The 114,336-nt window shown below is 44.6% G+C and overlaps 1 protein-coding gene across 6 annotated transcripts; it reads left to right on the plus strand.

Moving 5' to 3' along the window:
- The first annotated feature begins 10,673 nt into the window (after positions 1–10,673).
- On the plus strand, positions 10,674–109,116 carry ARHGAP17 (Rho GTPase activating protein 17). 6 transcript variants are annotated; one of them, XM_030799501.1, is made up of 21 exons: positions 10,674–10,855; positions 47,456–47,495; positions 49,144–49,248; positions 55,917–55,990; positions 57,724–57,835; positions 58,069–58,145; positions 62,205–62,316; positions 66,587–66,655; positions 66,814–66,895; positions 71,839–71,966; positions 73,516–73,627; positions 74,189–74,270; positions 77,099–77,179; positions 78,989–79,102; positions 82,414–82,505; positions 84,136–84,292; positions 86,683–86,916; positions 90,621–90,790; positions 94,867–95,487; positions 98,527–98,575; positions 106,658–107,513. In XM_030799501.1, exons 1-20 carry the CDS (start codon positions 10,803–10,805, stop codon positions 98,532–98,534), a joined length of 2,523 nt encoding a protein of 840 aa, XP_030655361.1. In that variant the 5' UTR covers positions 10,674–10,802; the 3' UTR covers positions 98,535–98,575; positions 106,658–107,513. The 6 variants fall into 6 exon arrangements, with proteins under 6 accessions (XP_030655361.1, XP_030655354.1, XP_003261699.1 ...); XM_030799494.1 differs by lacking the exons at positions 98,527–98,575; positions 106,658–107,513 and adding an exon at positions 109,022–109,116; XM_003261651.4 differs by lacking the exon at positions 98,527–98,575 and having other exon boundaries at positions 106,658–107,518.
- Positions 109,117–114,336: the final 5,220 nt, after the last annotated feature.

Genomic DNA, 114,336 nt, shown 5'->3' on the forward strand with positions numbered 1-114,336 from the left:
CTATGCCCGGCTAATTTTTTGTATTTTTAGTAGAGATGGGGTTTCACCACGTTGGCCAGGCTTATCTTGAACTCCTGAACTCAAGTGATCCACCCACCTCGGCTTCCTGAAGTGCTGGGATTAAGGGCATGAGCCACCGTGCCTGGCTAATTTTTTTGTAGAGACAGGGTTTCCCTATGCTGCCTAGGCTGGCCTCCAACTCCTGGGCTCAAGCAATCCTCCTCCCCAAAATGCTGGGATTACAGGCACGATGCTTCTTTTTTTTTTTAGACAGAGTCTTGATCTGTTGGCCAGGCCGGAGTGCAGTGGGGTGATCTCGGCTCACTGCAACCTCTGCCTCCCGGGTTCATGCCATCCTCCTGCCTCAGCCTCCCGAGTAGCTGAGACTACAGGCGCCTGCCGCCACGCCCAGCTAATTTTTTGTATTTTTAGTAGAGACGGGGTTTCACCGTGTTAGCCAGGATGGTCTCGATCTCCTGACTTCGTGATCCACCCGCCTCGGCCTCCCAAAGTGCTGGGATTACAGGCATGAGCCACCATGCCTGGTGATGCTTCTTCTTAGATATGTTGACTTGGAGATGCTTATGGACACCCTGATAAATGTGTTCAGCAGACAATTAGATAAACCAGTGTGGCATCAGGAGAATGAGGTGGTTAGACATAGACATTCAGATGTCATTGGCATACCAGTGAAAGCAGAATCATGGGAGTGGATGAGCTGGCCCTGAGACTGCAGGGAGAATGAGAAGATCCTGTTAGTTAAAGATGGTACCTTGGAGTATATTTACAGTTAAGAGGTGTCAGAAGAAGCAGCCACAAAAGAGACTGAGAAAGAAGGGTCTGGTGTGAGGAAGGGAACCTGGGGAGAGTGGTATCACTAAAAATGAAGAAGGCAGAAAGAATTTAAAGAATGAGGCCGGGTGCGGTGGCTTATGCCTATAATCCCAGCACTTTGGGAGGCCGAGGCAGGCGGATCACAAAGTCAGGAGATCAAGACCATCCTAGCCAACATGGTGAAACCCCCGTCTCTACTAAAAATACAAAAAAATTAGCTGGGCTAGTGGCACGTGCCTGTAATCTCAGCTACTCGGGAGGCTGAGGCAGCAGAATCGCTTGAACCCAGGAGGCAGAAGTTGCAGTGAGCCGAGATCATGCCACTGCACTCCAGCCTGGGCAACAGAGTGAGACTCCATCTCAACAACAACAACAACAAATTTAAAGAATGAGTATATGGAACATGTGGTTAACATTTATCAGACTTAAGTGAACCAAAGACAAAAATATATATACATTGGATTTTGCCATGAGAAGATTCCTGGGGCATAAATGAGACAAGATTTTGTAGAACTTTCAAAAAGAAGTCAATACAAAATGAGACAGTTATAAAGAGTAAAGAATTCTTTCAGAAGATAGAAAGATAGAGAGATACGGTGGTTGGTTGCTGGAGGAGCTGAAAGGAGAATGTGATGTATCAGGAGAAACAGCCATGCTCGTGTGTGTAGGGATAGAGACAGATGAAAGACAAAGCAGAATGGGAGATCAGTTGAATGAGGTCTTTGAAGAAGTCTGAATAGATAATGTCCAGGGGACTGTTAGCCTTCAACTGCAAAGCTGGATCCCTTTCCTCTGAAACAAAAGGGAAGGAGGAGAGATGAATGAAGAGAGGATGGTGGGATACAGGAAGGGGGTATGGGGGTCTTGACTGCTGGTCTCTAATGTCTTCGAGAGGGTAGAAGGCATGATCATGCCTGAGGAAAGTGATAAAGATTTGGAGAGGCCCTTGAGGAAATAAACAAGGGAGTTGCCTATGAACATTTCCTAGGATTTGGGGCACAAACAACTTAAATGCTGACAAATAGGAGCTGGTTAAATAAATTACAGTATATGCATAGGATGGACATCTGCTTTTAGGCTTTTAGAAAGAATAAGATGGCCTGGGTCAGGTGTGGTGGCTCACGCCTGTAATCCCAGCACTTTGGGAGGCCAAGGAAGGCAGATCACGAGGTCAGGAGATCGAGACCATCCTAGCTAACACGGTGAAATCCCGTCTCTACTAAAAATACGAAAAAAAAAAAAAATTAGCTGGCCTTGGTGGTGGGTGCCTGTAATCCCAGCTACTCAAGAGGCTGAGGCAGGAGAATGGTGTGAACCCGGGAGGCAGAGCTTGCAGTGAGCCAAGATCGTGCCACTGCACTCCAGTCTGGGTGACAGAGCAAGACTCCATCTAAAAAAAGAAAAAAAAGAAAAAATAAGATGGCCTGGTGTGGTGGCTATGCTTGTAATCCCAGCACTTTGGGAGGCTGAGACAGGAGGAATACTTGAACCTGGTAGTTTGAGGTTGCCATAGGCTATGATGTGCCACTACACTCCAGTCTGGATGACAGAGACTGACCCTGTCTCTAAAAAAAAAAAAATGATGATGAAATCATTTACATTTGAAAATCTGGAAAGATGTCCAAGACGTAGTGAGATATACATATGTGTGTGTGTATACATAATACATACATAATAAAATAAGAATAAATAGAAGGCAAATCAGAGAATAATACACTGACATATATACAAATATGCACTTTTTTTAAAGATAAAAAAACAAAACAAGTAAACAATAAGGTGGTTTTCTAGGCAATGGAAAGGAGAGTGAGACGTAGCCAAAAAAGGGAACTTTAATTTTTAAAATGTTATACAACTTGTACTTTTGTGCTGTTCATCTTTTTTCTTACATAAGGAGTATATACCTATGGTGTTTCTAATATTTGATCCTTAACACAAATATATATATATATATATTTTCTTTTTTTTTGAGACAGGGTCTTGCTCTGTCGCCCAGGCTGGCGTGCAGTGGCATGATCACAGCCCACTGCAGCCTCGACCACCTGGACTCAAGGGATCCTCTGCCTCAGCCTCTGGAGTAGCTGGGACTACAGGCATAAGTCACCACGCACAGCTAATTTTTTAAATTATTATTTGTAGAGATGAGATCTCACTATGTTGCCCAGGCTGGTCTTGAACTCCTAGGGTCAAGGAATCCTTCTGCCTCAGCCTCCCGAAGTAATGCTGGGATTACAGGCATGAGCCACCGTGCCTGGCCACAAATTAATATTTTAATTAACCAACATATACACAAATAACCTGTTTCTTGCAAAAAAATAAAAGCATTATAAACCCTACCTGAAGTATCCTTTGACCACAACCTCCAATGTCACCAATACCCACTTTCACAAGAAGTAATCAGTTTTAAGTTGTGTGAATACATTTACAGCCCTTCAAAGACACTTAAAATCATTAAGAAAATTTTTATTAAATTTAAAGAAGCTGAGTGCAATGGCTCACACCTGTAATCCCAGCATTTTGGGAGGCCAAGGCGGGTGGATCACTTGAGGCCAGGCGTTCGAGACCAGCCTGGCCAAAATGGCGAAACCTCATTTCTACTAAAAATACAAAAATTAGCTGGGCATGGTGGTGGGCGCCTGTAATCCCAGCTACGCAGGAGGCTGAGGTGAGAGAATTGCTTGACCCTGGGAGGTGGAGGTTGCAGTGAGCTGAGATCTCGCCACTGCACGCCAGCCTGGGTGATAGAGTAAGACCCTGTCTCAAAAAAAAAAAAAAAAAAATTAAAGAAAGCAAAACTGAGAACAAATAAATGACTATTTCCTAAAGGCTACTTAATGATAAAGTAGATACACAGCATGGCTTGATCTTTCATAGTCTCTGAGAATCATCCATTGCTTTGACAGCCTTTCAGCCCAGCTCCTGCACTCTGGCCAGGTGAAGTCAGCAGAGGTGCACATGTGGGCAAAACCTCTGCAGCAGCATTTTACAGAACTTGCCCTGAGCCACCCGGTCCTAGTCCAGTCAGCCTCATAAGAGACACAGCAGAGGAGCAGGGATTGGCATCTGCTCCTCTGGGTATGAAAGCTGGTGTGTTTCCTAAACTTTGTTGTATATTTTTATTTATTTATTTGCGATGAAGTCTCACTTTGTTGCCCCGGCTGGAGTGCAGTGGTACGATCTCCGCTCACTGCAACCTCTGCCTCCCAGGCTCAAGTGATTCTCCCGCCTCAGCCTCCTGAGTAGCTGGGATTACAGACGCCCACCACTATGCCCGCATAACTTTTTTTTTTTTTTTTTTTTTTTAAGTAGAGATGGGGTTTCAGCATGTTGGCCAGGCTGGTCTGGAACTCCTGACCTCGAGTGATCCGCCCACCTCAGCCTCCCAAAGTGCTGGGATTACAGGTGTGAGTCAACGCACCTGGCCCATATTCAGTTTTTCATTTAATGATTTCACCTGCAAGCTCGCTTCCTGGCTTGCATTTTTCATTTGATTTGCAGAAGAAACTAGATTTACCTCCAATACTGTAACTTTTTTTTTTTTTTTTGAAACAGTCTCACGCTGTCATCCAGGCTGGAGTATATTATGGTCATCATAGCTCACTGCAGCCTTGAACTCCTGGGCTTAAGCAATTCTCCCTCCTCAGCTTCCAAAGTAGCTGGGGCTACAGATGCATGCTACCATGCCTGGCTAATTTTTTAAATTTTCTATAGAGAGACAAGGTCTTCCTATGTTGCCTAGGCTGGTCGTGAACATCTGGGCTCAAGTGTGACCCGCCTGCCTCGGCCTCCCAAAGTGCTGGTATCATAGGCATGAGCCACCTTACCTGGCATATTAATCTCTTGTAATGCCTGATATATATATATATATATATATATATATAATTTTTTTTTTTTGAGACGGAGTCTTCTCACTCTGTCGTCCAGGCTGGAGTGCAGTGGTGCGATCTCAGCTCACTGGAACCTCCGCCCCGCCGGAGTTCAAGTGGTTCTCTTGCCTCAGCCTCCCGAGTAGCTGGGATTACAGGTGCCTGCCACCACGCCTGGCTAATTTTTGTATTTTTCGTAGAGACGGGGGGGTTTCACCATCTTGGCCAGGCTGGTCTTGAACTCCTGACCTCGTGATCCACCTGCCTCAGCCTCCCAAAATGCTGGGATTACAGGCATGAGCCACTGTGCCTGGCCTGTTTTTTTTTGTTGTTGTTGTTGTTGCTGTTGTTTTTTTTTTTTTCCCCCTGGATGTTTCTACTATTTTTTTCATTGTCCTGTTTTAGTTTACCCATATGCATTTTTAAAATTGATATTCTCTCCTTCAGGTTTCTGACTGCCTGCCTCAAAAGCTCAGTTTTATTCATTTATTAGTGAGATTTTCTCTCTAAGAATGTAATTTACTACTTTTGGCTTTGATGAAAAGGTTTTTTCCCCTAAGTAACCTGTCTAAGATATTTTGTTTCTCCTTCAGCTGCTGAATTTCTGAATGCATTTATTTATGTTCTTTTCTTTCTAGCTCTGAGGTGGCAGCAATGGAATCAGACCGTCTCTGATTGTCTCCTTGGAGGGATCTAATGGTTGCATCTTTTTCCTGCAGTGATTTTCTTAGCTCTTCAATATCTTGGAGCAATTTAGAAGACTCACTTGATAGAGCAGACTCACTTGCATGAGGAGATTCTGCGACATGTGAAGAAAGTGCTTCTCTGGGGAGCTGGGGTAAAATATCCAGCTGTGGGAAGAGACTGTCCTTGCCATCGCAGAGCTGCATGATGCTGTGCTGCATGTGTGCTAACTCCTGCCCCAGGTTTTTGAGTTGAGTTTCATTCCCTTCGTTTTTTTGGATCAGGTCACTACAGTTCATCTGAAGTTTAAAATCACTATCACTGTCAGTTAAAAGCTTTGCCTGAAGGTGACAAAGTTCTTCTTGGAGTTCGGCTGCCCCATGCTGCACCCACTGTGGTCACCAGCTGCTCTTTCCATTTTCTCTTTCTTTTCTTTTCTTTTCTTTTTCTTTCTTTCTTTCTTTCTCTTTCTTTCTTTCCTTCTTTCTCTTTCTTTCTTTCCTTTCTTTCTTTCCTCTTTCTTTCTTTCTTTTTTTTTTTTTTCTGAGATGGAGTTTCACTTTTGTCGCTCAGGCTGGAGTGCAATGGTGCGATCTCAGCTCACTGCAACCTCCGCCTCCCAGGTTCAAGCGATTCTCCTGCCTCAGCCTCCCCAGTAGCTGGGACTACAGGCACCCGCCACCACGCCCAGCTAATTTCTTTTTGTATTTTTAGTAGAGATGGGGTTTTGCCATGTTGGCGAGGCTGGTCTCAAACCCCTGACCTCAGGTGATCTGCCCGCCTTGGCCTCCCAAAGCGCTGGGATTACAGGCATGAGCTACCGTGCCCGGCCCACACTTCCATTTTCTTAACTGGCTGTTTTAATTCATTAGGTTCTTGTGGAAGCTCCTCAAACGGATTACCATTAACACCTCCAATCTCATGACCAGTGCTGGATGCTTACAAAATTGTCACTAAAGTCTGACATTTCTGACTTAATGCATCTGTTTCAATGTCTTTTTCTAGAATGAGACATGATGACTTCTGAAAAATGTCTTTAAATTTCTCCTAACCACTACTAGTGGACAGTTTTTTATTTTCCTCTTGCAGCTTATGGGGACCTGTTTCATTATCAGCAATAATATCCATTGTTTGGTGATCTTCCTTTTTAAGACAGCTATTTTCTTGAGCCACCTTATTCCAAACAGCCTATATTTGTTCTCTGTCCAAAGCAGGTGCTTGCAGTTGCTGCTGAAGGTGAGCAACGCCCTGGGTGTCAGAGGCTGAAGCTGTTCTAGCCTGAAGGCCCTGCACCTCCATATCCTCCTGACCCACTGCATCGATGGACAGCTGATCCATCTGTTTAAAGTCATATTATTTTTACTTATAAATTTATTGTCCAATTCTTTCTTTCCCCCTCTGGTCCTTGATTCAGGATTAATCTCCAATTCTTGCTCTTTCATTCCTTTCACTAATCTTTCAGTTTCAGATTTAAATAAACTATGCGTTTCACTTCTGTTTTCTATATTGGGACACTCAAGTTCTGTTGCTTGAAAAATGGCTCAGAGTCTTTGAATGTCTTGTCCTGTTTCATGCAGCTGGGTTTTGATTCTTTTCCTATTGTGTTTTTCAAATTCCTAATTTCTTCACCTTTTACTGAAAAGAGCTGGGTGTATGTGATACTCATTTGCTTGTGCTGGTTTTAAAAATCATCCATTTCCTATTTTTTTCTCCTCTTTTAAAGACTGAAGCAGTTGCATCTTACTCTGTGTTTGCTCTTCAATTATGGTTATTTATTTATTTATTTTTGAGACAGAATCTTGCTCTGTTGGCCAGGCTCGAGTGTAGTAGCACAATCCTGGCTCACTGCAACCTCTGCCTCCTCGGTTCAAACAATTCTCCTGCCTCAGCCTCTTGAGTAGCTGGGATTACAGGCACCCACCACCACACCCGGCTAATTTTTTATTTTTAGTGGAGACAGGTTTTGCCGTGTTGGCCAGGCTGGTCTCGAACTCTTGACCCCAGGTGATCTACTCGCCTCGGCCTCCCAAAGTGCTGGGATTACAGGCGGGAGCCGCTGTGCCCGGCCTCTTCAGTTGTTGTTGGGTTTTTTTTTTTTTTTTTTGACGGATTCTTGTTCTGTCGCCCAGGCTGGAGTACAGTGGTGCGATCTCGGCTCACTGCAACCTCCATCTCCTGGGTTCAAGCGATTCTCCTGCCTCAGCCTCCAGAGTAGCTGGGACTACAGGCACTTTCCACCGCACCTGGCTAATTTTATTTTTAATAGAGACAGGGTTTCACAACGTTGGCCAGGCCGGTCTTGAACTCCTGGCCTCAAGTGATTTCGGCCTCCCAAAGTTCAAGTGATTTCTTGAACTCCTGGCCTCAAGTGATTTCGGCCTCCTAAAGTGCTGGGATGACAGGCATGAGCCACCATGCCCGACCTTCAATTATATTTTGATGATACTTTATTCCTTCCTCAAGATTACCTTTGATTATTTTCAGTTGAAATACCTCCAATTCTAGTACCATAATAATATCTACCATTCTAGGCCCAGCCACAGGGGCAGTTCGACTTTATTGTCCTCTGAGTCATTTCAATTCTTCTATCAGATTTTTTTTTCTTTCATGGATGCAAGACATCTGTCTTTTTCCTCTATGGTTTGCTATGAAATTTCTTTCTTTCTTTCTTAAGGTTTTAGTATAATAATTCATCTGGAAGCTCTGAACTTCAAGTTTTTTTTTTAAATTGCTTTCTCTCTTATAAGTTGTGTCAATTGCTTCTGCTCTTCTCAACTAGATGACAAAATCAAATCAGTCTCTGATTGTCTTCTTGGAGGGATCTAATGGTTGCATCTTTTTCCTGCAGCGATTTTCTTAGCTCTTCAATCCCTTGGAGCAAATTTAGGAGCACTTTTTCTTTAGTTTCTTTATGGTCAGTGTCCATCTGTTTAATATTCTTTTTTTTTTTTTGAGACAGTAACCTTGTCACCTTGTCTCTGTCACCTTGACTGGACCACCCTGTCACCTTGGCTATACCACCCTGCAGAGGCCAGACCTCAGTTCACTGCAACCTCTGCCTCCCAGGTTCAAGCGATTGTCTTGCCTCAGCTTCCCCAGTAGCTGGGATTACAGGCGCCCGCCACCACACCTGGCTAATTTTTGTATTTTTAGTAAAGACGGGGTTTCACCATGTTGACCAGGCTGGTCTTGAACTCCTGACCTCAGGTGATCCACCCACCTCGACCTCCCAAAGTGCTGGGATTACAGGTGTGACCCATTGCACCCAGCCTCAATATTCTTTTTGAGTGCTGATATTTCAGAGTCTTTCTCTTGGCTGAGTTTAATTACACACTTTTGCTCTAGCTGTAAGGCAGAGTGCTCCAGGTTAGCTTCAGTGGACAATCTTTTCATGGTTTTCTCAGAGTTGTTTCTTCCAACAGCCTCTTTTCAGCTAGGGGTCTCACTCTGTCACCCAGGCAAGAGTGCAATGGTGTGATAATAGCTCACTGCAGACTCAAATTCCTGGGCTCAAATGATCCTCTCGCCTCAGCCTTTCAACTAGTCGGGAGTACAGGTGCATGCCACTGCTTCTGGCCTTTTTTTTTTTTTTTTTTTAAATTTTTCGTAGAGATGAGGTTTTAGTATGTTGTCCAGGCTAGTCTCATACTCCTGAGCTCAAGTGATCTTCCCATCTTGACCTCCCAAAGTGCTGGGATTACAGGTGTGAGCCACTGCACCTGGCCCCAGAAGATAATTTTTCATTTGTCTTTTACTCTATATTCAAATTCTTCAATTTCTTGGTAGACTCTATTTTTTCAATTTGTAGAGCTTGCATGAATAGTGTTTTCCTTCTCTTGAAGTTTAGAGAGATCAGGTACTCTAATTCCTGAGCCACCTTGCTGTAACAAATTTTCCAGTTCTTCAATCTTTTCTTCCTAATTGCTTAGATTTTTCTTGATGCTTACAACTTGTTTCCCTCAATTTCTGTTGATGAACATTCTGTAATACTGATAATTCAAGGTGATGGTCATCAGTATCCTGACTTCTTTTTTGTTTGAGCTCCTTGATGATATTAATATTTGGTGTTTGTAGTTTGTAGATTTCATTTTCATCAAAACTAGTTGTTCCTCCTATTTTATAAGTCTGAGCAATACACTTCCAATGACCAACTGGAGGCTCAAGTTTTAGAACTTGATTGGACTGTTTATTTCTTGTTATGATGAAATTATGTCATAAAAACCCATGTAAGCATCCTGGAACACTGAAGCATGATGGGTACCACATGGAATGGAGGGGATGCAGTGTGGATGGGAACCTCCAGCCTTCCCTGAATGTGCTGACTCCAGGGCTGGCTGCCGGTCCTGCAACCGATCCTGTAGTGCTTGCTTTCTTGTTTTAGGAAGGCTTATTTCTACCTCTTTCTGTCGTAATTAATGTTGGTAACTTTTAGTTTGCTGCCGTATCTGAAGCTCTGATGCTTCCTAGGTCTCTCCTAGGTCACTACAAAGATCTTGAAGTCCCTCATTCTCTGATATTAAGAATTCCAAACTGGCATCAGTCTCCTTTATCCCATAGTTAGGGAGCTCTTCCCTTTTTCTATGACATTTAGGAGCACATTTGAGATGTGGCTGATAAAAGAAGCCACATTGCTGCCCATCCACTGCAAGGAAGGGGCTTACCTGGAGCCAAGGCCACCAAACCAAGAAGACATGAGTGTGTGAGCACGTGTGTTAAGGAAAACACACATTGACTTTATTTTTATTTTTTCGAGACAGGGTCTCACTCGGTTGCCCAGGCTGGAGTGCAGTGGTGCCATCTCGGCTCACTGCAACCTCTGCCTTTCGGGTAAAAGCGCTTCTCCTGTTTCAGCCTCCTGAGTAGCTGGGATTACAGGCGCCCACCACCACGCCCAACTAAATTTGTATTTTTAGTAGAGACAGGGTTTCACCGTGTTGGCCAGGCTGCTCTCGAACTCCCGACCTCAAGTGATCTGCTCCCTCGGCCTCCCGAAGTACTGAGATTACAACGTTGAACCACTGCGCCCTGCTAGAAACAGCTTTTCGTACGTTGAAATAAACGAGAAGGTGACCGGGCAGCGTTGGGGTCGGGGAGGCCAGGCGGAGGAGGCCTAGTGGTCTTCTCGCCCCGGGGCCTTCTAGCTCTTTGCCCGTGTCAGGTAGGGCACTGTTAACCTCGGCTCGGCTCGACTCGGCTCTACTCCGGCTCAGCTCAGCTCGGCTCGGCCAGACCTAGAGGGCGGGCGGGCGGCGCCACTGGAAGTGACGCGACGAGGGCGGGGCCGCCGCCCCGGGGAGCCACCGCCGCCGCCGCCGCCGCCGCCGCCGCCGCTTGGGCCGGGAAGCGATGTAGTAGCTGCCAGGCTGTCCCCCGCCCTGCCCGGCCCGAGCCCCGCGGGCCGCCGCCGCCACCGCCACCATGAAGAAGCAGTTCAACCGCATGAAGCAGCTGGCTAACCAGACCGTGGGCAGGCGAGTGCGCCGGGCCGCACGGGGGTCGCTCCGGGGCTGGGGGCGGAGGGCGGGGGGCGGGACGGCTCCTCCTCGGTCCGGCGGCTCTGAGCTGGGCCGCAGCCCCGCCGGAGACCAGCGGGGCACGGGCCCGGGGGCTGCGCCGCGCTGAGGCCAGAGCGCCGCGCTCCAGGCGGTCCGCCTGTCTCTCAGCGCCGCCGGGCCCCCGAGACCTGCAGGGGAGGGCCGCCGCCTCATCAGCCACACCGCGGGGTCCCCTGCCCATTGTCCCTGCCCCGGGAGCATCGCCCTCGGGGAGTAGACCCGGTCATTCTCCTCCCTTCCCGGGGGCCGAGCCAGCCCGGATCGCTGCCCTGGGCTCAACAACGGTGACTTCTGTACCTAACGCTGTGCCGAGCGCTGTGCTGTGGGGAGCGGCAGTCCCGGGCTTTCCCGGTGCTCCCGCTGTTTGCGAGTCCTTCTCCTGTAAGTGCATGGCGGCAAGAAATGGCTAGAGGGACATGAAAGCCAGCCGGATTTGCTCAGTGAGTTCAGAACGCCCTTTGAGGGAATTCGGAGGTGGTGCTGTCTCAAAACCAGGGCTCCTAGGAACTGGACTGCTGCTGCCAGTTCTTGACATTTAGAAATTTGGAATTGGCAGAAAAGGATTATGGAGACGCCTTGCGCCAATTTAAAAAGTTTCACCTTAGGTTTGGAAACAAATACTTCTTTATTTTCCTTTGCCACGGCTGAAGTGCTTAACAAGAAACGTTATTGATTATTAAATGGCAGGCTAGACCAGAGTTGGTAGATCAGGTTGTCAGAACAAGAAATGATTTGTGGTTTTTGAGAGTTTCTGGAGGTGACTGTCGTGTGCTGTATTATCTGGGGCTAATATTTCAAGGTCTTTCAGGGCAGCTGGCTGTACTGTACCGATTTAGTGTTTATTCAGCAAAGAGATATGAAAGTATGAATTTTTCACAGCTCTTCTTTTGATTTTCTGTTTTTAACAGTTAAGGGGAGTTTGGTTTGGCTGAAGCACGTGGGACACTTCTTTTTTTTGAGTGTATGAAAATACTTTTACTTCCTCTCGAGTTTTCTAAATTTGCTTTTTACTGTTTCATTTCCTCCATCTTTTTGCTTAGTTTCCTTGTTTAATTTTTTCGATTCCCTACCGTATTATTGTGGTGAGAATTAACTCTTATTTTCAGGGTTAATCGCTGCCCCTGAAGCCCAGACAAACCTACTTTTCTGTTATTTGCAGGAAAATTAAAGAAATAATGCTGAGAGGAAGGTAGACGTGTGGTAATGGCGGCTGATGTTTCAAGGAACAATTTACAAGCACATGATAATTTCTTGTGAGTTTCGTACCCTTGTTAGTGTTCTGAGCAACGTGCATTGTGGAACTAGTATTTAGTAAGTGCCAAGATACATTTGTCAGATAGTCAGTTTGGCTTGTTTTTACATTGTTCGTGACAGGTAAGGGACTTTCACTCTTTTTATACAAAGTTCTGAGACTTAAATCTACCAAGCTCTTTAGGGTCTCTTTGGCTCCTGGGTCATCTTAGAGGCTTCTCCCTTCACATTTTTTTTTTTTGAGACAGGGTCTCCCTTTGTCACCGAAGCTGGGGTGCAGTGGTGCGATCTTGGCTCATTGCAGCCTTGACTTCCCTGGGCTCAAGCGACCCTCCCGCCTCAAGCCACCCATGTGGTTGGAATTACAGGTGGGCACCACTCACATCCGCTAATTTTTGTATTTTTGTAGAGTGGGGTTTTGCCATGTTGTCTAGGGTGGTCTCGAACTCCTGGCCTCAAGTGATTTGCCTGCCTTGGCCTCCCAAAGTTCTGGGACTACAAGCGTGAGCCACCTTGCCTGGCGTCTTCACATTTTAAAATTCTGACCATGCTTGCCTACCTTCAGTTTCCACAGGAGGTGTTGCTTTCTTACCTGCTAGCATCTACTTGGAACTCCTGGAAGCCTCTCCCACCACACCTTTTCTCCAGGCACCTCTTGCTCATTCTTCAGCCTTCTGGGAAAGGTCTCTCTGCCTCTGAAAGGCCTTCTATGATGCTTCAGCATAGATTGGATGCCTCTCCTGGGTGTTCTCGTAATCCTGTGTGGCACTTGCTTTTCTGTGCTGTGACTGCCTCTTGTGTGTGTTCTCCATCAGATTAAATACCTCGAGAGTCCTTGCTGTGTCTCCTTTGATTCCCAGGGTCTGCTGTGGTTCCTACCCCATGGCCAGGGTGCAATAGACATTGTTAATTCCGGTATTTGAGTTCTTACTAGATCGCCCTGGTGGTGTGGGCCCAAGTATGGGAAAACGTGAAGTGGATAGAGTAGATGGTGATTCATGCTGGAGCTGTAATTCTGGGCCTGACCTTTGACTGTCTTTAAAAATCTTTATTGCTAGATGCCAGTGGAAGCTGAAGCTATTACAGAACTATTAAGGGTGTGGCAATTATGCACCCAAAGTCAGAACATCTGTTTTTAACTGGGAAACCTGTTGCTTCCTTGCTGTTGATTTCCTAGATATTTGTGTGTGTGTGTGTGTGTGTGTTTGTGTGTGTGTTTTCTGCTTAAGTAATCAGAAAGGACTAAGGAAGATAAACGGAGGCCTGAGAGTGCCTAGAATTGTTACTGCGTGGAAGTAGGTGGTTGGTTGGCCCCAGAATCAGGATTCTGGGTGTTTTTAGGTCAAGATGAAGGCTACAAAGCAAAGGGGTTTTTTGTTTTTGCCCCTGTGATCTAGGTGGAGAAGGAAGTTATATATGTGAATGTCATGCCTACTGTGTTTTGGTTTATCAATTTGTGGAATTCTAGGTGGTGTCTTGAAATGAGATATTCTCCTCAGAAGGGAGACCTTTGAGTACTTTCACTGTAAGGTTCCAGGGGAGGGACTTGTAGAGAATTAGTAATGCCTGGAAGGAATGAGTTCTCATGATGCAGTTTGTTTATGATGGGTGGGTAAGTCTATTTGAGAAGATGGCCTGAAACTCACAGGGGCAAGGCTTATGAGGTGGTCTCATGGTGTGAATGTCCCAAAGAAGAGAAGTAGGATGGTTCTTTTAGTCCACCTGCCTTTTGTTGATTCATGCATTCAACAGACACTTGTTGAGCCTACACTGTGTCCTGTTATCCAAGGTATTAAAGAATCAAAGGTGAATACGGGCATGGTTTCTGCCCTGAGGGAGCTCAGGAGATACGTGGAAGAGGTAGGCAAGCAAAAAATAATTATATACATGCGATAAGTGCTTAAGAGGGATGGCTAATGCACAGAACAAAACCCAGCTGTCATTGGATTGAGGGAGGTAACAAAAGCTTCCCGGAGGAGAAGATTTGAGCACCTTTCTCTGCCTTCCTTTTCAAGCCCTTATTTCAAATATCTCTTGTATTGATTAGGTCTCTTTTGGTTGTAAGAAAACCCAATTCATAGCAAAGACGGGAATTGATTGGTTCATAAGTGACCAAAAGAGCCTCTAATAAGTAGTGTGGCTGCAGATTTGGCTTCTTCTGGGGGTTCCACTCTTTTTTTTTTTTTTGAGACGGAGTCTGGCTCTGTCACCCAGGTTGGAGTGTAGTGGCACAGCTCACTGCAGCCTCCACACTCTTTTTTTTTTTTTTTTGAGACGGAGTCTGGCTCTGTCACCCAGGTTGGAGTGTAGTGGCACAGCTCACTGCAGCCTCCACCTCCCGGGTTCAAGCAATTCTCCCGTCTCAGCCTCCCAAGTAGCTGGGACTACAGGCCTGTACCACCATGCCCGACTGATTTTTATATTTTCAGTAGAGATGGGGTTTTGCCATGTTGGCCAGGCTGATCTTGAACTCCTGCCCTCAGGTGATCCACCCACCTTGGCCTCCCAAAGTGCTGGGATTACAGGCATGAGCCACTGCGCCCGGCCTCAGTTCCACTCTTTAGGTAGGCACTGTGTCCACTGGGAGACTCCCACGTCTTCCAAGTCTCAGAGGGAGAGAATACTCATCTCGCAGTCACTGTGGCCCAAGTCCCAGGATTGGCTCTGAATGCTTCTGGGTCACATGCCTTTCCCCAGAAATGGACTGGAGTCAGCGCACCCAAACCATATGGACTGAGAGTGGATGGTAATGGGTGGTAATCAGGCAAGAAATAAAGGTCATGGTTTGTCTTTTGTAGTCCTGCTAAAAAGAGAGATGTTTTGTTTCTTGAAAACCCTTAGATGCAGATAATCACCGATGGTGTTTTCGGGGAGATGATGTCTTGAGTAGAGGAAGGAGTACACTGGGATGAAGACTTTGAAGTTACAGAAGTGTCAAGGAGAAAAGAAATTTGAGAGACAACTAGGAGAGCATAGTACCGAGGCTCTGATAGGGAGTGTCTCCTTGGGTATTGATTTCCTCCCTGACTGAAGTTTCCCTTGGAGGTCTGAATGCTTTCACAGATAGTTGTTTTTTGATAATCCAAGGTAATAAACCCAAATGCCTAGAGGGCGAGGCCAGTAAAATGAACCAGTGACTTGGGCCATGTGAAGGCCTCAGGGGACCTGGAGGACTGTGTCCCACCAGAGGGGCTGCCATGGTAATGTAGGCCCAGTGTGGACCACTTTTGGAGTTTTCCTGAAATCTGCATTTTAACTAGCTGGCATTTAATCCAAATTAAACTACGGGGACACTATATGCAGCTGAACAAAATATTTCTGTGGATCACCCAACTGCTTGTCTAGAAGGACTCAGAAATTGACAGTCCCTCTTTTTCATTTATTTCCCTGTACCTTACCCTGATGTTTTCAGTTCTTTGGATTTGTTGAAAAACAGCTCATTCTTTCTTAACTAAAATCTTGAAAAGGTCTGATAGTAACAGTCTATAACATTTCTATGGTGGTTTAGTTTACAGAGTGCTGTACTAAACCACCTGGCTTGGATCTCGTCTCCTGACAATGATAACTTCTCTCTTACAAAGATGGAAACCTGGCCGGGTGGGGTGGGGTGGCTTATGCCTGTAATCCTGACACTTTGAGAACCCAAGGTGGGAGGATCACTTGAGCCCAGGAATTTCAAACCAGCCTGAGCAACATGGTGAAACCCGATCTCTACAAAAAATACAGTAAACTAGCCAGGAGTGGTGGTGTGTGCCTGTCTCCGCTGCTTGGGAGGCTGAGGTGGGAGGATCAACTGAGCCTGGAAAGTCGAGGCTGCAGTGAGCTGAGATCACGCCATTGCACTCCAGTCTGGGTGACAGAGCAAGACCCTGTCTCAAAAAAAAAAAAAAAAAAAGAAAAAAAAAAGAGGAGGAAACCTAAGTTTGCACAGCTACTGAGTAGTGGCTGAGGCATGGCTTGGGTCCAGGGCGTCTGCCTCTGGTTCCCATATGCTTTTGAGTACAGGAACTGGGCTGCCTCTTCACCAGGGAAGGACTAGTGTTTATTAATGTTCAACATTTTCTGTGCTTATGAAGCTGCTGGGCTTGGTGCTTTGCATACATTTATTTCATTGCATTCTCATAGCAACCCTCTGAGGTGATGTTACTTATTTCTGATTTAATGATGAGGAAGCCGGAGATCAAAGAGGTCATCAAGCTCGCAAGAGACAGAGCTGTGGACCCAAACCCAGGTTTCTGATTCTGCAGCAGCTGTAAATTCTGATGACAGAAATCTAATGACCTCTAGGAGTCTTCCACTCCTAGGAGGTATGTAGAATGGACCACTCACTAGGTAGTTGGATCCACTACCAGCAACGTGAATTCTCACACTGAGTCAAAATGTGTTTCTACCTACTGATCCCAGAACAATCCCCTGCTGCTGAATTGAATGAATCTCATCTCTCTTCCCTGAGTCAGCCCTTCCTGTATTTGATGATCACAAACCTTATCCTTACATTGCCAGCAGTAACATTCTGCATCCCTCACCCACTCCACTGTGTCCTTTTCCTCCCACTGATCTTCACTCTGCCTTCCCTTTTCCATTTTTTTTTTTTTTTTGACAGAGTCTCGCTCTGCCACCCAGACTGGAGTGCAGTGGTACAATCTCGACTCACTGCAACCTCCACCTCCTGGGTTCAAGCGATTCTCCTGCCTCAGCCTCCCGAGTAGCTGGGATTACAGGCATGAGCCACCACGCCCAGCTAATTTTTGTATTTTTTAGTAGAGGTGGAGTTTTGCCATGTTGGCCAGGCTGGTCTTGAACCCTTGACCTCAGGTGATCCACCCACCTTGGCCTCCCAAAGTGCTGGGATTACAGGTGTGAGTCACCGCGCCTGCCCACTCTGCCTTTTCTAGGGGAACTCTGAACAGTATTTCTGAGAAGGGATAGGTAATGTGTGCTTTGCTTCAATCTGAGTGGATTCCATCAACCTCTCCATAGAGCAGGGTGGAAAGAGGTCCTCTGTCGTTGCAGCAGCTTCTCAATCTCATCTTTATGGCCCTTATTATGTAGTTTACATGTTAAGAAATCCAGAAGTATTTATAGTTGAGTGAAAATCCATTCTTCACTGGAGGAAAAAAAATGAACTCTAAAACCATAAAAATGATGAACCAGTAGGAAATTTTCATCTGTAAATTTGAACCATAAAAGGATATGTTCATTTAGCATCATTTTTATATGTGTAAGCGGCATGTTACGCTATTATGGAATTGCCTTTGTGGCAGAGTGGACGAGGCAAAACCTTCCAAGTTTGATTATGGCCTAGGGTGCTGCAGTCAGTACGTGCACCATGCATTTTTGTCAGACCACACGATGTTTCACCTTTATCATTCTATTTCAGTTTCTCAAGTGTAGGTAGATGTTGTAGTAACTAGTGAAGTACAAATCCATGTAAAAATGTTAAACTCGGCTGGACGCGGTGGCTCACGCTTGTAATCCCAGCACTTTGGGAGGCCGAGGCGGGCGGATCACGAGGTCAGGAGATCAAGACCACGGTGAAACCCCGTCTCTACTAAAAAATACAAAAAATTAGCCGGGCGCGGTGGCGGGCGCCTGTAGTCCCAGCTACTCGGAGAGGCTGAGGCAGGAGAATGGCGTGAACCCGGGAGGCGGAGCTTGCAGTGAGCCGAGATTGCGCCACTGCACTCCAGCCTGGGCGACAGAGCGAGACTCCGTCTCAAAAAAAAAAAAAAAAAAAAAAAAAAGTTAAACTCTCATCTGTTCGCTGTGTTTGTATTTTCTTAAAGGTAGGGATTAAAAGTGTAATAGGCCTACAGTCCCTTATCTGGAATCATTGGGCCAGATAAGTTTTAGAATTCAGAGTTTTTCAGATTTTTCTAAAAGTAATAATACACATGTATTGTTGTTATATAATACTTCCAGTGGGGTCTGGGACAAAATCCCATAACCAAACATTATTATCAGTATAGCAAAATATATATACATATATTCCCACTGAATGGATATGCATAAAGATTATACATAGTTTAACATCATTTCAGGTCAACTTTTGTTGCCAAATAAGTTACAAAAAAAGGCTTGTTTTTTTAGAACTTTTTGGATTACAAAATGGTGATAGGGATTGTGGACTTGTCTTACTTTTAGTTATGTACCTATTGAGAGTCTGTTAAATTTTTTTACTGTAAATAATTTTTCCCATATTCCCAAAGGTTGGAAACCACAATCATATAAGCAGGGGTCACAAACCCAAGTGCCAGGATGGGTAAAATAAATAAGTGAAATAGGAGGTGGGTCTAGGACAGTAGGGAATGGGGGGACTGCAGTGAACTGGTGAGTACATGTTCATTCAAAGGGGAGAGCTGCTCTTCAGTTCTAGCCACTTGTTGCCATGGTGAATGTGGGAGTAGTGAAGCCACATCTTCCATTTTTGATGATACTCCAGAATGTTGATTTTCATGTGAAGTTTCTTGATATTTAAATGTTGGCAACTAAAAAGAAAAAAACCCACTGTTGGCCAAAGAAAACATCTGCAAGCATTATCTGGCTGTGGGCTGCCTGCTTTCATTTATAGTTTAGAGACTAATGCTTGTGGTATGAAAAGTTGTCAGTGAGCCGGGTGCAGTGGCCCATGCTTGTAATCTCAGCATTTTGGGAGGCTGAGGTGGGAGGATCACTTGAGACCAGGAGTTTGAGACCAGCCTGAGCAACATAGCAAGATCCCGTCTCTACACACACAAAAAAGTTTAGCCAGGCATGGTAGCATGTGCATGTAGTCCCCAGCTACTTGGGAGGCTCAGGTGGGAGGATCGCTTGAGCCTGGGAGGTCGAGGCTGCAGTGAACTGTGATCCTGCCACCGTGCTCCAGCCTGGGTGATGGAGTGAGACCCTGTCTCTAAATAAATAAGTAATTTGTCAATGGCATTCATAATGAACTACTTTCTTGAGATATGGATGGGTACATTTGCTTTATTATTATTCATTATACTTTACATACATGCTGTATGTTTTTTGCACATAAAATATTTCATAATAAAAATCTAAAGAAGTTGATAAGCACTTTATTTTAGAACTGCCTTATTTTCTAGCCATTAGGAAATTTTCATCTGTAAATTTGAAACTTTAAACTTACTTATCTTGGAAAAGGGACTGAAAGCCCCACTTCAAAAATAGGAGCCCTCTTTTTAAAAAGTAGGAGTTAAAGGAGGTTAGATTGTAATGTTCATTCCTTTCTAGGGCCATAGTGATCTGAAGTAACATTGGGTATCCACTGTTATATTGCGACAGGGAAATGTCCTTGGTCTCCTTTCTTCTCAGACCATTCCCCTGGGTGATCTCAGCCCCATAACTGTCACCTCATGGTGACAGTTTTATGCCTCCAGCCCTGGGGTCTCTTTATCCCTAGAATGATGCTATCATCTCTCTCTCGAACATCTCTGCTGACATGGCCTGATAAAATTGAACCCATGAACTTCTTCCTCAAATTGGCTTCATTTCCCTCTATCTTCTAGTCCATGAGTCACCAGACTTTGGCCTGCAGGGTAAATCCAGCCCACCGCTTGCTTTGTGAAAAAGTTTACTGGAACACAGCCACTCACTACAGTAGCAGGGTTGAATAGTTGCAACAGTGACCCATATGGCCTGCAACGCCTATGGTATTTATCCTCTGGCACTTCATAAGAAGCGTGTGATTCCTGCCCTAGGGCATTAAATGCCCTCACATCCTCCCTAGTCACCTGTCAGTCCCATTCTTTCTCCTCCATCATCTCAGTCAGGTGAGGAGACTGGAAATTCTGCCTCTTTGATTATCTGTTTTTTTTTTTTTTTTTTCGAGACGGAGTCCCTCTCTGTCACCTAGTCTGGAGTGCAGTGGCATGATCTCGGCTCACTGCAACCTCTGTCTCCCGGGTTCAAGCGATTCTCCTGTCTCAGCCTCCTGAGTAGCTGGGACTACAGGCGCCCACCACCACGTCTGGCTCATTTTTTTTTATTATTTTTTTTTATTTTTTAATTTTTAGTAGAGACGGGGTTTCACCATGTTGGTCAGGCTGGTCTGGAACTAACCTTGATTATCTTTTGACTTCATCTTTGCTTCCCAGAGGCCATCCTTCCTGTTACCTTAATTAGGTGCTCATTATTTTTCACTTGGGGTCAAATTTGTCTTCCAGTTGGCTTTGCTGCCTTGAGCTGGCTTGAGCTGGATTGCATCTACAGTTCCCCAGCCTTCTGTTTGACATGGTCGGTCACCATTTTAATGATTATAGCTGCTCACCTCTAAATTACTTTTTCCATAATGAATTCTCTAGAGGTTAGAATCACTAGATTTATAGGCAATTAATATTTATATCATGACAGTATTGCCAAGTTGTCTCCTAAGATGATAATGCCATCATTTAGTTTGTAGTGCAGAAAGCAATGTTGTGCAATAATGTGTGTCATTATGCATGACATGATGAATATCACATTTCACCATCACCTTAGTTGCATTAGATATTGTCCTTAAAAAATGTGTTATCTATTTAAATTTTTTCCACTAAGGTCAAAATGAATGTGTTCTTACATTTGTATTTCTTTATAATGAGTTTTCTCTGTATGTGTCGTTTGTTTGTCATGGAATTAACGTTTAGTTATCAATTTCGTTGCTCAGTTACCAGTTTAGTTCAACAAATGTCTCTTGAGAACCTGTCAAATGATAGGGGCTGGGGTTAAAAATATAATTGATCCCTGGGGACTTGAATGCGGAGACAGAGCTACAAACAGATAATCTGAATGTAACTAGTTTTATCTATTCTAGCAGATCTTAGGTGCTGTTAATGAAATCTTAATGCCATTCTTTGATGTATTTATGTACTTTAAACAAGTTAGCGTTCTTGTTCGTAGATACGTTCCTCAACAAATACAGTGATGAAACCTTGCACATTCATGACTAGGTACAGATTTAATACAAGTTTCAGAAGATAAAGCTGATTCTATAGAAAATCTAAGATTTCTATAAGAAACTGTCTTTTAAATAGGTAGAGCCTATTATTTATAGCAAATAAAATAATAGGCATGTTTGATATAAAAACAATATTCAGGCTGGGTATGGTGGCTCACGCCTGTAATCCCAGCACTTTGGGAGGCCAAGGCGGGTGGATCTTCTGAGATCACGAGTTTGAGACCAGCCTGACCAATATGGTAAAACCCCATCTCTACTAAAAATACAAAAATTAGCCGGGCATGGTGGCGGGTGCCTGTAATCCCAGGTACTCAGGAGGCTGAGGCAGGAGAATCGCTTGAAGCCAGGAGGCTGAGGTTGCAGTGAGCCAAGATCGCACGACTGCACTCCAGCCTGGGCAACAGAGTGAGACTCCATCTCAAAAACAAACAATATTCAGTTCATTTCAGCCATGCATCTTGTGAGACTGTTTCCTCTCTGTTAATTACAGCTTATTGATTATTTGCATTGGCTACTTCCTTTTGATGATCCTAAGATGTTTCTCTCTTCCTCTCCTTTCCCACAGCTCTTCTTTTTGGACGTCTTATCAGAGATACCTTTTGGTTTAGTAGTCAATTTGATCTCTCCTTTAATGTTTCATTAGCATTTCTTCTGTAGTTACTCAATGTTCTTCCACATGGTTTGGCCAAATTTATACTTCTTAAAGAGTTTAAATCATAAATCACGGACCAAGTAAACAGGTGCTCAAATGAATATAAATCTTAAAATAAATAAATGTACAGAAATTATTAAAAGCACCCATCAGCTGTTACCTGTCAGTGTATGTATAAATCAAGCAGCTTGGATATCACGTGGTCATTGGATACTTTCACATGCCCGGGCTGGAGTGACCATTTGAAACCATGGCCAGCTGTACTTTGGGGAAATACACCGAAGTGTTTCTACTTCACCAGATACAGTGAGTGCTTGGATGGAGGGAGTGTGGGCACAGGCACAAAGCAGGAGTGTCTCTGAGATGTGCCTGGGGGTTCAGTGAGGACTCCGCTGGGCATGTAACATGTGAGCAATCGTTTTTTAAAAAATTTTTTCATGGAGGCAGAGTCTTGCTATGTTGCCCAGGCTGGTCTCCAACTCCTGGCCTCAAATAACTCTCCCGTCTTGGCCTCCCAAAGTGGTGGGATTACAGACGTGAGCCACTGTACCTGGCTTTGAGTGATCTTAATAACTGGCAGGTGATAGAGAATTCCAAGGGTAGAGATAGTCCTAGGGGAAGCCTAACACTTGAAGAGTTTATCCTTTAACTTAATATTTTTTTTGTTTGTAAATTGGGAAAAAGGCAACCATTATGTGATTCTTGGCAGGGGAACAACTCTCTTCAGCTCTTTTATTTTCAGATCACTTGGGTAGTGAATGCTATTTTCAGATCCATTTGTTAAGTATTTGTAGTATTTAAATTCACAGCCCCTGGTTGCATTTCCATCCAATAGAAGGTGTAAGTTGGTTCTTCAAAGCTTTTTTTTTTTTTTTTTTTTTTGAGACGGATTCTTGCTCTATCACCCAGGCTGGAGTGCAATGGCATAATCTCAGCTCACTGCAACCTCTGCCTCCAAGGTTCAATTTTTGTATTTTTAGTAGAGACAGGGTTTCGCCATGTTGGCCAGGCTGATTTGGAACTCCTGGCCTCAAGCAATCAGCCCTCCTCGGCCTCCCAAAATGCTGGGATTACAGGTGTGAGCCACCACACCCAGCTGGTTCTTCCAAGTTTTAAAAAGCTTTAAGGCCAGGCATGGTGGCTCATGGCTATAATTCCAGCACTTTGGGAGGCCAAGGCAGGCAGATTTGATGCTAGGCCAACATGGCGAAATCCTATTTCTACTAAAAACGCCAAAATTAGCCAGGCATTGTGGTGCACACCTGTAATCCCAGCTACTCGGGAGGCTGAGGCACGAGAATCGCTTGAACCTGGGAAGCAGAGGTTGCAATGAGCTGAGATCCTGCCACTGCAGTCTGCCTGGGCAACAGAGTGAGACCCTGTATCAGAAAAAAAACAAAAAAAAAAACTTTAAAACCAGCATACTCTTGTTTTATTTGCCCTGTATAAGCTGATGGACACTTTTGCCCCAAATAGACAATTTTGTTATACATTGAATATCAAGTATCATTTCTCACAATGTAACTTATTATTTTTTCTAATTTCCATTTTACTTGTATATCTCCTCTTAGAGCCAAATTTTTTTTTTTTTTTGAGATGGAGTCTCGCTCTGTTCCCCAGGCTGGAGTGCAGTGGCATAATCTCGGCTCACTGCAACCTCCGTCTCCTGGGTTCAAGCGATTCTCCTGCTTCAGCCTCCCGAGTATCTGGGATTACAGTTGCCCACCATCACACCTGGCTAATTTTTGTATTTTTAGTAGAGAGGGAGTTTTACCATATTGGTCAGGCTGGTCTCAAACTCCTGACCTCAGGTGATCCACCTGCCTTGGCCTCCCAGAGTGCTGGGATTACAGGTGTGAGCCGTCACGCCTAGCCAGAACCAGTTTTAATACTCCCGTTGCTTTTGCATTTTTGTACTTGCCAGGGTTCATAATAATCCTCAACCCCAACATAGCAGGCCTGAAATACATGCCATCCATGACCTGGAGCACCAACTTTTGAGAGCCAGGTGGTGTTGATTGGCTTCTGTTGTCATCTGTGGAAGTCCATCGTTAGAAAAGCTTCTGTTCCAGTTTTAGGGGGGATGATGGTTTGAGGGCTACCATGGTAGAACTTGGGGAACTCTTTTCGGCAGAAGGTTGAGAAAGTTGGTGCTGTGGGAAGTCAGCTGGCAGCCGATGGAGTCAGGACCAGGGAGGAAGGGAAAGGGAACCTAGATAGGAAGCTACTGCAGTAGGCTCAGAGAGGTGATGACGGCGGGGCTAAGACAGCGGCCTTGGGCAGTGACTGGGAAGAACATTGAACACCATGTTTGGGCTGAAGAAAAGAGCAAGGGAAGAGGTGAGGAGCTTCAGGTGAGGGTTGATGTAGATGTTATTTACATAGGGAACAGTAATTCTTCACTTTTTCATTGTTTTACAATGATTCCTTTTTAGAAACATATAATTGTGATATTTTCTTTGACCTTTTATTGGGCTTTCTATTCTATTCCATTGATTTATGGCTTTGGGTGTGTGTATATGTTTGCATCAACATTTTTTTTTTTTTTTAGATGGAGTCTTGCTCTGTCGCCCAGGCTGGAGTGTAGTGGTGCAATCTTGGTTCACTGCAACCTCTGCCTCCCAGGTTTAAGCAATTCTCCTGCCTCAGCCTCCCCAGTAGCTGGGATTATAGCACCCGCCAGCATGCCCAGCTAATTTTTGTATTTTTAGTAGAGACGGGGTTTCGCTTTGGCCAGATTGGTCTTGAACTCCTGACCTCAGGTGATCCTCCTACCTTGGTCTCCCAAAGTGCTGGGATTACAGGCCTGAGCCACTGCACCCAGCCTGCATCAGTATGGTTTTAATACCTGTTGATCTGTAATATGTTTTAAATCGGGTAGAGCTGGTCTCTTACAAATACTCTTTTTCAGGCTGGGTTTGTGGCTCATGCCTGTAATCCCAGCACTTTGGAAAGCTGAGGCCAGAGGATCGCTTGAGGCCAGGAGTTCAAGGCTGCAGTGAGCTATGGTCCTGCCACTGCACTCCAGCCTGGGTGACAGAGACCCTGTCTCATTAAAAAATAATAATAAATATTCTTTTTCAGTATCTCTCTTACTTTTGTATAAAGGCGAGTTTTGGCATCTCATCTTCTCTAGTTTCTAGAAAAAATTATTTAGGATTTTGACTGAGTTGGGACTCATTTATTCAAATGATGTTTATTGGGTCCCTGCTATGGGCTAGGCTCTAAGGGTACAAAAATAAATGAAACCCAGGTTTTTATGGCCTAATAAATCTGTGAACTAAACCTTGAGAATTGATATCTACAAGATGAGCATTGCACATGACTTTGTGTGTACAATCTTTTATATGCTTCCCAGGTATTTTTTTGTTTTTTAAATTGAGAATAGTGCCTATTTACTAAACCATGCAACTGATCATTTTTGTTATTTTAGGTACATAATATTATCAGTGTTATGCTTCTATTTCTGCTTTTGCTATTTAGTTCAATGATTTCTTTTTCATCCCTTATTTAATTGGTTAGACTCCAAAATAGTGTGTAGCTGTATAAATGTTTATAGGAATATTGTGTAAAGGGCATATGATTCTACCTTTATTGGACATTTCAGGAACATGATAAGGACTATTTAAATCCTGCTAAAATACAAGTGTTTTAATATGAATTGTTCCCAATGGAAGTTTGCAAGCAACTTTCTCCTCATTTTCGAACCACACAACTTTTAGTGTGTCTGCTATTTGAGTTTTATTCTGTGTCTGTTTTGTGTCATGAGGTTGGCAGGTGATCTTAAATGCAGAATGCTGAATTTGTAGTAGTCCAACTGTATGGAGAAAACAATTGCAGTGCACTTTAGATTTAGGAACGAATCGGAGGAGAAAAGAGGAGTTTTAATGGAGCGTATGTGGCAGTATGCTAATGTCACTTCTAAAGAAGAGGTGATTAGCAGGTCACAAGGCAGTGGACTGAATTGTAGCCTCTGAATCTCAGGGCAGTCTTTAGGAATGGAAACCTTGCTGCCTGTAGATTTAGGTGGAGGTTTTAATAACCCCTCTGTTGCCAGAAAAAATCATCCACACACAGATTTGCGTATAATCTTATGGACTGCACAGACATCCTCAAGCGCGTGGCCAAAAACCCCAGGATTCAAGAAAAGCCATCTACATGGTCGGCAGCTCAAGAAAGCCTGCCAGTTGTCCGAGTGATGCTTAGTTACAGTTCCCATGCTGGGAGCTGCTCTCTAGAGAAATGTTATTTGCAGATGTGCACCTCGCGCGTCTGTGTATGTTGTTCTGCCTGTGTCCAAAATACACGCTTTTTCTAGATGAGAGCTTTTCCCCCACAAAGCAGAAATGTGTTCTGTCATGGGATTTGATGATCATCAAATTACTTTCCCTCAAGAATTGGCTTTCTTGGCGATTAGTTAATTCAGTTTTCAAAACTTTTAGATAAGGGCTTAATCAACCTAAAACTGCTTTAGGGCAGTTGCATTGTAGTAAAAAGTGTATTGGACTTGAGTCTGAGGGCTTGAGATCCTGTGTGTACTGTTTACTCGCTGTGTCTCTGACCTTGGTCCAATCAGCCACTCTGCTGTGTTCCTATACGTGAGAAACGGCTCCTGATACCACCAGGAGCAAGCCCTGCTGTGTATAAGAAGGTGGCGTGTGCTAGGGAGGCATCATGAGACAGTGAGGACATACAGTGTGACACAGCAGGTCAGCACTGGGGAAAATAGCCAGGTTAGCCTTCACTTCACTGCTCTGTGCCAAAATACATTCCAAATGGGTTAAAGCTTTCATGTAAAAAATAAAACCACAAAATAAATACAAGAAAATATAGCTTATTGTGGAAAGTACTGCATGCCTTGGCATAAAAATGTGGAGAAAGAACAATAAAAGATAGCCTGTAGGTGGGACATGCGACTCGCACCTGTATCCCAGTTGTTCGGGAGGCGAGGCAGGAGGGTCATTTGAGGCCAGGAGTTTGAGCCCAGCCTGAGCAACACAGGCCCGTGTCTGTAAAAGGAATTTTGGAAAAATTAGCTGGGTGAGGTGGCACACCCCTGTAGTCCCAGCTATTTCAGGAGGCTGAGGTAGAAGAATCCTTAGAGCCCAGGAGCTGGAGCTGCAGTGAGTCATGATTGTGCCCCTGCAGTCCAGCCGGGGTGACAGAGTGAAACCCCATCTCTAAAAAATAAATTAATTAATTAATTAAACACCTGTAGATTTAACCACATAATAACTACACTTCCGTCTGTTTTATTATATCAAAGTTAAATTTAAAACGATGACTAATTGGAAAAAAACTGAGAGCAACCACCACAGAGGTTAATATACTGAATGTATAACGCTGTCTAATAATTTTAAGAACTCCACTCTAATGAGCAGATGTCACAGACAGAAACTTCTCAGATGAAATACCAATGACCAGGAAATCTGTGAGACGATTTTTAAAAAGTTTGAAGTCATTGAAGAAATGCAAAGCTTCCAGGCTCCACTTTTCACTCATGAAATTGGCAGAGTTCGGGACAATGAGATGTTGCTGTCCTGGGAGTGCGGATGGGACTGTGTCCTGTGCTGCTGTTGGGAATGTGCACTGGCACTCTTGTCCAGAAAGACATTCGCCACTGTGGTTTAAGAAGCACCTCAGAGGTCTTCACCTTGGTCCCTTGTCCACCCTCTGCCCGTAGTCTCTCCTTTGAGCTTCCGCTTTCCCACGCAGTACTTCCCGCTCTGGCTTGCTCCCCTTTCTTCTCTGACTGGGTCAGGCATGTGGGTGACTCTTGGACTTCCAAGGCCTGTCTACCTGACTTTTTTCTTTCACCTGTTCTGCGGAATAACAGCCTGATTCGTTCCTCTTTTTGGGTCCTTTACTTCCATACCTGGGATTCGGGGCATGGCCCAGAAAGATCCCGCAGTCATGCAGTGTGGGGCTGCCAGCATTTCATGGCCTCCAAGCACAGCTGGGCTGAATGAACACTGCCGTCCAGTGCTTGGCTCAGTTTTCTGTCCCAGTTTCCTGAGTGCTTTTGCCAGACTTTCACTTTTCTGAAACCTACTCCACCCTACCCCAGACACCCACCCTCTCTCCTTGGATGACCTGCCTCCTAATTTCTAGAGAAAACTGGACATGGCCACCTTTCCCCAGTGTCTGAGGCCCAGGTTGACCCGTGGTCATGGTCGCCTTCACCACCCACCTGCCTGGACCCCGCCCTCTGTCCAAGGCCCCGCCACCTGTGCTGCTGTCCTGGGTGCTGCCTTGCCAGCCTCCCCTCTGTGCCATGCACCTTTCACCTCCCTCCGTCTGCTGCCTGTTTCTTCTTGGCTGCTCCTCATGGTCAGGCTTTTCTCAGCCCTCCCCTTCCTTCTGGGGCTTTGCCTCTTCCTCTGTCATCCATGTTCGGTGTCTTGGCTTCCCAGGGCCCTCCCCTCCCACTCTCCTGTCCCTGACGTCCCTGTGCCCATGGCCCAGTTTGCATCATCAGCCAGTCCCTCATCCATGCTTCGCCTGCACCTCGCTCCTGGCTCCTTCCCTGCCCTCCCTGGGGACTCCTTTCCTGTCCCCTGCCCTGGCCCTACTTCCGCTGTGTCCCAGGGCCTCCATCCTCAGCCTCCGTCTTCTCTGCAGGGTCTGCTTCTGCATGAACTCCCCCAGATCCGTGTTTGCTGCTGGTCCTCACAGCAGGCTCTTCGTTTCTGGACTAGATGCCTTTTCTGTGCTTCAGAACCATCTAGAAAAAAGCGAACTGGATATCTCCACCTGAATGTTCAACAGGTCCCTTCACCCAGCATTTCCAGAGCTGACCTCATTGTACCTTCATATCCTCCCAGTGTTTCTCTCTCGGTGAGGAAAAACACATGTTGTCCAGCCAGTCCCTCAAGGCAGAAACCTGGTGGTCATCCTCAGCTCCTCCCCCTCACTTCCTGTCCACCCCCAAGTCACCGAGTCCTGTTCCTTTCTCCTTTGCAGTGGCTCTCTGCGCCCTGCTCTACCTACCCACTGTTTAGTGTGGGCCCTCCTCCGTCTCACTTGGATCTCATGTTTTTGGGACTCTTCAGATTCTCCCCCTCGGCTTCCCTACCCGGCAGCATATCTTTCCCTCACATATTCCACACTGCAGCCAGAGGGATCTGCCAAAGAAGTAATTGTGATAATGATAGAGAATGTTCATCTTGGTGTGTACTGGGTGCCTTGCACTAGTCCAAGTGATAATGACAGAGAATATATATCTGGGTGCGTATGGGCGCCTTGCACCAGTCCAAGTGCTAATGACAGACAATATGTGTCTTTCTGTGTACTGGGCGCCTTGCACCAGTCCAGGTGATAATGACAGAGAATATGCATCTGGATGTGTACTGGGCACCTTGCACCAGTCCAAGTGCTAATGACAGAGAATATGAGTCTGGGTGTGTACTGGGCGCCTTGCACTAGTCCAGGTGATAATGACAGAGAATGTGCATCTGGGTGTGTACTGGGCGCCTTGCACTAGTCCAAGTGCTATGATAGAGAATATGAGTCTGGGTGTGTACTGGGCACCTTGCACCAGTCCAACTCTAATGACAGAGAATATGCGTCTGGGTGTGTACTGGGTGCCTTGCACTAGTCCAGGTGATAATGACAGAGAATGTGCATCTGGGTGTGTACTGGGCGCCTTGCACTAGTCCAAGTGCTAATGATAGAGAATATGAGTCTGGGTGTGTACTGGGCACCTTGCGCTAGTCCAAGTTGTGTATTGACTTGTTTAATACCCACCAGACCCTTTGAAGTCAGTATAGTGTTATCCCTTTTATAGGTGGGAACCAGAAGCACAGGGAGATTGAATAACTTGTGTGACATGATTTCTCCATATTCTAGGCAAAGAACAAAAACCATTTTTTTTTTTTTTTTTGGTTGTCCATATGTTGCCCAGGCTTGTCTCCAACTCCTGGCCTCAAGCAATCCTCCTGCCTTGGCCTTCCAAAGCACTGGGATTACAGGTGTGAGCCACCACGCCAGGAATTTTTTGAGCTTTCTAGGAATCAGCACTTTGCTTATATTATCTCTTTCAATCTTTCCAATTCTATAAATTAGATATTCTTAATATCTCCATTTTTATGGGAAAGGAAATGGAGACACAGAGATGTTAAGTAATCTGCCCATAGTTACCCAATTCTTAGGTGGTGAACGGGGCTTTGACTCCCTGCATATATGCTCTTAGCCACTTCACCCACCTACAAGGAGCTAGCACCTTGCTTGGGGTAGAGGGAGGGCACCTTCTGAACATGCTTTAGTGGGTGTTTTTCTGTTCTGCTTTCAGAGTTGTGGGTGGCAAAGGAGACGTGCATGCATAAGATGTTCTCATTACTAAGAGTGCTTCTGATGATAAGAAAAGACCAATATCCTGTTGGAGCAATGTCCAGATATGATGAAATGCTAGGTTTGCCTGGTAATGCTGAAGAAATTTTTTTTATGAATGCTTTATCCCCAGAAGACTCTCTCTCCTGCCATTTGATCAATTGATTTTATAATATGAGCATTGCTAAATTCTTAGGAATACAACTATCATAATAACATGTTATGGCACAAAAAATTTAACAGTTATTCCACTGGTAGGTTCCTGAAATTATTGATGGTAGGAAGATTCTCCAGTGCAGAGAGGGACTTAAGACGTTATGGGAGACATTTTAGTTAAGATGGTTGACTGAAGACATATTTATTTCCCTCCCCCCCAAAAAAAATAAAATTCACTGAAATGTTGGGAATTTTTTTATGTCTTAGAAGTTAAAAACCATTGTGCTGAAATCCCTGGTGTACTTATTAAGAAGTAGGTGGCTTGCACCTGTAGTCCCAGATACTGGAGCGGTTGAGGCGGGAGGATTGCTTGAGCCCAGGAGTTTGAAGCAAACCTGGACCACATAGCAAAGACCTTGGTCTCTTAAAAAAAAAAAAGAGGAAAAAATTGGTCTATAGAGAAGTAAAGTGAGTGCAGTTTTATTTGTTCGTTCATTGTCCAAGCCTGGTTTTCCTTTGTTTAAATGCATGTAACAGCCTTTCTGAAGTTTTTTTTTTTTTTTTTTTTACATTTGCTGCCTGTTACTCATTTGAAGGCCTGGAGTCTGGCAGAGTTCCTTTCCGTGTTTTCCGCAGTCCTTCAGTGGGGTTTGCACACTTGATGGCGTAGAATTGGGCTGGCCCTTGGCTCTCCTGCCCACCCTGGTGGTGGATTGCCACTGCCTCCTACTCAGTACAAGGCCCAGATACTGAAAACTTTCACTTAGTCACTTATGTATTCAGCAAATAAGTTTGCTCACAATCTTCAGCAGATCCCGTGTACCTGAGCTTCAATGGGGTGGGGTTCTCCCCCAGCCATGTCACCTGCATCTGCTCCTCCCTGCTCTCTCTTCCCTCTCTTCTCCCTGACCCGGGTGCTCTTGTACTATCCAGCCTCTGGGTTTCCAACTCATCCAGTAGGTCTCAGAAGCCATCACCAGTTCCAGGATATCTTTCTGATATCCCGGGTCTGCATTCAGGCCCCTCCTGTCATGTCTGTAACCCGTAACAATTTAATGTGCTTCTCTGTGCCTAGGTTTCTAAATCTCTAAAATGGGTATGACATGGTTTGGCTGTGTCCCCACTCAGATCTCATCTTGAATTGTAGTTCCCATAATCCCCACGTGTCGTGGAAGGGATCTGATGGGAGGTAATTTAATTATGGGGCGGTTACCCTTATGCTGTTCTAATAATACTGAGTGAATTCTCATGAGATCTCATGGTTTTATAAGGGACTTTGTCTCCTTTTGCTCGGCGTTTCTCCTTGCTGATGCCATTTGGAGAAGGATGTGTTTGCTTCCCCTTCTGCCATAATTGTTAAGTTTCCTGAGGCCTCCCCAGCCCTGTGGAACTGAGTCAATTAAATCTCTTTCCTTTGTAAATTATGGAGACTGTGGGTATGTCTTTATTAGCAATGTGAGAACAGACTAATACAGGTTATAATAGTGGTATCAGTCTCATGGTTGTCTTGAGGATTAGGTGGGTTAATACAAGTAAAGCGTGTATTAGGTGGTTAAGAACAGGGTCCCTGAAGTAATATTGCCGAGATTCAGAGCCTAGCTGGGAAACCTTGGGCAATCACTTAAGTTCCCTGGGTGCATCAGTTTCTTCATCTGCAACATGGGGGTAATAATACTTATCCCGTAGAGTTCAACTCTTGCAAAGCACCTGGAACAGTGCTGAGCATGTGATAGGAGCTCAATAAATGTGGGCTGTGGTGATAGTGGCAACTCCCAGGGGACCCTGCACTTCCCTGTTGGAACCCTCCTTGCGCTGGAGTATAATGGCTTATTTTCCTTGATAGTCCTTGAGCTCTGTCAGAGCAGGGGCCCTATCTTACTCATGATGGCTCATGGAAGGGAACCCGAAAATATTTGTACAATGACTAACCAAATGAAAAGTTAGTGCAAAGTATGCATGACACCAGCCTGTGGTTGAATTTGTTGATGGGCTGAGTAGCTCCACTCAGTTAAGGCTTACTTATTCTGAAGAGCTTTTTGACAAAACACCTCATTAAAAAGCAATCAGATTTCTGTTTTAAGGTACTTACAGAGTCCTTTCGTCCATCAGGCACTCTTTTCTTTGACCTTAGTAAAGGGCAAGTGGAGATTTAGGGTTTTCCCCACCCAGAATCTACCATCATCCCTCAAAAACTGCCTCGCCCTGACTTTCCAGGTGACTGTTTTTTCTTCATTTTGTGCACCACGCTAAGCATGGAACTTTCTGGGCCACATCTGTGACGTGTGTTTATTGTAGAATTCCAGAGGAGCCACCATTGTTCAGATATTCAGCACTAGATGCCTGTTTAAACCATGCAACATTTGTCATTTTTGGAGTTACAGTCCTACATTTGCAAAGCCCAGTTTGGAAATTTTCAAAATGTTCACTTCTTTGCTATTTTGTTGTAGTCTCTTAAAAGTCCTGTGAGAATGTTGATGCAAATATAAATAAAGTAAAGGGCAGAAAGGTTAAGGGATGTATTTTTAGATGCTATGGTTAGTTTGTGGTGGAGCTAGGACCAGAACGTAGCTTGCAAATTTAAGAGAAATTTAACTTTGGTCCATGGCCTTGAAGGTACTCTTTCTGAAGGTTCAAAGACTGGTTCACATTGTGTAATTCACTTAATGGGTGTCTGCCTGCACACCCACGAAACAGGGATAATAAAAATTGCCCTATATGGGTACATGTTTTTGCCTATTACTTTTTTTTTTTTTTTTTTGAGACAGAGTCTCACTCTGTCGCCCATGCTGGAGTGCAGTGGTGCAATCTCGGCTCACTGCAACCTCCGCCTTCTGGGTTCAAGTGATTCTCCTCCCTCAGCCTCCCGAGTAGCTGAGATTACAGGTGCCCGCCACCACGCCCAGCTAATTTTTTTTTGTATTTTAGTAGATATGGGGTTTCACCATGGTGATCAGACTGGTTTTGAACTCCTGACCTTAGGTAATCCGCCCACCTCGGCCTCCCAAAGTGCTGGGATTACAGGCGTGAGCCACCATGCCTGGCCGCCCATTACTTTTAATGGGAAAAGCCACAATTACTTTTGCACCAACCTATTATAATGAAATAACACAGGTGAAAGTGCTTTCATAACAGAAAATAATGTATAAATGCAAAATATTATTATTAATTTTTTTTTAAATTTTAGTATTGGAAATTTGGTGTTAAGAAACTCTTTTGGCTGGGCACAGTGGCTCATGCCTACAATGCCAGCACGTTAAAATTTTAGACCTTGTCTCCAAAAAAAGGATTTTAGCTGAGGCAGGAGGATCACTTGAGGCCAGGAGTTTGAGACCAGTGTGGACAGCAAAGTGAGAACCTGTCTGTACAAGAAAATACAAAAATTAGATGAGTGTGGTGGTGTGTGCCTGTAGTTTCAGCTACTTGGGAGGCTGACACAGGAGGATTGCTGAGCCCAGGAGTTGGAGGCTAAAATAAGTTATGATCGCACCATTGCTTTCCACAGTCTGGGTGACAGACCCCGTCTCAAAAATAAATAAACAATAACAAAAACTTTTTTGATGACATATGTTATGATCCAATTCCAGTTTCTATGTTTGATTACTTTCTTGAGCAGAGAGTACCGTATTTATGAATTTTTCTTGTACTTTTTTCAAGTTGGTAGTTTATAGTCAGATTCTGCTGTACTGTTTCTGTTAAAATAGCTATGTGTCAGGCCAGGCACGGTGGCTCACGCCTGTAATCCCAGCACTTTGGGAGGCCGAGGCAGGCAGATCATGAGGTCAGGAGATTGAGACCATCCTGACCAACATGGTGAAACCCCGTCTCTACCAAAAATACAAAAATTAGCCAGTCATGGTGGCATGTGCATGTAGTCCCAGCTACTCGGGAGGCTGAGGCACAAGAATCTCTTGAACCTGGGAGGCGGAGGTTGCAGTGAGTCAAGATCACGCCACTGCACTGCAGCCTGGTGACAGAGCGAGACCCTGTCTCCAAAAAAAAAAAAAAAAGAGAAAAAATAACTATGTGTCATTGGCCAGGATGACTATTTGGGCTCTGGGTCTGTGTTCTTGTCTCTCCTCTAGATAGCCACAGATGCCTCCAGGAGTTTTCCCTACTTCCGTCCTGCTATTCGACTTTTCATTCTGAAACTCAAACCTGTTGCCATTCCATTACTGAAAAACCATCAGTGGCTCCCTGTTGCCCCCGAGTTCCATGGCAGGCAAAGCCTTTCTCTGTAGCCACATCTCCACCTCCTGTTCTGTACCCTGCTAAGTACACACTCCTCCCCAAACCCCTTCTCCCCATGCCTGATTTATCAGAGGTACACTTGGACTGTTTCCCTGCTTTCCTGGCCACACAGTTCATCACTCTTCTATCCGTGCCCCCAAAGTGCTCATGAGACCTTTTTTTTCTCACGAGCTCCTCAAGGGTGGGGACTGTATCATTTCTGTCTCCTCTTTTCTTTCTCAGTTCCTGACATTTAGTGGGAGCTCCATAAATACCATCTGAATGAACAAAGATCTAAAATCTGAGGCTCTTGGAGTAAGTCCATCCTCGGATGGATGGTTTATACTTGGAGACTTGCTTTCGCGTGAATGCATGCTCAGCTGAGATCTGCTGGTGCGGGTGTTTCTATAGCTTCCTTAGTGGTGGGAAGCCCAGCAGCTTAAGACATTAGCTTCTGATGCAGGGTTTACTAACTCTCCCCGTACTCTGTCCCTGAGTTTCTGTTTATTGTTTGCCTGTGATTCTCTTTGGTGCCGTCCCACACGGTGTTGTCACAACCAACCCTTTGTTTTAATTGAACGTCCTGCACTACTCCTGCTCTAAGTCTGACTAGCTTTTTGTTTTTGTGTGGTCCAGGCTCGACTGTGACTTCTTCCAGAGAGAAGCTAGAACAGCTTGATAAGTTTGGAAAGGTCATTCTTAGATAAGACTTGGGATTTATCTGAAGGTTGTTACTGTTTGTTGTAATTCTCAGAACGGCTAACACTCCATGAACCCTCACTAGGTGCCATGAAACACGTTAAATAAAGTACATAAGATGGTGTTCCTAAACAACCACTATGGTGGTGGTATCATTATTATTATTATTTTATGGTTATGATTATTCCCATTTCACAGTGGAGGAAATGTTGCTTAGTAAGGTGCACCTGTGAATGTCTAGCCTTGGGTTTCAAAGTCTGGTCTGTTTGACTCGAGAGCCCTAACTCTTAGTTCTGACTATATCCTGCATTCTTATTCTTTGTTGGGAGTGAAACTTAGAATTGGGTATCACTTTGTTTTTTACAACTGAGTTTACTCTGCCTGTGAAGGCCACAGAGTAAAGCCAGTTGTGAATCATGCACATCAGCTCCTTCTGAAATGTGTTTATGGCCTAGGGCACAGGGACCCTGGAGACTATGGTGCTGCAGTGCATTATGGCTGCTACCCTTCTAGTCTGTCCCACTGCTCACTCTGCCACCTGCCAGCTGTTGCCACCTGAACCTTCTCCTTGCAGCAGTTCTCAGTGTTCTCTTTGCTTGGGAATTGCCTGGGGAGCTAAAAAACAACAACAAAAAAACAAAAAACGAGGCCCCACCTCCAGAGGTTCTAATTCATTTGTTTTAGGTTGGGGTCCACGCATCAGTATTATTATTTTTGACAACCTTATGAGGGGTGTGTGTGTATGTGTGTGTATTTGTGTTTTGTGGGGGACATGGTCTCACTCTGTTGCCCAGGCCGGAGTGCAGTGGTATGATGGTGGCTCACTGAAGTCTTGACCTCCTGAGCTCAAATAATCCTCCCATTTCGGCCTCCCGAGTAGCTGGGACTACAGGTGTGCACCACCATGCCTGGCTATGTTTTTTTTTTTTTGTATAGATGGGGGTGTCCCTATGTTGCCCAGGCTGGTCTTGAACTCTTGGACTCAGGTGATTCTCCCACCTTGGCCTCCCAGAGTGCTGGGATTACAGGCTGGCCTTTGAGGTATATTTTGTAGATCATAAAATTTACCCATTTTCCCCTTTTATCTTTAGTTGGCTGCAATGTTTGTACATATTTATGGGATATAGAGTGATATTCTGCTATGTTTACAATGTGTAATGATCAAATCAGCATAATTATCATATCCATCACCTTGAACGTTTGTGCCTGTATTGTGAACATTCAAAATCCTCTTCTAGATTTTTGAAAATATACACTAAATTACTGTTAGTCATATTCACCCTATAGTGCTATAGAATACTAGAACTTATTCCTCCCATCTAGCTATAATTATTTATTCCTATCCATTAACCTCTCCCTATCTCTCCCCCACCCTATGCTTCCCAGCCTCTAATAACCACAATTCTACTCTCTACTTTTATGAGGTTATTTTTTTTTGGCTCCCACATATGAATGAGAACATGTGGTATATATCTTTCTGTGTCTGACATATTTCAAAAAAGTCTCATTTTAAGTATACAACTCAATGATTTGTAGTAAATTTACAGAGCTGTGTAACCATCACCACAACCCAATTGTAGAACATTTTTTCACCCCAAATAAGAGCCTTCGTACTCCTTTACAGTTAATCCCCATTCCCCCCACCTCCAAAGCCAACCACTCATCTACTTTCTGCCTCTATAGATTCCCATTTTCTGGTCATTTCATGTAAGTGGCATCACCTGTATTATTTTCAGAGCCTCCAGGACTGTCATGTGTAGCTCTGGTTAAGAACCACTGTTACCTCCTAGATCTTTTTCCACTATTTTTTTTTTCTTTATTATTTTTCGGAGTGTCTCAGAAAACTCAGTAGGCCCCTGCCAGGGCTGTCTCTTAGATAATCTGTGAGCTAAATGAGTCCTTGTAAGTTGGACTGAGAACTTAATGATCATTTACAACCTGTTTTTATGGGGATGAGCTTGTCAAAGTCCAAATGTGCTGACCTAGTTTGGAAGGGAGCCTGCACAACCTGTCTTCAGACGCTGTGCGCCTCCCCAGCAGCCATCAGTCACAGCACTGAGTCAGAGCCGAGGTGTGGAGGGAGCCTCTGACATTGTGTGGCCTGGCCTTGGGCACTTTTGCTTTAGACTTTTTGTGTGGCTTTTCAGCTCCTCCTAGCCTCTGGCTGCCTCACCCAGAGCAGTAAACTGGACTCCTCCTGAGCTCCTTTCCCTTAGGCAGTAGCTCTATGTCGATGTACTGTCTGCATTGCAATATTTTGCAAAATATTTCTCACATATTTTTGCCTGCTTAAATGAATTTTAAAATCTCAAACTCAGCTGCCTCCAGGTCCAAGCAGGTACCATGAGTGACTGGAGCAGGCTGGGGAATGAGGCACTTGGAATGCCTGAGAGGCCGTTGAGGTGGTTGGTGGCAGAAAGGAGATTTCTTTCAGATTTTGCTATAAGCAAGAATTGGTGGTGGAGCTTTGAGACAGGCCACGTGGTTAGAGCAGGGATAGCAAATAGATTCCATTTCATGTGCCAGAGGGGAAAAAGCCAACTGACTGAACAAAACGCTGCGTGGGGAAGCTTACATGTGCAGGAAAACGATAAACCTCAATTCAATTTAGGGTAAAATGTAACTGTTCATCTTAGTCACTGGAATTCAAATAATATTATCAAGATTAAGTTAAGATTGAGAAGGCTTTTATTGTCATTTAAAGTAAAAATTAAATGTTATAACCCTGTCCTAGAGAAGTTGTAAATACGTGGGCAAAATACCATCATTTGGGGAAATAATTCAGAGTATAGAACTATTAGATCTATTTTTCCCACGTCATTGCCAAAATATTTTCTGTTGAATCATTTCCCCCCGATAAGTATCCTTTTTCTTTTCAGTGTTAGGCATGGGAACAATTTTTTCCCAATAACATCCCTTTAGAGTTCTGTAAACTCTCTTACGGCTTTTAAACTGCTTTGTGGCAGGTATAACAAATTGCTTCATTTTTAAAGTTTCAGAGAGTTGTTTATTTTAAAAATCCAATTAAGTAGATTTTAGATTCCTTCCCAGGAATCTAAGACGACAGCTAATCTAATGAGATAAAACAGTAAAAACTCATTCATTAGTCCTCCAGCTCACTATGAAATCAAATTATTGCATCCAAACTGGGCTCAGAGGCTCAGGTGGATTTTGTAAACACTTGTAACGGGAGATGACAGTGTTGCACAAAATCAGATTCCCAGCAGAATGAAATCCACTGCCTGGCCCTGGGTGGGCTCTGTAATTTCACTGTGAATACAAATCACATTGCATGCAGTAATGTTTATGTTGTTATCCTACATAAAATATTCAGATCCTTGGTAGATTAGTCACAGTCTGTCTTATTTCTCAAAAATGCGTCAGATATTTCCTGGTAACTAGCATTGAAAATGAGTTCATTAAAAATTCTCTCCATGCCCCATTTCGTTTTTTCATTTTAATTGACATATCAGTCAGTGTGCAAGTGTAAAAGCCAGCAGAACAGTGATCTCTCATGTAAATTTGTAAACCGAAAACCAATAGCCCTGTGAGCCCAGGGGCAGTGGGAGCCATTGATGTTTGATGTTAGTGTTGGCACCTCGGCCACATATTTGCCATCCTTGGGTGGGGGGTGCCCTTGGTGGTAGAAAGATGAGCCCCTGCTCTCAAGGCCCCAGAATGGCTGAAAGGATTGAAAAGGAGCAATTTGGCAAAGTCTTGAAAAGCCAGCGTCTCTCAACCTCTGAAATGCAAGTTGGGAAAGTGCAGAAATCCCCCTTCTGAGTAAGAAGAATTTGGATTTGGGAAGTGATTAAAAAGGATTGAAGTTTCATGGGAAAATGGACTTCACTTGTACATAGATCAGGGGTCAGCAAACTGGTCTGTGGGCTAAATGCGGCTGCTGCAGGCTCAGAATGGTTTTGGCATTTTTAAATAGTTGAAAAACATTAAAAGAGGAACAGTAGTTCATGACGTATGATAATTAGGCAAAATTCACATTTCACTGTCCATAAATAAAGGTTTATTGGGGCACAGCCAAGTCCGTTCATTTATACAATGTCTGTGGCAGCTTTTGTGCTTCAGTGGCAAGCTGAGTCATTACATAGAGACAGTATGGTCTGCAAACCTGAAATGTTTATTGTTGCTGAACTCTTGGGTAGAGAACTGTGTTTATTTAGATCTTGTCCTGAAATATGTTTATCAGTAGAGACCAGAAAGCAAACAGTGATTAAAATACTTCAGTATTTTTGAGGAGGTGAGTGGATGGAGGTGCATAGGTGCAGGAGGGACATAACTTCTGATTTCTTCCTGTCACCAGTGTCACCAGCACTGGACTGTGCCTCTGCATTTGGACTGAATTATCAGAGGCAGCCACCCCTGTTCGTTTTGGCAGCTGCTGCTTGCCTATGAGGCAGAATGTCGAGGAAGAGAAAATACACCTCCAGCCCAGCCTCACCCATCCTCAAAGTGATTCTAAAAAGTTAGCTACCAAGGTTTGCACCACATCCTGCAAGAGTTACTGATAGAGACCTGGGGTTGGCCAGCGTTTTCTGTAAATGGCTGGATAGCAAATATTTTGAGCTCTGCAGGTCATACGGTGATGTCTTTCGCAACAACTCAGTTCTGCTGTTGAAGCTCAAAAGCAGCCATAGATAGCACACAAACACATGAGCCTGGATGTGTTCCAGTGAAACTTCTGTAATACACTGAAATGTGAATTTCATAAAATTTTCATGTGTTACCAAATACTATTATTTTGATTTTTTCCAATCATTTTAAAATAACCACTCTTCTGAGCTTTCTGGACATAAAAAATGGGCGGTGAGCTAGATTGAGCCTGCGGGTATAGTTTGCTGACCCCTGGTTTAGATAAACTAAGTGTAGGCCTTGCTAGTCAGGCCCTCTGGGTTTGAATCCCACAATCCCAGTTATTAGTGCTGGGGTCCTAGGCAAATTACCTTTCAAGACCTCACTTTCCTTATATGTAAAATGGAGGAAATAGTGGTTCCTACCCAATAGGATTGATGTGAGAATTAGAATAGATGTAAGTGCCAGCCCAGTGTCTGGGGCATAGAAAGCACCCAGCAAATATGGCTGCTACTGTTGTTGGCTATTACGAAGGCTCAAGTAGATCCCTACAGCCTTGGAGGAGTCGTTTGTGATGTGGAGGTTTGACGGTTTTGAGCTGTCTTCAGTCCATAGTTCAATTAGATTGAATATGAGGCTGGAGGGTGTGGTGGTGCTGCCTTGCTTTTGTGCAGTTAAGTAGAACATGGTATATCCACAGAATAGGTTAATGTACAGGCATAAAAAAGGAGGTGGTAGAGTTGTACAACTGTGCTCTGACGTGTAAAAATGCCCCTCGTGTCTCCGTCTGCCTGTGTGCATCTGTGTGTGTGTGTATGGGTGTGCATGTATGTGTGTGTACGTATGTGCATGTATGTGTGTCCTTTGAAATCAGCACTTCTCAGCCTTGGCACTGTTGACATTTGGACCTGAAGTAGGCAGAATAATGCTCTGCCGTCCCCAAACATGTCCAGGTCCCTATCTCCAGAATCTCTGAATGTTTTAGATTACATGGCAAAGGGGGACTAAGTTTGGAGATGGAATTAAAATTTCTAATCAGCAGAAAGGGAGATTATCCTGGACTAGCCAGGTGGGCCCAGTGTAATCACAGAGGTCCTTAGCAGTGGAAGAGGGAGGTCGCAGAGTCAGAGGAAGATGTGACTGTGGCAGAGAGGCCCAGAGTGAACCGTACCGGCTTTGACAGTGCAGGAGGAGGACAAGGAATGTGGCAGACTCAAGAGGCTGGAAAGGGCGAGGAAGCAGATGCTCTCCTCGCGTGTCCAGGAAGGCATTCAGCCCTGCTGCCACCTTGATTGTAGCCCAGGGAGACCTGGTCGGAAGTGCTGAACTCAAGAAGTGTGATATAATATACTTGTGTTGTTCAAGCCACTGAGTTTGTGGTGATTTGTTACAGCAGCAATAGGAAACAAATCCAGGGCTGGATCATTCCTTGTTCATAATTCTTTATATTATTTAGTGTGTGTGTGGGGAGGTTGCATTTAGGATAGTCAGTAGCATCCTGGCCTCTAGCCTACAGAGATACCAGTAGCATCTCCCATCATGACAACCACAAATGTCCCCAGAGATTGCCAGATGTCCTCTGGGGACACAGTCACCTCCAGTTGAGAAGCACTAGTTTAAATTTAGAAAACAAATTGGGAAGGATATATAAGAAATTCGTAACCGTACCCTTTGGGATATGGGATTGGAGGAATGGCTTTCACTCCTCTTTTAACATAAAATTTTTAAAACTGGATTTCGCCTCCCCCCACCCCTGTAGACATTTTTTTTTTTTTTTTTTTTTTTTTTGGTTTTCAACTGTGTTTTTTTTTTCCCATTTTATAAAAAGATTAACCTTGAAAGGTAATATCACATTTCAATTTTAGTCATTATGGATTTTACTGTGGAAGGCAGTTCTATACACCTATGGCTGCTTTTCAACCTAGTTTTATTGGATTTTGTTTGACATTGTAAATGTCCTTTTTCCCAAAGATGTGATAGACATCCATTCATTCATTCAGTGTGTATTCCTTTTTTTTTTTTCTTTTTTCTGAGACGGAGTCTCGCTCTGTCGCCCAGGCTGGAGTGCAGTGGCGCAATCTCGGCTCACTGCAAGCTCCGCCTCCCAGGTTCACGCCATTCTCCTGCCTCAGCCTCCCGAGTAGCTGGGACTACAGGCACCTGCCACTGTGTGCCTGGCTAATTTTTTTTGTATTTTTAGTAGAGACGGGGTTTCACCGTGGTCTCAATCTCCTGACCTCGTGATCCTCCCGCCTTGGCCTCCCAAAGTGCTGGGATTACAGGCGTGAGCCACCGCGCCCGGCGTCAGTGTGTGTTTCTTAAGTGGCAGGTGCTGAGCTTGCCGCTGGGGAGAATTGATGACTTTAGAGCTCTCTCTCTGCCCTCGCGGAACCTGCTGTCTAGCAGGGAGGAGGACAGTAGTGCTCATTGCTTGGAAGACCACAGCCTGCATTGATTGTGGGGACTTGAGCATTTGTGTCCATGGTGTGGGAGTCCCTGGCTCCCATGGTACATGTTTTATGAAGGAAACTACCAGAAATCCATGATTAGAGATGGAAAATGTCAGACCAATTGGAAATTTTCCTTTGACTCTCACCTGGTCTGAGCATTTTCTGTCTTTTTGGTACAGTGAACTACTCCAGATTGAAAACATTTCTGTTTTCTCCTTGCCTGGCAAGTGAGCTCAGTGAAACATCCTATTAGCCACACTGCAGGGTTGGACATTGCCACACCAGGTCAAGGGAAAGTGACCCTATCAAGGCCTGGGCAGCACTGCTGCTTTGAGAATTACGAGGAGAAAATCTGTGCTTTACCAAAAAGTAAATTAAAGATCCTGCCTGGTATAAGCCTTGCTTGAGTGACTAGTGAAATTGCAGAATAGCTTCATAGGAAAAAACAAACCCCAGAGTAAAATGGCGAGTGGGAAGTTCCTTCCTGATTCGTATTGTTTTTCCAGTTGCAGACAGGAAACATTCAAGTGTGTTTTCAAGCCCAGAACGTTGGACACAAAGAAGGCTCTGACAAAGCAGAAAAAACCCATATACAAAAAGTTTAGGAACATGGAGCAAAATGTCTGATTCCAAACCATCTAGGCTGGGCGCAGTGGCTCACGCCTAGCACTTTGGGAGGTGGAGGCGGGAGGATGGCTTGAGCTCAGGAGTTTGAGACCACCCTGGGCAATGTAGTGAGAATCCATCTCTATAAAAAATATTTTAAAAATTATCTGAGCATGATGGTGCACATCCCTCGTTCCAGCTACTTGGAAGGCTGAGGTGGGAGGATAGCTTGAGCCTAGGAGTTCGAGGCTGCTGTGAGCTGTGATCAGGCCACTGCACTCAGCATGGGAGGTAGAGCAAAACTTTGTCTAAAAAAAAAAAAATCTGGCCGCATGTGGTGGCTCATGCCTGTAATCCCAGCACTCTTGGAGACCAAGGCAGCCAGATCGCTTGAGCTCAGAAATTTGAGACCAGCCTGGCCAACATGGTGAAACCCTGTCTCTACTAAAAATACAAAAATTAGCTGAGCGTGGTGTATGCCTGTAGTCTCAGCTACCTGGTAGGCTGAGGTGGGAGTATCACTAGAGCCCAGGAAGCAGAGATTGCAGTGATCTGAGACTGTGGCACTGCACTCCAGCCTGGGTGACAGAACAAGACCTTGTCTCAAAAAAAAAAAAATTATATGTGTATATATATATATATATATATGATTTATCAAGTATTATTTTTTATGATTGGATCACTTTGTCTACTGGTTGTTTTTTTTTTTTTGTCTATAGATGTCTTGACGAATTCAGTCTCTTGCCCCCTGCCTTGCTTTAATGAATTACAAAAACTCAACCAAAGATAACACTTCTCAGTAAAAACCAGCACATTTCTGTGGCTTATGTACATGGCCTATTGAATGGCCTATTGAATGGGCACCTTGGCTGACAGTGGAATAATTGCTGGACTTTCCATATCTCTGGTAAAGGTGAACACTGCAAAACAGTTCATGATAGGAAGCGCCAAGGCTTGGACCAGTCACAGTGATGAGGGAGATCAGGTCATTTGGACCACATTATTGGAATAGATGGAGACAGTACCAAGTCCTGAAAATTAAGATGGAGAGCCCACAGGACAGCAAAGGAATCTTTGTGTGAGGGAGCCATTCCAGTTTGTGTATTATACTCCATAGTCATGATTTGTCACTTAAAAGTAATTCTTCCCAACTATAGGTCACTTTTAATAATCTCGGGGAACTCTAGTTGGGTTTTGGATTTTTTTCTACAAATTTTTTTTCTTTTTTGAGACAGAGTCTTGCTGTGTTGCCCAGTCTGGAGTGCAGTGGCACGATCTTGGCTCACTGCAACCTCCGCCTCCCAGGTTCAAGCAATTCTTGTGCCTCAGCCTCCCAGGTAGCTGGGACTACAGGTGTGTGGCACCACATCTAGCTAATTTTTGTATTTTTAGTAGAGATGAGGTTTTGCCATGTTGACCAGGCTGGTCTTGAACTTCTGACCTCAAGTGATCCACCCACCTCAGCCTCCCAAAGTACTGGGATTATAGGCATGAGCCACCACCCCCAGCCTCTAAAATTGATTTTTTTAAAATTAAATCAAAGCCTGCAAATCTAAAATTGATTTTTTTAGTGTAATTTATATAGCCTCCACAAATACAGGAAACAAAGGGGAAATTTCTTTTTAAACAGTACATTAACATTTTCATATAATATATTCAATATAGTTTTCAGCCTCCAGACCTTTTCATGTAAAGTACCTGTAAAGCAGAGGGTCCAGTTAATTTTTAAAAAATGGCTGGAAATACACTGATTTTCTTTACATTTTGGATACTCTGAGGTATGTTTTCTGTTGTGCATTTGTAGAGCTTGACATTGGACCGATTCTTTAAGTTAGGCACACTTCACCCCTGGCCATATCAATCAAGCATGCTACTTAAAAATGTAAGTAACATGCTATTTTTAAAAAACCTCAAAATTGTGTATTCATGTAGTTTAAAAAGTCAAATAATATAGTAAAAGACTTATCACAAAATATGGTGGGTTCACTCCCTACTCTCTGAGATTTCCCAACTCCAGAAGCAACTACTTTGAAATATTAACAGTTTATTGTGACATTTATTCATATTCATAATTTTAAGTAATATGTGTAAACTATCGTTTGGGTTATCAAATTAGTTATTGTCTGTTATCTTTCTGTTCTGATAAATGAGGGTTTAGGGCCCTTTCCATCTGCTTCTGCTCCCCCCATCCTTTCAATACAGTTATAATTTTTCATTATATTACTATTTGATATTTATATTATGTCCAATCAATTATTTGCAGCTGAGCATACTAGTACTATGACTATCTTCCTGTTTCCAGTGGACTTTTTGTTTTCCTGAAGTTAATACTTGCCTCGTTTTTATGTTTGCTTTATTTTTTTTGTGGCTGTTGCAGCACTGTGCTCATAACTGTTTAACAACTGTCAAGCTCCTGTTTGAATTGTTTGCGGTTGTTTATGTTTTTGATTTCAAGTACCAGTGTGAGGTTACTGAGCAAGGAGTTGGAAAAAGATGCACATGGTTGGTTGGTCTGAGCTGGCTGTAGCATACCCCTGAGCTATTACTAACTTTCCCACATCTGCTTATCGCCCACATTGGGATTGTAGAGCAAGTTCTTCTCTTCTTCTGTTATTTTTTAAAAAATAATTTGCTCTGAAAAAGGACATATTTGTTCTGATTCTCAGGTTGAATCTCTTTTTTTGAACTTGTGAAAATTTTAATAGGCCTTGAGACTTTTCTGTGTATACTCATACTTACAGAAGGAAGTCATTTTAGAGTTGAGGTGGATTCTGTCAGAGGTATACAGGGCCCTGTCCAGATTTGGGGGTTTTGGCTAGGGAAAAAAGGCAAAAGTTACCCATTCCCTGGTGGCATTTTGCTAAAGGAGGGATGAGGCATTGGCGAGAGGAATGGGGGCGTCTAATGGTGAAGCTATGACGATCTCATGCCAGGTGTGTTCTTGCTAGGCTGACTGTCAGGTTTCTTTTTGAGTCTGGTTCTTTGACCTCATGGTCAGCTGGGGCCCTGCTTCCCTTCCCTAACTGGTATGACTACCCGTGTTTGGCTCTTCAGCAATGCCTGGCACCGTGCATGCCAAGCAAGGTCTAGGGTGGCATATATTGGCCTGCTGCTGGTGGAACCTTTTCATAGAGTTGAAAATTGGCTGCCTCTGGAAGCTGGGGCCTTGGCTTTGTCTCTAGGCCCTGATCCTCTGGCCCTGGGAGGTATTTGAGTCAGGTCAGCATTCCAGTTTCCTGCAGAAACTGGTGAGTGAGCCACCCTGTAGGCATCTCCAGGTTGACTGGGACAGTGCCATGATGACAAGTGTTAGAATCCCCCATGGCAATGCCCCGTTCTGGCTAACGTGCCATTGCCCTAAGTGTAGACTGGAGGAGCAGTGCGCTTCTTTCTCTTGCCCACAATTGGCACTGCTCTGAGCTTAGCAGCATTTCGAGGTCATTCTAGGGGTCTCATTTACTTTCTGGCCCAAGAGCTTTTCCTGCTCTTGCCTTGGTTCCTGGCCAAGATCATACAATCCCCGTTCTGAATTTCCGGTTCATTGACAGCCTTCCCCTGACTCCCTTCACTGTTCAGAGCTGAAACATACTTTTTCTTTCTCTTTTAAAAATTTCCTTCACGCCAGGTGCAGTGGCTCACACATGTAATCCCAGCACTTTGGGAGGCCAAGGTGAGCGGATTACTTGAGGTCAGGAGTTCGGGACCAGCCTGGCCAACATGGCAAAACCTGTCTCTTCTAAAAATACAAAAATGAGCTGGGCGAAGTGGCACGCACCTATAATTCCAGCTACTCGGGAGGCTGAGGCACGAGAATCACTGGAATCCGGGATGTGGAGGTTGCAGTGAGCCGAGATCACACCACTGCAGTCCAGTCTGGGCAACAGAGTGAGACTGTGTCTCAAATAATAATAATAATAAAAATAAAATAAAAATAAAAATTATTGTGGTCTGACAATTGAGACTCCGCCAGCTCGGAATGTCCCCTTCTGATTGCTGGCCACGATGTTGGTTTAATGGAAGGGTCGATGAAATTAGTAGTAGTTCAAAGCATAACAGAGAAAGTTGTGGAAACAGTTTCTTTTAAAAGTAAGGATGGAGAGGAAATTTGAAGGAGGAACTAATTGTTATTGTGTGTGATGGTCTAGGCTTGTATCTTTGCATAACGTTTCTGGTTGTGAACTGAAGTTTAAGCTTCTGTAGCACAGTGTTTTCTCAAAGCCTTGTCTCGAGACCTCCTGCAATGGAATTCTGAGCAAGGAGTGGCTGTTAAAAATGCAGGGTCTATTGAATTAGAATAGAATCTCCAGAGGGACCTGGGAAATGGCATTTTATATCAGCGCCTACTGCCCTTGGTGATTCTGTGCCTGCTCAAGTTTGAGAACCACTACTCAGGATCATTTGTTCTTGTTTTGGGCTGCTATTCCCCACAAAGTTTTCCTTAGTTATTTTTCTTTGGTTTTGCTTAAATTGCTCTCTGATGTAAAAATTGGTAAACTGCCCCTGCCAACCCTTCTAAATTCATTTCTGCCTGTTTTGCTTTCAACTCCAGGCTAATGATTATTAAATTTTAGGAGTTGCCTTTCATTTTTGGATTTCTAACTATGAACTTTTAATTTTTCCCACAGAGCTGAGAAAACAGAAGTCCTCAGTGAAGATCTATTACAGGTAACAAAATATAGTCTCCTTTAAATGATCTGTTTAAAGGATGGAAAAAAATTCCTATGTGAGAATTGAGGCCTGTGGGCTTTTTATTTTTTAACCAGAAACAGAATAAAATTAATTAGTGTGATTTTGAGCAGGAAAGAAAATCAGTTTTGTTGCATGATGATGAAAAGGGGATCTGAAACCCAGCTACCTGGGTTCGAATCTCAGGTCTGCACCTGGTTAGCTTTGTGGCCTCAGGGATTTACTGAACTTCCCTGTGCCTCAGTTTCCATTTATCTAAACTGAGGGAAAGGCCTTATCCACCTCACAGGTTGTTAGGAGGGTTTAATGAGTTAAGCAGGAACAGCACTGGGAACGGAGCCTGGCACGTGGTAAGTGCTAGATATTTGTGATCTATTGTTATTATTACCGCCACTGCAAGCCACAGAGACTGTCTGTTTCTGACGTGAAACATCCCTTGATTTGCCCTGTGTTCTTCTGCCTCTTTTTTTCAGTCTCTGTTTGAGCAGTTGTGCGGCATTTCCCCAGGGGGCTGTGCCTCCCACGGGGGCAGAGCCAGCATTTCTTTGCTGTTGATTCTTGAATACCTTGCACAGGGACTCAATAGACATGGGTCCTCTCAACGAATAGTAAATGAGCACCTTCTGTTTCTGTGAAAGATAACGTCCCAGACACTGGGAGAAATCAGTGAACAAAACAGATCAAGGCTTCTGCCCTTGTGGAGTTTACATTCTAGTGGAAATTGGAATCAAAATTAAATTATGGAATTTGTTTGTTCGTTTTTTGCTTTTCTCTGGTGGCAAATGAATGTGCATTAGTTTTCTAATGTTTGAAAATCTGGTCATTGCAAGATTTGGGGAAGGTAATGTGGAATCTGCTCCTAAATCTCCCCTTGCCTGCCAGCCCTGAGTCCTGGGGCTATGGGCTTGGATCTGAAGAAACGCTGCTCTTTTGAGAAAGAGGCACAAACCATCTCGATGCGTAAAATGGTTTGGGGTCAAATGTATTCTGTTTTGAATTTGTTGATTTATCTTTAAAATAGAAAGCATCCCAAGGGGCCTGCTCTCATTCTTCATGAGTCATCAGAATACACATTTTTGGCATTCCTTTCTGTAAAAAGCAGCTCTCTTTGCCATAAACAGCCATATTCTAGCAATAGTATTTTGGGAAGTTGCTTATGATGTGTGGGTCCCCTAAGTCAGTGTTTCTTATTGCTGACTGTCCATTCTGCTTTAGAGGTTTATTTAAAACACACACACACACCCCAAACCCAATAAGGAATAATTTTGAAAACACAGATCTTGCAGTTAAATTGTGGAACATTTATTTTGCAGCTTCTGTCTGATGTACATTGTGTGGAAGGCTCTGTTGACATGAACTGGAGAGAGCTCTTTGGCATCTCTGGTTTTTTCCACTTGGCAGTGGGTCTGGGCCTGGATCATTCATTCTCATTTCTGCCTGGTCCGACCTGGTGCTTTTCTGGTGCTGTAGTGTGTAAACTGACTGGCGCCACTCAATGTGATAGCAAGGTGTAGCCAAGATCATCCCTTTTCCCTGCACGTAGATTCAGCCGTGCTTTTCCTACCAGCATGCAGACACCACAAAAGAAAGAGGATGAATTTGTTCTCTTTTGTCTCTGCCTTGTCAGATTGAGAGACGCCTGGACACGGTGCGGTCAATATGCCACCATTCCCATAAGCGCTTGGTGGCATGTTTCCAGGGCCAGCATGGCACCGATGCTGAGAGGAGACATGTGAGTATCAGATGTGACTCAGACCCACAGTTCCTGCATCTCTCTGAGGCTTTTCAACACCTGGATTGGTTGGTTGTCCTAAGTGGCATCAGTGGATCAGCCTTTGGTGACTTCTGTCAGCAAGCACGCTCATGACAACTGCATGACCATAGCATTCTTTTGTGTTTAAGACATCGCTGGGCTGGAAGCCCTCCTTACACGGAATCTTCTCCAGGTGCTTTTAAAAGCTCCACGATCATGTGTCATTGATAAGAGAATGGCTGTGTCGGTTATGCATCTTTTGCTGGCAGAAAGTGGAAAGCCTGTCTTAAATTGACATTGAAGTAGAAGTAATGTATTGGTTTGCTAACTGAAAAGTCCGGAGGTTGGGATGGACTTGAGGTCAGGCTTCATCTAACATTTCAGTAATGTAATGAAAAACCCAGTTTCTTTCCTTCTCTCTCCTGTGCCCTCAGTGTCTGCTTTGTCCCTAGACAGGCATCCTCATGATGGCAAGTTGGCTATTGGCAGCTTCTATGGGCTGCTTGTTCCTTGAGTGTGGCCAGTGGGAGTAAATAGCCTCTCTCCCAGTAGTTCCCCTCCCCTCCTCTCCCGCCTCTTTTTCTTTTTTCTTTTCTTTTTGCTTCCCTTCCCTTCCCCTTTCCCCTTTCCTTTCCCTTCTCTTCTCTTTCTTTTCTTTTCTTTCCTGTCAGGGTCTCACTCCATGACCCAGGCTGTAGTGCAGTAGTACAGTCACAGCTCACTGCAGCCTCAAACTCCTGGGCTCAAGAGATCCTCCCGCTTCAGTCTCCCAAGCAGCTGAGACCACAGTACACACCACCATGCCTGGCTAATTTTTAAAATTTTTTCGTAGAGATGGGGATCTTGCTTTGTTACCCAGGCTGATGTAGAACTCCTGGCCTCAAGCAGTCCTCCCACCTGGGCCTTCCAAAGCACTGGAATTACAGGCATGAGCCACCATACCTGGCCCCAGTAGTTTTTCTTGATGGAGTGAGAAAGCTGCTTTTTCCAAGCTCTTGGCAGATTTGAAAGCACGTTCCATTGCATTGATTTGTTGTTAACATTCCCCATTTTTGACTATTTCTGTTCCACCGTAGTTACCATGGATTGGGGGTGAGGTGGGGTGAGGAGATGGGATGTGCCGATTGGTTTAAGGTAGTTGGGCCCAGGCCTAGAGCATGGGCTATGGTCCTACCTCCAGCGCATAGACTTTATCAAGGCCAGGATAGATCCCTGAGAAAAATCAGGATACTAGTATAGAGAGGAAGAGGGATGGACTCTAGGAGAGCCATCCGGTGTCTGTTCCAAGGTCCACTTGTTCAGAGCGTTCAGTTCCTAGGTAGAGCCAGTGGAGCACAGCAGCCTTTGTTCATGAGGGAATTCCATCCTTGCTTTTACAAGTTCCCAGCTTATGAGCATGCAGTAAACCTTAGAGCCCATGCAACATTGAAGTGACAGTTTCGGTGACACACAGGGAAGCTATGATTTGCTGTATTGTCACCAGGTGTCTCAAAAGTGAGAACTATTAATAGTATGCAGATGATCTGTGTTACTCTTTTATGTTTCCTACAGACTTTTATGGGGCACCCTGGCAGCAGGGTTTTTCCACTCTTGCACAACGGTGACGATTCTGCAATCATGTCTGTCATAGGGATGGAAGTTTGCATACACCTATGCTTCCACACTTGCTGCAAAGCTCTGTCCCTCGGAACCAGACCCAGCCTACTGGTTCTGCTTCCTGGAGCTCCTTGTCCTTCTGTTGCCTTCTTCTGCTCTGCTTACCCTTTTCACATTGTTTCCTTAAGTTCTCTGCTTCTCTTATTCTCCAAGTCATATTCTCTGGGCCACCTCCTCTGTTCTTATGGCTTCTAACTGATGTGTTTATGCCAGTGACTTCTAAGCCATTTTCAACCAAGCAAAAAACTTCCTCTCTTAGATGTCTATTCTAGCATGCATGATCAGTTCTTCCTTCTGTGTTGACTCTCTGAATTCCATCCACCCTTTTATGCAGGCTGGAAACTGGGGGGATTTCTTATATTCCCTGTTATTTTTTATTTTTTTATTTTTATTTTTTTCAAGACAGGGTCTCACTCTGTCGTCCATGCTGGAGTGTAGTGGCATGATCCCGGCCCATTGCAACATTAACCTCCTGGGCTCAAGCCATCCTCCCACCTCAACCTTTGAGTAGCTGGGACTACAGGCTTGCGCCACCAAGCCTGGCTAGTTGTTTTTTTTTGTTTGTTTTGTTTTTTTTTTTTTCACTGTAGAGATGAGGTATCATCTGTTGCCCAGGCTGATCTTGAACTCCTGGGCTCAAGCAATTATCCCGCCTTGGGATTACAGGCATGAGCTACTGTGCTGGGCCTCCCTTTTATTTTATCCTCCAAACCCCATGACTGCCTGATTTAGCAAGTCCTTTGATTTCTCTCTGTGAATTTTTTAAATTGCTCATCTCCATTGCATCTCTACCACCTTGGCCTTAATGCAAGACCTGACTCCCTCTCACCTGGACTATTGTAGTCACCTCTTGAGCTACATTTCCTGTCTGTAATTTCCTTTCCAGTCTGTCTTCAAGATCACCAGAGTCAATTTCCTGAAATACAAATCAACCCTATCATCCTCCTGCCTAAAAGAAAAATCTTGGCTTAGTGGTTCTTAACAGGGACCAGAATTATACCCCTGGGGGCATATGGAAATATGTAGAGACAGTTCGGTCATCATAGGGACTGGCAGACACCACTGGCATTTGGAGGGTGAACCGTGATGCTAAGCGTTTTTTGTTTGTTTTTTGAGATGGAATCTTGCTCTATCGCCCAGGCTGGAGTGCAGTGGTCAATCCTGGCTCACTGCAACCTCCACCACCCGGTTCAAACGATTTTCCTGCCTCAGCCTCCCGAGTAGCTGGGACTACGGGTGCATGCCACCAAGCCCGGCTAATTTTTGTATTTTTAGTAGAGACAGGATTTCACCATGTTGACCAGGCTGGTTTCCAACTCCTGACCTTAAGTGGTCCTCCCTCCTCGGCCTTCTGAAGTGCTGGGGTTATAGGCGTGAGCCACCGTGCCTGGCCAAGATGCTAAATGTTTTGTAGTGCCTGGTGAAATAGTTCCACACAGGAAGTATCTTAATGTTAGAAGTGCCTCTTCTGAGGGACACTGGCTGCTTCCCATTGCCTGGGAGAAAGTCCACACTCTTTAGATGACTTAAGCCCTTTCTCAGCTGATTCCATTTCTCCTTATCAGCTTCATTGTCTCCTGCTGCTTCCCATTCACACTCTGTGCCAGCCACATAACACTCACCAGTCCCCAAATATGTCACTGTCCCTCACAGTTCTATCTGGTTCCTGTTGTCTTCCTTGAGACACAGTCTAAGACATATATTCAATAGAAACAAATATTTATCAAACACCTACTGTGTACAAGTGCTGGAGATATAAAATGAATGAAATGTAAGTTTTCATGGTCTTGTGGGGGAGATACATACAAATGGATCATTATAAAACAAGATGCTCAATAAAACATGCACAGGGTTTTATGGGGGGCCCAGAATGGGTACCAGAGGAAGAGGGAGGTAGTTAGGTGAGGCTTCCTGGAGGAGGTGGTGTCTGCCCTATAAAGGAGGGAAATTAGTGGCAGTTGGTGGGAATATTCCAGGCAGCTGGGGCAAAAGTGCTTGGCCCTCATTTCTGAAACCTAGTGCTTTAGCTTTCCTTTTCCAACGCTAAACAAAAGTGCCAAAGACAGGGCTTTGAGGATACCTACACTTTGCACTTGAGAAGAGGAGTTACGACAACAATGGTGAGAGAAGACTAATATGGAGAAAATTGCAGCAGTCTCCAGGGCTCTAGAAAACACAGGAGGAACCTCCCAAAGGCCTCATAACGTGCTCCCTGCATGGGAAGAGGCAAGAATGGAAGAGGAGAGAGACATGGGGCAGGTGACCTTCGCAGCCCAGCCACCATTGACATGACAGAACTGTCCTGGGTCAGATAAGATAGATTATTAGATTAGATAATTTCTTTTTGTGCGATTGGCATGCATTTTACAAATTAAGTCTTTAGAGCATGTAAAATTAATCCCCGGCCAGGCATGGTGCTGCACTCCTGTAATCCCAGCACTTTGGGAGGCCAAGGTGGGTGGATTGCTTGAGCTCAGGAGTCAATACCAGCCTATGCAACATGGCAAAACCCCGGAAGTGGGTTGCAGTGAGCTGAGATCGCATCACTGCCCTCCAGCCTGGGCAACAGAGCCAGACCCTGTCTTAAAAAAAAAAAAAAAAATTATCCCTGATGATAGAAAGCTGTTCACCTCTAGGAAGCACAAAGCCCTCCCTGTGGAGTTCAGTGTTGATAGTTGATTAATGAGCCCATATGTTAAGCAGAGTTTCCTTATTTATGTACATAGGAAACAAGATTGTTGTGGCTTTGGGGTCAGGTTAGGGAAACCACAAAACTATTTACAGCTGCCATCTTGAGTGATGCTTGTCAAAATAGACTTCGCTATTATTTTTTTTCCATAGACTCCTAGAGTTCCAGAGTTGCGCAGTATATTTGTCTTGATTATTGCATTGATCTTTAATAGGTATTTAACCTCCTCTAGAAAGGCAGCGTAACCAAAAGGTAGGAATTATCCCCTATTATTCTCATGTCTTCCTTGTCCAGAAATGGGGCAGCTGGGAATAGTCTCCTTGTAGCACAGATGGAGCCCATTACTTATTTTTTTGAAAATAATTTTGTGGGAAGCCGAGGTGGGAGGATTGCTTGAGGCCAGGAGTTTGAGACCAGCCTGGGCAACATAGTGAGACCTTGTCTCTACAAAAAATTTAAAAATCAGTAATTTGGGGAAAGGGGAAATGGGTAAATGCCTCTGTTTATTTTTAGATTTCAGTTTACTGTTTTGAATAGGTTCTACATTTACATGGTCAAAATTCAGAATATACAAAAGAACTTACAGTGAAGTGCCTCCTAGCCCATTTCCCCAGGCACCCGGTTCCCTCCTCCAGAGCCACTGCTCTTAGTAGTTTGTCGTATAGCCTTGGAGAGATATTCTGTCCAGTACAAGCCAGTACATATGTGATTGTATCAGATGGAGCCCTTTGGAGGCAGAAGAGGCAAGTGACATGTCAGGGGTGGACCCTGTGTTTTTAACATGAATGCCCTTTCTACTGGGCAGGTGAAATTACATGGGATGCTGCAGAATTGAAAGCGTTTTTTGTTAGCAGATTATGACATTATAACCAGCCCACTTGTAATTGTCAGGCCTCTCCTGAGATAAGCCATTGGCCCGTAGGGAAGACACTGAACAGAGGCCCGGGCCATCAGCTCTCAGGTCTGACTTTCCTGCCTCTCCCTGGGATGCCTGGCCAGGCCACTTAACCTCCTTCAGCTTTGGGTTCCTTGACTGTACGATTATAACATTAGATCAGGTGATTCTGTGGTCATTGCCAGCTGAAAAACAAATCTCTGATAGGAAAATGAGTGGCTTTGTATTTAAAAATATTACAAAAACTGTTTGGCTCTTTAGCTAGAAGTTTTTAGGTATTTAAATAAAGCTACATTTTAGAATGATGGCCAAATTAAGAGCCAGTTTAGACTGGGTGCAGTGGCTCATGCCTGCAATCCCAGAACTTTTGGAGGCTGAGGAGGGCAGATCACTTGAGGTCAAGAGTTTGAGACCAGCCTGGCCAACATGGCAAAACCCCGTTTCTACTAAAAGTACAAAAATTAGCTGGGTGTAGTGGTGCATGCCTGTAATCACGGCACGGGAGGCTGAGGCATGAGAATCTCTTGAACCTGGGAGGCGGAGGTTGCAGTGAGCCAGATTGCCCCACTACACTCTAGCCTAGGTGACAGAGCAAGACTCCGCCTCAAAAAAAAAAAAAAAAAAAAAAACCAGTTTAAGAATGGTTTGAATGAGCATTCATGTTTCTTAGGACCATCAAAAGCTTTTGAAATTGAGCACTTCATTGCATTTACCTGTCAGGATAACCATTTAGAGAGCAAGGTCTATGTCTCTGTCACGTCCCCAGTGCCTTGAACATAGTGTGCTTTGATTCATTAATAATAATAATATGAACAGGCTGGGCGTGATGGTTCATGCCTGTAATCCCAACACTTTGGGAGGCTGAGGCACGCAGATTGCTTGAGCTCAGGAGTTCCAGATCAACCTGGTCAACATACCCCATCTCTACCAAAAATACAAAAATTAGCCAGGCATGGTGACGCAGGCCTGTAATCCCACCTACTTTGGTGGCTAAGGCAGGAGAGTTGCTTGAACCTGGACGGTGGAGACTGCAGAGTCAAGATCATGCCACTGCATTGCAGCCTGGGTGGCAGACTGAGACCCTGTCTCAAAAAAAACAAACAAACAAAATAATAAGCAGAACAACAACAACAGTAATAATAATAATAGCAGCTAACATTTACTGAATACTTACAATGTGTTAGGTACTTGATATATTTTCTTTAGTCAACAGATAGCCCCAAACTGAAACAGAGATCATCATGCAACTAATATCTGTGAGACCAGAACCTGAACCCAGACAGGCTGTCTCCTACCTGTGTAATTTGCCTGGAGGGAGAAATTAATGAATGATGATCTGAAAAAGATCATTGAGAATGGGTATCAAATAATAATGAGAAAAAACACACACTGTCTTCTATCTTCCAGAAAAAACTGCCTCTGACAGCTCTCGCTCAAAATATGCAAGAAGCATCGACTCAGCTAGAAGACTCTCTCCTGGGGTAAGAGTTGCTGCCTTCAGAGTGCCAAGTACCATGTAGGTTGGTGGAAGTGGCTGGGCGGGGTGGTGTATGTAGGACCTGTGAGAGGAACTGTGAGCGTTGATGGCATGGCTCATCTGCTAGGAGACCGGCTCAGACTCCTTGGGAGAAAGTGGGGTCAAGGCCACCAGGTTGCTGGAAAATCTTTCTTTTAGAAGGTGTCAGGCTGGAGCTGGATGGCAGAAAGGGCCATAAACAAAAAAGCAACTGATAGGGTCAATGCCTATTCCCCTAATCTTGGACAGAAAGAACGTGGTCCCTTCTGTGTTCTAGGTGTTGGCTCAGATTTAGAAACTCTGACCAGACCCTTTCAGTTCTTAGAGTCACATCCTTTACAGGCGGTCACCAAAACATCCATGGTAGTTATTAAAAAGAGTATATTTTCTGAATTACTTGGATCTTTTTTTTTTATAATTGGCATGTTTAAATAATTTATATAAGTAAGAACAAAGCAGTTTTTATTGTAGGAGGGAAGGTATACCCTTCTGTCTGCTCCTGCAGCGAGGCTGGTGTTCTCTAGCCCTGTCTGCTCTTTCTGGCTGTGACATGGGCCTTGCTTCCCCGCAGGACGAGGCCTTCAGACGTTTCAGTCCATTTCTCAGTGTCTACAGTTCTCTCGCTGTCCTTTGGAGAACAGTTTCCTCCCATTCGTCACCATTCCTTTCTCCTGTCTGCTTCCCTGTTTGGGGGCCCTGGGAGGAGGGTAGCCTGTGCCCACCTGCCGGCATCCTCCTTCCCTTCCAGCCTGGAAGTTTTTCCTGTTTGTGCTCCCACATTCTATGGCCATCCTCATCACACCAGAGTGATACTGTGTGCTAGCATGGTTATAAGTGTTTTCCAAGTAATAGCTCATTTAATCCTTAAAACAACCTAGGAGATAGGTCATATCAGCACTTAGAACCATGTTAACACACAACATCACTCCCATTTTACAGACGAGGATACTGACAGAGAGGGCAGGGAAATTGCCTGAGACCGCACAGTGGGAGAAGAGCAAAGCCTGTATTCAGACTTGGGCAGCTTGGCACCAGAGAGGATGTTCCTGACTACGACACCATGGCCACCTCACACCAGGCAACATGCATTTCTGGTGTCAGAAGAACCCCATAGAGAGCTTGCAGGGGTGGAGGGGAAGGAAAGGAGAGAGGGAGGAGGGAGGGATAGAGACTGTGGAGTTACATCACTGCACGTGTACTTTGTATGATATCAGCTGCATGTTCGCAAGCAAACTAAAAGGAAACATGATATTTATGTAACAGGGCCCTTAAGTGTTAGCCAGCTAGCTCATCTGCATAGCAGAAAGGGAGCCTGGCCGAGGCTGGACTCGCAGACATAAGGATAACATGGAATGAACTTAATGTCTAATTTAAAAGATTTTCAGAGTATTTTGTGAACACTTGGCTTTCACCTGACTTGAGAATCTAATTCTTGAGTAATTTGTTATCTCACTGTTCACACATCCGTCTGCCACCCACACACACAAAGTACATCCCTGAGACAGTCATTTTTATTTTAAAGCACAAATCTGTGGACTTATGTTTTAGGCAGCACCCTACATTTATAATATTTTCAAGGCTCATTAGGTAGCACCCTAATGCGTTCCTGTTGTATGGCAAGCAGCACTGATCCACACGATAATCCAGTGCCTGATTTAATGAGCACGTGCTCGTTGTTGGGGGGTCTTGTTTTTAAAGGAAGATGCTGGAGACGTGTGGAGATGCTGAGAATCAGCTGGCTCTCGAGCTCTCCCAGCACGAAGTCTTTGTTGAGAAGGAGATCGTGGACCCTCTGTATGGCATAGCCGAGGTGGGTGCTTCACCGTGCAGCACGGAAGAGCCGAGAGTGGTGTGGGCTAGACAGTGAGTGTTAAAATTTTAACAGTAGTTGCTGACTTTAACATACACTTCTTTTTGGAAATAAGGGGAGTCAATTCAAGGTACAAAACCCTTTGCCTTAGAGAAAAAACGTTTGTAAATACTTTAAAATGGTTAACCTAAAAGCCCTGAAGTGCATCCCATTTGGTATGTTCTTATTTTTAGGTGGAGATTCCCAACATCCAGAAACAGAGGAAGCAGCTTGCAAGATTGGTGTTAGACTGGGATTCAGTCAGAGCCAGGTAACAGACAGCTTGAGCCAGCCATGCAGCATTGTGTCCCATTCCCACCACGGGGGAGAGGAAGACCACTGACAGTGGACGCAATGGAAGTGCTCACCAATTCGTGCATTTGACCCCCAGACTGGGTGCCAGCCTGCCAGCACCTCCTATAGGCCTTGTTCTCCCAAGCGTGGCAATGGAGATGTTGTTAGAACATCCTGTTTTTAGTGAGCCAGCAGTAAAAGGAAATAATCTAAGGAAAATGAAGTGAGTATATTTAACAGAAGAGGGGATGGTGGCAGTTCTGAGAGCACAACTCAGAGTGGAGGAATAAACACATCTGTGGCCCTAACAGCTCATGAGGGTCCTGCTGTGTCACAAACCCTGTGTACTTGTAATACCTTCAGTACCAAGGAAGGAGGCACTCACATGGCAGGAACTCATGTAAACCTATGTAGCCAAATCAGCACTGCTGATGTGGGGACTGATGTCAGGGGAGAAGTCTGTCAGGATTCAGGGCAGGACTGCTGCCTCTGCTCTGTCCTCAATGGAGTTTTTTGGTTTTTTTTTCTTTTCTTTTCTTTTTTTTTTTTTTTTTTGAGTCAAGGTCTTGCTCTGCTACACCAGGCTGGTGCGGTCATAGCTTACTGCAGTCTCAGACTCCCAGGCTCAAGTGATCCTCCTGCCTCGGCATCCCAGGTAGCTGGGACTACAGGCACATGCCACAGCGTGGAGATGGTGTCTGGCTGTGTTGCCCAGGCTGGTCTTGAACTTCTGGCCTCAAGTGATCCTCCTACTTTGGCCTCACAAAGCACTGGGATTACAGCCATGAGGCGTGGTACCTGGCCCTCAGTGGAGTTTCTATCAGTGACTTATATGGCTTCCTTCTCAGGCATGTGACAGTTGGGAATAGGGAAACAGGCACCACCAGCCTCAGTCCTGTTTCCTGCTTTATCACAAGGGTTGACAAACCTCTTCTGTAAAGGGCTGGATGGTAAATCTTTCTGGTACTGCAACCCAGTTGCTCACTGTTGTAACTGCTTAACTCTGCTATTGTAGCATAAAGGCAGCTATAGGCAATGCATACATGAATGAGCATGGCTGTGTTCCAATAAAACTTTATTTGCAATGTGTACAAATCAGTTGTGAAGATGAGTCCTGATTTAAGAAATGTTGAGATGAGAAAAGGTATATTTAGGAATTCACACATGGTGAAGACTCTGCTAGTGCAATTATCAAGTAACTTACCTCTTGCCACATGCCAGGGATCGAGCTACTTTCATTTTATGTCAGCCCATTTGATTCTCCCAGCAATCCCTATTCATTTATTCATCTGTGTTTTCAACTGATATCAATTAGGTGCTCAGTGTGCACCAGACTTTGTGCTAGATTCTAAATGCATAGGCCTTTCCATGTGACTTGGAGGGAATAGGGTAGAAGTTAGTGTAACATTCCCTACTTTTGAGAGGAGACTTGTTTTACAGATAAGGGAGGGACCTGCATATATTATCTATATGACTTGCTTTGTGCCTTCAAGAGCATACATTGCAGTGTTAGGATTCTGACAGCAAAGTCCACAGTCTCCTGGTCATGTGTACATGTGATGTTCCCTGTCACCTGGGCTGGAGTGCAGCGGTGTGATCATAGCTCACTGCAACCTCAAACTCCTGGGCTCAAGGGATCCTCCTGCCTCAGCCTCTCGAGTAGCTGCACACCACCACACCCAGCTACTATATATATATATTTTTTAAGATGGAGTCTCTCTCTGTCAACCAGGCTGGAGTACAGTGGCACAATCTTGGCTCACTGCAACCAAGATGCTGGGTTCAAGTGATACTCCTGTCTCAGCCTCCTTAGTAGTTGGGATTACAGGCATGCGCCACCACACCTGGCTAATTTTTGTATTTTTAGTAGAGATGGGGTTTCACCATGTTGGCCAGGCTGGTCTCAAACTCCTAATCTCAGGTGATCTGCCTGCCTTGGCCTCCCAAAATGCTGGGATTACAGGCGTGAATCACTGCACCCAGCCCCAGCTTTTTATTTTTAGTAGAGACGAGGTCTCGGTATGTTGCCCAGGCTGGTCTCAAACTCCTGGCTGCAAGTAAATATCTCTTCTTGACCTCCCACAGTGTTGGGATTACAGGTGTGAGTCATCACATCTGGCCTGTACGTGTGATTGGAATCCTGTGTAGCTGGGAGTGCAGGCCACCCTGCGATACATCTTTGCTCAAGAGAAGGAAAAATATTCTAATGATTAATTAAACAAGGCAGCAAATGCTCCCTCACTAGAGTTGGTGGAGCAGTATTATAGATGTTTATCTGACAGGAGTTTTGCATCTTGAGTGCATGTATCCCATAGGTGATTTTAATACTGATTCTTGATCTTGCATTCATGGTCTTGTTCACTTAATCACAGGAGGTGTTGGAGAAGCTGAAACAATTGAATATTTCCACTTTTTCTCATTCCTCTTGCTTTTCCCTGGAGAAAAAAAATGGTAATACTTAAGTAGGAATCTATTATATGCCAGACATCATATGCGTGTGCACACGCACACGTATTTTTCTCGCCTTTCCTCCTTATGACAATTCCATAAGGCAGACAGTGTTTGTGATAGTTTTGTAGATGAGGCAACTGAGATGCATAGAGGCTAAGTCACTAACTAGGTCACATAACTAGTTAAGATAAAGCTGAGCTCCAAACTTGGACATGTCAGACTCTGAAATCTATGCTCCTTTCACAATATAGCATCTCCAGTTTAGCTTGGCGGACTTACTGAGCCTTTTGGTGGAGGAGTGTGTCACATCAGGAACACGAAGTGGGCAGAACATAGCATTTTGGGGCACTGCAGCAGTCTGGAAAGTTTAGCAAGTAGCTAACTGTTTTTTTTGTTTGTTTGTTTTTGTTTTTTTTTGAGATGGAGTCTCACTCTGTCCCCAGGCTGGAGTGTGGTGGTGCGATCTCGGTCTCGGCTCACTGCAAGCTCTGCCTCCCGGGTTCACGCCATTCTCCTGCCTCAGCCTCCTAAGTAGCTGGGACTACAGGCGCCCGCCACCACGCCCAACTAATGTTTTGTATTTTTAGTAGAGATGGGGTTTCACCGTGTTAGCCGAGATGGTCTCGATATCCTGACCTCATGATCCGCCCACCTCGGCTTCCCAAAGTGTTGGGATTACAGGCATGAGCCACTGCACCCGGCCAACATGGGCTTTGTTGCTGCATTTTATAACATCTATGTTTACATTTTAAGTGATAGAGCTTTCCACAACACCAGACATACCCATTTTCAAACAGAAGGTCAAAGCACATTTGAAAATCAAAACAAGTTTTGTTTTCTATGATTATTTCCCACTCATCTCCTATTATTACTGTAGTTTCTTTTTTTTTCTTTGTAGTGCTTTCGTAGCTATTGATTGATACCTACATTATTATTGTTATTGTTGTTTGTAGACATGGAGTCTTGCTGTGTTGTCCAGGCTGGTCTCAAACTGCTAGCTCAAGTGATCCTCCCACCTTAGCCTCCCAAAGAGTTGGGATTACAGGTGTGATCCACCGCACCTGGCCTCGTAGCTACACTATTGAAGTTCTGGCTTTTACTTGCTGAAAGTAATCCCAGGTCACAGATGGTAGTGTGGTAGTAGAAAGAGCCACAAGGAGTTCTTAAAAGCAGGAGCTGATTCCCAGTGGCACAGGGAACATTTCAGCTCAAAGCAAGAGAGCAAGGAGAGCACCTTGCTCTCCTCCAGTGGCAAGGATTCCATGACTGGCCACCACAAGAAAGGGGTTCCATGGATTTCTCTCCAGTAGTGGAGTTTGTGTGAGATAAGATGTGGTTGGTCATGCTCAAAGCAGACCACTACTCCCAGCACTGTGAGAGTCCTGTCATGGTGGGAAGCTAAAGTCTCCTTTTGCCTGCTTCCGTTCTTAGAGGATAAGCTCAAGAGAAGTTGGCATCGTGGGCAGTTATACCCCTTCCAGGTAGAATCAGTTTTGAGGAAGGATCTATCTCCAGTAGGTCCTGCCTCCAGCTGTTGAGTATACATAGCTGGTTCTCAGTTGCTGGCGACCCCTTTGTTTTGCAGGTGGAACCAAGCTCACAAATCCTCAGGAACCAACTTTCAGGGGCTTCCATCAAAAATAGATACTCTAAAGGAAGAGATGGATGAAGCTGGAAATAAAGTAGAACAATGCAAGGTATGAGAATTCCTTGATAAATGTATCTTTTCGGTTTTTGCAAATGAGGGATGAAAGTTCAAATGCAAGTTATTTAATGTTTTAAATAATTTCTATCAGAATATTTTGAATGATTTTAAAGGTAGATTTAATTTTTTCTTTCTTATTCTCTTAAGACTGTATTATTTTATGATCAGAATAAAACATTTTAAATTTCAAATAGGATATTTTTGTGTTTTTTTTGTTTTGTTTTTTGAGACGGAGTTTCGCTCTTGTTGCCCAAGCTGGAGTGCAATGGCGTGATCTCGGCTCACTGCAACCTCCGCCTCCCGGCTTCAAGCAATTCTCCTTCCTCAGCCTCTGGAGTAGCTGGGATTACAGGCATGTGCCACCACGCCTGGCTAATTTTTTTGTGTTTTTAGTAGAGACAGGGTTTCTCCATGTTGGTTAGGCTAGTCTCAAACTCCCGACCTCAGGTGATCCGCCCGCTTCGGCCTCCCAAAGTGCTGGGATTACAGGCGTGAGCCACCGTGCCCGGCCTCAAATGGGATATTTTTAAAAACTTGACAAGATGTCTAAGCTTACTTAAAGATGAAGTCAGAAAAAAGGAAAGAAAACCATAGCAAAACATAAAATAAAGTTACAGCAATTAAAAATGCATAAGAAATACAAAAGTAAGAAAAAAGTAAAACTGTATAAGAAGCATTAAAATAGATCAGTGAAATAGTATAGGTTTTCTGGAATGAATGCTATAATGTAAGATTTAATATACAGTAAATGGCTCATATGTCCTCGGAGAAGATAAGGATTACTTTTAAAATGTTGCTTGAACAATTGGTTTGTAATTTGGGAGAAATAGAGCTTTTTATCTCATAAATTACAGATTAATTAGATGGTCAAGTGATCTTATTCTCTCTGCATCCACCTGTGTAGATAGATGTTCATTCTGAATGTTATTTGAGGTGGAATTATTTGAAATTGTAAAGGAATAGGGTCTTTGGGGAGTCTCTAGACAATCTAGAGTCTAAGTCTGGATTGACTTAGACTTTTCCTGCTCTTATTTTTTGTTGTTTTAAAAAAATTGTTTTTTTATTTCCTGCTGATATTAAGACTGTTATATTTTAGTTCATTTAGGTCATGACATACTTTGCTTTTCAAAATAGCAAACCTTGATCAGTTAACTGCAATTAAATGACTTGTTTAAAATAATATAGTGGGTAGAAATATAAGAAAAATGTAAAAATAATATAGTGGATAGAAATTAAAACTAAACTCACAAAGTTTTACCTTTGTTTTAAAAAGTTTTTATGTTTAAAAGATGATATGCAGGTAAATGCTTCTACTAAAATAATGTCACATTGGCTTATTTGTGGTCTGAAGAGTTGTAGCTTTGTCAGTGTCATTTACCCAGCAGTCTTCTTAATATCTGGTCTAACCTAGATCTTGGCTATTGCCTACTTATTGCACACAAATTTGGGTAGAGGTTTAGGAAGTCATCGTGGTCTGATGTCTCTTCTCTCAACTTCCACACTTGTCAGTATTTCAAATGGTAAAAACTTAATGAAAATATTTTCTGCCTCCTCTCTTTATGCTTGCCTTGTGGATGATTTCCTCAGATCTATCTTCTGTTTCACTGATTCTCTCTTTAGCTGTGTTTGATCTGCTACTCAAATAATGTTGAGTTTTTAATTTCATTGACTATATTTTCCATTTCTGAAGTTCTAATTATTCAAATCTGCCCTTTTTGATACTGTATTATTCTTTTCTAGTGTTTCTTTTAAATCATTTTAAATATACTTATTTAATAATCTCTGTTAATTCTGTTTTCTGAAATTCTCTGTGAGAGTGGTAGGAGTCTGCTTATGGTGGATTATTTCCTCATGTGTTTCGTAATTATTGTGAACTCATTTTAAGAGGGGCTTTATCTGTGGGACTATCAGGGATTGGAAATGAGACTTCCCAGAGAGTATTACCAGGCCAGGTCCATTTTTAATTAAACTTAAATCAGTTTGGGGTTTCTGGGACCACATGTCAGTAAATTTAAACTTTAAACCCTCCTGAAAGCAGGCCTATGTTTGTGAAATCTCCTGGCCAATGTTTCTCAGACCTAAAGCCCATTCCAAAACAGACATACTTCCCCATGATTTCCATGTGATGCTAAGTGCATTTGTTCTAATCTATTCTTTCATTGAGAGTACAGTTCTTCAGGAATCTTATCTTTATGCATGATATATGTGTACTTGTTTCTCCTTACCAGGCCCCAAGGCTTCAGACACCTTGGTCACCAAGACTGGCACAAATCTGCCCCAGGTCATCCCCAGCTTCCATTGATGCTTAGCATTCCGATTTTTTCTTTCTTTTTGCTTCTTTTTCTTCTTTCTCTCTTTGTGTGTGTGTGTATGGTGGGGTTGAGGGGAATCAAGGAATTTACTTTATTGCTTTCCCAGTTATTATAAAAGGATGTTCATTACTTCTAACTAGCATTTCCAAGTTTTTGTCATAAATGGGAGGCCCTTCACATTAATTTGTGTACCTTGATGCCAAAAACAGAAGTCATTACATTAAAAAAAAAAAAAAACTATCTCTACATGTATATTTTCTGGCATATAAATTTTCATACATATATCTATAATTCCTATGTATATTTATATTTGAAGATTGGAAATATGTACCTAATTGCCTAATCTGTCACTTACAAATTTTTTTTGGCCGGGTGCAGTGGCTTACATCTGTAATCCTAGCACTTTGTGAGGCTGAGGTGGGAGGATCACTTGAGGTCAGGAGTTCAAAACCAGACTGACCAACATGATGAAACTCCATCTCTCCTAAAAAATAGAAAGATATTAGCTGAGCATGGTGGCATGCGCCTGTAGTCCCAGCTACTCAGGAGGCTGAGGCAGGAGAATCGCTTGAACCCTGGAGATGGAGGTTGCGGTGAGCCAAGATTGCGCCACTGGACTCCAGCCTGGGCTACAGAGCAAGCAAGACTCCATCTCAAAAAAAAAAAAAAAAAAAAAAAAAAAATTTTTTTTTTTTACTTAGAGACTAGGTCTCACTCTGTTGTCCAGGCTGTTCTCAAATTCCTGGCTCCAAGCAATCCTCCCACCTCAGCCTCCCAAAGTGCTGGGATTGTAGGTGCGAGCCACCACACTCAGCTTGTCACTCTTCACAAAATTATTTAATTTTTATATATGTAATCCATTTACATTAGGTAAGATATGAAAAAGTGTAAAACAGTATACTGTGAAGTCTTTCTTCTACCATTATCCTCCTCCTGCCTAATTTCCATTGATCCCAATAGGTGATAACTGCTACTAATTTCTTGTTTTTTTGTCAAGACATATTTTTATACATAGGTGACAATAACAATATGACATTGCTGAGTGTGGTGGCTCATGCCTGTAATCCTAGCACTTTGGGAGGCTGGAGTGGGCAGATCACTTGAGGCCAGGAGTTTGAGACCAGCCTGGCCAACGTGGCGAAACCTTGTCTCTACCAAAAATACAAAAAGTGTGGTGGCGCATGCCTGTAATCCCAGCTACTAGGGTGGCTGAGACAGGAGAATTCCTTGAACCCAGGAGGTGGAGGTTTCAGTGAGCCAAGATTGTGCCACTGCACTTCAGCCTGGGTGACAGAGTGAGACTCTGTCTCAAAAATATAAATAAAAACAAAATAAAAATATGACATACCCTTCCACCCACCCCCCGCCTTTTTTTTTTTTTTTTTGGAGACAGAGTCTTGCACTGTTGCCAGGCTGGAGTACAGTGGCGCAATCTCGGCTCACTGCAAGCTCTGCCTCCTGGGTTCACACCATTCTCCTGCCTCAGCCTCCCAAGTAGCTGGGACTACAGGTGCCCGCCACCATACCTGGCTAATTTTTGTATTTTTAGTAGAGACGGGGTTTCACCATGTTGGCCAGGCTGGTCTCGAACTCCTAACCTCAGGTAGTCTGCCCACCTCAGCCTCCCAAAGTGCTAGGATTACAGGCGTGAGCCATCGTGCCTGGCCATTCCACCCCTTTTTTAACCCAAATGTTAAGACACCATAAGTAATGCTCTGTACTTTGCTTCTTAAACAGATGTGTTAAAATATATCTTGGAGATCTTTCTTTGTCAGTCATGTAAGAAGCTTCCTTATTCTTTCTGTGTGGTTGTACCAGGCAGTTGATGGACATTTACTCTGTGGCACTTTCCATCACTTTTTCATCTAAGAGCTCACAGAGATTGTTCTCAGATGCCATTTTGTTTCACTTCTTTTTTCTTCAATAACCTCTTCTCTTCCATTTACCCAGGATCAACTTGCAGCAGACATGTACAACTTTATGGCCAAAGAAGGGGAGTACGGCAAATTCTTTGTTACGGTAAGCACCTTCCTTTGAGAAAATGTTAAAACATTGTTAAAATGGAGTCATTTTAGCTGTTTTGCAAAAGATTTCATTTTTAGTTTTGCTCAGCCATTGTGTGTGTGTCCATCCGATGCTAACGTTACTTTTGTTTTTGAATGTGGGTCTGTTCTCAGTTATTAGAAGCCCAAGCAGATTACCATAGAAAAGCATTAGCAGTCTTAGAAAAGACCCTCCCCGAAATGCGAGCCCATCAAGGTAATGTAACCCGCGTGCGGCTGATGCTTCCTTCTTGCCTCTGCCACCTCTGCCTGAGTTCTTCTTCACCCTGACTCCTCTGCATGCACGTCCTTGGGATAAAGCTTCTCTGCCTAGGAGGGTACTGTTTCCCGGCATAATTTCATCTTCCTTGCTGCATTCTCTAATTTCTTCCAAACCCAAATTAACACACTAATGGAACATTTGTAGTTCTTCTGAAACCTTCAGTTGAAGAGAAAGCTGGCCTCTTTGGGGAGTACCTGTGTGTTTTCCCATCTTCTGTAGGCTTGAAAAAGTCCAGCATTGAATGATCCTTTTCCACATCAGTTATTTGTTCCACAGGACTTAATTCTGGCCATGTGACTCCAAGAGCATCCATTCTAGGGAAAATATTTTGGACTTTCCAAAAGAGAAGCCAGTACTTGATGCCACTTCATGCACGTCACACTTAATAATAAGTGTGATTGAATCCTAAGACCGTGGTCGCTTCTTTCAGACTCCTCCTTTGTCTTTATACTAAGCTTTTGTTCTTATCAGCATTAATATTTCACCTATCATATTCAAGCACACTGCAGATTTTATCTGCAAGTTAGGTGCAGACTGAACTTTCCCTTTATGTTGAATTTTAAGTTGGGCATCTAAAGCTGCTTTTTTTTTTTTCTCCCTAAAGCTTTTGATGCTATGTCTCTCTGATTTACCATTAGAGCTTACCAGCAGAGATGAGCACAAGCTGTTGAATCAGAAATTGCTTGGCCATCTTTGGATCTATTTCACCTCTGGTGTAGACCTGACATTTGGAGCTTATGCTCCTCTACAGAACCATTGGTCTTGAGCTGAAAGGGGATCAGGCCAGGTGCTGAGTGGGATGACTTTGTGATTTTGAGACCAAGCGTGTATGTGTGTGTGTGTCTGTGTGTGTTGTGGGGGGATGCTTTGTGGATGTGCATACATACCAGCACCTTCAAGAATGTGACTTTTTCTCCCCCTAAGTTCCAGGAGATCCTCACAGGTTCTGGCTTTATGCCTGAAAATTTTTGGATTAAGGAATTATAAAATTTTATGTCTTGCCTGACTATATAGTCAGATCTTCAGCATTCTCAGGAGCAGTGTGTCTGATTTTCTCAGCCATTGCCCTTGCCTTCCCAAATAATCAAGATTATTAGTTCATGGAGGATGGTGTTGAGTCACAGTGCAAAGGAATGGGGTCTCTGGAAAATGTTCCCACCCTCCTAGGGACAGACTCTTGCTCGGCAAGTTCAGAGCACCAAGAAAATATATTTATGAGATATCTGCTGTGGGCTGAGCCCCGCATAGGACAAAATAGTAGACAAATCATTATTTTAGCCTTTGAGTGGCTGAGAGTCTGATTTGAAAGAGTTGATTAACAAGAGGAAAAACGAGAGATTGGATTTTTTTAGCATTTTGTTTGTTTGTTTTAAAGAGACAAGGTCTCACTCTATTGCCCAGGCTAGACTAGAACTGTCATTTTGTTTTTTTCCCAAGGGTATTTTCCCTAGAGAAATACATCAGGAAGCCATGGAGAGCGGGGATGGGGCAGGAAAGAGGTTAGGATGGAACAGCCCATGGAGGAAGTGCGATTTGTCCTTCTTGCTGAGGTCACCCTTCACCGAGTTGCAATTCAACCCCTCCCACCTCTGCCTGTCCTTGTACCTGCCTCTCATCTTAGTTCTGTCTCTTCTTTCCTTGCTGTCTTCTCTGTTTTCGGAAAGACTTAGCTTGTCCTTAATATATAAAAAAAGTGTGACCTCCCCCCACAGCCCCCTCACCTCCGTGGACTCTGGTGTCACATTCATGGTCAGTTGGTGGTAATCTGGTACCTTCCTGACCTGAACACAGCATCCCGTTTAATCTGGTTCTCCTTCATTTCTTCTGGTGGGTACTTCAAGTGACCCCTTCCAGCCTGCCACCTGCATTTTCTTACCACCTTCCTACCCCTGAATCCTTTGCACTCTTGTGTCTACCCCCAATCCTTCTGGTGTTTAGGAAAAAAGAGCAAAGCATACTGCAGTTTTCAAAGGACCAGCAACCACCCGTCAGATCCTGGCATCTGACCTGGCATGGGCCATCTCTTCCCTATTCATTTTTGTCTCCTCACGCCACTTGACTGTCTTCTTTCATTGTGAGGACTCTGCATTGCTCCATTTCTTTTTAAAAATTTTTCTTCAAGAAGGATTATATATTGCTCTATTTCTGTCTCCACCCCAGAAGTCAGCCTTTTCTGAGGTCCAGTCCTTGCACCTCTGTTCTCTCCCACCCTCACTTCCTTGCCCCCTTTTCCCTAGAAATCCCCTTACTTGGACAGCTTTGCCTCTTACCTGCATTTTAATCCTTGCAGCCTCCTAAGCATCGGTTCCCTTTGATGAACAGCACTCACCTTAAACTCAAAAAGCAAACCAGTCCTCTCCCCACACCAACTGTCCCTTTCTCCCTTCTTGTCTCCCTCATATCACCTTTCTCCAAGTGATTCAGGTCTTAACCTTGGAACCCTTTTCTCCTTCCTCTCTTCCATCCAGTGCCTGGGTTCTGTCCATTTCGCCCTAGGCTCTGCCATCCTCTCTTCCCCTGGCCCACTCTGCTTCATGCTCTCACGGCCTTGACGTGAACTTGGGATAAGATGTAAATTCCCAGACTCACAATTCCTGATCTTTTCTCAGCTGATTGCCTCTCACAAAGATGTGTTTGCCCATTTTTCAGCCTGTTTAATCTCTGTCCGTCTCATGAGACCCCCTCCAACCTCACTTCCTTTGAGAAGCCTTCTCTGACAACTGAAGCCAATAGCAAACACTTTGCCTCCTGAATTGTGCCAGCATTTATGGTCTACACCAGAAGTCGCAAACAGCCATATCTCATTAAAAATTGTTAAAAGTTGGTTGTCATCATGTGAAAACCAGATGGTTTGATGTAACAATCCCGATTTCTGGCTTCTCCTGAAAGTTGAGAACATCTGGCAACACTGGCTTTGCTTTCCCACGTGGCAGTGTTGGTTTGGTGCGGAGGAGTGGTTATCTCCTTCGGCAGATCGTGCACTCCCGGCAGGATTCGTGCCCCTGTGCTACCTATCCGGCTCCTCTAGACAATTGCATTTGCAACTCTTGTCTGTACCATCGATCTGCCATGACTTAGCAAATATGTCTTGTCTTGTTATTGACTGTTCTGTATTTACACGTGTGTCTTATATTCCCTTCACAATTCAATTGCCCTCTCCCTGAGGGTGGGGAGTCTCTGTGAACTTTACATGCCTCCTGCAGTACCTGACACATAGTAGGTCTGTTGTTTGAGAGGGCAGTCCCTGAGGTGGAATTTGCCTTATGACTTGCTTCTAGGTCAGTAGTTCTCACTTGCACTCTCTGTCAACATTATACCAGGCTTGGGGGTGGGGTACACTCTGTCCAGTGTTTACTAGAAAGTTCTAGCAGAGGTTTGAATCATGCCTGCCCCTTAACATTACAGGGTTGGGCTTGTGGTGAAGGCAATGGCAGGTGTCATTTGCAGAACTCTCCTGGGTGATTCCAGGGCATCCCCTAGTGGAAGGCTCACGTGGCCATTTTCAGCCTGTGTTGTAAATTATTGCTTTAGATAAAAGGGACAAAGTATTTCAGGTAAGATTTGACCTCTGGGAAGGTCCAGACACCCAGATGTGTTTTCTATTGGAAATTCCCCTGGCTGGGGCCGGGCCAGAGACGAGGAGGGCTCCCCACAATTCTGAGAGTGGCTGGTGGCCTGCACCTCATTTTTGTCCCCCACCTTCCTTTCCCTCACCCCTTTCTTCAGTCTTTACCTCTCGCTCTTTCCATCCGTTTTTACCTTTCCGCAAGCTCTCGGTTCTATGGATTTGTGGGATTTTATTTTTCTTCCTTCCCCATATGCAAATCTACCCCTGCTGTAACATGGTAGAGAGTGTAAGAGGACACACCAGAGTACATACTGCCTTCTTCCAACCCAGCTTTCTAACAGCAGAGCTGTTAAGGGACCAATGGCCAATAAAGGTGCAGAGAAGGACATGAACCCTTCCTGTTGTTAGAAAGATTTAAGTGTTTCTCCCTGGAGCAGTTTTCACAACTGGTTTGCCCTCCTTTGCTTCTGCAAGCTGCTCAGATAGCACTAGATCTCTGCAGCTTGCACAGGCAGGCCAAACTCAACCAGATACTTCTTATTCTAATTCATATGTCTGTTCTCTAAATTCTTCTTTCTATTTTACTGCTTCATTTTATTTGTGCTAAGCTGCCTCATGACCTGAAGATAATCTAAAATATGGCTTTCCTGCTGTCAGCATAGCCTTCAGCTGCTTTAGGGCTGCAGATACTGCATTTCTTTCCACGCAGAATTTTTCGGAGCTGTTTGGGGATGCGGTGTTCTGAAGCACTGCATGCCGCAGAGATGTCGCATCTGATGGAGAGTAACTGCAACGTGGAGAGTTCACGTTGGCCATCTCCAGTCTCGTATGACAGATGCTTAACTTGTGTTTGAAATTTCAGAGATTATTTTCATTTTTGCATAGCAAAGAATCTATTTCTTGTCCTCTAGCTAGAAGGCTTTGCATGGCTAGAATAAATTTCTTTTCAACGAAACAGTATGCTCTGGCGAATCTTCCTTTTGGTGCAAGGCAGCCCACTAAACCCGCTGGTGTGTTAATGAAGTGTGGTGCAGGTGTGCAGCGCGCCACTGCAGCTTCTGGGCAGCCTGAGTTGGTGCCATCTAGGTGCGCTCGGGCTTCTGTTCCACAAGTAACCGCCCCAGCCTGGTCCATAGTTTGCTGCTCCAGTAGATGGCAAATAACAAAAGCAAATAGAACAGATGTATCCCCTCTTCCCACAGCCTCAGCTACCAGTCGGCTAGAAAAGCCCATTGGGTAGTTGGGGAGAAAATAGCTTGGTAATGCCGTGAGTTTGTTGGGTATCTAACTGAACAATTTGCTGCTCTAGATAAGTGGGCGGAAAAACCAGCCTTTGGGACTCCCCTAGAAGAACACCTGAAGAGGAGCGGGCGCGAAATTGCGCTGCCCATTGAAGCCTGTGTCATGCTGCTTCTGGAGACAGGCATGAAGGAGGAGGTGAGGGGAGCTTCGTGATCCTGTGCACCAAGTCTCCATGCCCCTTGTTCTGCCCAGAGCGCCATGCTCCCCGCCAGCCCCCGTCCACCTCCACTTAGTTATACAGCCATTGTCCGTTTTGTGTAAAACAGTGGCTTTCAAGCTTTTGTCACCATGATCCATATTTTAAATTGCAACCCTGTTCCTTATGATACCTATCTGTCTATGAATGAAACAAAGGTTTTACAAAACAATGTTTACCTTTCCTGATTGTGGTACACCCTGACCTCTTTATGTCCTGTTTGATTGTTTCATTTAAAACTCTGGTTGTGATTTGTGACAGATTTCATGACGCAATAATAGGCTAAAGAGCTTTAGTTTACATTTGCATAGTATTATGTAATTTTTTTGAGTGGAGATCATTTACATACTTAAGTTTACGGGATTCTTACCCCAAACCCCCCATGAACCAAATAAGGGAGTTTTTATTACTCTTCTTGTATAAATAAGGAAGTCAGCATACAGGGAGTTTACACCAGGTCAGAGCCAGAATCAAAATGCAAGGCTTTTTTTTTCCTTTTTAAAGTTTTGTATTGAAATAGAACGTACATACAGAAAAGCATACATATCATAGGTGTACAGCTTGATGCGCTTGCATGACTAAACCCACCCATGGAATCGGCACTCACATCAAAGAACACCCCGGAAGCCCTCCTTATGTTTGCTTCCAGCCACTCCCCTTCTAACAGCCTACGTTGGTGCTTCTTGTCTGGGGCCAGATTTGCTCCCCAGGAGACATTTGTCAAGGTCTGGAGGTATTTTGGATCATCACAACTGAGAAGAGGAGGTGTTACTGTCATCTAGTAGTTGAGGCCATGTGTATTCGTCCATTCTCACGTTGCTATAAAGAACTACCTCAGCCTGGGTAATTTATGACAAAAAGAGCTTTAACTGACTCACAGTTCCACAGGCTGTACATGAATCGTGGCTGGGGAGGCCTCAGGAAACTTAGAGTCATGGCGGAAGGCGAAGGGGAAACAGGCACAGTGTTCACGTGGTGGAACAAGAGGGAAAGAGTGAGCATGCGCACAAAGGGGGAGTTGCTACACACTTTCAAACAACCAGATCTTGTGAGCTCTCACTCACTGTCACAAGAACAGCAAAAGGGAAATCCACCCCCATGATCCAGTCACCTCCCACCAGGCCCTGCCTTCAACACTGGAGATCATAATTCCACATGAGATTTGGGTGGGGACACAGAAACATGGATGCTGCTAAACATCCTACAGGGCACAGGACAACCTCCAACAAAAAATCATCCAGGCTAAAATGTCTGTAGTGCTGAGGTCAAGAAACCCTGCCTAGACTAATTTTCTTCCTGCCTGTCCCTGTGCTTGGGTGCATGCTCAGCCCTCGTCATTCCTCCTGACAGCCCTGCAGGGCAGGCAGTAACACTGCTTTCATAGACAAGAGGTGAGCGGCAGTCAGGAAATCCCCATCAGAACACACTGCCAGTTAGTCTGAGTATCCCAACCTGCACTTGATGCTGATGGCTTTTCATTATCTTTAGGGCCTTTTCCGAATTGGGGCTGGGGCCTCCAAGTTAAAGAAGCTGAAAGCTGCTTTGGACTGTTCTACTTCTCACCTGGATGAGTTCTATTCAGACCCCCATGCTGTAGCAGGTGAGCGCCAAAGAGTGTCTGCAAATCAAGTCACCCTCAAGGCGGTGGGCAGGTTCTGTCTCAGACAGATGGTCAGTTAAAATCCAATTTCAGTTATAGGTTTAAGTGACAAAACCGAAGTGGCCTCTTGCTACAATTCCTTAGTGTATATACAATGTAATGTACACACGTGTCTTCTTTACTTTTTTGTTTTTCTATTTTGATGATTAAAGGAGAGAGTAGCTTATAATGCAAATATTAGGAGACGTATTTGTATTTTCTTCCCATCTTTCACAGTCTTCCCCCCGCCAAATTCCTGTCTACCTGGAGAAATTATGTCTGTTAAGGGGATAACTTTAAAACTAATTTTATTTGTAATTGATCTCTTAAAACTTTTTTTTTGCAAGAGATTTAATTTGTTTTATGGACATTTTAGTCTCTAACAACTCTTGCCAACTTATGATTTGTTATATACACCTTGGAAGATCGTAATTGAGATCATTTCAATTTGCAAAATAGTATGTCCCAAGATTCCTAGCCTTACCCCTTTTTCATACTCAAAGAGAGTGTTAATGATTTCAGGTGCTTTAAAATCCTATTTACGGGAATTGCCTGAACCTTTGATGACTTTTAATCTGTATGAAGAATGGACACAAGTTGCAAGGTAAGTTTAAAGAACACAGAGTTGTAAATGTTAAAGGGAATGATGTGATATTGTGCACTATTTGCAAATCATTTTATTCTCAGGGATTATAAGATTAAAATAGCATATTTGTTAATGCATGTCTCAGCTCTTATTTATGTTTAGAATAAAAATATCAAGTATTATAATTATTAGTGTAGGAAAGTCACTACGTAGGCATTGGTTTAAATTTGTGTTATTTATGTGGATAAAGACATAGAGTGGTACCCACATTAATGGATTTGCAAATTTCCAGCCCCCTTTATGTTGAAGAAAGCCCTGTAACTGGGGATAGGGGTCATACTGACCCGTGGCAGTGTGCCTTTTGAGCTGTGTGCGGTCTCACCTGTGCAATAATACAGTTGGCCTTTAAACAGCATGGGGATTAGGGGCATTGATACCCTACATAATTGCAAATTCAAGTATGCTTTTAACTCCCTCAAAACAACTAATAGCATACTGTTGACTGGAAGCCTTACTGATAACCTAGTCAATTAACACATATTTTTTATGTTGTATGTATTATATACTGTAGTCTTACAATAGATAAGCTAGAGAAAAAGTACTATTAAGAAAATTGTAAAGAGGAGACAATCTGTTTACTATTCATTAAAGGGAAGTGGATCATCTTAAAGGTCTTCATCCTTGTCTTCATGTCGAGTAGGTTGAAGAAGTAGAGAAAGTGAAGGGGTTAGTTTTGCTGTTTCAGGGGTGGCAGTTCATCTGTGAGTTTTTTCAGATTGTCAGAGATCTCCAGGAATTTTCCTATATGTTTATTGAAAAAACTTGCATATAAGTGGACCTTGTGTTGTCAGCTGTATAATGATGACATTAATATTTACTGAGCATTTTCTTGTGCTAAGTACTGTGCTCATCTTTGTAGCTATTACCTCCTGTAATCTTTAATTAATGTTATAAAAGGCAGATGATGTTGTGGTCTGCATTTTACAGAAAGGAAACTGAGGCTTGGGAGGGAACAGGGCCAGGAGAGTAGCAAGTAATTGGCAGAGCTAGAATTCAAACCAGACAGACCCAAATGCTATACTCCTCTACTTTGTCCCTTTCCCTCCACCGTCAGCTTCAGTCTATCTAGAAACAGTTGATTTTAAGCAGGACAGCTTTGTTTAAAAAGCCTAGAAGCTTCTGCTTGGCTGGCCAGCCCATCTCCTCGTCTTTTTTCTCATGGTACTGACTCCCCTCCTCTCCAGAGTGCCTACTCCTCACCACTAAGGGAAGAGGAACAAATCTCACCTCTGTTCTGTCCTCTTCCCCATCTGTGGACACTGCCCCTGTTCCCTACAGGCAGGCCATGATCAAATAAGAGCCACTTATTTCTGATCAGTTACACTTCAGTGGATGTGAGTCCATCGCTTGTGTCTTTAGCCAGGTTTTGCATTTGAGCTTTTTTCTTTTCTTTTCTTTTCTTTTTTTTTTTTTTTTTTTTTTTTTTGAGTTGGAGTCCTGCTCTGTCACCCAGGCTGGAGTGCAGTGGCGCAGTCTAGGGTCACTGCAACCTCCACCTCCCTGGTTCAAGCAATTCCCCTGCATCAGCCTCCCGAGTAGCTGGCATTACAGGCACACGCCACCATGCCTGGCTAATTTTTTTGTATTTTTAATAGTGACAAGGTTTCACCATGTTGGCCAGACTGGTCTCGAACTCCTGACCTCAGGCAATCTGCCTGCCTCGGCCTCCCAAACTGCTGAGATTACAGGCATGAGCCACCACGCTCGGCCGCATTTGAGCTTTTCTCTGTAATTGTGGAATGAGAGACTTTGTCCCTGTTAGATGGTGAGGTTTTTAAGTTCAGAGACAAGTTCTTAGTCATCACGTATCCTTGGAACCCTGCCTGGGGCCCAGCCTGCTGTCAGTATTAATGTTTATGGGACAGAATTCAGTGGAATCCAACATCAGTGTTAGGTGGAGGAGAGTTGTGGGATTTCTTTTATTGGCTAGCCTCCTACCCAATAAAAGATTTCCTTGTTTATTACAAGGAAATAAACTTGTAAAAGAAGGTGTCTGTCTGTTGGTGTATTGATTCTATAGTTGAGAATTGTCAATATGGGTGGGCTTCCATCCCAGTAACGCATCGACTGGCCTCTAAAGTGTAATTATGTTTAATCCCTATCCATGTTCTCCAGAATGGTTCTGTTCTGGAGGGTATTTCAAGTTCAAAGTGGTGTTATAGAGGCCCCTCTAACACTCTTGGTCCCTAGTGCGCAGAGTTGGCCATGCTCTACAGGCTTCTCACTGCCCCTTTTTTATGTCTCTGCAAGTTTGTACGTTGCGCCTGTGGAGTGCAAGAGCTCTTACAGTTGCTTCACAACAGAAATGGGCTGCTTGGTGTGCAGCCAGTTTGCAGTATTGCAAGCAAGGAAAGACCCAGGGGTCTGGGTGCCTGGGAGCTCAGCCCCCTGATCTGTGGCTGGGCTGCTTGAGGGTAGGAGAATTTGGGCTCCGTGAAGCCATACGTCAGTACACACTTTTTCTAGACAGAATTTTCAGTAGTGTCTTGTCTGTTCTGTGCCAAGCATTGGTGGAGGTGGTTTTGCCACAGACTCCTCAAAATCGTTCAGCAGTATCAACACTTACCCTGCTTTGCACATCCAGAGATTGAAGGTTAACCAACTGCGCAGAGTTAAACAGTTAATTGGTATTTGACTCTAAATCTGTTTATTTCCATAGCCTGGGCTGTTTTCCAACTGTGCTTTCTCTGTCAAAATGGAGGCCTCATTTTTAATATAGCATATTAATAAGATATTACTAATTGGTGTCTTAATAAATTGTTGTACTTAAAAGTTTTTGTTCTCAGTGTGCAGGATCAAGATAAAAAACTTCAAGACTTGTGGAGAACATGTCAGAAGTTGCCACCACAAAATTTTGTTAACTTTAGGTATGTATGATTGAGCTACAATGACTCTGGAGTGAAGATAAGTTTAATGCCCAGCAGAGAAGTCATTTAATTCAGGCATACTTGGCACATTAAAAAACAACAACAACAACAACAAAACACATCACTTTGGAGAGTAACTTGGGGCTACTGAGAATGGGATTTCATGTATATTATGATGAATTTCAAGCATCAGTATCATGCCTGACATTAATACGTAAGTTGGCTTATCATTTTCCCAGTACAGCTATTAGCAATAAATTTCTTGTGAAAAGTTTGAGTGACTGTATGTTGGGTTTGGAGTCCAAATCATCCAGTATGTTAAAGGCAAAATTAATCAATAGTTGTACATTCTGTAATGTCTTTTGTATGTGCTACTTAGTTTATTTTAAAGTATAAATCATCTTAATAAAATTTCAAGGAATGGAGATTATGTATTACTTTGTGGAATAACTATGGTTTTAAGAAAATTTACCATGGGACAAAACTTCCGTAATGTAACTTCTGTTTTCCTTTTGACTTAATATGTAACTTTGAACAAGTATAGAGAAAAGGAAACAGTGGCCCCAGGGGATAAAGTCACTCAAAACCAAACAAAGAAAATTTTCTAGAAAGTCTCCCTAGAAAATTTTCCTTGTTTGGTTTTGAGTGACATTAAGTGACCAGTCAGAATACTTTACAGGTGATATGTCTGGAATGTTACTTGTCCTTAAATTCTGCCTTGGGCTGTCCCACTAAGCTAAGCTACATATTCCCTTTTAAATATTCCCTTTGATTAATTTAACTCACCCAGCTTGGAATTACAGATACTCTTCCTCTATTCAGTGTATGTGGTGAGAACTCAGTACTTCTTAGTATGTTGAGAGTTTGGCTCTTTATTTTGTTTATTTTACTCTGTAATTGTTACTAATTGATTTTTGAATAGGGAGCACATTCCCATGGTTCAAAATTCAAAAGGTATACAATGAAAAATCTCTCTCCTGTTCCCATACCCCAGCCACCCAGTTCCTCTCCTGGGATTCATCCAGTGTTTACAGTTTCTTATATATCCTCTCAGCAAGAGTTAATGTAGACATAAGCAAATACATTCATGTGTACATACTTGCCTACGTATTTTTTCTCTCACACCCCCTTTTTAAAAAACCAAATGGTAGTGTATATTGTATACATCATTCTCCCCCTCACCTTTTTTGCTTGACATCTTAAGGTATTTGCTTAATACATCTTGGAGATTTTTCCTTCTCAGTACATTTTGTAATGATGGTTGCATAGTCCTCCACTGTATGGATATACTGTGATTTATTTAACCAGCTCCCTATTGATAGTTGGGTTGTTCTTACGTTTTTGCCTTTATACGACTGTACTTATACATAAGGTATGTATATATGATAAATTGGATATTTTTATAATTCCACCGTAAAGTATTTTCAAATACAGTTTCCTTTAAGCAGTATAACTGTGTCTGTTTTTGTATTTGAAAATATTGAGCTCACTATTAACACATTATAACTTATAATAGGGGTATAATAGATAGGACATAAAGGAGAAATTGACTAGAAATATATAGCCAATAGAGGTTCAAATCACTAAGATTTATACTTAACTATTTTCTTCTTCTAAGCCCTAATTAGTCTATGATCTGAAGCAAAGAACACAAGAAATGTATAAAATGCTTCACCTGAGCCAGATTCTGATTTAGGAACCCTCTGCAGTTAGCACCTGAGCAACCTGGGATTGTGCACCTGGCCAGGAAGAGAACATTCTAGCAGCTATTTCAGAGGAGAAACCCTCCCCTTCTCTTTTGACCCCTAGATATTTGATCAAGTTCCTTGCAAAGCTTGCTCAGACCAGCGATGTGAATAAAATGACTCCCAGCAACATTGCGATTGTGTTAGGCCCTAACTTGTTATGGGCCAAAAATGAAGGGTAAGTCATCTTTCTCTGTATCACATCATTTGAATTTCTTCTTTCCCACCTGATGAGATGCATAGAAATGTAACTCAGGTTACACATTCTAGTTTATGATCAAGGTATTCTGAAATTGGTTTTCTCATTCAGCCGATATTGTTGGAACACAGCTGTGAGCTGGGTGCTGTCCCAGCTGGTGGTGACACAAAGATGTGTGAGACATTGTCCCAGTTCTCAAAATGCCCCTGCTCTTAGGCAGTCAGATAGCTTGGTGGCTACAGTACAGTGATAAGAAAAATACACATATTTGTGTGTGTGTGTATATGATATTGTAGGAGGGGTAGCACTTCCACCCTCTTAGGATGTCTGGCTGGACCTGAGAACTAAATGAACATAAGACAGGTTAACAGGAGAAAGCATACAGATTTTTACATTTTAATGCCCAGCAGAGAAGTCATTTAATTCATGCCTACTTAGCACATTAATAAAAACACATCACTTTGGAGGGTAACTTGGGACTACTGGGAATGGGATTTCACATATATTATGGTCTGGGAATGGGATTTCACGTATATTATGATGAATCTGAAGCATCAGTGTCATGTCTGACATTGGAGTTCCCACAGGAAAATGAAGATCCAAAGAAGCAGTTGGAGCCGAATGCTTGTATATGAAGTTGGACAAAAAGTAAATTGTGAAAACATGACCAGACAAAGGAGCGTGGGCTAGGGCAGTTAGTTGTGGAGAAGTGACTAGGAAGATAAGGATTCATTCAGCAAGGTTTGTTTATGGAGGTTTCCCTCAGCCTTGCCTTCCCATCCCTGCTGTTAGGAATGTTTCTTTCTTCCTGGTATAAGGAGGGCATCCTTCACGTTGGAGTTTATCTCCTGCTTTCAGGATGAAAAAGGAAGGTCGGAGCCCTCTTCTTGCATGTGATGGTTTTCAAGTGTCTTTAACTCAAAAAAATCCTATGCCTAAGGGGCATATTTTGGGATAGCATATTCTGCCCCCTTTATCAAGTATGACGGCAGCAGAGGTAAAGAAACATAATTCAGGCTGAGAAGTCTGGGAAAGCTCTGGTTAGGGAATGGCACTGGAGCTGTACCTTGATGAGTTAACAGTTTCCTACAGCCAGGACCTGGATGAGCCAAGACACTGTTGAAAGGGCCTAGTTTCCATTATTTATGGGCATGGCACATGGCTTCGTGAAACTTGAAGACAGAGAACATGAGGCTGTGACTGGGAAGGCCAGAGCCTTCAAGGGCCTCACACATTCTACTGAGGTGTCTGGGACTTATTTTCTGGGTGGTGGGGAGTCATTCATTAAGGTTCCCAAGCAGAAGAGTGTCTTAAGTTGCACTTAGATAACTTTATTGGCATTGCAAAATGTAGATTGAATAGAGGAGGGGTTGGGGGATCCGCTGGAAAGCTTCTGGGAAATTGTCACTCTGTTGATGGCATTGTGATGATCTCATTAGTAATCAGAAGTAACCTTTTGAATAGAGGACATAAAGGAGAAATTGATTAGAAATATATAGCAAATAGAGGTTGAATCATTGACATTTATACTGTTGTCCTCGTTTTTGCAGATGAGGACACTGACTCTTAGAAAGAAAAAGTAATCTGCTTAGGGTCACACAGCAGGGAACTGGTGTACCCAGGTTCTGGGTACAGAACCTGTGTCCTTATTAACCTTTATTAGCTTTCCAATACTCTCCTAAAAGAAAAATGGGAAAGGATGTGAGAGGACAGTTCCTCCCTAATCCAGCAGGGTTTTAAGGCACACAGACTGATCAGACTCCATATGGGAGGAAGGCTGGGAAGGATCATTTACAGGCAGAGCTTCAATTTTAAGCTGGAATTTGAAAGGAGCAAGAAATTTTACTTGGTCAGAAAGTGGGTGAAAATATTCTGGTGGGAAGAGAGGTCAGAGTGATAGGAGAGGAGAGGTTTGAGGCAGTCAGGCCTGGGATCGAGCTTGGGAACCCAGTGTCCTCATGTAGGCCTCATAACAGGTTGTTGTAAAAATTAAGCGAGGTGAAGAACCTGAAGCCTGGTAGGTGGCCAGAAAGTGTCAGGCCTTTTGCAGGTGGTTTGCTTTTGTGGTGTTCTGACTCCCAACTGAAACAGGAGCTTGACAACAGTGATAATAACTCTTACTTATTTTTTTCTTCTTCTTTCTTTTTTTTTAATTTTTTTGAGACAAGGTCTCGCTTTGGTCTCCATGCTGGGGCACAGTGGCATGATCATGGCTCACTGCAGCCTCAACCTCCTGGGCTCAGGCGATCCTCCCACCTCAGCCTCTCCAGTAGCTGGGAATACAGATGCATGCCACCACACCTGGCCAATTTTTGTATTTTTGTAGAGACAAGATTTCACTATGTTGCCCAGGCTGGTCTTGAACTCCTGGCCTAACTGCCTCAGCGTCCCAAAGTGCTGGGTTACAGGTGTGAGCCACCGCATCTGGCCTACTTATTTTCTTCTTTTTGAGCCTTGGCATCAGACACTATTAACATCTGAACACTCATCTTGAGTCTAGTCCACATATATGACGACCGTAAGTGTGAATGGGAGGCTCAGGTTTCAACATAATAAAAGGCACACTGTGACATCGTAGGCAAAATTGCTTTTTAGTGATCTTTAGTCTTAGAACATAGCTACCACCCATGTGTGATGCTATTCCAGTGGGAAAGTGCAACCCTTGTTCCAGACCAGTTTAAAACCAGCATTTGACACAGTATTGTTGACTGACTGGTTTTGCTGCCCCCAGGGTCTGTGTGTAGCAAACATTGTGGTTGTTATCACAGTGCACACTAAGGAACAGCCAAGCCAGAGTCATTTTTTCCTGAGTGATCATGGCCACATTCATAGACCAGGACCATGTGAATTTGATTTTTTTTTTTTTTTTTTTTTTTTTTTTTTGAGACGGAGTTTTGCTCTGTCACCAGGCTGGAGTGCAGTGGCCTGATCTCGGCTCACTGCAACCTCCACCTTCCAGGTTCAAGCAATTCTCCTGCCTCAGCCTCCCGAGTAGCTGGGACCACAGGCACGCACCACCACGCCTGGCTAATTTTTGTATTTTTAGTAGAGACAGGGTTTCACCATGTTGGCCAGGATTGTCTCGATCTCTTGACCTTGTGATCCGCCCGCCTCAGCCTCCCAAAGTGCTGGGATTACAGGTGTGAGCCACCACATCTGGCCAGTGAATTTGATTTTTGCATCTTTTAAATATTTTATCCTTTAAAAATAATTGAATTGCCCTGACACAACCAGCAGAAATTAGATGCTGCCTACAGGAAGTATTTTAATTTTGTGAACTTCCTTTGCAGAACACTTGCTGAAATGGCAGCAGCCACATCTGTCCATGTGGTTGCGGTGATTGAACCCATCATTCAGCATGCCGACTGGTTCTTCCCTGAAGGTAATTCTCATTTCAGTTTCATTGACCGCCAAAGCAATGTGATAATCATACAAAAAGTCTTCTTAAGAAAATACATCTGTAATCCTTCTTCATGATTACAGAATTGGTTTCAGTTTTTCATGTTTCTTTCCAGCCTTTGTTCATTGCATTTGTATTTTGACATAATGGTAATCATATTGTATTGTATTTCACTTAGTTTCACTAAAACATAGCCAGTCAGTGTACATTGAATACCTGCTAGGTGCCATATGTTTGCTGGTGAAACATGCTGTCTTACCTGGGGGAACTCCAGCCGCTGGAGAAGACGGCCACATGAACAGATAAATTATAACACATGGCAAATTAGAAGATAGGTGGATGGAGAAAGATTTGACAAACTCAAGTGCTGGGAAAAGGGAACCAGGGATTCGTTTTTAGAAGAGGCGATGTTGAATATGCAGGAGTTTTTCACTTGGAAGAGGGCTTGTTTCTCTAGCTAGATTATGGATTTGCCCATAGATAGGAGATAAAGCAGGAAAGGTTGATCGGGGCCAGTTGGTGAAGGCCTGAGTTGGCTGTGTCAGGGAATTAGTATTTCATCCTGCTGGCAATAGATTTTCAAACTAGGTTTGTTGCAGTCCTGGGATCCACAGAGGTTCCCGTGGCCCCCTTTGGGGATGCTGGCCAGGCAAGTGTTGGAATTCTGGATCCCCCGCACCCACTTCCCCCAGAGCAACCCTGCTGCCATGTCCTGTGGGGTGCAAGCCCCATGATACCCATCTTTCCCTCACCACTGGGCCCATCTTTTCTTTACCACTGTTTTGTCACCATCAAGAATCACGCCTCATTCATATAGGTTGCCCAGTGAAGATGGGATGGATGAATGAATGCTAGCATTCTGTTCAAGATTTCCTTTGAGGAAATGATTCTTGCAAAAACTGCTAGAGGCAGTATGAACTTGATGTTGCCTTTTATTTCTATTTTATATCAAAGTGTAAATACCTCTCTTTTTTTTTTTTTTTTTTTTTTTTTTGAGACAGTCTCACTTTGTTGCCCAGGCTGACGTGCAGTGGCGCGATCCCAGCCCACTGCAACCTCTGCCTCCCAGGTTCAAGTGATTCTCCTGCCTCAGCCTCCTGAGTAGCTGGGATTACAGGCATACATCATCACGCCCAGCTAATTTTTTGTATTTTTAGTAGAGACGGGGTTTCACCTTCTTGGCCAGGCTCGTCTTGAAACTCCTGACCTCACGTGATCTGCCTGCCTCGGCCTCCCAAAGTGCTGGGATTGCAGGCATGAGCCACCACGCCCAGCTAAATATCTCTTTTTGAGTGATTCAAATAAGTGATCTGTGCTCATCGTCCTCTTCTGCATTCTAGATTTGTTTTTATTTATTTTTTTCCCACAAAAGAGAAAGCACACAAGTGTGTAACTTATATTCTGACCCATACTTCTTCCCCTGTCTTGTCCTCTTACGTTACTTCCCACTGGATTGATGGACCATTCTTGCGATGTGAGTGCCTGGAGCTTCCACCTTGAAATAGGGCTGTGGACTGAAGAACGAGGTTCCCGTTCCAATGAGGGGTGTCTTAGAGCTCCCTCGCCTGCTGTGTTCAGTGTCTCACGCACTTGTTTATTTTTCCTCTTGCAGAGGTGGAATTTAATGTATCGGAAGCATTTGTACCTCTCACCACCCCGAATTCTAATCACTCATTCCACACTGGAAACGACTCTGACTCGGGGACCCTGGAGAGGAAGCGGCCTGCTAGCATGGCGGTGATGGAAGGAGACTTGATGAAGAAGGAAAGGTATGATTTGACCGTTCACTTCCAAACCAGCAGTAAATATGTTGTTAGACCCGTGGTATCTGGTATCGCTCAGTGGACTTGGGATTTGAGAGTGGTCCCCATCCACCCATGACTGATGGTGTCCAGATAGTGTCTGGAATTCTGCTGTAGGTCATTCCAAGCACTAATCTCACCATAAAATCGGTGTGTAGCTTGTCAGTTAACGTTACTTCCACATGTATTCCAGCTTAACTTGGCGGTGTGCTTGGTAAGCCCTGCAGTGGAACGGCATCATACACATGTTAAAATTGACCCAAATGTACTTGAGTGGGGGGAAACAGAAAGGAAAATAAATTTAATGGTGTGGACTTTTGTCCAGAATTGAGTGTGAGAACACCCACCTGGCACTGTGAGTTGAGTGATTTGGTGTTTAAGGAGACATACTTCTGGTATAATGTGGCCCCACAATGGAAGCCAACTATTGAATTTGATGTTCAGTGGGAAAAACCTCAATATTTGCCAATTCTAGAAGAAAAAAAAACAGTGGTGTTGAACTTAGTGAGAAGCGGTGTGTCTCTATATACTCTTTTCTATGGGCAATTCATGGGATTTTCAAGGGTGATTAAGACTATTTGTGATTTGTGCCTTTAGATGCCAACCTGTCCCATGTGTGTGATGAAATGCCACTGTACTCACTAGGAAGGCTAACAGTTAAGAGGCCTGTTGGAAGTAGTACACTTTTCTTGGTATATGAAATAATATTACTAGAAATAGTTTTACATTAAAACGAAGTGACAAGCTCTTATTTTAATTGCTCAATCTTACAGTGAGGTGTGCTGTTTGTTTCTTTTTCTTTGTGTTGCATTTTTTACCCCTAGCAAAGGAGAATGCATTATTCTGTCCCTATTCTGTCCTTCCAAAATCCACATTTATTCTATGCGGACATATTACCTCTCTGAATCTTCATTCATACAATTCAGTAGTATTTCCTGACGACAGACTCTACCCGTAACAGAATTAGCTTTCGTATATTTTAAGTTACAGAATACAGTGCATGAGTCCAGTTAGCACGTGACAGACAATTCTCAGTTACCTGCCTTGTGTATTCTCCTGCCAGCTGACCTAGTAAGCACGAGCTCAGGAAGCCAGGTATCTTTTTGCTTTTTGAACTGAAAGAAAAAGTTGTTAAGTTCATAGATCAGTGGCCTTAAGTGAAAAGTCAGCCTTCCTTCCACCCTATCCAGCCACATCCAGCCACCATTCCCTTCCCCAAAGCAACAGTTTTTTCCAGTCTTGTTTTTTGTTTTTTTGAGACAGGGTAATGTGCCCAGGCTGGAGGGCAGTGGTATGATCATGGCTCACAGCAGCCTTGACCTCCTGGGCTCAAGCAGCCCTCCCACCTCACACACCTGACTAGCTGGGACTACGGGCATGCACCACCTCACGCAGCTAATTTTCTAAAAAAAAGTTTTTTGTAGAGACAGGGCCTCACGATGTTTCCCAAGCTGGTCTTGAATTTCCAAGCTAAAGCGATCCTCCCACCTTATCCTCCCAAAGTGCTAGGATTACAGGTGTGAGCCACCACGCCCAGCTTTTCCAGCCTTATGTACCTTTCAGATGTAGTCTGTGTATGCACATAGGATTGTTTCTACATCTCATCTCGGTTAAGAGGCAGTGGGGTGTGATAACCTTACACTGCCATTGGTAGGCCTTCTGGACTTCTGTGTCATTCCCCAAAAACAGATTTGAGATGGGAACTAGGAGGTATGGAAATAGGTCGGATGTGGTGACTTATGCCTGTAATCCCAGCACTTTGAGAGACCAAAGTAGGAGGAATACTTGAGGCCAGGAGTTTGAGATCAGCCTGGGTGATGTAGTGAGACCGTGTCTCTACAAAAAAAAAATTTTTTTAATATTCCATTATGGTGACATGTGCCAGTAGTCCAAGCTGCCCCAGAGGCTGAGGCTGGAGGATTGTTTGAGCCCAGGAGTTTGGCACTGTAGTGAACTGTGATTGCTCCACTGGAGTTCCAAGCACTCCAGCCTGGGTGGTGGAGTGAGACCACGTGTCTAAAGGAGGAAAAAAAAGGCAGAGGAAGTATGGGGATAAACACACTAACATGATGTCATTCAAGATGAGGCCTGCCTGTTTGCTTTTAGCTGCTCACACCCAAATTGATCAAAGACATTGAACAGTACCAGGTTCATTGGCTTTGCTCAGGCTCGAAGCCGAGTGGAATTGCTTGCCTTGGTATCAGGGGTGGCCATTAGTCTGGTCCTTGCCGCTTCGCTGCATGTCAGGCAGCTTGGGTGGCTGTCCCCATGTGTGGTTTTAGCACATGTGGACCGATGGGCTTCTGTCTCAGTAGTCTGCTCGCATGGTGTGTTGACTGTTTCTTCTCTCTGTGTAGCTTTGGTGTGAAGCTTATGGACTTCCAGGCCCACCGGCGGGGTGGCACTCTAAATAGAAAGCACATATCCCCCGCTTTCCAGCCGCCACTTCCGCCCACAGATGGCAGCACCGTGGTGCCCGCTGGCCCAGAGCCCCCTCCCCAGAGCTCTAGGGCTGAAAGCAGCTCTGGGGGTGGGACTGTCCCCTCCTCCGCGGGCATACTGGAGCAGGGGCCGAGCCCAGGCGACGGCAGGTAAGGAGGCTGACTTCTGCTGGCAGTGGAGGCTGGACGCCCCAGCCTTCTTATAGGTGGTGGCCTTTGAGCACGGCATCCACGCCCTAAGAACTGCTCCAGCATGGAGTGAACAGATTTGCTTTCACTCCTCTGGTTGGCAAAAGATGGAAAGAAAGACTATGAATGGCTCGCTTCTTTATATGTTTTCCAAAGAAAGCTACATTGGTTTGCATTCTTTGCCACACTGCTTTGGTGCTGGAAACCGGAAGCTAGTGGGTGTCTCATGGTGTGATAAGCCTCTGTCACCTGTTGGATGTATACTGTCAGCATTCATGTATCTTCTGTTCGTTGTCATCCAGTGTGCTAACCAGGAAGCATTTGAATGTGGCAAGTTAGTTAAATTTTCGTATTCCTGGCATTTATTCACCCATTCATTGATTGATTCAGTCAAACAGATTTACTGAGTCACTGATATGTGCTAGGCACTGTGCTAGGCACATGAGGTGACTAATACTCCACTCCACACCCCCAGATTTCGGTCTCGTAGGGCAGTTGATCCATGAGTCCAAGGTGGAAAATAAGATGGTAGCTTTTCTTTTTTCTTTTCTTTTTTTTTTTTTTTCTGAGACTGCATCTTGCTCTGTTGCCCAGGCTAGAGTGCAGTGGCATGATCGTAGCTCACTGCACCCTCTGCCTCCTAGGCCCAAGCAATCCTCCTACCTAAGCCTCCCAAGTAGCTGGGATTACAGGTGCTTGTCACCATGCCCAGCTAATTTTTTTATTTTTGTAAAGATGGGGTAAACATAGATGCCCTAGGTTGCCCAGGCTGATCTTGAACTCGTGGCCTCAAGTGATCTTCTTGCCTCAGCCTTCCAACGTGCTGAGATTACAGGCATGAGCCACCATGCCTGGCAGGTAGATTTTCTTAAAAGTCTCTTTTAGTTGCTTAACCTTTGGATAAGCCACCTGGAGTGGGCTGCAAATGCATAGCAACTTTTAAGAAAAGTCACCTTGGACATGAGGTTTTTTTTTTTTTTGAGACAGAGTCCCACTCTGTCGCCTAGGCTGGAGTGCAGTGGTGGGATCTCGGCTCACTGCAACCTCCACCTCCCGGGTTCAAGTGATTCTCTTGCCTCAGCCTCCAGAGTAGCTGGGATTACAGGCACACACCACCATGCCTGGCTAATTTTTTTGTATTTTTAGTAGAGATGGGGTTTCACCATGTTGGTCAGGCTGGTCTCAAACTCCTGACCTCAGGTGATCCCCCTGCCTTGGCCTCCCAAAGACTGGACTTACAGGTGTGAGCCACCGCCCCCGGCCAGAACTTGAGATTTTTATTTAATTGACATTAATTCAGTTCTCCACACTGATCCAGGCAGATGACCACCAGAGGCTACTTCAGGTGGCATCTCTTGTGGTTTGGAACTGACAGCTGCTTAGCTCTGCATACATGTGTGCCAAAATTTTTGTTGTCATATGTTCTGCGTTGGCCATCCACAACACATTGAATGATCATATATGAAGTAAAATAAATGTGCACAAAACAAGGACAGGCTGTTTATCCACACATTTATTTCCCACACAGAGAGATGAATTTGCCTTGAAAGAACTCCTTTCTCATTGTCCTTGGGATGAGCAAGGGAGAGCCTCATTGTGTGTGAAGCTGCTCATGAGATAGGAATCTTGTTTCACCATTAAAACTGAATGCTAAATGCTTTGTGCATTCCTGAATTCCATTTTCTTCACCTTGGGAAAGTTTACTTTGGAGTTAAAAAAAAATTAAGACTTCAGACTTCATAGGGCTTCCCATGCATGTTATAGGCTCCACATTAGCTTGTTAATAATTGTGCCCCATGCATGTACTTGTTTTGGTTTAAATTTTTTTGTTTGAAGGAAAAAAGTCTAAGCGAATTCACTTATTTTCTTTTTCTTGTTTTTTATTTTTATTTATTAATTTATTTTTTGAGACGAAGTCTCGCTGTGTTGCCCAGGCTGGAGTGCAGTGGTGCAATGTCGGCTCACTACAACCTCTGCCTCATGGGTTCAAATGATTCTCCTGCCTCAGCCGCCGGAGTAGCTGGGATTACAGGCATGGACCACCATGCCCGGCTAATTTTTGTATTTTCAGTAGAGACGGGCTTTCACCATGTTTGCCAGCCTGGTCACGATCTCCTGACCTCAAGTGATCCACTCGCCTTGGCCTCCCAAAGTGCTGAGATTACAGGCGTGAGCTACTGCCCTGGCCTGTTTGTTTTGTTTTGTTTTGTTTTTTCAGACAGGGTCTTGCTCTGTCACCCACGCTGGAGGGCAGTGGTGTGATCATGGCTCACTACAGCCTTTTAATCTCCCAGGCTCAAGCAATCTTCCCACCTCAGCCTCCCAACTGGGACTATAGTCATGCACCCCTATGCCCAGCTAATTTTTTAAAATTTTTTGTAGAGACGGGGTCTCACTGTGTTGCCCAGCTGGTCTTCAATCCTGGTCTCAAGCAATCCTTCCTCCTCAGCCTCCCAAAGTGCTGGGATTACAGGCATGAGCCACCACGCCCAGCCAATTTATATATTTTCATTTCCTTGTGACATTCAATTTGTTTAATCAAGGCTCAGTGTATTATTTAAGACAATAATTAGTCTTAATGCAGAAGGACAAATGGAATGTCAGTTATTTTGCTTTTTTGTTTTTTTTTTTGAGACAGCATCTCGCTCTGTCAGCCAGGCTGGAGTGCAGTGGCACAATCTTGACTCACGGCAACCTCCGCCTCCTGGGTTCAAGCGATTCTCCCACCTCAGCCTCCAGAGTAGCTGGGACTATAGGCGTGCACCACCACACCTGGCTAATATTTGTATTTTTAGTGGAGACAGGGTTTCACCTTGTTGGCCAGGCTGGTCTTGACCTCCTGACCTCAAGTGATCCACCCGCCTCAGCCTTCCAAAGTGCTGGCATTACAGGCATGAGTCACTGCGCCTGGTCTGCTCTTTGTTTTTTATACTGTATTCTGTAGGTATTTTTATGTACATTACACTAATGTTATTCACTCTTTGGTGACCTTGACAAAATGGAGCTATAATGTTTGGTATAAAAAGTTCTGGGCCAGGAAACAGGAAGCCTGAATTCTGATCTCTATCCTGCTGCTACCAACTCTGGACTTCGAGTAGTCATTTAGCCTCTGAGTTCTCCTTCTTCAGTCCAAGTTATTGATAATAATCAAGCCCTTTATCATTTAGGGTCTTATTTTGCCATGGCTTTTGCTTAGTTTTGTACAGTGTATATGTCAACATGTAAAAGCCCTTTCATGGTATTAAGTACTGCCCAATTTCAGTCCAAACACAGTAGAACTGAAAACTCCACATTGGTTGCTTTGAAATGGTCTCTCTCATGATACTGGAGTGGCAGAGTCGTTGGAGTCCAGTCTGATGCAATGAATCTCATAAAATAAATAGTCCTATAGTCCCAGCTACTTGGGGTGCTGAGGCAGGAGGATTGCTTGAGTCCAGAAATTTGAGACCAACCTAGGCAACATAGCAAGACCTCATCTCTTAAAAAAAAATGGCACCAAGTAAACATTAGCTTTATAAGCCCAGTGTGAGCTAGTTAGAATTTCAGATCCTTTTCCTGCCTGCCGAAGTGAAAACTCTGCTTGGAATCTTATGTTTTATGTGCAGTATGTTCAGATTTTCTAGCTGGGATTGTCTAACGTCTAACTTGACTTTTACTCCTCTTAGTCCTCCCAAACCGAAGGACCCTGTGTCTGCAGCTGCGCCAGCACCAGGGAGAAACAACAGTCAGATAGCCTCTGGCCAAAACCAGGCCCAGGCAGCTGCCAGCTCCCACCAGCTCTCTGTGGGCCCACCTCACAATGCTGCAGGGCCCAGCCCACATACACTGCGCCGAGGTAAGCAGCCACCCTCCTCCTTGCCCTCAGGGAAGGCTGTACAGACCTCCTTAAGTTAGTGCAAGGATTCAGATGGTGAGGCTTGTGGCCAGATCTTTTCTGTGTCTGTTGTAAAATCCCAAGCAGAAAATTCAGTCATTCAAGAGAAAAGTCATTAAAGAAAAAGGAAAAAATAGACAATAGAAAAGCAGACGTTTAGTTTTTCCTTAGGCGTGACAAAGCTTAACAAACAAACAGTTCTGCAGAAATGCTCCCAGTTTTCCTGGTGTCGCAAGCCCTTGCTCTGTTTGGAGACTAGCACGGCCTCTGTACTTCTCAGCTTTGTGGGTCTGGGAGCCGGTTTTGCCTCAGAATTGGGGTGAGGGCTTTCTAGGTCCTGATTAACAGAATCTCAACTGCTTCCACCTGTCTCCCCTGCACTCCTCCACCCAGCAGCCAGAGGAATTGCTTTAAAACTCCAAGCAGATCATGTCGTCTCTTGGTTAAACTCTTCAGTGGCTTCCATGCAAACTTCTCACCCTGTGTTCTCTGTGCTCTGGTGGGGCCTACCTCTGAGCCCAGAGCTTACACTCCCCCCTCTCAACACACTCCGCTCTTGGTTCCTTGAATGAACTAAGCTCATCCCCTCCTTAGGGCTTCCAGAACATTCTGTCCCATGTCTTCATATGGTTTCTTCTTACCATTCAGGTCTCACCTCAAAAATCACTTCTTCCGGCTGGGCGTGGTGGCTCACACCTATAATCCCAGCACTTTGGGAGGCTGAGGCAGGAAGATCGCTTGAGGCCAGGAGTTGGAGACCAAACTGGTCAACATAGTGAGAGCCCCCCTCTACAAAAAAATTTTTTTTAATTATCTGGGTGTGGTGACACACACCTATAGTCCCAGCTACTCAGGAGGCTGAGGCAGGGGGATCACTTGAGCCCAGGAGGTCGAGCCTGCAGTGAGTTATGATTGCACCACTGCATTCCAGCCTGGACAACAGAATGCAGACCCCGTCTCTAAAATAAGAGAGGCCAGGGCATGGTGGCTCACACCAATAATTCAGCACTTTGGGAGGCCGGGGTGGGCAGATCGCTTGAGCCAGGAGTTCAAGACCAGCTTAGCCAACATGGTGAAACCCCATCTTTACTAAAAATACAAAAATTAGCTGGGTGTGGTGCTGCACACCTGTGGTCCTAGCTACTCAAGAGGCTGAGGCAGGAGAATCGCTTGAACCTGGGAGGCAGAGGTTGCAGCGAGCCAAGATTGCGCCACTGTACCCCAGCCTGGCCAACAGAGCAAGACTCCGTCCCAAAAAAAAAGGATTAAATTCACTGTGTCTGTCTATGAAAGCATGGTCTTTATAAAGCACTATGCAAATGTTAGTGGAATTTCTACAAATTATAGGCAGGGAGGCAAATTCGGGTCCACTGCTTGGTTGCAGACCTCCACTTTATCCTTCTTAAGGCTGCCTCTCTGGGCCCCGTCATCTTATCAGGATCTCAGCTGATCCTTGAGAGAAGTTAGTCTTCTGTACCTAGATTCCAGGTGTGACTCTGGTTTTGGATTAAGAAGACTCTTTTCCTCATAGCCACATTCAGAGTCTTTCCTGCTTCCCGAAATCACAGCTCCCAGGCTTCTTCACAGGATGAGTTTGATTCTTTTTGCCTTCCCCACCCCTTGCGCCTCTGAGGTGGTCTCAGACAAGGCCTCTGTTTCAACCAGCCCCCTCCCCCTGACACTTTGCTCCCATGCTCCCTCTCCTCATCCTCTTCACACCCTTAAATGTCAGGAACGAGCTTTTATTCAGTATGAATTTACAATTAGTATTGCTTAGAACAGAAAACTAGACTTTTTTTTTTAAATGCTGATGGCAGTCTGGAGTACAGCTAATGTAAGCTGGTTGGTGGTTTCTGAGTTCCAGGGTTGAAAGTTCCAGACCAGTGTGGCAGAGTAGACTTTACCCTTTTTTCTTTCTTTTTTTTCCTTTCTTATGTTTTTTAGAGGCAGGGTCTTGTTCTCTCACCCATGCTGGAATGCAGTGGCGTGATAATAGCTCACTGCATCCTCCAGCCACTGGACTCAAGTGATCCTCCCACTCTGGCCTCTCAAAGTGCTGGTACTACAGGCACACGCCACCATGCCTGGCTGCTTTATTTTTTTGTAGAGTCGAGGTCTCACTGTGTTGCCCAGGCTGGTCTTGAGTGATCTTCCTGCTTCAGCCAGTTCAGAGTGCTGGGAATACAGGCGTGAGCCACCGAGACTTTACCCTTTTTAATCCTGAATTCTGGGCCCTGTAAACAGGCAGCCGGGGAATAGAGGAAGGAGGAAGCGGAAAAAGCATTCAGGGAGTCCACATGTCATGGGCAGGAGTCTCCGTTCTGCCCCTTACTAGCTGTGTGACCTATTACCAAACACTGGCCCTCTTCAAGCCTCAGTTTTCTTCTCTGTGAAAATGGGGATAACAGAGCTTGCCCTGCAATGAGCTTATGAGGCTTGAATGAGATAATTTATATAAATTATAATGTGCATAATTTATATAAAAGGCCTTACTTGGTACTGGTGATAAGTGAAGAGTGATACATGTTCATTTCTTTCCTTCATTTCCTTCTCTTTTTTCTTGGGGAACCAGTAGGATCTTAGCAGAGTTTGAAAAAGGCTAAAGTCTCTCCTTTCCCTATACCCCTCCCAGCCCAAAACCAGAGCCCCAGATCTGTCGTTTTCCCTCCTGCCCTCCTCAGTATTAGGTTCCCATTCCCTGATCTCAGCTGGTGTAGGGAGGAGAGTGATGTGATTCAGCTCTCTTTGGAGAAATAATTCTAAGACAACTCTTCCAGATTTATTCATGCTTTTGTCCAGGACATATCTATTAACTCAAATGGTTCCAGAATTGGTAGAAATTCTGTTATTAAGACCAATCAAACTCTCAAGGAGAAGGTGGCTTGGGGTCAGGGATCATGTTATATCCGGGTGAACCAGTCATGCTTGGTGGTCCCTCCTGGCTGTTCTTGCCTCTTTCTGCGTCTTCCCATGGGGCCCTAATGAGGAGGCTGCTAAGTGGGCTGAGGGCAGCACGTCCGTGTCATTGGGGTGGCCTCTGTTAATAGTTTTCTTCTTATTGAACTTTCAAAACGATAGGCCTTTAAAGCCCTTTCAAATGTGCATAATGTACTTAATTTTTTTAATAAACTTGTTAGTTTGGAGTAATTTTGAATTTATAGAAAAGTTGCAGAGATAATGCTGAGAGTTCCCATATGCCCCTTACTCAGTTTCCCCTGTTGTTAGTGTGTTACATGACCATGGTACCTTTACCCCAGCTCAGAAATGAACATTGGGCCGGTCCCTCCACAGCCCCCCGACCCTTTTTTTTTTTTTTGAAATGGCCTCACTCTGTTGCCCAGGCTGGAATTCAGTGGTGTAATCACAGCTCACTGCAACCTTGGACTTCCCAGGCTCATGTGACCCTCCCACCTCAGCCTCATGAGTAGCTGGGATTACAGGAGCATGCCAGCACGCCCGGCTAATTTTTGTATTTTTTTGTAGAGATGAGGTTTTGCCACTTTGCCCAGGCTGGCCTTGAACTCCCGTGCTCAAGTGATTCGCCTGCTTTGGCCTCCCAAAGTGCTGAGATGACAGGCGTGAGCCACTGCACCTCACGGTTCATTATCATTAACTAGACTCCACATTTTGTTCAGATTTCCCTAGTTTTTCCACTCATGTCCATTTTCTGTCCCAGGATCTCATCCAGGAGCCCACATTGCATGTAGTCATCATATCTTCTTAGTCTCCTGCTATCTGTGATACGTTCTCCGTCTTTCTGTGCTTTTCTATGGCCTTGATGGTTTTGGAGAGTACTGGTCAGGCATTTTGAAGAAAGGCCCTCAGTTTGTGTTTGTCAGATGTTCTTCTGATGGTTAGACTGGGGTTATGGGTTTTGGGGAGGAAGACGCAGTGTGGGGCCCTCCTAACCACCTCTCATCAGAGGTGCATGATGCTGGCGTAGCTTATTACCGGCGAGGTTCAATTTGGGCTCCTGGCCAGGGCGGTGTTGCTGCCTCACTGTTCCTACTGAAAGGTGTTTTTTCTCTTTTGTGCAGCTGTTAAAAAACCCGCTCCAGCACCCCCGAAACCGGGCAACCCACCTCCTGGCCACCCCGGGGGCCAGAGTTCTTCAGGAACATCTCAGCATCCACCCAGTCTGTCACCAAAGCCACCCACCCGAAGCCCCTCTCCTCCCACCCAGCACACGGGCCAGCCTCCAGGGCAGCCCTCCGCCCCCTCCCAGCTCTCAGCACCCCGGAGGTACTCCAGCAGCCTGTCTCCAATCCAAGCTCCCAATCACCCGCCGCCACAGCCCCCTACGCAGGCCACGCCACTGATGCACACCAAACCCAATAGCCAGGGCCCTCCCAACCCCATGGCATTGCCCAGTGAGCATGGACTTGAGCAGCCATCTCACACCCCTCCCCAGACTCCAACGCCCCCCAGTACTCCGCCCCTAGGAAAACAGAACCCCAGTCTGCCAGCTCCTCAGACCCTGGCAGGGGGTAACTCTGAGACTGCACAGCCACATGCTGGAACCTTACCGAGACCGAGACCAGTACCAAAGCCAAGGAACCGGCCCAGCGTGCCCCCACCCCCCCAACCTCCTGGTGTCCACTCAGCTGGGGACGGCAGCCTCACCAACACAGCACCAACAGCTTCCAAGATAGTAACAGGTAACTAGGACAAAAATGCCCATATTTCCTCGTCTGCTCTACATTGCTTTTGTACTACTCCGTTTTATTTAAGCTTTGATTTATGCCAGGTGTCATCAGACTACATCTGCAAGCCAAACCTGTCCTGCAGCCAGTTTTTGTCATTAAAGTTTTATTGGAACACAGTTACACTCATTTGTTAACATATTGTCTGTGGCTGCATTGGTGCTAAAACAGCAGAGTTGGGTAGTCGTGACCAAAGATCCTATGGCCCACAAAGTTGGAAACATTTACTGCCTGGTCCTTTAAGTTTGCTGACCCCTGACTTATAGTTGCTTGTGTGTTTAAGACCTATGTAGGTTTACATTTTTCTAAACATAATGACTTTTAATCCAGGTGGAAGGTATTTTACGACACGAGCATTAACTTTCTTAGTGAATTCCTCATTAAAATGCTTAAACAGTACTTCTAAGAGTAAAAGTGTTGATATTAAGTACAAAATTTCAGGTATAACTTTAAAAAACATGATTTATGCCAAATTGAATGCTCCAAAAGGGAGATCTCAGGGCACTGTCATATCAGAGTGCTGGCCTCTAATGGCTTGGGAGGGAAGAATCAAGATTTTCCTGTAGACTCAGTGGGAACCTGTTTGGAAGTGGTGGTGATTGTACAGGTTTTAGTAGGCTACCTAATGGCATATTTTTAATAGTCTAGAACGTGACCATTTTATTTAAGATTTCAAAAATATTTCCATCCCAAATGCTCTAATTTATTATTTAAGGATGAATATGGGAGTTTCTAGTGTGTTTTAAAAAGTGGTAATTAGGGGCCTCAAAGAATTTCTTACAGCAGCCTAGTTTAAATTGTTCTAAGTGGGGCACTTTTGGAAAAGAAGCTGAAATATACCTCTGGGCTTTCCAACCATACTGAGTGACTTTGCAGCTAAAAATGTGCCAAGGTTTCCATTAACCCAAAGGGTGACGGTTAACTGATTCTAACAATATCTTTTAATAACTTTTCAGGAATATAATACATAATTTGCACATGTTATAAATGGTTAATAACTTTTTTTTCTGATGACATCAGAGCTTTTATTTTGAAAACAACAAAGCCATGTTGGTTTGTTTGTTTTGTTTCCCAATAGATGCCCTTACTAGTGCCCTCACAGGTGGGGAAGGTTTCCAGGACTAAGGTCTGTAACGGCCCCGAGCAGCTTGCCCCACAGCTCCAAATGCTCCTGCTTACCCGTGTTTTGCATATGTGCTTTTCACCGTGTGCTCAGGAGCAGCCGTTTGACCCTGTGCCCTGACAGCCAATGGGCCATCCATTCTGTAGCATATAGACATTTCTTTATTTTTATCAGAAGCACTTTGAGCTGCAGTGCTTCAAATTCAAGGAGTAGATGTCAGTAGATCAAGAGCCTGATTTCAAGCTGCTCTTGAAGAGTATCTTCTTTCTTAGGGGCCAGGCACAGTGGCTCGTGTCTCTAATCCCAGTACTTTGAGTGACTGAGGCAAGAGGATTGCTTGAGCCCGGGAGCTCGAGACTGCAGTGGGTAGTGATTGTGTCACTGCACACTGTAGTCCAGCCTGCATGACAGAGTGAGACGCTCTTTTTAAAAAAAAAAAAAAAAAAGGAATATGTTCTGTCTTTTTGGTGACCCTCTTAGCAGCAGTCTACTCTTCCCAGTGTGATTTACCTGTCACTAATGGGCTCACCAGCATCCAACCAAAGAGGACCCGGGTGCAGTCAGCACGGGAGGAAATTGTGTCCTTTGTGTCTTGAGCTTTAATTTTAAATTTTTATATCTTAAGTGCAAGTTAACTGCATGGAGCTTCTTAATTTGATATTTTAAATTCTCAAGACCAAAAAATTAAAAAAAAAAATCTTCCCCCAAATACCCTACACTGAATTCTTTTAAATTCCTTTGCATTCTAGCATGCTTACATTTTGCTTTATTAAACCATATGAGCTTTTTAAAAGGCACTGTGAGCTCATCTAAGTCTGCTGCTGGGTCCACATGTGGACAGCATAAGGCCCTCATTATGTGTACAGCTGCTTTAATCAGCTGGCCTGAGCCTTACGCCTATTGTGGGCCCCTTAGCCAGAGTGCTCACAGCTTAGGTCTGAGTAAGACTTTCTGTAGGAACCAGAAGTGGAAAACCAGAGCGTAACCTTCAAAACAGGGAGGAGGCCCGGGTGCGATACCACAATTTCATGCTTGTGACACACCAAAATGTTATTCTCAGATATTTCCTTTTATTTAAATGAAAGATTCCAAACCAGAATTATGCCTATTTTTTTAATACCATTGTTACCTGGGGTGTATTTATTCCACAAGTTTAGTTTACTGATCTGCTACAACACTGTAATGTACTGCCTGTAATTATTAGCTAAGTGAAATTTTACATTAAAAATGTGTTTCCCTAAGATACTAGCTATTTAAAAACCGGTCTATGCTATGAATTCTCCTAACTCAAGAAATTCCAGGTTACCAGAGTTATCTTTGTATTACAGAATTAACCTGTACTATCTTAAAATCCCCTAGCCTGCCATTGAAAGTACACAGAAGGCCAACATTTAGAATTTTTGAATCTGCTAGTGTTGATCATACTGCTATTAACCATTCTTGGATATAGCCATTGGGTTTTTCAAGGAGGAAAAAATATATAACTTCCTTGGACAGGATGGTCCTTTATTATGACGTAATGTTTTCACTTAGAAAACTTTAGATGGACAAATTCCTGAAAACAGGTTATTCCTTTAGAGTTGGATTAAGTTAGAGTTTTAAAGAGTTGGGTTAAGGCTAATGGGATTAAGATAAACTCTTGGGGGAGATTATTGCTGCCAAGCAGGTTTGGCAGCTAACTTCTCACAGCTCAGCACCAGCACTGGAGGATGCCGAGATTCTGGCATCATTTTGAGTCTCCTGTTAATTGTGACTCTAGAGAGCAGGAAGAGTTTTAATTCCCATGTAAAAGAGTTTATATCTTGCTATTTTTGAAGTAATAGATTTTAGCAAAGAGTATTCTAATTTAAACATTTTATTAAATAATTTAGATGTATGACCTGCCATATTCAGTAAGAACTGAGATTGGAATATTTAATGGTAAGGAAAAGGCACCTGATTGGCCAATGCATTTTTGCTACTTGATGATCATATTTGTGCACTCATGCCTGTTACTAACCGGCCACCCTAACCCTGCCTGCTTGCATCCCTACTAATAGTGCATGCACTGAAGGAGGACTGGCTTTGTTGATGCTTGCTGCAATCATTCGGAATACTAAGTGTGTACCCAGATGTGGAACAGGTGGTCACAAGGCTGGCCTTGTTACTTCTTTAATTTCCATTCTTTTCCATATTAGGCAAGCTTGAGGTATAGTAGAAAGAACACACATTATGGAGTCAGACCAGACTGAGTTAGAATTTCAGCTCTTGGTATAACATAGGCTAGGCACAACCTGGCTGATCTGTAAAGTGGTGACATCTGTCTAAATTGTTGAAGATCAAATAGAGAAAGTCCAAGGTTATTCTGTTAGCCAATTACAGTTCTTAATATACAGTGGATCTAAATGAAGGCTAGCTATTTCTCTCCTCTTTTTTTTTTTTTTTTTTTTTTTTTTTTTTGAGATGGAGTCTTGCTGTGTCACCCAGGCTGGAGTGCAATGGCGCAGTCTTGGCTCACTGCAAGCTCTGCCTGCCAGGTTCAAGCGATTCTCCTGCCTCAGCCTCCTGAGTACGTGGGATTATAGGCACCTGCCACCACATCTGGCTATTTTTTTTTATTTTTAGTAGAGACGGGGCTTCACCGTGTTGGCCAGGCTGGTCTTTTTTTTTTTTTTTTTTTGAGATGGAGTCTTGCTCTGTCGCCCAGGCTGGAGTGCAGTGACGCGATCTTGGCTCACTGCAAGCTCCGCCTCCTGGGTTCACGCCATTCTCCTACCTCAGCCTCCTGAGTAGCTGGGATTACAGGCGCCCGCCACCACTCCCGGCTAATTTTTTGTATTTTTAGTAGAGACGGGGTTTCACCGTGTTAGCCGAGATGGTCTCGATCTCCTGACCTTGTGATCCGCCTGCCTTGGCCTCCCAAAGTGCTGGGATTACAGGCGTGAGCCATCGTGCCCTGGCCAGGCTGGTCTTGAACTCCTGACCTTAGGTGATCTGGCCGCTTCGACCTCCCAAAGTGCTGGGATCATAGGCATGAGCCATTGTGCCTGGCCTGCTATTTATCATTTTTATCTAGTAGAAAAAAATACTTTTAATCAGATTTCTATGTTAGATTCACATGTCAGGGTTTTAAAAACTCATACGCCCGGACCTGGCCTTCTAGGACCCAAACACAGGAGACCGGGGGTGGAACCCAGGTATCCATATTTTGATTCTGATGCACCACTTGGTTTTTTGAATCTCACTTCTTTCGTGGGTTAAAAAGACAATGCTCTGCAGAAGGAGATAACAAATACATTCATATAATTTAGTGAGCCTGAGACTGTCTGTGAGGCGTTAGTCCACTGTACCACAGATAGACCAAATCACTCACATAGTAGCCATAAGCCTGGACACTTTGCTGGCTAATTTCATAGTGTTTGCTTTTTAAACTCTCACCCTCCTTATGTCATGGAAGTAATGCCTTTTTAAAAATAAGCATGAGCTGGGGCACGGTGGCTCATGCCTGTAATCCCAGCACTTTGGGAGGCTGAGGCGGGTGGATCATTTGAGGTCAGGAGTTCAAGACCAGCCTGGCCAACATGGGGAAGCCCCATCTCTACTGAAAATACAAAAAGTTAGCTGGGTGTCGTGATGGGTGCCTATAATCCCAGCTACTTGGGAGGCCAAGGCAGGAGAACTGCTTTAACCCAGGAGGTGGAGGTCGCGGTGAGCTGAGATTGTGCCACTACACTCCAGCCTGGGTGACAGAGTGAGACTGTCTCAAATAAATAAAAATAAGCATGGATATTAAAACTCTTGAGAAATGGAAATAATAAGAAATCAACTCTAGCTATACAATTGAAAAAGTCTGCCATTTATGTTCTACTTTTTTTCTTTTCTCTCCTCTTCTCTTCTCTTCTCTTCTCTTCTCTTCTCTTCTCTTCTCTTCTTTTCTCTTCTCTTTTCAGACGGAGTCTCGCTCTGTTCCCCAGGCTGGAGTGCAGTGGCGCAATCTTGGCTCACTGCAAGCTCCGCCTCCCGGGTTCACGCCATTCTTCTGCCTCAGCCTCCCAAGTAGCTGGGACTACAGGCACCCGCCACCGTGCCCAGCTAATTTTTTGTATTTTTAGTAGAGACAGGGTTTCACCATGTTAGCCAAGATGGTCTCGATCTCCTGACCTCGTGATCCACCCACCTCGGCCTCCCAAAGTGCTGGGATTACAGGCGTGAGCCACCACACCCGCCCCTTTTTTTCTTTTAGTTTTTCTAAAAGGCAAGGAGGTGCATGAGCATAATTATTTGACATAGACAGATTTGGATCCTTTTGTTTTACTTTACATCATATGCCCGTTCTCATGTGATAATGTAATTTTTAGAGCCATGTTTTTCAGTGACTACATAATGTTTCATCAACCAGATGTATTATTACTCCTAGTTGGATATTTAAGTGGCTTCTGTTTCTACTTGCAGTTTATTTTTAATAAGTAGATAATCAGAACTGTGTCAAGATAACATCCAGTGAGACTTGAACAGAATCACTCCTGAATAGTTGACTCAAAGTCTCTCATAGCCCTAGAAAACTGACGAGAAATCATCAGTTCCTGATAAAATTACACAATTCTACTTCGACCAAAGAGGATCAAAGCCAGATTGGTTGGACTGTCATTCTTCTGTTTATTTATTTTATGTATTTTTTGAGACAGAGTCTTACTCTGTCGCCCAGGCTGGAGTGCAGTGGTGCAATCTTGGCACACTGCAACCCCTGCCTCCCTGGTTTAAGCAGTTCTCTTGCCTCAGCCGCCCAAGTAGCTGGGATTATAGGCAGGTGTGGCAACACCCGACTGATTTTTGTATTTTTAGTAGAGACGGGGTTTCGCCATATTGGCCAGGCTGGTCTCGAACTCATGGCTTCAAGTGATCCACTCACTTCTGCCTCCCAAAGTGCTGGGATTACAGGCATGAGCCACCGTGCCTGGCCCCATCATTCTTAATCACCCTTTTTCCCTCTTTCCCAAAAGAGTTGTGTATATCTTTGGGTGAGGATCCTGAAAGTGAAGACATTATCTGAGGAAATAATGGTTTGGGTCTTAAACACTCTGGTTAGAGCTAAGTTTATATGACAGGTATTACATTGTAAAAAGGAGGAAAAGGTTATTTTAAAAAGACACCTGTTAGAACCTGCTTTTTTTTTTTTTTTTGAGATGGAGTCTCACCCTGTCGCTCAGACTGGAATGCAGTGGTGCGATCTCAGCTCACTGTGACCTCCACCTCCCAGGTTCAAGCGATTCTCCTGCCTCAGCCTCCTGAGTAGCTGGAATTACAGGCACTCACTACCATGCTTGGCTAATTTTTGTATTTTTAGCAGAGACGGTGTTTCACCATGTTGGCCAGGCTGGTCTTGAACTCCTGACCTCAGATGATCTGCCTGTCTCGGCCTCCCAAAGTGCTGGGATTACAGGCATGAGCCACCGTACCCAGCCAGAACCTGCTTTCTAAAAGCACCCTAAACCTCTTTGGTTGCGAATTTATATATTCTTTGCCTTCCAAGGGCTGGTCTTTGAGGATATTGCTTGGAATTAAGTTCATACAGTAGACATTTTATTTAAAACAAAAACAAAACAGAAAAGAGACCTCCAATAAAAGTTTTCTTTTTTGTCTGGTTTTTTGCTTTTTTTTTTATTTCAAAATATAATACTTGTCATATAAACTTAGCTCCAAGCAGTATGCTGAAAGACCAGCCCTTCTTGGAATGCAAATAATATATAAATTCATAGCCAGAGAAGTTTAGAGGTGTTTAAAGAAAACCAGGTTCTTACAGGTGTCTTTCTAAAATAACCTTTATCTCTTTTTTACAACAATCAACCAGAGTGTTTAAGACTCAAACCGTTCACTGGTGAAGGAAGGCATTCCCTGAGACCCTAGGTCTGAGAAGAGGGATGGGTGGTGGAGAGGGGGAGGGAGTTTATTCGCTCTGCAGTTGTGCCTGCACCACTTTACTTTCAAGGGCATATTTGGATCTGTTACTTGTCAAAGTGGCTATCAGAATCACCTTGGACTTCTTGAAGGGTGAGTTCACAACCAAAAGCACATATTCAAAATTGTTGAAGTAATAAGTAAATCTTCTAGAATCATACCCTTAGTGATAACATTCCACTTCTACCTCTTAAATATCCACTTCTGTTTCCTGGATAAGATACTCAGTTCAGGAAGGAACCTGGGTTACATTTGTCAGAGCCCCAAATCTGTGATGAACTGTATGAAGTTCTGTCTTTGGGCCGAGGCTGGTTACTGGAGGTCATCCTCTGTTTCTCTTTTTTTTTGTTGTTAAAAAATAAACAAAAAGAGACAGGGTCTTGCTCTGTTGCCCAGGCTAGAGTGCAGCAGTGTGATTATAGTCCACTGCAGCCTTGACCTCCTGGGCTCAAGTGAACCTCCCAAGTAGCTGGAAGGTGGAACTAGAGGCATGCGCCACCACACCTGGCTAATTTTTGTGTTTTTCTTATAGAGACGGAGTCTCATGTTGCCTGGGCTGGTCTCGAACTTCTGGGCTCACACCATCATCCTACTACGCCCAGCCTATTTTGTTTTTTTAAATACAATATCTTTTATATGAACTTAGCTCCAAGCATACGCTCAGAAACCAGCCCTTCTTGGAGTGCAGTTAATATATGAGTTCATAGCCAGAAAGATTTAGAGGTGTTTCAGACAAACCAGGTTCTTACAGGTGTCTTTCTGAAATAACCATTTTCTCCTGTTTACAACAAACCAGTGTTTAAGACTGAAACAATGGGCTGGGCGCGGTGGCTCACGCCTGTAATCCCAGCACTTTGGGAGGCCGAGGCGGGCGGATCACGAGGTCAGGAGATCGAGACCATCCTGGTTAACATGGTGAAACCCCGTCTCTACTAAAAATACAAAAAATTAGCCGGGTGCGGTGGCAGGTGCCTGTAGTCCCAGCTACTCGGGAGGCTGAGGCAGGAGAATGGCGTGAACCCAGGAGGCGGAGCTTGCAGTGAGCCGAGATCGCGCCACTGCACTCCAGCCTGGGTGACAGAGAGAGACTCCGTCTCAAAAAAAAAAAAAAAAAGACTGAAACAATGATATCAGATAATGTCTTTGAGGGCCCTCACCCAGGGATTTACAGACTCCTCTGGGGAGGAGGGAAAATGTAATGTGAAGAGCCAGAGTGCAACCAATCTGGCTTTGATCCTCTTTGGTCCACACTGGCTGTGTCACCTTGGGCAAGGAATAGAGCCTCTGAGTCTCCCTTTCTTATTTCTGCTGCCTTAGGATTAGTTAATGGGGGTTCAGTGAGACGACATGATAAAGTGTTGCTGTATAGTACAGTCTGTGGTGTAAGTAAGTGCTCTATAGTAATGTCAGCTACCGAGGCTGGGTGTGGTGGCTCATGCTGGTAATCCCAGCACTTTGGGGAGCCGAGGTGGGAGGATTGCTTGAGGCCAGGAGTTCAAGACCAGCCCAGTCAACATGGTGAAACCCTGTCTCTACCAAAAATAAAAAAAAATTAGCCAGGCATGGTGGTGTATGCTTGTAGTCCTAGCTACTCGGGAGGCTGAGGTGGGAGGATCGCTTGAGCCTAGGAGGTGGAGGCTGCAGTGAGCTGAGATTGCACGACGGCACTCCAGCCTGGGCAAAAGAGCGAGACCCTATCTCAAAAAAAAAAAATTTTTTTTTTAATGTTAGCTACTGTGATGAAGTCTCTTTCTGAAAACTAGTTCTGTACAGGTTGCCGTAATTCTTTCTCCTTTTTGTGTGTAAACAAAGTCATCGTTTCTTTCAGGGACTGATTCATGTAGGAATAGAGAGGGGCTGGGGAAGCCAGATGGGGCAGGTGGGCAGCAGAGTAAGGGATTTCCTTTACACCCCAAAACACCTTTTTTCCCCTTGAATAAATAATGTGCGTGGATCATAAATAGAAAAGTTCAGAGAGGTACAAATCTAAAAATTATGTATATGTGATGTATAAGAAAAAAAGAGCAGCTGTGGAAGGGCTTGGTGGCTGACAGACGTTAGCTCGCATGTAAATACAGATATTAACAAGTAGAAATCTCATCCATATACACAGTGCCTTTGCATCATGCATTCCCCACCAAGTCATGTCGGTTCCATAGTTTCTGGTAAACTCTGGGCCGAGAAGAGACACGGGCTGGTAGCCCCTTCTGTTTTTGCGGGCCAAGATAATGGGGAAAGGATTGCATTTGCAGTGATTTTCTTATACGTCGTCTTCAAGTCACAGCTACTTCTTTGCCTGAGGATGTAAGAACGGAGGATTGGAAAGATGGTTGCTCTAGATGACTCTTTATGCATCCATCCAAGCATCCAAGTGTGCAGCTACAAAATTTATTGAACATCTGCTATTTGCCGGTCACTGTTTTAGGTACTGAGGATACATTGTGAACAAGACAGACACAGTCCCTGCCTTCGTTGACTTCTGTTCTGCTTAGGACAAATCCAAGGCAGCCCCTATTCTGTGCATATAGACCACCTTTGACTGCACCATAGGCTGGTGCAATTCTGCACGGTGTCGTTGGTTTTATAGTTATCACAAGGCCTGAATTGTCTGAAATGACATTCAGCACCTGAACTCTTTGACACCTTGGCACCTCCATAAATCTAGAAATTTCTCTGAGTCATGGTGCATAGGAAACCCTGAGGGACAACCCAGGAGTAAGTGTGAGAAAAAGGATGTCCCAGGGAGTGAATAGATCTCATAGCTCAGAACTGTAGGGACAGGAAGGTGGAAGGGGTGGGAGCTGGAACAAGTCTCCAAGCAGTGAGCTTCCCCAAAGTGCACCAGCGTTTTCAAGCTGTGCCTGCGTAGACGGGAGCAGGTTGAACAGAAATATGGTCAAAACTAGCTCCCGCCAGGATGTCATTTTGCACCACAGCAAGTGGGGGAAAGCAGCTCTCAAGCCTAACTGTGAAACGCCCCCGCAAACCACCTCCTCCTCCCACTCCCTCACTGCTGCCTGCCATGGCTACCTCTAACCCAGCAAAGCAAAACTACAAAACATCTCTCTTCTGTCTTACCCCAGCCCTAAAATACCTAATGAGGCTCTCATAATTTGCCAGAACCCACATCTACTAGAGAAGCCAGCCCTTTTGTCTTAACTTAGGATCCCCTTGGTTCGCCTACTTGACCGTGGGCTTCACTGAGGCTGTGCCTGTCTTGTTCACTGTTGCGTCCTCAGCAGGTAGAATGGTGCCTGGCACCCGGGAGGTGCTCAGTAAATATTTGTTCATGCATAAATGAATCTGAGACCCACTGGCCTCTGGGAAGAGCATAGGAGAGGGGGACAACAGCAAGACATGAAAATGGCATTCGAGGTGTATTAGACAGAGAAGGGAACGTTAATGTTTGCAGGAGACTTGGTCTGCCTCAGTGATGTCAGTCAGCAGTGATTGTGATTCCCCAGGGGCCACTCGGCAGCATCTGGAGACAGTTTAAACTTCCCCAGTGATCTGTGATGTACAGGAGACATTTTTGGTTGTCACACTGGGGGAGGAGGCTGCATGTCACTGGCATCTGTTGGGTGACACCTACAATGCACAGGACAACCACAACAAATAATTAAGGCCCAAATGTTGCTGATGCTGAGGGTGAGGTCCTAGTGTTAGTAACAGGAGGAAAACCCAGCAGTCTCGAGGAGAGACCTCTTCCCAGGGCAGCCCAGGGGCCATCAGGAGGGTTCATCTCATGCATTAGAGGCCTTGGGAAGAATGAGGCTTCCTTTCCTCCATCAAAGCAAGCAAGTCCTTTAAAAGCTGCATCTCCAAGGGCTGCTCCGGGCTCATAGCAAGCAACATCAGAGCCCAGAGGCGAGGCTGTGCCACTCAGCTGCCCTCTGGGGTCACAAAGGCTTCACTTAGCTTCTAAGAGCTGATGAAGCCTCTCGCAAGGGACCCTGTGTGCATGGGCTGACCCTGAAACTTCCCAGCCTCTCCTTCTCAGAGCACCCTCAGGTGGCCTCTCGGGGGTTACCCCTCATTGATACCATGTCTCCTCGTGTTTTTGTCCAGACTCCAATTCCAGGGTTTCAGAACCACATCGCAGCATCTTTCCTGAAATGCACTCAGACTCAGCCAGCAAAGACGTGCCTGGCCGCATCCTGCTGGATATAGACAATGATACCGAGAGCACTGCCCTGTGAAGAAAGCCCTCTCCCAGCCCTCCACCCTTTCCACCCTGGTGAGTGGAGCAGGGGCAGGCGAACCTCTTCCTTTGCAGACCAAACAGTGAAAAGCTTTCAGTGGAGGACAAAGGAGGGCCTCACTGTGCGGGACCTGCCTTCTGCACGGCCCAAGGAGAACCACTAAAGCTGAATGACCTGTCTTGAAGAAGTTGGCTTTCTTTACATGGGAAGGAAATCATGCCAAAAAAATCCAAAACAAAGAAATACCTGGAGTGGAGAGAGTATTCCTGCTGAAATGCGCATAGGAAGCTTTTGTCCCTGCTGTTAATGCAGGCAGCACCTACAGCAACTTGGAATGAGTAAGAAGCAGTGCGTTAACTATCTATTTAATAAAATGCGCTCATTATGCAAGTCGCCTACTCTCTGCTACCTGGACATTCATTCTTATGTATTAGGAGGGAGGCTGCTCTCCTTCAGACTTGCTGCAGAATCATTTTGTATCATGTATGGTCTGTGTCTCCCCAGTCCCCTCAGAACCATGCCCATGGATGGTGACTGCTGGCTCTGTCACCTTGTCAAACTGGATGTGACCCATGCCGCCTTGTTGGATTGTCGGAATGTAGACAGAAATATACTGTTCTTTTTTTTTTTTAAACAATGTAATTGCTACTTGATAAGGACCGAACATTATTCTAGTTTCATGTTTAATTTGAATTAAATATATTCTGTGGTTTATATGAAAACTTCATAATTCTTGGAGACAGATTGTGGAATGTGTGTGTGTGTGCGCATGAGTGTGTGTGTGTTGCCGCTCAACCAGATAGAATTGTGGCTGGGACATCTTGGGGGAGAGGGTCTAATTGTAGCTGTAGGAGTTTGAAGAAACAGAGAGCAAGGTTGCAGCAGTGAAAAAGGCCACCAGGTGCCCCAGAGATCTCCTAGCCTGGCCATCCTCAGTGCAGGTTCTGGTCAAGGCTGCACCCTTGGTCCTCCCAGTGCTGGCATCCCTTTCTTTCCATCTAGAGATACTCAGACTCCCGGGGGCAGCTCACAGGAGCTCAGCCCCACCGGGTTGGTGCATTCGTCAGCAGTTGTGAATTGCCATAGAGAGCCCTTTTTCCAATGGCTGGTGCTTTCATGCCCTATCCAAGGCGTGAAAATTATCCCATCTTTCCCAGGATTGAAATACTAGGAAAGAGCCGATGGGGAATTGGAGCAAAGCGAGACTGAGGCTCTGGATGGCTGGTCTCACGATAGCATGACCCCTGTGGCCCAGATAAGGCCGTTTTCTCTTGGGAACAGAGTGGGACATGCTGCCAGAGTTGGCTGCCCTGAGCCTTCTATTGATCGAGTTTGCTAGGTGTGTCAGTGTCTAAGTCACTGCTTAGAAGACACTGGGCCTCTTTCCACTACGAACTGACTTAAGCCTGATTTAAAAAGGGGAATCACAGTTTCCTTTTGTTTTTTTGAAACAGATCTCACTCCGTGGCCCAGGCTGGAGTGCAGTGGCACAATCATAACTCACTGCAGCCTCCAAACTCCTAGGCTCAAATGATCCTCCCAACTCAGCCTCCCGAGTAGCTGAGACTACAGGTGCATGGCAATACACGCAACTAATTTTTAAATATTTTTTTTTTCTAGAGACAGAGATCTTTCTGTGTTGCCCAGGCTGGTCTTACAATTCTGGCTTCAAGCCATCCTCCTACTTCAGCCTCCGAAAGTGCTGGGATTACAGGCATGAGCCACCATGCCCAGCCCACATTTTCATCTTTACTCAGTTTCCTATGCCCTCAAAGTACTCCCTATACTTATTAATTACCTTGAAAATTTGCTCCCATATCTTGAATTTTCATCGGCTTAAGGCTCACTCTTCCCCTGTGCCACCTGTGTATTGTTAATTTTCTATACCCTCCTTTAGCCACAGAACAAACCCTGCAGAGAAAGAAGCCTCCGTGTAGGCTGATGCTCCATGTTGAGCACCTTCTCCAGGAGCCTGGCTGTCCACGGTCAGGTGTCTCCGTGGAGCCTCGGAGATGCTCCCATGGTGATGCCTGAGCTTGTCCTCCAGAGGAAGCAGGGATGTGGGCGCTTGTCAAGGAGATGCTGTTGGCACCTGGGGACGAGCAACATCCATGCTGACACCCTGCCCAGAATGTAGCATGTGTTCATCATTGCTGATTCTGAAATACAGCAAACCATACCTCAGTATTTTAAGAGCCTCATTCAGTTTTTACTCTCCTGTTGTTTGCAGCAATCTTCCTACCCTGACAGCCGCAAACTTCAAAACAATGAAGGTCATTTGACTCTGTGTATGTGTCAAAGGTAAAGACCACACTTTGGGAGGCCAAGGTGGGCAGATCACTTGATGTCAGGAGTTCGAGACCAGCCTGGTCAACATGGTGAAACCCCATCTCTACTAAAGATACAAAAAATTAACTTGGCATTGTGGTGGGCGCCAGTAATCCCAGCTACTTAGGAGGCTGAGACAGGAGAATCACTTGAACCTGGGCGACAGAGACTACAGTGAGCCCAGATCAAGCCAGTGCACTCCAGCCTGGGCAACAAAGTGAGACTGTCTCAAAAAAAAAAAAAAAGGACCAAACAACTGTCTGGAGCAGGATACGTGGCTCAGCATCCCACCGGCAGGGCCAGGAGAGGCACCTGGATCCTCTGGATCCTCTTTCTTTCCCATTCCTGTGGCCTGGGATTCCTTCTGCTGGAGGCGTCGTACTGTGTTGGCACTGCACATTAGGTACACCATTTCCAGCCTGCCCACCGTTAGAGAGGCAGAGAATCTGAATCCACAGTGGCCATTTCTGGCCATCCAGAAGGACACTGGCCACCTGCCCTTCAGATTGTTTCCTTCCCTTCTCTACACAGTAGTTTCTCATAGAATGTTCTAGGCCCTTGCACTCAGACTTCGTGTCCCTGCTCCCCCACCTGCACCAAACCTCCCTGGTCAGGCACCGGTTCCTCTCACTACCCCCTGCGGTTTAGCACTCACTTAGCATTCTGGAAGGAGCTTGCCCTGCACCCAGCACTGGAGACTGCAGAGGCTCAGAGTAGACCCCTGGCTGCCTTGGTTTTGCCGAGTTCCACCCTGTGGTCATTCCAAGAGTTCAGATGCGCTGGGTGCGGTGGCTCATGCCTGTAATCCCAGCACTTTGGGAGGTCGAGGTGGGTGGATCACAGGGTCAGGAGTTTGAGACCAGCCTAGCCAACATGGCAAAACCCCATCTCTTCTAAAGAAAAAATTATATATGTGTGTGTGTGTGTGTGTGTGTGTGTATACATACACACACACACACAAAATTAGCCAGGTGCAGCAGCTCATGCCTGTAATCCCAGGACTTTGGGAAACTGAGGTGGGTGGATCACTTGAGGTCAGGAGTTTGAGACCAGCCTGGTCAACATGGTGAAACCCCACTTCTACTAAAAAAAAAAAAAAAAAAAAAAAATTAGCCTTGTGTGGTGACACATGCCTGTAGTCCCAGCCACTTGGGAGGCAGAGGTTGCAATGAGCCAAGATCATCTACTGAACTCCAGCCTGGGTGACACAGCGAGACTCTGTCTCCAAAAAAAAAAAAAAATTCAGATGCCATTGGAGTGACCCCATCCCTGGACCATTGTGATGGCCCTGGTTCTCTGGGAGCTCCGTGGATTGACCCCCGTTCCTCTGTTGGGGCTGCAGTTCTCAGTGCTCTCCCAAGCCCAGTGAGTCCCACAAGTGCTCCTGTTCGAAGGTCTTAAGACAAACCCTCCTGGTTTCTCCCTGAGGTCTCCTCCCACCATTTTCCCACCATATTCCAGTGCCTCTGGCCTCTGGCCTCTGGCCTCTGGGACCCACAGTCTCAGGGTTTTGCATCAGATTGGGTAGCAAGCACCTCACTCATAGGGATGCTTCTCAGCCAAGTGCTTGCACTTTCCTTGTATCTCATCGGTGGAGCTAGAGAGGAGATGTGCTGGTGCAGGGAAGCCACAGGCTGTGGTGCAGCCAAAAGACAAGTGACCAAGACCACTAGAGCTGCCAGCTAAGGAAGGGGAGCAAGTCAAGGACCCCCTTAGTTTCCCTCCTGCCCACAGCAGGCTGCACACGTGGCCATCCCCACCCTGTCCCACATGGGTTCGCACAGGCGTGGGCCCTGAGTCTCTTCCCCAGCAGGCAGGACCCCTGTCTCCTGCCACCACCATGGATTCTGTGGAGTAGAGAAAACCTGCCTGCAGAGGGAGAAGTCAGCAGATATGTGGAGAGGCAGAGACAAAAGATAAGAGGGAGAGAGTGCAGGGCTTGGTTTTTAAAACCACTCCCCCAGCTCCCGGTTTGTGTCCCTGAAGCCATTCTGCGTTTCTTACCTTTGTATGCTCACAATAAAGTGCTTGATTGTTTTTGGCACAAACGTTCCTCTTTGGGTTTGTTTCTCTTACTGGCAACCAAATACTTCTACTTGATACCCTCCAAAGGAGGTACATGGCTGTGTAGACCCCACACAGCTGTGCAGGCAACTGTCCTCCTCCCATACCCTCTCCAGCCAACCCCTCCTTTACATCCGCACATGCATTCACACACCATGCCCCTCATGTCAGTTATCCAGTGCAGCATGACAGATGACCACATACTTAGCAGCTTACAACAACACATGTTCATTTTCTCATAGCTCCTGTGGGTCAGGAGTCCAGGCACAGTTCCTCTGGGTCCTCTGTCCAGGATCTTCATCTGCTGCAGTCAAGGCAGCAGCCAGGGCTGGGGTCTCATCTCGAGGCTGGCCTGGGGAAGGATCCACTTCCCAGGAAGTAGGGATGACTGCGGGTCACCTTAGGGTCTATCCTTCACACACGAAACATCATCACAAATGACATGTGGGGAGGGGATATTTGATACAAGGAAGAACCTCCCCCAACCTAACAAAAAACATCAGGGTTCTGTTTTCATTCTTTCTACTTGTATTTGAATTTGGGGTTTTTTGTTGTCATTCTATTTGTTTAAGATGGAATCTTGCTCTCTCGCCCAGGCTGGAGTGCAGTGACATGATCTCGGCTCACTGCTACCCCCGCCTCCCAGGTTCAAGCCGTTCTCCTGCCTCAGCTTCCCAAGTAGCTGGGACTACAGGCACCCACCACCATGCCAGGCTAATTTTTGTACTTTTAGTAGAGATGAGGTTTTGATATGTTGGCCAGGCTGGTCTTAAACTCCTGACCTCAGGTGATCCACTCACCTCAGCCTACTAAAGTGCTGGGATTACAGATGTGAGCCACTGCACCTGGCATGAATTCAGTTTCTATGCATATCTGTAAATTGTATTTGCACTGCACTGGTTTTTTAAATTGATAAAAGTTATGGTATATGACATGTTTTTGTATATGTATACGTTGCAGAATGGTTAAATCAAGCTAATTAACATATCTGTCACCTCCATTATCATTTATTTTTTGTGGTGAGAACATTTAAAATCTCTCGGCTGGGCACAGCGGCTCACACCTGTAATCCCAGCACTTTGGGAGGCCAAGGTAGGTGGATCACATGAACCCAGGAATTGGAGACCAGCCTGGGCAATATGGCAAAATGCCCTCTCCACAAAATACAACAACAAAAATTGCCAGGCATGGTGGTGCATACTTGTAGTCCCAGCTACCCAGGAGGCTGAGGTGGGAGGATCACCTGAGCCTGGGACTTCGAGAATGCATTGAGCCATGATCGCACCCTGTGTTCCAGCCTGGGCAAAAGAGTGAGATACTGTCTCAAAAAAAAAAAAAAAAAAAAAAAAAAAAAATGGAATGCAAAGGATTGCAGAGTTCATCCTGAGAGTGGGAAGGTCTCTGAGTCTCTGAAGGATTCCAAGCAGAGGATTGGCTTGATCTGAGTTGCTCACCCTGCCAGTGGCTGGAGAATGGGAAAGACTGGACGTGAGAAGGCCAGTCAGGTGTCCGGGCAGAGATGGGGGTGGCCTGAGCTATCATAGTGACAGCTCAGTGTGTCCCCGCTGAAACACACCGTTGACCCCAGCCAGAGGCAACAGAGGTCTTGGTGTGAGGGGCAGGCTTGGGCAGGCAGCTCAGGACTGTAGTGGAAGCCTCCCATGCTGCCCACTCCTCTGCTTTGGGCCTTGGAGGCAGAAGCTCAGCCTCCCTGGTGAAGACTCCTTCTTGAGCCCACTTGCTCCAGAACCATCCCAAGCTCCTGCCTGGAGCCATGTTAGCAGCCAGTTCCCCACCCATACCCCTTCCAGGAGGGCTGGGGGTGCCCTTTGTCCAACCTACCACTGCTATTTGGATTCGTGTAGAGAGCTAGGCCTATGAGCAGAGCTGAGGCTGGGCCAATACATTTGCCTGTGCACCAGGCCAGTCCCAGCTGTTGGCATCAAATAGGAACCAGAAAGACATCACTGGAGGATGAGGGCAGGCAGCTCCTCAGCCCCAGGGGGTCCTGTTTGTTTTCCTCTCATCTGGAAATTGGGGTCCCTCAAGAGACTCCTCTGCTTTCCAGCTCTGTTGGGCCAGGAAAGGGTTCTAGTCCACCCCACCACCCCACCTTATCCCAGGCCTGGATGGTTCATGGCCCTGAGCTACTCCAGAGATGGTCTCAGGGCTCACTCCGTTGGCCCTGTCCTACTCTTAGCTCTGCACGTGGCAAACACAGCCCTCATGGCTCATTCCATCAGACTTCAACGGGCCCAAAGCGGGGAAGCTGAGGAGGCTGGCTCTACCCAGAACAGGAGGCCGCTGCTCTGCAGGTCAAAGCCTTACTGGCTTTTGGTGGGGAGGTTCATTGAATGCACATCCACCTGGCTGCTGCTTTTTAGGGAAGCATCATCATGGGGAATTAAGCAAAGAAACACAGTCTAAGGCTGGGTGCGTGGCTCATACCTGTAACTTCAGCAGTTTGGGAGGCCAAGGCAGGAGGATTGCTTGAGCCCAGGAGGTTAAGACCAGCTCAGGCAACATAGGAGAGACCTGCCCCCCATGTCTCTGCAAAGAAATTTTAAAAATTAGCCAGGCATGGTGGTGCATGTCTGTAGTCCCAGCTACTCAGGAGGCTGAGATGGGAGGATCACATGAGCCCAGGAAGTCAAGACTGCAGTGAGCTGTCAGGGCGCCACTACACTCCAGCCTGGGTGACAGAGTGAGACCCTGTCTCAAAAACAAGAGTCTAAGCCAGAACTTGAGAAGTGCACACAATTCCCTGATTTCTTACAGCACAAGATTTCAGAGTACCAACTCGGGTCTATTTCCAAGAAATATCTAGGAGGAAGTATCACAGTGAGAAAACTCTTGGGGACCTTCACCCAAAGCCAGCCACAGTGGAAGGCAAGAGATAGAATGCAGGTCCCATTCTTTGCACTGTGAATGTGAGCTGGGCAAGTTCAAATGCTGAATACCCAGCCCCAGAGATGTGGCTGCTGTCAGCCTGGGAGGTCCTGTGAGTCCCTTTGCTTCTTTATCCCTTTGAATTTGGGTATTGATGTTACACAACGGATAAGAAGAATGAATAACTAGTCTTTTGCGAAAGGAAGTTTTTTACATGTCTCTCCTCTTTCCATCTTCTAACCTTCATTATTTTCAAGAAGAAAA

Source organism: Nomascus leucogenys, chromosome 2 (assembly GCF_006542625.1).
Source record: "Nomascus leucogenys isolate Asia chromosome 2, Asia_NLE_v1, whole genome shotgun sequence".
NCBI classification, from domain to species: Eukaryota; Metazoa; Chordata; class Mammalia; order Primates; family Hylobatidae; genus Nomascus; species Nomascus leucogenys.

Bases quoted from the DNA above. Each gene is read 5' to 3' on its own strand.
- ARHGAP17 (XM_003261651.4), top strand. From the start codon at position 10,803: ATGAAGAAGCAGTTCAACCGCATGAAGCAGCTGGCTAACCAGACCGTG. The intron at 55,991-57,723 runs GTAAGAGTTGCT...TTGTTTTTAAAG, and splicing joins CTAGAAGACTCTCTCCTGGG to GAAGATGCTGGAGACGTGTG. The intron at 58,146-62,204 runs GTAACAGACAGC...TTTGTTTTGCAG, and splicing joins TGGGATTCAGTCAGAGCCAG to GTGGAACCAAGCTCACAAAT.